The sequence below is a fragment of the Solea senegalensis genome, linkage group LG14, assembly GCF_019176455.1.
Source record: "Solea senegalensis isolate Sse05_10M linkage group LG14, IFAPA_SoseM_1, whole genome shotgun sequence".
In the NCBI taxonomy this organism is placed as follows: Eukaryota; Metazoa; Chordata; class Actinopteri; order Pleuronectiformes; family Soleidae; genus Solea; species Solea senegalensis.
The window spans coordinates 11981665-12093074 of NC_058034.1; the positions used below are offsets into that span (position 1 = coordinate 11981665).

At 41.0% G+C, this 111410-nt stretch overlaps 1 protein-coding gene across 3 annotated transcripts; it reads right to left on the reverse strand.

Moving 5' to 3' along the window:
* Positions 1–1999: 1999 nt before the first annotated feature.
* Positions 2000–62594, reverse strand: nr5a2 (nuclear receptor subfamily 5, group A, member 2). 3 transcript variants are annotated; one of them, XM_044044863.1, is made up of 8 exons: positions 62563–62594; positions 60169–61013; positions 56816–56934; positions 53309–53450; positions 46392–47107; positions 25961–26080; positions 22280–22427; positions 2000–3204 (listed from the first exon to the last, which is right to left on the reverse strand). In XM_044044863.1, the coding sequence occupies exons 2-8, from the start codon at positions 60248–60250 to the stop codon at positions 2957–2959; spliced, it is 1575 nt and encodes a 524-aa protein (XP_043900798.1). In that variant the 5' UTR covers positions 60251–61013; positions 62563–62594; the 3' UTR covers positions 2000–2956. The 3 variants fall into 3 exon arrangements, with proteins under 3 accessions (XP_043900798.1, XP_043900799.1, XP_043900800.1); XM_044044864.1 differs by lacking the exon at positions 62563–62594 and adding an exon at positions 58696–58745 and having other exon boundaries at positions 60169–60213; XM_044044865.1 differs by lacking the exons at positions 60169–61013; positions 62563–62594 and adding an exon at positions 58811–58880.
* Positions 62595–111410: the final 48816 nt, after the last annotated feature.

Below are 111410 nucleotides of genomic sequence, written 5' to 3' on the forward strand. Positions count from 1 at the left end.
AGTGACAAGCGAGAAGGGAAATACAGATGCGTCGTGTGTCCGTGTGCTGGCATGAGCATCACATGAGTCTGTCTTGACAATTACTCTTTTAAACTGTTGATGGACTGTGTTGTCGAGCAAACGTACAACTGCAGGCTCTTTCTGCGAGCTTTACTCAACTTTACCTCCGAACAAACTCGTCTTTGTGGTGGAGCAGGCCTAAGAGAGATTTGTTGTAACAAACATGCCATAAAAATAAGGACTTTTCCCAATGACCACAGTCGTCATTTTCTGCCTGCAATGATGCAAAGCTTTAAAGGTCCAGTGTGTAACATTTAGGTGAAATTGTTTTCAGTTTGGCAGAAATTGAAGATGAAATAATCGTGCTTATTTTTTTTTGATTCGTTGTTTTTCATTATCAGGGAGTCGGGTCAGATCTGTGGAGGCCACCGTGTTTTTTTTTTTAACATTAGTCCACAATGGATTGACGTTGCAAAGTTTACACACTGGACCTTCGACAAATTAGAGGATTTTTAGAGAGAGGCAGATGACAGATTGTCTGATGTTCATGACGGCTTCAGATAGTGCAGGATCAGAATTAGTTGACATGTGTGGGATTAAGATGAGTCTTCTGTACAAAAAACAAAGGTAAACAATAAACACCACAGGTTGTTGTGGGAGGCAAGTGTTGGGGGCATTTTGAAAAAAACTAAACAAAAAAACAGTAACAACTATTATACATGTGGAAAAACTCCATTTGAGGATTCTTTAGGCTGCCTTGTTTTTCTTAAAAAAATTTAAATGAAACAAAAGAACAAACAAAAAAATCCAGTTTTGTTCACTTTGGGCACAATATTAGAGGTCACAGCTCACAAGGGAAAGATGCAGTCTTTGGTATAAGAGCAAATCAGATAGGACACTGATGCAGTTCAAAGCTCTAAGTAAAAACTGATGTGGCACAAACACCTTTCACACCTACTTGCTTAAATACAATACTCTGTTCAATGTACAGACTTGCTTCAACAGTTAAAAGACAAATAAAATGTGGTGATTATTATTTTTTCCTTTTCCTTTTTTTTTTTTGAAAGCCCATTATTTTTGCTCCCGACCTGCATCTCAGAACTACTTGTGGAAACAAAACAAGAACATGCTACAGTAAACAAATTTATTCTGGCGCAGACAGCTCACGTTATGTAACACGAAGATGGGAACCCAGAGGCGCAATAAATTATCTTTCATTTATAAGCATTACCAGTGACATACAGTACAGCAAAATAAAAGCACTGCTTAAAAAAAGAAGGCTACGAAACGCTGAATGTGAAATGAAAACCCTTACACAGCAACGTTTAAGAAACAGATGTTTTGGATGCCTACAGACACAGATAGAAATTGAGATTAAGTGATTCCTTTTTGATTTTAGTGTCTCACGACATAATTTAAGTACTGCTCAAAACAAATAATAATAATAATAACAATAATAATAATAATAAAAGTAAAACACTGTACACACATCAAAAAAGCAAACCAGAGGGATTTTTTTTTTCATTTAGTTGATTTCATTTTTTTTAGGAAATCATTGCTTTGCAATTTATGCTTCATCACAGTTCTCTCCCATATTACCACATGAATGTAAACACCAGTTCAATTATTCTTTTTTAAATTTTTTACAACATTATTACTTTATATATATATATATATTTGTACATATTTTTCATTCACATCTGCACAGTTAGCTAGCATGGTAATGAAATAAGGCAAGACTCACATAACTGTGACATCACAAATCTTTTTTTTTTTTTTTCTTTTATAATACTGATTATTAAGGTAATTGTAAATTTCCTTCTACTGTTCTGCAGCAGGCTTTGGTCTTTCCGGACGAAGGCTGGGTCGATCCTTGTCCGTCTCCAGAATCACACTTTGTTTTGCTCCAGTTTTAATGAAATGCTGAAAAGTTTTTTGCGTGTGTGTGTGGGTGGGTGGGTGTGGGAAAATGGTTTATAAATACAATTGTTACAGCTGACATTATTAACTGAATTTATTTAACACTGGTCTTTCTGAGGTACATAGTTTAAGATGACTTGGAAGGTGAATAAGAAAGGGGAACCACAAAGTGACCATGACTAGCAAATGAATTCCATTACAAGAGGGGAAAAAAAACATTGTATTTTTTTCATTTATCATTTTGTTCATTAATAGAATGTTCAGTTTTCAGACCTTTATTTTTATTTTTGTATTTTTTTTTTTTCTTAAACCATCAGTTCTCCCTTTTCAGTCAGGTCAAGCTGCCGTGGCAAAACAACAACAAAAAAAAAACAACAACAACCATGGTAGTAGGTAAGAGTCTCAGTTTGTTTCCCCAGTTTGTCTTTACAGTACCAACCACAGCTAAAAGCTGGTTGAGGTGAGTGGGCACCCTGGAGGGTTAGCGACCAGAATCAGCCTCTGCTCTGGTCACAGCTGTGTGTGTGACGGATGCATGACGTTAATCATCCTCCTTTCTCAGCGCAAGAAGCCTCTCACTGTGTCACCAGTGCTAAAACACTCACGGGTTGTTAATTCTTGCAGTTGCAGCCTGCCAGTTTTGGTAGTCCGTGCTTGTGCAGACGATGAGATGCCAGCTCGTGGTGTAAATGCAAATGCAGTGTTTGTTTCAAGTTTTTTTGTTGGTGCTTTTTTTTTTCTTTCCAACATTGTCTTCTTCTGTCGGTTTTGAGCAGCGGCTCTGCTTTCAGACAGTTTTTCTTTTTCTTTTTGAGAATAAAGGGATCCATATGTTGTTTTTCATGTGTGCTTGTCCAGATCTGTACTTTAAGTTGTAACTTTGACACCACCGCGAGCTCAGTATCGACAAAGAGTTTCTAACACACTCTGCTTTCCATCCTTCAGGTCATCGCCCGTTCAAGTCTGAGCTGTAGGTTCATTATTTAGAGTTTGTGGCGCTGCGACACAACTGCATTATGGGTAGCGCAGTCCTCTCCTAAGCTCTCTTGGCGTGGAGCATTTCAATGAGCAGGTTGTTGCAGGGCACGTCGCCATTCAGGTGTTTGTAGTAAAGGTATTCTTCAGCCTGCAGGCTGATGGCTCGGATCTCTGGTAGCCGGAGGAGCAGCTGACCAAACTTGTCTGTTTGCTGCGGGTAGTTGCACATGACGTAGTCCAGCAGCGCTGCGTTGACCTGCTCCTGGACACTTTCTACGAGGTGGAAGTTCTCCAAGTTCTTCACATCTACAAGAGGAAACAAGAAAAAAGGTCAGACAGGTTGAAATTTAACAAACCATGGGGAATACGGGGGGATATTGTGAAGGCAGGTCAGGGCAGTCTTAAAATTTGACCCATCTCCACAAAACAGTGACAAATGTGGTTTGATTTTTGCTTTGTTTTTAGTTGTTTATCTGTAGGATAGTTTTCCCTTTATGAGGCACAACTACTGCTCTGTTAGTTTCTGTCTGGTAAAATGAAGTTTGAATGGTTATTTCTCATTATCTGTTATTTTCTATGTCCAAGCTTCAAAGACAGACATTAACGTCACAGGATCTTAAAATATGGACAGAAATTATTCAGACATGGGAAGATTAGAGAACATAATATCCTCATTTATCCAGGGACAGTGTTACAAGTTGGATACTTGTTTTTTGTTTTACTTAAAAGAGGATTTTTAAATGCCACATGATGAAATATCCCCCCCTCTTTCTTCCTTCACTGACTCGTCTCTTGAGACTGTGATGTAGTGGGAATCAGGTAAAGGCAAAAAAAAAAGAAAAAAAAAAGGTTCTCCTCAAGAGACGCACATTCCCCAAGAGTCTATGAATAATGTAGGGCAGAGTTACAGTCATATTAGCGCCACAGCTGCTCCTTAACCTAACGCCTTCAAAGTCATTATCATTACAAAACAGACATATTACTGAAAAGGCTTTAGATATTTACTGTATTTTAAATGCACAAATCTCACGGAAAACAATCAAAAGTCAAATTTTGAATTCAGTTAGGTGGGAAATCATTTGCATGTTTCCAAAAAGACCCAACCTTTCTGTGCAGCCATAAGCACTTTTCCTTGGCAATAATAAGATCACTTGGGGTTTGAGCAGATTATTGCAAGACAAGACAAAAAATTTGCTAAATGGATAATGGTGGACCAGAGCTTGTCATGATTATGAAGCGTGTGTGTTTGTGTGTGTGCTTGCGCGTAACTGAGAAGTGAGTGTGATCTTTTATTAATTTTCTGACCCCAGGTCGAGTGTGCTCACAGTGGACTAATGTGGAACGAAGTCCCGGTGTCTTGTTCTGACACGCACACAGACACACACACAGACACTAATTCATGGTAATACACACAATATTCATTTCTTTTGCACATTTGTGTGTGCGCACACACAAACAGATAGACACCACATCCACTCACCCAGAGCACAAGGAGGTAGGAGAGGGAGATAAATCAGCAGCTAATGAGGTCTAGAGAATGAGAAGCAGGTCCTTCAAGGCACTTCCATCTATGATGCACTCTACCATGCTATTACAATCTGTTCACATGTGTGTGTGTGTGTGTGTGTGTGCAGATGCTTGTGTCGCCTGTGTATGTGTGAACTGGCTTGTGGCGTGTGCACGCTCACCCTGACCCCTGGGTGACATGGCGGGGGGCTAAATAAGGCCAAGAAGAGGGCAGGAAAAGGGTGACGGGGTGTGGCCTGGAACAAAAGAGCCCCCGAGCAAACATGACGCGCTTTTTCCTGCTGCCACTCATTTGTCTGACCCCCTATCAGACTCGTGAACCAGCTTTCACACCAGCAACCCCACAGAGAATCATTAAAACACCCTTACATAAGCTAATCCGGCAGAGTGTGGGCTGTAGGCTTAAGCACACCGACATCCCACGCAGGTCAGCAAGGGAAAAAAAAATTATTTTTCATCTGCACATGAAACAAATGTAACCACACAAAGACACGGAGAGAAAAGTTTTCGATTTGCACAGAAATGTGTTGAAAATTTGTTGGAGATTATTTTCCTAGTGCGTGTCCCTATCCCTCTATTGTACCTGTAATATTTCATATCTAAATATTATATATCTCTTATCTACTGAACACTGGATGTTTCATTGTGAGAGTAAATGTCCTTATTACCAAATTTGGTTGTATGGTAAAATGGTAAAAAGTTAATATTTCTTGCTCAGTCAGTTATTTTTAGATATTTCCTGAAAACCTCTCCAAATCTATATACAATATTTGATGTTTTTATTACATTACTACATAAGCAAGCGTCGAGGTTAAGTCAGGCTCTGATATTGATGAGTCATTGGGTCTAAATGAGGAGTAAAAGTCCTGGCTGTCACAGAATTCAATCAGGACAGTGAGTCATTGGGGTTCTGCAAATGTACTTAATTTATATATATTTTTTATTCCTCTGTAATATAACCATTTTCTACAGTGTTCATACTGTCTGTAGCAACCTTTAAATGCTGCTTAATTATCCGGTCAGTGATGTGAGAACGTCTCCCGAGTTTGATTTCTGTGAATTTGGAGAAACACGACAAGGTGAGCAGAGACCTCATTTAACTTGAGGTGTTGCCATGGTTTCTCAGGGATTTTTGTATGTGTGTATGGGAATTAGAATTAGCAACTATCAAAAGATATGTGTGTCTATAATGGGTGAACTACAGAGAATTACTACCCAATATCAAAGTGGGGGAATGTGAGGCAGAAAGACAGCATTTTAAATGCTAATCAATGAATCAGGTTTTCCATAAAAAGAAAGACAAAATATAAACAAAAATGACAATAGCTTAAAATCTGGGGGACATGAACCTGAAAAAATTATCTTCATTATTTGGCAAATAACATCAGACAAGAAGTCCAATTATAATTTGCAGAGGCTGGGACAGGTTGTGAGGGGGAGAAAAGAGTTAATGGAAGAAAAAAAAAATCCCCATAAAAATAAACAATTGATTAATGATTCATAGATAGTGTCAGGTCGGAGTATTAAGTGTGCTAAGAGCTCTCTCCTGTTCCTTCACTGGCTACACCCCACATCTCATCGTTCAGTCACTGTGGGACTAATTATCAACTTTTTTTCCACATAAAACAGCCATAGTTTGTTGCAGCGCCGAGTCCGACTACTCAAATGGAAACCCCGAGGTCCCACAGACTACATTGTTTCATTTGACGGGCGATCGTGCTGGAGCCCGCCATCTAATGCAGAAGTACACACACACACACACACACACACTCACAAATTCAGTTTCTCTTTCACAGAACCCCTGAAATCACCGCTGCGCCTTTTAATTAGACTAAATCTGCTCGGTGCTATGAGAGAAAGTGTGGTGTACCAGACGTATGAATTCTAAAGTCTAACATTCCAGTAGCAGCAAATTCTCACCAGGGCTTAAAGCCACATTAATATCTCCTTGTGTTCTTGAGCAGTGGATGTGCAGGTGTGGGTCTTTGCGTAACCTCTCTTCATAGCAACTGTCCATAGTTATCGTTTTCTCCGTTGTTGTCCACTTTGACAAAAAACACAGAATGCACTTTCAACACAGTGTTGTGTTACATGGAGCTGTCAGTGTTTGTACGGTACGTCCACACAGGGTCTGCGAACATTTACGTCATGTAGACCGTAATGGATTTCTACGGAAATCCACAACATGACTCCGGCCTGAGTGACTGCGTGTGTGGTTGCCTGCACATGTTTTTATACTCATTCTTTGACTGTCCCTCACGGTCCACCTGCTCCAGGGACATTACACAAACATTTTAGCCACTCACTCATACAGATACTCTCTCCATTATATCATAATATATACACAGTGAAGGCTTCATCTGAATGGCTGCTCCACATGTTCCCGAAATGACTAGACAATTAAATCAGGTTTATGCATTTGACCTCAAACAGCACACGATCCAAACGGAGAGATTTCACTTTCAATAAATGAGCTTAGTGTTATTGGTTTGGATTTTAGTCCTGTAGCAAGATATATAGATGTGTCTCCCAAATTCAATCCAAATAAAGTGTAAATGTATGTGTTAAGAAAAGTAACTCTAATTTGAAGTAAATGTATAAGATTTAAAATATGTCCTCATAGGACAAAACAAACTATTATTAGGTTTTAGGGTTTGGGGTTTTCTACTCTTTGTGCTTGTGTTTTCAAACGAAATGGAAAAGAAAGATCTTTGTAAGTAAGTAAGTAATTACTACCTACCTCGTGCCCTCTATGTGTCCCATACAGTCATGCTATTTCCACATAAAACTACCACCAGTTTCCAGTCATGTCTTCTTAATAAGACACAGGACTAAAACTAATAGACGTGGCAAAATAACAGTACGTTCTCCCCACCATTACAGTTTTTGTGCCACAATCAATAAACCCCCTCAGTCACATGCTGCCAGTTCACTCAGTCTTCTGAACTTCATGCCGTTTCCTGCTGGGTCCAAAAACAACACATAAAACTCCCGGGTCATAAACGGTTATTGAGTCAAGTGCTGTCAGTAAACTCGGCCAATTAAAGGTGAGTGAAAAACAAACTGGTCACTTCCTGTGTAGGCGGGAGTCACCGTTGTGCCTCTTCCAATAGGGACTTTCATGGGCGTTTATATGAGCCTATCAAAGCTGAAGCACCTTTTACTACAGCAGCGGCGCTTCAAAGTGCGAGCAGTCGAACCTGCATCCAAGCCGAGTCCTCTTTATTGCACCCTACTGGATTGTTATCAAGTCAACAACATCTACTGCTATTTTACTCATTAATAATCTGCCCTGCAGCTTGGCTTCAACCAGTGACCTGAGTGTTGAAAGGAGAGAACTCAATAACCTTTGATTCTGAGGACTGAGGACCTACTCTCTGCCAAAAACAAAACAAAACCAAAAAAACCCATAGAGCTACGTGTTCAATAGGATAACACACACGTGTGTGTGTGTGTGTGTGTGTGTGTGTGTGTGTAGTGTTAAAAAAAAAAACAGGATTGCAAAGGTAGTCAAAGCAAATAATGTTCATGGGGCAAGGGGCAATGGCCGGCTGGTTAATAGTATCATTTATGAAGACTGTTATCGGAGTTATCATGCACTTTCATAACATGTAAGCTGGACTGCTTCGTAATGGCGAAAAGCAACAACTTTTACACTCGCACCATAAATCCATGAAGCACACAAACACAGTCACCTCAGTTTCCATAAGAATGCTCCACTGACAGCATTTCACGTGGAAGTGTGTAATTCTTATTTATTTATTTATTTATTTCGCCCTCAACAGGAGGTTCTGCTTCCCCATTAGAGTAACAGTAACAGCCCCCTCCCCCCGCCCCCAACTCCCTGGAGCACTCGGCTTCCTGGTTTTACTCCCAAATCCCGTTTGGGGAATTCCCTCTTTCTTAAACGATGCCTCAGTGTTAAAGGCGAGTTACAATAACAGGGGTTGTATGCTTTTTAACATTTAATGGGGGCTCTTTGAGACTTGATACGCCAAAGGTTAACTGGATAAAAAGAAAAACATCATAATGATCCCGTCACAGAATAAAAGAAGAGCCAATCAGAAACATACTCAAACAAATGAGCCTCTGTGTTGTCTCGCCACTTTAAAAGGCACAAGTGTTCATTGAAAAGAGTGCTGGCAAGTCTTGGTTGCCATGTCAGAAAATGTTGTATGCCGTAACCTGACATGAGAAAATGTTTTGGGGGGTAGAAGTGTCAGATGTTGTTCAGACAGCTAACGAGAACTCGAGTTGGAGCTTCTTACTAATGTCCTAAGGCTATGGATAAGAGAGGTGAGGTTAGGGTTAAACAGCTCATCCAGAATCTGTCAGTCCTTCATGTTGTTGTTTTCACATAACAACAACTTATTCAATTGTATTATTAATTAGTCATTTAAGAGTCGGTCAGTCTTACAACTCCACCATACCTAATACAGCAGGACACAGTCAAAATGGTGAATCCGCCTGTATTTCTTTTTGTCGTTTTGGTTAATAACACAGCGCTCATTAGGACCCGAACCATGACCCTTAATCTTGCAATGTGACCCTTTATTTTACCAGCTGAGGGTAACATACTGTAGTTACATGCCCTCCAGCAAACATAGAGCCTAATGTCCAGAGGCCATATATCCTCAATGCTAACAATGTATCACAATAACTGTCTCACGTTTCCTGAAAACAGGCCACCAACGGGGATGAGTTATTGTCATAAAAGAAATGAACAAAGCATGAAGGCTCAATTTGTCTGCCGACTCATCAAACCCTCTCGTAGCCGCTCAGGAGGCCAAACATTGTGCAGCTATGAGAGTAAATTAAGCAGCCACGGTCCAGTTGGGGATATATTAAGTCAAATCCAAGCCTCGGCCGACAACATCGCTATTGTTGTTAAGCTAAACAGGTAGCGGCTGGTTCAGTTCTGTCGCCCAAGGACGGGTCAGTGGGGTCGGCGGGCTTGACGGTGCTTTAGAGAGAGGTAAAGAGATATTGAGAGGGAGGGAAAAGTGCCTTAGGTCTGATAAAATAAACAAGAGAAAATGTGCTCTGAGCGGGAGAAGACGAGCGCTTCTCATTGCCTATGCTGGCTGGAAGGGGCTGGGGGTTTGTCCTGAGGTGAAGTGGAAAGCAAATTTACATCGTGTATCACCTGATCCCAATTGTAGCTGTGTTATTTTGGACTTAGGACGTCAACAGATGGGCACAGTCGTATAGGATTATATCAATGCAGTGAGTGTTAAAGGGACAGTTTAGACTTTCTTAGAATGAGCTGAAGCATTTGTTTTGTTGCTGTTGTTGATGAAGATGTTTGAGTTACCTGCTCCCAGAGACCATCAGAAAAATAATCACAAAAAAACTGCAATAAAAGTCCTCTATATACTTTCAAACAACTGAATATCAGGTGTATTGGGGTTTTTTGACTGTTGGTTAGATAAAATAATAATTGTTATTCAGTAAATTGTTCAGTGTTTTTATTTTCACATCCTGTGGCTTCAAAATATTTTTGTCAGTTGGTGCCATTTTCTGCCTTTAGTTTCTGACGAGCTGCGGACTTGCTGGAATAAAAATCCTTTTGCAGGGGAGAAACGAAATCACATTGTCTCAGCGTTATGAAAATCATTTGCCAGAGGGATACTGAGAGACTTGAATCAACAATGAACCTAGTGCTTAGTCCTCTGTGGTCCCTCTGGTCCTCCCCCCTCCTCTTTGTAATGCTCCATACTTTAGCCCCCCCGGAGGTGGAACCAAATGCCTTTCAATGAGACGACCTCGGACCGCGCGGCACACCCGCAGGTCCCTGCTCTCTCACCCTCCTAATGCTGACCGGATTGTACGGACAGTTAACCCCTCACCAAAACAGCTCCGAGATATGTAGCCGTTTGCAGCTAATGATGCTAAAACATGACTGACTGACAGGTGCAAATATAATGGACCGACGAGCTGGACGAAAAGTCACTGTGTTTGGTGTTCTCTGTGGAAATGATCAATGGAGCACTGGAATTGGGGGGGTGGGGGGGAATTCAAATGAATTAGAAATCAATATACCTGGGAGGTGATTGTTCAGTTTCCTCTACACCTCACTTCTTTGGACCTGTCAGCAGCAGTGGAAGCAGGTGCAACACACAAAAGTGCGTGTGCGCCGTTGTTCATGTCCGCTTGTATCAATGAATGCATGTGAACCTCGTTTACATTCAGTGCACTTTTGAACCCCTTGGCTAATTACACACGGGGTTTGTGCGGTGGTGGAGGGAGGGCACGGGGAATGAAGGGGCATGTCAACCTTTCTTGTTTATGATAAAGTGACAGAAAATCATTGGGGGGTCAAGCACACCCCTCCAACCCTCCACTGGCCTGAAAACTCCTGCAGCAGTACAGAAGATGCCGGGTGTGGGAAGCCTCCCCTTTAATGAGACCATTAAAGGGCCCGTCTCCCCGTCAATAGATTTCTCTCATTCTTTCTCTGACAAATTTGAATTAATAATTCAGTGCCAAGAGCCTGGGGATGTATATTTTCAGCATGAAAGACAGTTAATCCATAGCGTCATTTCCCCCCCTCCACCCTCATAGTTCTTTCTCTCTCCTGCACTCTCTCTTCTCACATCTACCCGTCTCTTCCTTTGGCTCATTCTCATGTGATGATGGGAGCCAGCAGGTAGAGTGCTGACTAGTGCTGCTGCGTGTTTTCCACATGTTCTTTTAACTTTTGTGTCGTGTGACAAGTGGAGTGAAGTGTAAATTGGGGGTTTAATTTATTCCAAAGTATTGGGCAGCAGTGGCAGTTCTCTCCTCCCCCCCTCAGGGCTAATGAAAGATGACATGTTTGCACACAACTTCTCACAACCGGGCTTGATTTAGGGAACTGTGGGTTTTATTGGATACGTCTACTTACATCGAATAAAAGCAAACATTTTCAGGATAATAGACTCTTGTAGAATCCTCTAGAAAACTACTTTCACCTTGTTTGTGTGTGATAAATATACTTGAATGCATTATTTGAAGGCTGTTATGTTCAATAATTTACAGGCCTACTGTGTAATGTCAATAGTAGCTATGGATATCGAGGGTGCACATTTATGCGGTTCGTAGCACCGAGGAATAATCCTTACATTACATATACACATTCTGTTGATATGTGTATGTGTGTGTGTGTGAAGAGGAGACTGTTTGATTAATGCCCTCCTGTGTCTCAACATTTGTTGGCTCTCTCACCCTAACATGTGCCTCTAGCTCTAAAGGTTGATGATTTTGTTAAATGCAGCACATGGAATAGCTTTGCTGTGTGAACTTGTGTGTGTGTGTGTGTGTGTGTAAAAGACAGTGGACTCAAAGGGCATTGTGTCTTAAAATATCCTCTAGGACAAGAATGAAGAGACAAGAAAGGAGCTGTGCTGAATCAGGAGTGGGAGTGTGGGGTCACAGGGCAGGTGGGGGCTCAATGCACAGAGAGAGAGAGAGAGAGAGAGAGAGAGGGTGGAAGAACACGAGAGAGCGATCCAGAGCACCTGTTGGATCATCTGCGCTTTGAAACATTTAATCACTGTCTCTGGTTACACACACACACGCCACAGCACGCACACACGTCACCTTTAAGCTCCACTGTTCACTCGCCCTGCCAGAAGTATCTTGTAACCACATTGTCCAAAACACACACACACACACACACACACACAGAAACTCAAAGAGCAACAGGAAGAGGGTGTATATCTTATAGCAGCCACCTGACCACCATATACAGTAGCTTACCACCACCACCACAGTTAAAGCACATGCCTCTGCACTGTACACAGCAACACAATGGCTGGCAATCCACATGCCAGGCGGTGCAGCGATGCCACTGAGCTCCGTGTGTGATAGCAGGGCAAAAAAAAAAGATCCGTCAGGTTTTTTTAATGCGGGTAATCGTGCTTGCGAGGGTAAAAAGTCAGTCGGATAGCCGTGCGGTTATTCCACACCTACGTGTTTGACATCGTCGGACAATCATTGGACAATACAGCTAGTGTTGTTCAATGATTAACACTAATGACACATCATGAGCCATAGCCGTGACATAGATGTGTTGTCATAAAGTTTTGCCTCTGCTGTGCAAATCACGGGCCGGGCACTAATACTGTAGCTCCTACAGCAACGTAGATTAAAGGGATGAACTTTACAACTTAAGGAATAATTGACAGGGCTGGTTTGTAAAGCTGGGGGTCCATCTGATTGCACTTATATTTCTGAACATTTGACCTATGACACACTTAAAGACACTCCACCCCCATTTGGTCTAGATTCAAAGGTGCGTGTTTGCACGACTTCCCGTCTCTGTGTAAAAGTGGTGTTACACGGCATGTATAGTTAATTGATGTCACGTGGTATGTGTGCACACAGAAAATGTGCATGTGTGTTTTGTAGCGGCTGGGTACGAGATCTGTGGTGGAGGCAGATCCGCAGGCAGTGTTGTGTAACTCTTTGCTGCTGTTTGTACTCGATGTAATGCTTAAGCTGGAGGCAGGCGGCCTGATCAATATGCTGCATTACTATGGCAGTTCATCTCTTCCTACAGATATGCACCGCTGCAAGAAAAAAAACGCAAACTTTTTGGAAAACAACAAACGGCTCAGGTGTTTTCACAGTCTTAGTCTCAGTTTACGGTGCTTTGATGCGTTGCTTATTGACTCGAGGATCATTGTTATATTGCCTATGGCATCAGTTTAAAGTATAATCTACCATGTGTTTAACTGTAAACGTGTTGTTTTTAAAGTCAATGATGTACAATAAAAGTAAAGATGATTAGGATGCACACAATCACAGCGAGGGACTCCAGCCAACCAATTGTCCACATGAAGAGGGTGATTTTCCGCAGCGCTCAAATGTATGCACAATTTGTTCTCTGAACATTGACTAATGCGGGCTTGTTCTCTGTGGGGCCGCCAAGAGCCCAGGCATGTCCTCCCTCTCCCACACAGACTTCCCTCAGCCTTTAATTGGAGAGGAGTAGCTACCTAGCTGGTGTAGCACTGGGACCTGAGCTGTGGCCACTGAGAATGCATTAGTATTAGCATTGCAGCAGACTGACCTGTACATAATGATAACCTCGAGCTCTGGCCACTGGGAGCAACCCCTGCTCACACATACACACTCCACACACACACGCACCCTGGTACACACTCCGCTGCCCCTGTCTTCCCTGCACACACAGTCACGTAAACAAGCAAGTGTAATGCAGCCCCAGTGGTGAACTGTCGGGGGGGGTGGGGGGGTAGGCCAGCCGCGGCTGAAAAGTGTGTGTAATGAACTTGAGTTCCATTGATCGGGACTGAGAGTACAGAACCGGGGGCTGTTTGTCCCAGAAGGGCTGCCGTACTGCTGCTCGGTAGCCCCTCATAAATGTTTGAAAGGCCTCAGCCGCTCCAGATCCATGCTACCTGGGTTTAGACTCTCTATTACAACACACACACACACACACGTCCAGGTTGATGCTGATGATGGATGGACGGCTGGTTGGCGGTTGCAGGGATCGATCGTTATTTTAGCTTACTGTACCGTATATGTATGTTTTTGTGTAGTTCAAAAAAGACGCAGGAAAGGTGCTGATGTTTGGCACTTTATATTTGTGGGAAAATCTTTACAGCGTAGATAATTTCACATAAACCTCTGTGCTAGATTCTGAATCGGGCGTCACTGGCCAAGCATGGAAACTGACATTTGCAAGCACGTGTTCATTTATTTGGCAAACTATACCTTCCTACACTGTACCCTTAAGCCCCAAGGCCTTGAACTGGCCCCTGGAAGCCCCCCATATGCTCTATGTATGATGGATATTACTGCAGCTATCGCTTAGAAAACACCTGATGTGCCAGGCAGACCATCCGCGCCTCTTTTTGACTGCTAAGTATCAGATGCGGGAGGTCCTCTGTGTTATGCAGCCGGTAATAAAAGTTGAGCATTGATTTTCTGTAGCAGCTTGTAACTGTTAATGTTGAGACATCAATAGCCAAAGCAAAGCGCCGGTACCTTAATAGGAGACCGAGAACGTGGCGGGTGCAAGCAGAGACTGACTCTAAATCACAGAATCTATCTCTGCCGATCGATAGGACAGTAACTGCAAGTGTCCCTCTGCTTTCCTAATGTTTTATAATAAACTGACAGCATGTAATAAGGCCAAGGGAGAGGGAGAATGGGGGGCAACAGTTTCTTCATAGCTTGCCTGTCTTAAATCACCCCACATGAGAGCGGGAGAGGGAGCAGTGGGGAAGGTAGAGGAGAGGGTAAGGTTTTTCTTCCTCTTAAAAAAACTTTTACAAGAGCATTTGTCTGATTGTCCTCACTGCTCGGTAGTTAGTGAGTGTATTGATGGAGGGAAGCAGAAGTTTAGGGGATGTGTTCCTGTATTGCTCTGGTTGGTGGCAGTGAGTTAAAATGCATTAAATCCTCCTGCCGCCATAGAGCCGTCACCCTTCCAGGCAGGGGTGCAGGGCTGCACGTGTTATGACTCTTGCTGGGCGTGGATTGTGTTGAACTTCACATAATATAGATAACTGCTCTTGCGACACTAATAGTAGGCGGTGAGAAAATGTGCTAATGCTGCAGAAGTGCTCCGTTAAAGACGAAGTTGCATGCTTTGGATTTATTGTGGTTGTGCACTGATATTGCTCATGGTGCTTTTGGCATTTTTAAGATTACATTACCTTCAGTTATTTGATAATTATAGAGTTATTTTAATGATAAACACTTCACAACATCACAGATTTACCCCTGAATGGCCATGAACATTCTCTTTGACTCCATCTTTATACACTTGAGCCAGGTGGAAAAGTATAATAAAAACATTTAAATGGACATGCAGTTTTGTTTACTTACACGTACAGTATATGACATAAGATTTTTAATACTAAATATCTGTTTACTCTCTCGCTGCAGGGTCCCATGAAGAAAAACAATGTGCTCACTTATTTATTACTTACTGGGTCCTGTGCATTTACAATCACCCCCCCCCCACCCCCCAAACAACCCTCCTATTGTGTTGCTTTACTCTCTGATAACTGGCTTAGTTTGACACCAGATAAAGAACAGTATCAATACAATCACCACGGAAATCTCGTGATAAGACATTAAAAGAGAAGAAAATGTGACCTGTAATATATATACTGTGTATTCATCAAGACAAAAGATGGAGTCTAAAGGGAGACGTGGGGTCAGGGAGGCGAGTCGGTGATCCTCTTGCCGCCACTACAACGCCACGGCTGCTTAATGACAGTAGCATGCAGGTTCTACTGCCATGACAAAGACCTGGAGCTTTTATTGCTTGATAAAGTCTGAAAGCCTTTTAGGCATCCTCTTATTATTATTTGAAATTCACTACAAAGTGGCACCTGGCATCAGGAGACGACCACATGCCATGTCACATTTCTTAGGCTAAAATTGACAGAAAGTAGGTGGAAGTATTAGGTTCATTGCCTCAACACACTCTCCCACCTTCCCCTGATGAGATGAAATGGAATAAAAGAAAAGTCGGTACATTTAATCGGGAGGAGCTGGGCTTGGCTCCGACAAAGTTCTCAGCGACTTATTTTTTTGTTTGTTTCCCCGTGCCGAAATAATGGCCGAGGGAGGAGGGGAATAAAAAAAGGATTTCTTTGAAAAGTCGATGAAAGTCCATCAGTCACACGTTAGCGAAACCATTTAACCAAGCTTCACCACAGAGGGATGAGAAAGCACTAGACGCTTGGATTGCACTTGATGAACTTTATTTTCCATTACTGCTGCCATTGCACCAATGTAGAGTCTGAATTGTGTGGGACACGTAAACTCACATTGTACATTATTTGTTATTCTTGCATGGGGGTAAAATGGGAATCATCACTATGTGTTATCTTTACATGCCAGAATGTCTTTCTTAACTTGAGGGCTGGAGCACACCATATTTCTCAAAGGTAACGTTCACTACCTAACAGAGACTGTAGTAGACCTACTGTGAAGGCCTTAAGTCTGGAAAAGAAAATGCTTTAATAGCTGATCCTGTTTCTGCTCCCTCTTGAGGGACAGAATTCCTGTCGAGGTTTCCCGTAGGTCAGAGCATAACAACCCATACCCACAATGAACCATCCTTCATTCATGTAGGCTTATTGATCAGGTCAAAGGACACCACGATGACTTCATTCTGTTCACTTACAGCCCTGCAGATTGCCTGGATTCCCACTCAAAGCAAGCGGCAAAAGAACGCAGTTATATGCTTCATTATTTGGCCCTTGCATTGGTCTGAGTGCATGTAAATATTGAATAGTTGTCACCCTGCGATGCTAATCAATTCCCAGATGAAACCTAAATGATTTGGTTTGTTTCAGGAAATGAATATTTGCATTTTTTTTTGAGGGGTTTGCAGGGTACATGAATCAGCCAGCTTTCGTACACGCTGGCCTGGGATCAGGGCATTGATTCTGAGCAGCCTCGGCTGTTGCTTAATTAGGACGTACCTGTCTGGGAATTGTGCGTATGTGTGTGAATTCTTGTGTGTGTGTGTTCCTCTCTCTCATTGTGTGGAGACAAATGCTGTCTGACAGAGAAATAGAGAGGGTGATAATGCTTGTCTTTTTTTCTTTTTTTTTTTCATCAAGGTTGTTCACGTTTGCTGTGTTTCTGTTGTTGTCAGCAGATTGGCGTCTGACCTCGCTGAGCACAAAACAGAAAAGGGACTGCCTTCACTGTGTGCCACACTAAACATACTAATGAGCGACCCGGCCTGGCATAGGTGTATGAGAAGCTGCTGGACGTACAGAAATGTAGACAGCCGAGCTGTAGTGACGGGCTAAATGATATCCACTGTCTCTTTGTTTAATCTAGGATCCTCGTGTTGTTTGATTGTTTGTTTACTCTTGTTTTCCATTTCATTTCCATGTCAGTACCACTGTGCCAATATGCATTTGTGGTTTGTAGTACAGGGTGAAGATATTTGACATGTGTCAAAGAAGATAACACAATAGTTAGTAATGAACGCTTTAGAGGATCTAAAGTAGTTTTAGTAGTTAATCCATGACTATGGTAGGGCAGAAATTATATTTAAATGATGAAAACAAGAAATATATATACTATATATAGGGACATATATCAAAATATGATTTTAGAAGCTGTTATAAAACACTGATCTTAAATAAAAATCTGTTTTTATCTACGATAAAGCACAGTAGATTGGTGAAAGGTCCACCTCAACCATCATTACAGTCAAAGCTGAGCTCCACAGAAACACTATAGCATCTGTAGCAAGGAGAATGTACAGTAAAGGTGGAATAAAACTTTAATGCTGCAATTTTCAATAAGATATGGATTGTTATGTCTATAAGGCATGTGAGAACTTTATCAGAAATTACAGACCTGACACAAAATTAAATGACTGTGGTTAAGACATTGGGGCTGGCACTGGCTGAGGGAGGAAAGAGAGATGAATGGCATTTTAGATGTGGGTGAAGATAAATGAGCGTCGATAGAAATGGATGGGAGGATGGAGCTGTGATATATCGACACGAGTAAAAAGATGGATGTAAAAAAAGAGGAGAGGGAAGGTGCAGTGCAATGAGAGGAGAGACAAAGCAAAGCGCTGCATGGATGGTGAGGGATGGAGGGCAACAGCGATAAATGGGTCATTGCCACTAAACTCCAGCTTTAGACCAATCTGACTCGTCATGTGACAGACTAGTATTGTGGTGCTGAGGTAGCTCTAAAACAGTTGGCTGCCTTGTGTTTTTTTTCAATAGTACTGATTTTTGCTCACTAAATAATAATTTAAGTAGAAAAAAATATTAATAATAATATATAAAAAGATATTAAACTAAACTAAACCTTTCCCTTTATTTTCATCATTACCAGCATTACTTTATTTCTTTCTTTTTTTTAAATAATATGTATGTAAATAAATGAATCCTCTATCCTATGGGAACTGTCTTCTCTGCATTTAACCCATCCTCTACGACAAAGCTTCCTAGAATTAGGAGCAGCAGGCAGCCACTGAGCAGTGCAGGGGGAGCAATGAGGGTTGGGTGCTTTGCTCAGGGGTACAACAGCCATTTTGACCTGGTGGGGACTTAAACTGGCAACCCTCCAGTTACAAGCCAAGTTCCCTTTCCACTTGGTAATGGGCTGCCCCAATTATATATATAATATATATCTATTAATTACATATAATATGTAAATATGTATTGTAGGTGAATAACTAGCATGTGAAACTTAATGAAATGGCACAGCACCAAACTTTGTGGTTCCAAATAATTCATTTTTGTGAATTCAAAATGTGATTCCTTTAAATATAAATGTGTCTAAATGGGAGTTTGCCCAGTCATTTTGCCCCTCAAATCAAATTCAAGCCTAAATTCCCTTCTTTGTTTCTGCTGAAGGCAGTGTTATGGGTATTATTTAGGTCTGTGCTCTCTCTACTGGGAGCATTTACCACCCCACACTCGTCTGGCAGCTCCTCTGCTTCTCCTCTCAGCTGACAAGGACTGGCAGCATCTGTCTCACCCAATTACACCTGATGGGGTCTGACCCGGGTGGGCTGGGTTAACCGACTGCTAGCTGAACACTGTCTGACCTTTGTTACTCAGTCTGCCTCACCAGTATGGATGGAAACATATGGTGGCATTAAACATGTAGGATTGTTTAGTTAAAATCCATCATTAAATCTTGTTATTACCACTTGCAATAAATGTGGAGGGTTTCTAATTTTAGGAAGCATGCGTATCCCTTTTTTTTCTTTAATTAAAAATAAGTGTTCCTTTAAAACACCATCTCTGAAAACTGCCTAATCAAAATCAGAATACTTTATTAATCCCACATGGGTTGGTTGTGTTACATTTTCATAATATCAGCAAGGAGATACAATACAATTTCTGGTAATATCCATCATTGTAGGTGGGAGTCAATTCTAAAGTTTTTGAACAAGTCTTTTTTCTCCCCTTTTCTCAGCCCGAGTCGAACGAGACACCCATTTCTCACTTGAGCTGCTGCCTGCACTGTCACTTGGTCATATACAACAACCTGTCAGTCTTTCTATTAGACCTTTAAGCCTTTTAAAGAAAATCAAAGAGCCATTAACAGTGATCTGACACCAGCCAACTCGCAGTAATCCTTTCCTGAACTCTGACCCAAGACGTCCTCACTCTCTCTCTCTCTCTCTCTTACTATGCCACTTTATGTGTTTCTTGCTCAACACCCAACACACACAATCATTCCTCACAGTCTGAAAAACACTTAAGAGATCAATGCTCTGAGAGTGATAATCTCCTCCTTGATAGAGAGCGAAAGACTTCCTTTAAGTCGGGAATATAGTGGCAGGGGACAGACAGAGAGAGGGAGGGAGAGACAGAGAGAGTGCGATAGGGATGGATAGAAAAAAATTAAAATAAAGGTATAAAGACAAGTGTCTACCCTAAGCTGGGGTGACATCTATATCCCTGTGTTTATCGACAACTGACTTAACTAAGAGCTCTACTGGCAGAGTGGAGGTGACTGAACATTCATTCACTGAAGGAGAGGTGGACGGTTTAAAGGTAAAGGGAGAATTATTGAGAGAATAAATGACGGGTGAAAAACAAGAGGGATGAAAACAGACTTGTAGTAGGGGTGCGAGAAATAGGTTGAGTGAACCCAATTGTAAGCAGTACAACAATGTTTCCTGACTACCAAAACAAAATAAAATCAGTAAAAGTAGAGAGAGTATAAAAAACATAAACATTTAAGAAAGATACTGAGCATAGTAAAAACACATAAGAAGCCATGGAGTAATAGTAGCTGTTCTTAACTCTACAGCGACCTTGGGTTTCATCAAAGGCGCTTTATAAATCGAAGTTATTATTACTATTATTGTTATTATTATTATTATTAGGCTTTTGAAGACGATTTCAAATGCTCAACAATCTGGGAACATCTAATGTGCCAGGGCAGAGTATTCCAGAGTCGAGGAGCGCTCGGACTGGACTGTGTAGGCGCAGCAGTTCAACCAGATACTGAGGTGCCAGGTGATGATGACGGCTATATAATTACACAAAATAGAAGGGAGATGCATGTTTGCCACTAGATTTCACGTTTAAAGTGAGAGGATACTGTAGTTATGGTAAAAATGTAAGAGGCCATCGGCAAACCTGTTCTGTTCTGGCACTGTAATTATTAGTAATTAGCATCAGTGTAAAATGCATAATGAAGCTAATAATGAAGGGGAGTATTATTCATATATATATATATGTACATATGTTAAACATAAAATGTTATACATATATAACATTTTTCTTTTGCTCAGAAGTCAGTGTATCACTACGTTGATGTCTCATTTCACTACAATCCTTATTTGATTATGATTATAAGGCACAGGCAGCTGTTGAAACACACTCACAGATGCATGAGTACACACCTGCTTTCCCACTGCCAGGCCCATTATGCAGGTTCCCTCAGGTAAAAGTATCTATCTAAACCCTCTTGCAGCCAATTACACACACACACACACAAACACGTCTCCATTCGGCGGTGTATGATACTAATCAAATCACTTCTTAATCTCTTGGCTTTTCACCACTGCGTATCCCCTCAGCCTCTCCCCCCACCATCACCACCTCTACTTCCTCAAACACTGATCCCCGCTGCCTTCTCTACGGCGTCCGTGTCAGGCTTCTTTTTGCAAAAGACCGCCTGGCAATGCCAGAGAACAGGCAACGCCGGGGGCAATACATATCCCTCAGGTGAGCCTTTCATTATGGATGATGTTTCTGCCAAATTATTTAAACCCTGAGCCCCAACAACACCCTGCCCTGTAAAAAACAAAAAAAAACGACATACAGACACAAGCATGCACACAGACACACACACTCCAAAGCCCACAACCCTCTCAATTTCTGCACCGTTCCACCAAACAGAGCCAACACAAGCGTTAATCCTGCCTGATTGGCTCCGTGTGCGTCTGTGTGTGTGTGCACTTTGGTTCATTAGTCCTCCTGTTTTTATACTTTTTTTCATTGGTGCTAAAGAAAAAAAAAAAAATCACTTTTGTGGATTAAAGATTGATGGAGAGGGCTAAAGAATGTATGTATGCCAGTGTTGCTGTCGATACCGCAGGGGGTGTGGGGGTGACAAGTTGAGTGGAGCTTCCGCAACGCCATTGGCTTTAGTTATGTAGAATGTGTGTGTGTGTGTGTGTGTGTGTGTGTGTGTGTCCCTCAGAGGCCATTTGTTGCAGACTTGTTAGTAAAGAGACAGAGATGACAGTCTCCTGGCAATGTCTGACCTCGGCAAAGAGAGAGAGGAGATTTGGGAGTCGAGAGCACAGCCATGCACAAACACACGCACACACACACACACACACACACAAAGCACACACTCTTCTTCATCCCTTAACTCATTTGGCTACTTATCCCTCCACTTCCCTCCCTTCCCGAATCCCACACAGCCTCAGCTCGCTCTCACCTTTTCTGTCTCAAATGCTTTGTGATACCTGCCTCCCGTCAACACTTCTCTTTCCAACTTAGCATTCTCCAATCTCCTCCCTGTCACCCTTTCCTTCCTCTCTCAGTTGATTTCTAATATTATACCCCTTTGTTCTTTCTCCTCAATCTTTCCATCTCTTCCATCTCAGTTACTCAGTTCTTAGTCTGCAATTACACATCGTGTAAACATGAGTAGGAAATCTATTATTAGTGATACAGTGACTGTGGTTAGCTGCAGATGACTGGACTTGCTTGCTTGACTCTGACCTGTGACAGCAAAGTTGCGTGTGTTGCGTGAAAGCCTTCTCATTTTTTTCAGAAGAGAGTCGTACCTCGTCTGATCCCTCCTTACCAGATTGTCATTTCCTACAAAATGCATTTCCCTTCATGAAAATGAAAAAGAGAGGGAAACTCACCCAGGCTGAAGAGGACTAGGAACTTGAGGCAGACAAACTCCCGCTGGTCCAGCTGCAGTGAGCGCAATTTGGCCACCAGCTCCTGTGCGTGGCTCAACAGGTTGTTGAGGGTGGCTCCTGCCTGTGAAGCTATCACTGCATAGTCCACCTGGAATAAACAGGGAGGGTTTTTTAGCCCAAACAGCCTTGGATTAGAGATACCACGAGGGTGTTTGACCAACCTAGACAGAGAATACACGTGGAAGACTCTCCTCGATTCATGGAAGGTTCAGTGTTCAGTGTTAATATTTTCAGTGTTACATATTTTATTACACTCTCAGCCAGGAGCTTTGGTCTCAGAGGGCGAGACATCGGTTGACCGAATTTTGTGACAACGTGCTGAAGGCGAGTGGAAAGAGAAGATAGATAGATAGATAGATAGATAGATAGATAGATAGATTATTTTGTTTTGACCCGTCCATTAACACACACACACAGACTCATGCACTCTCCTTTTTTCCAGGTGCACTTAATTTCTGCAGCCGCAGCACATTTGTCTAGGAGGCAAGTCCTTAGCTGCCACTCAGAATAAGCAGGACCATATTAAATTTTTATATTTATTGACATTTCATTACCATAATTGACTGCGTTAGGGTTTCCAGGGGAAGGTAGATCTTGGTGTGCGCAGTTCCTAAAGCTCAGGGAGGAAGAGGGTCCCTGCGAGCTCCCATTTGCAATTATAAGCAGCCTGGATTTGGAATTTATTTATCGCGTAAATAGAATGACTGGAGCCTGTTTTTCGACGAGTCAAAGTAAGGTGTGAACAATGCACCACGTTTCTCGTTTCATCGCTCCTCTCCATCCTTTTTTTTTTCTTCGTTTGAATAAAACACTGCTCGACCTCTTTTACCTCAAATCCTTTGTCCCTCGCTCTGTTTTTCCGCCTTCAGGACATTTGGAGTTATGACTCAGTGAAAAGCAGACATTGCCCCCCCCCCTCCTTCTGAGGTGTCAATCAATTTACATAAAATCAACTGTGCATGAAATAACTTCGTTGAAGGATTGGACTGTTGATAGTGATGCCTTGGGTTATTGCCTTCCAGCCCTAAGTAAAAAGAGAGAAGAAATAAATGCTATAATGTGACTTAGCACATTATAGCAGATTTAGCACTAAACTTGGTGACCTATCAATCAATCAATCACCCAATCAATCAATCTGGTAAGACTTAGAGAGTAAATACATGAATAAACCCTCAAATATTTCAAATGCAGTATATTATCTTATATTATCTATATTAAATATCGCAAGTTTGATGTGTACAGGAATTTCATATTGCAAGTAAATATGCTTTGTTTGAACGTATACACAAAGCTGTCAGAGGAATGCCTCTTTTTGCATTTCGTTATCATTTGAATGTCATGTACACCAGGAGCTTATGAAAATATATGAATTTTCACTGTGGAAAAACCCTCAAAAAACCTGCGAGGCCTTGTTTAATCATTCAGCAGTTCAGTCGCTGTCATTTCATGTCTGCATGCATTTGTCAAGTTCCACTTTGGATTTGACAGGACAGAGAACAAAGCCCTTTTCTTCAGCCCAAAACTGAAAACAAAACATTCATGGTCATTTCTCTCGCTGATGAAATGCAGCAGTACAGAAAACAAAAGCCAGAACTTTTGAAAAAGGCAGAAATTTACAAGCAAGTAACATAAGGTCAAGACGGAGATCAAATGAGAGACTATAACAGTAAATCTGCTCGTACCATGTTTTTTTTTTCTTTTTTTTTTCTTCAAAAAGGTCAGTATGAGTGCAGCATGTGACTGACGATAGCAACGACGCAATATGGTACACAGCAGAAAGAAAGAAAGAAAGAAAGGAAAAGAAAGAGAAAAGTCTAAACTATCCATCTGGACAAATTTATGTCTTTATGTCATTTGTTGTTTTTACAGGAGAAGTTAAAATTCGCAATTTTATGAATTAAACCTTAAAAATGCATTGCCTAAAACTCAGATATAGGTGTTAATTTTATATGATTTACGGGCCTCAGTTTCCACTCAACCCTGACAAATTATATGTTGTTGAAAAAAAGCAAAAAACAATATAGAATAATATGATAAGAACACCATATATTATTCGTACAATGCAGTGAGTATCCGTGTGTGTGTGTGTGTGTGTGTGTGTGAGAGTGCATACAACATTTGCTTGCTTTGGGTGATGCTGCTACTGTGGTCTAAATATCCCTGGTGTTATCACTGTGCTGTCACCCCTGGCCAGGCAGAGAATAATAAGAGATAATGAACTGTTTCAAAGCTTCTCCCTCACACACACACACACACTCGCCCCCAACACCAGCTGTTCATTAACCAAAGTATGCAAACGAAACCACCGCCCTGTACCTCCCCTGACTATCAGCCCCTCCTCCTATTCACTGCTCTTATATCCTCATATCTCCATATCGCTGCATCTTCACCTCCACATTTCCACTCCTTCTTTCTCCCATCTCATACCTTCGCCTTCTTTCTCTTTCCTTCCTCCTTCCTCACTCCTGCCCTTCACCTTTTCCTTTTCTTCCTTCTCTTTTTCCATACAGGCCATTTCTTTCTGCCATGTTGTCCCTCTCTATCTTCTCACCCTCTCCATCATTGCCCCTTCTGTGTATCACCTGTTACCTTGCATCTCTCCTGTGGTCTTTCCTCCTTCCTTTCCTTCCCTTTTCCTCACCCCTCACTCATCCCTTTTCCTTTGATCCATATTAATATATATTGGCTCCAAAAACCCTGCCAGACCTAGAGAAGTTTTTGCTAAGTTCATATTGGTTTACCGCCACAATCCTACCTGTTTTACTCACCAAAAGTTGAACAACTTCTCACCTAGCCCAGAAATCTACCCCTGACCTTATCTTCAATCAAAGTAAAAGAAAAATAATTAAAGCAGTGCACATGCCTTGTGCAAATATTTAATCCAGTATCCACAGTTGTAATGCATTTTGTTGAAGTACAATGTTTTGGAGAGCCAGCCACTCAATAATTTATGGTTTTTCATCTCACTGACAGCTATGCCACAGGTCAGAGTCGTATTCATGATGTGCAGTTTATTCTCTCCTGTAAGTAGACATTACATCTCTCTTTATTTTTAGCTGAATTTTCTTGTCTGTGTGTGTGTGTGTGAAAGATTATGAGAATCACTGGCTGCTGAAGGAGTCTTTGTTGTCTGCTCTGGGTGTGTGTGTGTGTGTGTGTGTGATCCGTGAAAGTGTGTGAAGCAAAAACAGAAGACAGAATCACAGCTGATAGATTAAGAATTTGAGCCATTTGGGCCTCAGGCATCAGCTCCCACCAAACACCTTTTTTTTTCTTTATCTGCCCACCTACTCACAAAGCTGCAGCCTGCACTACTGAGTGCTGTGCCTCTTCACAGCTGGAGTCTTCCTGCTTAGAAAAAAAAATGCTAAATTGATTTTGCTGGTGACATTAGTTTATATCTATAACCATAATCTATTTTTAATGAAGCAGTGACTCCTGTGTGGCAGGGTGATCAATAATGCTTTAAGGGGAAATGTTGACACATTGCATTCGTTTTTCCCCTAAGGAGCGACTGATGCGCGGTTGGCGGGGTTTTGGAGGAAAATAAAAAAGAAGAAGAAAAACCAGAGAAGCTACAGTGTAGCTCCATGTTCCCAAGGTTTCATTTCAGCAACTCACCTGCTGGCCTGTGACCAATAGGATGGAGCCCTCCTTGGCGTGCACCACTTGCCGGAAAACGTGGTCGAGGATGAGGAGTTCACTCCAGCAGTTCTGCAGCAGCTTCATCTGGTCATCCACCTGGTCACAGATACACAAATATTAGATCTTCTTACATTTACATAGATTATACAGCCATAGTGACACTTAATCCTGTGACACTGAATCCGTGAACCATAGTCACATATGCTGCCATCACTTTGTGAGCAATTGTGATCAAGTATTCAGAGAAAGGACCGAGAACTAATGCGAAAATTGCTGTTTTTGTGTTGCAGTCTTTTTCAAGGGAAAACTCATGGTTGTTTAATGAAAACTGCATTAATTGACCTCATTAAACCATTGTGTTGTGTCTATGGGGACGAGTACTACATGCCAGTAATATATATACTGGATATAAATCCCCCACAGTGTCTCCTCCAAGCTCGGGTCCTCTACCAGAGCCTAGGTAACTTAAGGGTTCTGTGCTGTATCTTACATGTTACTAGGACTACACTCTTGGACAGAGATCTCAGATGTGTCTCCTGGAGTCTGTTGGAGCCACTGTCCCAGTTTGGGGGTTATAGCTCCTAGTGGTCCTATCACCAATGGGACCACAGTTGCTGTTACTCCGCACATCTTCTCTGGCTCCTCTTTTAGCCCTTGGTTTTTGATGTTGATCTATCATCACTGCTCTCTCCTGCTGTTGATTAGCCATCACCAGCTTGTCTGTCTGGATCTGATCTGAAGTCCCATAGGATCTTCGCTTTGTCATTCTCAACCACCTTTGGAGATGACTTCTCTCTTGACCCTGAGACCTTGTGTCCATACTTGGTGCAGATATTCCTGTACACTATTCCAGCCACTTGCTTGTGGCATTCTGTGTACGCCTGTCTGGTGTGATTGACCCCAGCCTCTACTGATCTAGTGCTTATAGGACCTGCTCCTGTGCAGCCATGATTAGAGCCTCTGTGCTGTCTTTCAGTCCAGTTTCAGTGCTATGTGTAGCTGTCTTGCACTTCTACTATGTTGCCTTCAGGTAGTTCCATCTGTTCTGTTCTTAACTGGCCTTGCACTGATTGTAAATGACAAACTAATCTATGGGTACTTAATGCAAACTGCTGATTGATATTGGCATTAGAATCTCAAGTCACTTTAAATTTACAGCAGTGGATGTTTAAATTGTTTTTGTTCAATGCTGCAAAGAAGAAATAAAAGCTTATTTTAGAGATAACAGATAAATCAAATGAATGATGATTCTATCTTGTTAATGTACAGTATAGACTGCAAGCATGTGAAGTCTTTACTCCAACAAAGGATAAAGTGTAGTGTGTATTCTTAAAACAAAAAGATGAGGAGTGTGTTGCAGGTCAGTCGCACATCATAAGGTCCCCTGAACACATCTTAAAGCTTTCTCATGTGAACCTTTCCACGCTTAGTGAGGCACTCTGCTACGCGCCTGATCTAACAATGTTGTCGGGTATTATTTGTTTGCCCATTGCCAGCCATTTCTGAGTGATTCCATAGATGATAATGATTAAGTAGCCACTTATTTCACCTCCTGAATACCAGGTGCTGGCTCCCAGGCATCTGCCAGGTGAGCTTGGGAAAGCTGTCACAGGTGAAACGTTGGGTCTGTGCAAAGAAGAAAACAACCCCCTCTATTGTAATTGCTACTTTCTTCCCATGCCTGTCTGTGTTAATCATTACACCACACAGCCAAATTCACAGACAAAAAAAGCCACATTGAGAAGGAAGGAATGAGGAAAATGTATGAGAGCTTCTTTCTCCTCCCTTTTTTTTTTTCTATCAACAAACATTGTGCTCTTTGTGGTATCTTTGGGAATAATGTGTCTTTCTACGCACACTGCGGTTTTGTGGCGATTGTGAGCTACTTTGTTGCTTTGAGTGTGAGAACGGACTGCCATGGTCATCGATAATGTAGGCTGAAGACTGTGGATCAGTGTTATAACTTTGTGACACACGGGCAGGTGCAGTGCGAGTGCTGAGAGGAATTTCTTTTTATGTTTTTATGTTGTCTGGAAACTGAGATCCATTTATTGAAATCTGCAGTGACCTTAGGTATTAATTTGATGTCAACAACTGTAGCTTTGCCTACAATTAGGCTATCAGACACCCGCGTCACATAAGTAATTGTTGCAGCCCAGTCTACTGCTTGTTGAGGATTATTTTGACTGGTGATGTTCCAAACAGTTTCTTGTTTACCTTTCACACAGTCATAACAGTAGCTATGGTATAACATTGACGTGACAAAAAGCTGAATCCAACACACACTGGTGGAGGACATAAACACTTGCTGTTCTGCCTCCAACTCAGCCCATTTTTCTTGAAGGTGGTTCTTCATATCTGTCATCATCCCTCTCCCAAAGTATACTAAAGAAAATGTATGCTGAATTGATTCAGCATCAAATCTAAGAGGCAACCTTTCATCTCTCATTTCTCTTTCATCGGTGAAAACAATGACAAAATACAACAAAGCTTTGCTATCTTTTTCCAAAAAATGGGACACTATCACAGCCTCTATTTGTCTCGCTCCTTGTCCTTCTGATAAATCTATCTTATTTTTGGTCTCAAACCAGAGGCGTTTCAAGCACAGGACAGAAGAAAAAATTCAAAGGCCTTCATTAAAACCTCCAAAGACCAAGGAACGTGGTGAACGGAGTGAGTGCAGTGCTCCGGTCCTCCTCGCTTCTCTGGATGCACATATAAGTGTGGGGTTGTGTGTGTCTTTAGGCGGATGGGTGCATGTGAGGCCCAAGCTCTTCAAAGGACCCCCCGCCCTGCGCATGTCAGTGGTGGTGGCAAGTGTCGGGGTCCTCATCAAAGGGATGTCCTCACTCTGCCTGCTTGGAAGCTCCTCTCTGACAAGAGAACCAGGTCATCAAAGTGGGGCGGTTCAGAGAACATGACGGAGAATAATAGCAGCCCAGATGAGGGCAGAGGACACCCGCCTGGAAGAGGGGGGGACCGGTGACAGACAGACAGGCATGAGGGAGGGCTTGGGGCTGGGGTTCAGTTCACTGACCTTTTAAGTGCCAGTGACATGAGCGGTTTCCCTGACAAGCTCTTCCTTTGCTCTGTCAAATGAGCAACGTTCACTTCGCCTGATCCTGCAAGATGTGCTGCCTGCTCACTCAGATAATCTGAACTTTCTGACGGGGAGCGGGTGATTGATCCATTTTTTCACAGTGCAGTCAGTGAAACACTGGCTAATACCAACTGGCTGATTTATCAGAATATGACACTACAAAGTTCAAATAAGCAGTGAGTTGAACTCCACACGAGCAATAAATGATCTATTTAGCCTTTTTTTAATTCTTATCTCACCAAAGAGTCATAAAAAATTAAGATAACACTGACAGACCAATGTTTACTGTTTCCAACGAAGCCCCACCACCAACTTGTGTTGCTGTGTTCACACTTCCTTCCAGTAGACATATGTAATTAAGACATAGGATCAGTATCAATTCAAATTGAAACATCAATAATTTACGTTAATAGAAATGTAGGCGTTTGCTTCTAATGTTCATATAGACAGAGACCAACCACCACCACCACCCTTGCTTCAAACTGGCCTCAAAATTCACATTTATGGCTTCTTTTATAGGTGTGATCTGTTTAATATTTTAATATCATTACCTGAGTTTGGCTAAAAAAGTGAGAGAAATACCATGCAGGAACTTCTACTGGCAGCAGCTCGGAATGAAAAATACATATCCTCCAAGAAACCAATTTAACACCTTTATGATCGCTCAGGCGAGTGGGATCAATGCCTGGATCAATCGCTTAGCCCATAGCTTTTGTTCAAAACCACTGGTTGAGATTAATAGGATTTTCCAGAGAGAGAGAGCGAGGGAGAGAGAGTTAGAAAAAGAAAGAGAGCACGGGCGAAAGTGGGGAAATGAAAGTGTCAGAGAGGGAATGAGAGAATGAGAAAAGACTTGAGGGAAATTGAGAAAAATAAAACATAGTGATTAAGAGCAGATATTCCAAATGTAAATTAATTGGAAATGGAGCATTCAGATGCTCCCTAACAAAAGTAATGTTTATTCATAGGCCCCTGCTAAGAGGAGAGCAATTATCATAGTGTGTTGAGTCAAAACAGGCCAATGTAGTACAATCTTTACCCCTTTCTTGTGGCCGGGTTTTGGTCTAGTGCCACAAGCATTGTTAGGCTTCGTACCGTACGGCGGGCTTTAACAAGAGTACACAGCTGGATCTGATTTTAATAAGTAGTTCCATTTTTGATGTGGCCTAATGAACAGATTAATGGAATCTCCTTCTGTGGAGACTTAATGAATGGAAAGAATCACGTTTTTGTTTTTTTTACATGGGGGAGAACAGACACTCGCGCAGACGATGAGTTTATCTGCCTCAAACGATTTGTACATAAACAATAGCTGTGCTTCTGTCTCTCCGTTTCTCTCTGCTGGACAAGAATCAATGCTGTCTGGGAGTACTACAGGTGAGGTTTGAAGCTGACATCAATGCTTGTGCGTCTCTAGCAGCCATCCTTTGGTGCAGTCCTGTCTTGGCATCTGTTCGCCTTGAGCCAAACAGGCCCTGTATTCACCTGGGAACAGGCATTAATTCACCTAGAACAGCTCCCGTTGTTCTCACAGTGTTGCAAACAATTAATTATGTTGTGCTTGTATGTACTGACGCTCATTTTCCAGTTCGGTTTGGCAATTTAATTAAAAAGAGTCTCACTGTGGGGTTCCATTTACCAAGAATAGGATTGAGTTCAACTAATCGGGCATCAGTGTTTCTCTAATCATGCAGTGCTTGAGAATTATTTTTGCTGTAAAAGCACACACAACCACGTCAACCAAAGATCAAATAATATTTTTTTTCTATTCATGTTTTTCTTTCTTGCTGTGGCGTGTGGCCCCATTGTCTTCATACCAAATTGAAAAGGATGTTAATGTCCTTTTGCTACTGAATATCATGAAGCCAGTGTCTAGTTTTAGGCCAGATAAAGTAGCAAATGCTTACTGTACACAGCCACAAATCATTTTTCGGCCGTCACGGCTTTCAAAAGCCTCAAATAGAGTTGCATCAATCAGGAAGAAATGACAGAGTGAGTGGCAAGATCCCCAGGATGTTCCAGTTATGTGACCTGGTGTGTGGGGAGGAGCGGTGAGCGTTGGGTGTCCATGTTGCTGTATTGCACACTACAGAGGTGGATAAGAATACCACCTTCCCAACTCAATCGTCTGCCAAACTGGCTCTTGTTTATCTTGGTATACAGTGTATTTGGGTCTCAATCCTAAGTTTGGCAGGGCGATAAGAATGCTGGGAAAATTAGCAGGTGCTGGTGCTGCTTGCTGAAGGGAGGAATGATAATATGCTGAACAACGAGCTTCAGTCAAACTACATTTGTCAGCCAGGAGACAAGGGAAGACAATACATGACACTGAACTGCTATCAGTGGTTAGGGCTGACAAACAAACAAATGACAGACGAGAAGACCTGTGTTGTTGATGATGCTTTTAGACACTGGTGAAAGTGCTGTACTATTCATCTAGTTCAATTAAAACACAGTAGCATTCAGTGTTAATCCCATTTACAGTAATTCAACTCTCACTTCAATGCAATGTCTGTAACACAGCATTCTCATAAGATTAAACTGACATTGGACAAGAAAGTCAACTATAAACTGGTCTGATTGATCTCTTAAATATTATAAGATGCAAACTGCAACTGGAAAACCACGAGGAACTTCAAATTGAACCAGTCATAACATACATTAAAGCAAACATCACTCATGAAGAAAGAAGATAAGGCCGACACCATGCACCGCCTCTCGTTCGTGCCACAAATGTGAGCTATGCGTCTACGTACTTATGTGATATGTATATCATGGCGTGCAAGTTCGTCAACATTTCATCCTGACACCTGTTTGTTGGTTGCATGTATCTCTAATCCAACATATCAGGTAGTGGAGAATGCCGGTGGAATTTCGCTCCAACTGAGCACACAGAAACCCTAGACTCTTATTATGTCCCAAAACAGCCATAGAAATGCCACAAGCCATCTGTGCACTCAGAAAATATCACCATTGTCACAGGAGAGTCTTGTGTCTGAAGAAAAGCACTGCACTGACTTCAAGAGGTTTTTTCCTTGACTGAATGAATTTAATTTATCAAAACTATTGAGCATAATAATTATAATAATAATACCAGCGTGTACAACAATTCCTATTCAATGTTTGGCCATTGTGGAGCAGGTTATATGAAAAAAACATGTGGTATTTCTTTGATGTTGAAGATTTAAAGAGAAATATAAGAGGGTGGAGATTGTACAATCCATCCACAGAAGGATTGTTATTTATTTTTGATACTTGTTATTAGGACACAAAGACACACTGCTGAGCTCAGGCAGGAAAACATGTGTCAGTGCAGGAGAAAGGCAGGATAATGAGTGCAACTTGAAACTAAAACCAGGACTAAAAATCAGAAATGTACAGCGGTGTGTGACCCCACTGGTTTTGTGTTTTAAGTTTGAAATATCTGGAACCATGGCAGTGAAAATAAAACGAACAACCGACCTTTGGTGTTTTTGCAGTGACAGAGACATTATAGCTCAACACAATCAGAGTTGAATTTAGGACAGGTTTTAGTTAAGGGTTAGGTCAAGGTGTGTGTGGGAAAACACTGAGAGTGAACGAATGCTTTATATTTGTCAGTGTCTAAGCGTGTGTGTGTGCCGCCGGTGCAGTGAGATTGATTGGTTTCCACAGTGACTGCATTGACAGACTCTGGAGGCTGAACATCGATCCTGAGAACACTCTGCATTTGATGGGGAACGTTCACTCCCTCTCCCCATCTCCCCGTGACATTCACGGTCTTGTCCCGGGTTTGTGGTGGAAAGGGAAAGAACAAGAACCTAGTAGAAAATGAGAATCTGTCTGTGACCTTCTGTCCTTTTTGTCCTGAGCCTTTCTAAGATGAGAGGAAAAGAAGTAGGGCCTAATAAGGTCCGCCTGCTTTGCCGTGCCTCAACCCACCAGTGACATAAAGCCACAGCATATACAGGAAGTGCAACTGCTGCCCATTCTAGCAAACCAATGTAATAGTTTTTGCCTTTAATAAATATGCATGTAAATAATAAATAAGTAACACAGAGCTGGGATCATCTGACTCTGGTAGAAATAATCACGGCATCTAAGGTTAATTTTTCAGCTCAAGCCGACATGAGTGCACTTCAACAAATGTGCACACACATTATTTGTGGCATGACATTCATGAGGCAGGAATAACAAAGTGTCTCTGTGAGTCTGTGTTTCAGCGGGAGAAATGTCTCTGTTTTCTCAAGGTCACTGATGATAGCAACAAGCCCTCTTTGTCTGATATCAGTGCAGGGATTTCAGGATGAAACCAAACTTTCCTATTCTGTGTTTATTTGATGCATAAGCATACGAATGACAACAAAATCAATAGAACCCACCAGTGAGAGGCAAGACATGAATTTAAATGGATGTCTTTTAATGCATGTGATGTTTGTTGTTGTTATCCGCTACGATGAGATGTGCACAAACTTTCTGGGTAACGTGTGCCAGATATTTGACATACAGCGGCAACTTCAGCCTGTGATTCTGCCATGTAAAGCACTGAATGAAAGGGAATGCCAGGAAAAAGACATAAGGCCATGAGAAAGAAACGTATGTGCAGTTGCCTCATGTGTGAAGAACCTTAATCCATTAGTGCATGGCTTAAATGATTTTTTTTTGTTTGGTAAACTATTGTTTTCAAGATACCGCTACTACTACCTACCCCCTGCCACATACACACACACTCGCTCTCACCGACATGAAATCTCAGGGCTTAGCGCTAAGAGGCTATCAACTAATTATCAAAAACACAGAGAAGTCCTAATCAATTATTCACATGAACATTAAACGGCTAATACACATGCAGCCCAGGGAAAAGCATCTCCCAAAAGTAACCCATCCTCATTCTTCACTCCAACACGTACACACACTTTGATGCAATCATGTCAAGACCTAGACACACATACATATACCTGCACACACACACACACACACACTTAAATACACACTTGTCAAGCCTCCTGCTTCCTTCCCGCCACTCCACTCTCTTCCCTACACTTCCTCTTACATGTCAAATGCAGGCAGAGAAAATTAATGTCGTCCAAATCCAAATGTATAAAGGGTTGCACTATAGCAGAGGTTTCTGGCCGTGAGGCAGTGATTATAGAAATCCTATTGATCTATTATCACACCCCCCCCCTCCATACTCCCAACACAAGCACTAATACACAACCAGAGCTTAATCTACCAGGCATTAGCTGGGCATTAAGCAGCAGCCATTGAATTTTCATGCAGTACAATCATTATTTCAGTATTTGAGTTAATGCTGCAATTTGTGACTAGATGTTTGTGTGATGGGTGTGAAAGCTCTATGCAGAGAGGGCACAGTGCATGTACAGGTGAGGAGGTCAGAGTGTGTGCATGCAGGTGTGGATATGACCGAAGGACTCCATGAAATGGTCGAGATGTGAATGGTGGACGAGGGAAAGGAGGACTTATGTGTATTGACATTTTTGTCCGGCTGGGTTTTGCATTCGGGTAAAACAAGACAAGACAACGAGGAGACAAAGACAACAACAGGCTGTACAGGCTCGCCACGTTTGTATTATTCAGGACAGTAGAGACGAGCCTCTCACATGCAGCACATATGCACAGACTCCACTATAGCACGTAATATACCTTAACGCAGCTAAGAAGAGTAAAGCTGCTTTAAAATTCAGAGACTGACGTGGTTATGCTTTCTGTCTGAGAGGGCGGGAGACATAGATTCCCATTAAAGATTGAAGCACTGGGATGGGTGGGTGTTTTTTTTTTTTGGACAGGGGGGGGGTGGGGGGGGGTGGGGTTAACAGGGTTTTAGAACAGACAGCTTTTGATATCACATCCAACCATGGCACAGCTCCAGAGAGTGCTGCCTGTGATGCCCAATTTAAATACCTGAATTAAGTAATTGAGCAATTCCAGAGCAGTAAACAGTCAAAGTACAAAGAAGACGATGCATCACAATTATACTGCTGCAGAGCAGATGGAGGGCTGCTTCTCCCTGAAGTAAATCTCCAGGTCTCGTCTGTCAAAAACTGCCACAAATACATGTGCATTAGGAGAAAGCCATCGTTCTGTAGCGCTGTCGCAGCCGAGCAGTAATGCTGCTGATGGGAAGTGCAGAGTAACATAAGGCTCATAAAGTATTGGCCAATGGGAAGGTGACGGCTTGCCACCTGAAAACTTTGTCTTTTTTGGTTTTCGTTCAACATCCCTGGTTCATTTCTAAAGGTTTAATGGTGTTGTCGACACCTTTTTCAGTCGGCCCCCTTTCAATATATTTTGGTTTATTGCACTTCATTGTTTCAGCTTGCTCGAAAAGCCTCTTTTTATCCCTTTTTAAGAGGGCGCAATCCTAAAAGAACGCAGTACTGTAATGGCTATTATTAGTGCCATGCCTTTATTGCATATGTATGGAATCATTTATCCGCGGCTCGTGCCAGGTTTGCAGTTATGGTGTTTGGAGAAGTGGAGAAAGAGATTGACAGATTGAGAGGTGAGGAAGAGGGAACGGTGTGAGTGTAATAAAAAGTCCTGGTGTAATGCAAAAGAAATACGGAGAGCAAGTGGAATTAAAACCAGCAAAGAAAGGAATGCTCAAAGTATATGGATAGAGAACAGGTGTCTTTGTCCTACTTTGGAAGTGGAGCTAAAGCCATTTTCTCGCCTGGGTCATGCTGTGGCGTGTGGCCGCATTGAAATATCTTACCCGTTGTCACAACACAACCGCAGGGTCTAGTGTTACTTCTGTGGACTACATGCACCCGTCATCTGTGCAAATTCAATTGGCCTGAACAGTTGAATATAAATATCCCCTCAGCTTCTGAGTTGTACCCGGAAAGCTGTCGACTCTTCTCCACCATCATCTTATCTATTGTCTCTTAGACCAACAACCCAGCCCCCATCATACTCCCCGCCCTCTGAGCTTCTCCACTCCATGTCCAGAATAGACAAGCCATAAATAAGAATCAAAAATAGACATTGGAGGACAACTGTTGACACCCAAGTGAAGAAAGCGGCAGACACAGGCACAACCGCGAGGCAGACTGGATTACACGCAGATAATTGAGAACACGCAGCATCAGAACACAAGGAGCTAGAGGCACTTGTGTGTGTGTGCTCTTACTTAAAAGCAAATTGAAGGGCTGTATTTCACAATACAATTCAGGGAACAAAATGTTTGTCTGAGAACATTTGCCATTCAGAATCCCGAAGGACAGATTTGGTTAAAAAGATACTATAATACCTTTTATTGTCATTTAAAACCAGTTATCAGTGTAATTGGTGTATATAATCATAAAGGTTTTGTGGAGTTATAAAATTGCTTGTAATAAAAAGTGGAATTGAACATTTTACTGGAAAGGATTCTCCAGTAAATTATGATAAACCTCCACCTGGCATGTTCAGGGGCGAGTCTTGCCAATTAGTCACTGTTCAAACTGGTTAAAGTGATATAGTGATATATTATTCCGTTTTTCAAACACCTTATTCAAGTTGACTTTATGTATCTACATATGTGAACTTTATCTATTATATTGAGCCTTGTTTGACGCTGGGTTTTCTTTTGACAAAGTCAAATCCTTCAGCTTCCTTTTCTCACCAAAGGACTTGCTTTGAAACAGTGTCCTCTATGGAGTCGTAATGTATAGGCAGGCTTTCAAACAAGAAAAAAAAAAAAAAAGGAAGATGAACTATCTGACATGTTTGCATACTTGTGTGTAGTGAGTTTAGAGGTTGAAGGATGGCGTAAGGCTGCAGCAGACACACCTCGGCCCCTCTGACCTCTCGGAAACCCAATAGCAGGGAGCTATTTAGAGGCAAAATGGTGGCACTTGTCTGTATGTTTATCCTTCAACTGACAATACATTTTCACCCTTAGCCACCCACTCCGCCTGCAGATACTAATACTTTGTTTTACGAGGATTTCTTTCTGATTTGTGTCTGCTGCTGCGCGCTATGAGCACCACTTTCTTGGCTTGCAGACTCTGATGGGGAGCACTTTGGGAAGGAACTGTGGATTTAACACGCCTCATAACTATAAGCACAGCAGAGAGAGGAAGAGGGGGAAGAGGGGGTTAGAGGGAAAGTTTCTTTGTACGTTGGCGGAGTGTCTTAAGTGTTTGCATGCTGTTGAGTTGATTTGTTAGCGGCCCAGCCAACTAAATCAAGTCCCCATATCCACTTTGTTTACCCATTTTATTTGTCTCTCATTCCCACTTCCTCTCTGCCTTTCAATCTCCCCCTCTCCCTGCTCTCTCTCCTTGCTGATTTGATTGACTGGTGCCAACTTGTAAAACAGCAACTGTGTCGCTTTGGGGCCACTGAGGCTAACAGCGCAGCCTAGTCACCTGCATCACTGTCTTAACAAGCAGCATGACCTGCCAATAAAAAAGGCTTTTACCCTGATCGTTCTCAAACAAGACTTAAACAGCTCTTTCCCCAACGAATGCCCAAAGTGCTCACAAATGTGAATCAGACTGTGTTAACTTGCTTGAAAATGAAAAACTATGGAAGAGGTGAAGGCAATCTTTTTGCTTTTCTTTGCTACCTCATCAGCAATACTTTGGAAGAGCAGGGTGAGATGGAGCAAGATAGATGGATCGAAGTTGAAAAAATATGTCTCTTTCAGAGGTTTGGTGAGGGACCGCAGGCAACAATGTCGCTTCGTCACCATTTGAATGTATTTGTTAATGCCGGGGAACAATTGTATTGCCATACTTGAAAAGTAAGAGGGCAAAGGAGAACAAGAAAAAGAAAATGTTGTTGAGGACAGGTGAGTCTATCATTGCTCTGTAAACTTGTACCTCATGACAGGCCTTTCATCCCTCATCAAAGCAACAAGTAGATGAGCAGACTTTGTGCATGCTAAAACCGTCCAACCCCCTTCATCTCCCGATCGCTGCCTCTCCTCTGGGAGGGACGACCTTAAATCTTCTCTTTTAACAAGTTTCCTGTTCTTCCTTCCGGGCTCTCGTAGTCCCCAGGGGTTGGACCTACGGGACCATTTCAGTATTTGGAAAGGCTGTTTCTTAAAGCTCTGTCTACAACTTTCAGGCCATGTGAGGCGGACAGGGGACATTTACATTTTTGTTAGATCAGTGGTCACCTGCAGCATGGCACCTACTATTGGAAAATGTATTCCAAAATGACTGTGGCTGTATGGCAGGTATTAAATTCTCATACAGAAAAATATTGCAATATAGGAGCTTCATGTTAAAGGCATTTGTGTAATAACTTGGCAGGTTTTTATTCTATATCAGCGTCCAACCTCTGGCCTTCCAGATACAGAACAATGTCTATTATGTCTGATATGCACTCTTTTTTTGACAGACAGCACTGCCTCTCTAAAAACTGATCTTTTTTTCAATTTCTATTGGTAGAATTGGAGGGGAAAAAAAATCAAAAGCTATTTTACACTATTTATGAAAAAGAGATAGAGTGATGTATTTCTCGATGATCCATAATTTATGAACGAAAAGAGGCCTTTGTGAACCGTTACCACTCTCTCCTTCCCCCGTTAACACTCCCCCCCAAACTCCTGCTCTGACCCAGAGCTACTGATCAAACAGATATTGTTACCACTAAAATAGCAACTTAAAAAACACACAGGCAGCCGTAAGACCTGCCTGCTGCCTGAGAGGAAGACTGACAGTGTGGGGGGAAAGAAAGAAAGAAAGAAGGAAGAAAGGACAGACAGACAGAAACCTCTATAACTGTACATGAACACGTGTGTGTGTTTGTGCATGTGTGTATTGTGGTGGGGGGGCATGTCATCTATCACTGGACAAATGCTGGGCTGTGGGTGGTGTTAGTGGAGGGTGGGTGGCTTGCGTGTGTGACTGTGTGTGTGTGTGTGTGTGTGTGTGGGGTTGTATGTCGTCCAGAATGGTGCTGCTCTACAAATGAAATAATATATCTTTGAAAGCCTACGCCCCGCGCTGGGCCTCGGGCCCATATATCAAGCCCGAGAGCGTCTGGTAGATCCGCTCCAGGACCATTAACCTTCCACCTGTTCTCCCCTAGCACCCCCACCCCACCCCACCAACCTACCGGTCCCCTTCTCACCCTCCCCTGTTGTCCTTCACCATGCGCCTCTACTCCTCCTCCTCCTCTTGCCCTTGGTCACTGCCTCTTGCAGCCCCTTGTTCATCTTCCCATTAACCCCCTCCTCACCTACTTCTCTACCTCATTTCCCTCTCTGTCCTTCTCAGTCTGTCCTTCATTATCTCCTCCTCATACTCTCTCTCTCTATCTGCCCTTTTTTACTTCTCTTTATCGCTCAGAGTAAACTGTTTTCTCTCTCTCCATGTTGTTGAAATATCGCTCCATTGCTCTTACTCTGTCCCTCTTTCTCTCATTGTCATCTCATGTTTGTCCTTGTGCCTTCTCTCTCTTTCTTCCTCGAGACTCTCCTTCCATCTCTTTTTGTATCTGCATCCTTTCTCTTCCCCCTTGTTGCTTCAAGCTCATGTAAAGCAAGCACTACAAACTCTATGTGTGTGTGTGTGAAATGAAAGGTGCACCCTAGCCGGCAGAATAATTCAAATGAAATGGACTGCAGGGACACAGTTACAAATCTTTGCCAACTGCATCCACCAACCCCATCACACTAGCAGTGCACTTTGTCAGGTTGGCAGAACTAAGAGGGGACATTGTTGTGGGACACACACACACACACACTGACCTCTGTGACAAGACAGACATTGCACCTTGAGGCCTGGGACGTGTGTGTGTGTGTGTGTGTGTGTGTGTGTGTGTAGGCTGGTATAGATATACCACTTCCCAGGGTTCACAGATCGCACCTAAAACGGCTTATTAATTTCCACTTAGTTATGGGGTGTGAGGAAAAAAAAGAAAAGGTGCAATCACCGGTCAACGCAGGGCAATGGTAATATACTACCACACACACACATGCACGCCTTTTTCTATGACCTGTACAGGAGCATTGATTTTCAAGGTGCAACCAAAAATGTGTGTGTATTTGTACCTTTTTAGGACCTTCTCTGGCATAAACACTGACCTCGGGGATCCTCATGGGGATCAAAGCCTGGTCCATAATGAGACAGAACGTAATTTCTGAGGAACTGGTTCTGTTTTTTTCCAGGGCTAAGATTTGAATAGTGTTTTGTTTAAGGTTAGGGATAGGCATTAACTGGTTGTGGATAACGCTTTGTTTAGGCTGTTCAAATGAATGGAAAGCAATACAGTGTCCTGGGAAGAATAACTGAACAAACGTGCGTGTGTGTGTGTGTAAAAGCAGGATAACTAAGACTGTAGAAAAAGACCCTGCAGTCTGAATTGGGTGGGTGGTGCAGGTATAATTTCACCAAAGAAAATTCATGTAATATTTATGGATGTAGATAGAAGGGAGGTAAGGAGGGGGGGTGAAATAGGGCAGAGTGAGGCGCTTCAGAGGACCTTACATTATTCACTCAGGTAAATCTATAAGTGGAGAATATTCAGGTGTGAGATGTGAACATCAGCCCCCTCCTTCTTCACCCCGGGGATCTGTCACAATGTGTGATTGACTGACTTGCAGCCGCTTGGAGGAGTCAAATAAACTGGCAACAAACAGTCAGTGGTGTAAATAATTCTACTGCTTCAAATAGTAATTTCTTTTTTATTTTAGGCTGTAGCAGATTTCTGTGAATTTGATGAGATTCAGAGTTCAGTTTAGAGTTGTTTTTTAAAAAAAAAAAAATACCCTCAGCTGAACAGGATGAAAGATGGAATAATTTCTGTGTATTTTTTATTTTAATGAGCAAACATGTGTGGAAAAAGTGTATTTAATAAGAAAACAGGTGTGCAATTTAATTTAATTTACATTAAATCTCTCTCTCTTTGTTATTCCTGCTCCTCCTCCTCTCCTCATTCTCTCTCTAATCTCCTCTCTTTGTTTCACCTCTGTTCTCCTCGCCTGTCCTTTCCTCTTCCCAGCCATCTGTTTATCCAATATGGCTGTCCCATCTCAGCTGGGAGCTTTCCCAGGGAACAAGACTTCTAATACAGTTCCTCCTCAACTTAATGGCCCTCGGTTCTGCTTTTGCCATTCCTGCTACATGCAGAGACAAAACTGAGGAAAAAAGAGAGACAGAGAAGCAGAGAAACCTGTTCTGATTCCCCCCAAACGCTCCCTCGATGACTAAAATAAACAGTGAAGCCACATTTTCCTCCCTGCTCCACTTTTATCAGGTGAATAGACTAAATATATGTATGAAGTTACACAGCATTTTGCTCAGGACAAACAAAAAATCATAGGTGTCATATACTGCTGAGGTTGAAATTAAAAAACGTAAGAATGCGTCAGTTTTATGGTAAAGAGTTGTAAATAAACAACAATAAAATACAGTCCTGTCAGAAGTCCAAAATCATATCTCCTTCCAGTATATTGCTGTAATGCATTGTAGTTAATGTAATGCACAACTATGGACAAACAGGCATAAAGCAACAACTAAAGCTGCGGGAGTGCACAAGAGAGCCATTACACAATTTCACCCAATGAAAGAAACAAAATATTTCCCTAATTTGATTTGAATGTACACTAAGATCCTCTCATCATCATCTGCTATGCAAGTCAAAGACAAATGATAGTGTCTGGAATGATGCAGGACACCAACATCCTTTTGTCATTATCTCATCCTGGTTGTTTCCTATTTAGTGAAGCTTCAAATAACGAAAAGCCAGTTAATTCAACTTTGAGCTGCGTCCTTCTTGCTTGGCTACATTTTTGAAATAATTATCTTGGGCTACTTAGGATGGTGTTACATTAACGGTCTCCTTACAACATAAGGAAAAGTCAGTCCGACGTCTTATCATGTGGTGAATTATTAATGACCATTTTCAAAACAAGCCACAACTTAAGCGTGCACATGCACCATAGGTGTGCTCCAGTAATGTCCTCTAATATCACTGAACTGTCCCAGAATGAATGGATTGGAATACTGAAGTCTTTCTGACGCGGTGTTTTGTGTTGCTCTTTACAGTCTGTTGTTGTATGCATGTTGTGTTTTGACAAGGCAAACAAAGTGCTCGCTGTCCAAACACCACATCCTTTTTATTGAAGGGTGTAGAGAGGAAGAGGGTGGTGGTGGTGGTGGCTTTGATTAAAAGAGAGTAGTGTTAGGAAGGTGAGACATAAACATGTGAATCATCAATAGTCCCGATCGCCCTGTTACATTCTCCGTCCCATTGTGTTTGTGGTGGGAGTCAAGCCAGCCATCCACTGGAACAATGGAGGAGAGGGTATCACTGGACCAGCCACAACATGAGTCACCACACGCACACACACACACATGCAGATAAGCGTTGCAGTAGACAACGTCCACACTTGTGCTCAGCAACACAAACAGGAACATTAGAAGAGGTGTTTTCAGGAGGCCAGTGTTTTCACAAAATATGAAATGAAATGTGTTTTCTAGTGGTTCCTTTAATTGTTTAAAGTAATTAAATTGTGCTAAAACATAACAACATAAGCTATTAAGCAAATGTATTTATTGCATTACATGTAAATATGAATTTAATCTCTATATCAGTCAGATATGAATGTCAAACAATAACTCTCCTTACAGTTTGTGAATCAAGAAAAGCCTGGAACCACTGTTTCATGGATTTATTCTTTCTAAGCCTATACTGTCAGCACAGAAGCTGTTATCTGAAATTTGAGTACTGTATCTCCTGTAAGGTTTTTGTGAATTTGCTCTTTAGCAGTCACTAAACTGGGTGGTTGGGGGTTGGCTCCAGGATGGTCAGATGGGTTCAAGGCAGGACAGGGTAGGACAAGGGAGGGGAGGGGTGGCTTTGCACCGGCCCTGTGCTCGGAAATTTCAGTGAGGGACAAACACATGTGTTTTCCCTCCCATGGCACAGCACAGCACAGCACAGCACAGCACAGCACAGCACAGCACAGTCACAAACAGACAAACACTAATGCAGTAATAGTCATACCTGGTATACAAATGCCTACTGCAGCATGAACACAATTCCTACTGGAAAATGTTCCAGATTAAAAACAGCTATTTGCAGAACATAGGATTTGATTTTTGATGCAGAAAGTAATTAAAGGTAAATGGCTCAATAAACAATTGTTCAATTTAAATAACATGAACATATATGTGCAGACCGGACTGAGCACCAATAGAAAAACACGGACCAAAAATACCTATGTGCAATGGTAACCATATGAACCAGACAAAAGCCTACACACACACATCCACACATGCACCTGTTTTCAACTCACTTGTCTCAACTCAATTTCAATACAACAACTGCCAGCGACCATGCCAACAACTCTGCCAAAATGTTCCCTCATTGCACACTTTTTCACTGATTTCAAAACCAGTGTACCAAAACTGCCCCTTTTTTTTAATTGTCTACGTGTTAAACCAATCAAAACTGAGGCAACTTGGCGGGAAGAGCCTGTCTCAACTTCTCGGATCCAAGGTGTTAGAAATAAATGTCCTGCACGTCATGGCCAATTCCCAAAAAAAGAGGGGGGAGAAAGAGCGAGGCAGCGCGTCGCACTGGAGTAGAACGGGGAGTGCTCTTTAGAAGGTCCTACTAATGGCTCAATATTTATGAGTCCTGTGACTGAAGCCAACTTATGGAAACTAAAACTTTAAACACTTTTTTTGGCAGACGGCTACACACAGACACACACATGCACACACACTCTCAGCTTGGCTCTGTTACCAGAGAAATTCTTTTGTTCTTACTGAACTAAAAATAGTGAGAGGGGCAGTGTGTTTGGTGTGAGCACTGTCTGTGTCTTAATGGGGGTATGTGTGTGTGTGTGTGTGTGTGCACACGCGTGAAATCAAAGTGTATTTATAGCTTCCTACAGTGTTGTACTAGTCTTGTGACAAACTTTTAATTCTACTCTGCTTCCCGTCGTTATAGTCCAGGCTTGATCTTGCACCTAACAGCCAGTTTTCTTTTTTTTTTTTTTTTTAAATTAACAGGACATGTCAAAGGTCCTATTGTTTTAAAAATGCAACGTTTTTAATTGAACTAAGAAATGGAGCTGATAAATTTTAGATTGCTTCATTGCCACATTTACAGTGCATGCCCCTCAGCTTTGCTCAGCAGTCCTTCTATTCATTGCTGATGAGAAACGCACCAGAAAGCGAAAATTGTGTTGTGTGGGAAAAACTGTCAAAGCCACAGCTAGCACATTATTTTCCAGTCCCACTTGTGTTTGCAGTGGTTTGGGGGTGGAGGCTGGGGTGGTGGAGTTTAATTATCTTCCGCACTTAAGTGAAATTTGCCCCAACTCACCAAAACCAGTGGGGCTGCGTGAGAGGTTTGTTTGTGTGTGTGGGGTGGAGGAGTGTGCGTGTGCACAAAGCGGGTTCTCCTGCACAGAGCCATGGTCATTTTCTATCTCTGTAACAGGCACCCAGTTCAGCTGCTATTAAGCTCCACTAATAAGAGGTAGTCATTAGGAAAACATAATGACGGTTCATTCAGCAGCGAATCAGGGAGTGACAAACATAAGTGGCTGAGATAATTGAATTAGGACGAGGGTGTGAGAAATAGAAAGGCTTCACAGAGCAGCGAAAATGATCATTCTAAGTTAATGGGCAAACCATATATAATTATTTGCTGTCGCCACACCCTACGATGAGCCTGTGTGTGTGTGTGTGTGTCTTATAAGTGTGCACTTCTTCCCCCGGTTGAATGCAAACACAGATCCATAAAATGTCAATAGCAGAGACACAGTGCTTGCTAAATGTCAACATGTGCTTTTCAAGGACTCTTATCCGTGTTGTAATTGGCACATATTTTAATATTGCATGTATTTCATTTGTTGTTTCACCTCCCCCTTTTGAAAGCATAATACCAAATATTTCGAGGGAATTTCGCGACGAGCTGTGAACCATGAATATGCAGCTGAGGCTTCAATCACACAGTGGGAAACTAACAGACAAAGGAGGGGAAGACAAACAGGTGAAGCACAGGCTAATCAAATGCCTTTCACGCTGCTCCAAATAATAACCTTTATTCAGAGTGTATCAAGCTGCAAGTGCACAAATGCACACCCAAAAACTGTCCCTTAGGCTCTGTGATGAATATCACATTTTTACAATGAGGCAGTGGTGGACGCTTGGTATGGGTTAGTCACAGCAGACACAGCAATAACCAGGATAAAATGTCATTTTAAGAGCTTTGACGGATTACCTATTATGCCTATGTCTAGTATAAATAACTAAAGTTTAGAAACAACCTCGCTCAAACTTGTGAAATTGTCACCTCTCCGTTAAGGAGATAAGCAGTATTCAGTTCACATAAAACCCTCATATAGAAACCTGTTAGTATCAAACGTGTCAGAATGTATCAAACACATAAATAAGACTGACTGCTGCATTTTGATCAGGCAGTGGACCAGACAGTGGTGGCAGCCACAGTCCTGTGCACTCTGCATTAATGTTCAGTCAGTGCATAAAGAAGGGAGATAAAAGCTCAGCTGAAGATGAAGGATTGAACAAGTGATGTTTCTGAACTCTGTTAAGTACTGTCAATGACAGTGAGATATTTAGCATTACAAAAAGTGTGTGGTGGGTGTGCAAAGATAAGGCATTTGCACATCAACTGCAACATGAATAAATGGCATGAACTTGTGAATAACTTGGAGGTAAATTGTCTTTCATTGGTTTGAATTCCAGCTCCAGCTCCACGTCAACAAGCTGACGTGTCCTTGAGCAAGACACTTAACCCAACAATACCCCAGAGTGCTGTGCCAGCACCGTGTTTCTGCATTAAAAGATGTGTGATGCACATAGATGCGTTGTGTGAATGTATGGGTGTAAAAAAGCTTTGGGTGGTCATCTTAACTAGAAAGTTGGACTAGGACTAGGAAGAAAATCTCATCACGGGAAGAAACAGGCAGAGTCAGCATCTAGAGATGAGCAGCTGCTCTGTCATTTTAATAGAGAGCTTGATTTTGACCTCAAATTTGACCTCTTAAACTCCTCACGGTGGATTTTATTAGCAGTTTGAAAATATGATGAAATTCTTTTTTGTTTTTAATCAGTCCGAGGCAGTGCCTTATTTGATATATTTAATGTCACACCATCAATGATTCATATTCCCATCGGAAGCAAAACTTGAACCTAACACCTAACAAATAAATCTCACAAAAAATGACTTGACCAAAAAAACAACAATATGCTTAAGGTTTCTCTCAATTGATAGAGATGGTGGACAAAGCAGGACAATATGATTGTAACAGAATGAAACAGATCTAAATTCACTTCAACTCACATTCAAACAGAGCTCACTCATACATGATCCATGATCACTTACCTTAAGTTCACGGAAGAAGATGCTGCTGCGTGCCCACTCCACGATGGAGAAAAGTGTCTGGTCGGCCATCTTGCACATAAGGCCGAAGGTGTTGAGCTTCTCATGTTTGCCACGACTGGCCTGCTCCTGCTGCAGGTATGCCAGGATCTTGGCCTGAACCTGCGGTTCATCTGGCTCACACTTTAACAGCTCTACGATCAGGTGGGGGAAGCTGGGCGGTGAGCCTGACTGGTAGGCATCGACATAGGCGTAGCCCATGATGGACTCTGGCGAGCTGGTGTACGGGTCTGGGTACTCTGATTTGATGGTGCGCGTGCCCTGGAAGTGTCCATAGGCTGCTTGGTAGCCTTGTAGGCTGCCGGCGTGCGGCGGCATTGCCATGCTGACAGGTGAAGTGACAAATGGGCTGCGGTCGTAGTCTGTGGGGGGCAGGGCAGTGGCATGATGGTGATGGTGGTGGTGATGGTGGTGGTGCCCAGTGTGGTGACCGGTGTGGTGGCTCAGTGGAAGGCCCTTGGAGGCGGCTGAGTGGATATTCTGGATGGCCGAGGAGATGGTGAGGTCGGTCGGCACGGCCTGCATCACCTGACTCATGGCCTCGATCTTTAGGCCATTTGCTCGGATCAGTGCTTTCTTTTGCTGCTTGAGAGCCCGGTCACGTTTGTACATTGGGCCAAACTTGTTTCGACCTCCGCGCATGCGGTCCGCCCGCACAGCTGAGAGGCAGGAGGAGGAGGAGGAGTGGAAAAGGGAGACAAGAAAGGACAGAATTAGTGCTCTCGTCTTTGTTTAGCATGTTACTTATTCTCAGGTCAAGCCATTATGTCGACTAGAAATATCTGACCCTTTTGACTGTGTTAAAATAAAACTCTGGAGTGTTTCAAACTCGTTAGAAATGCAGGTAACTGATTACTGGTAAAAGCAAGATGAAGGTTTTGACATGCACGTTTGCATGGCATTATGAGGTTAACTCGTCCAACTTGGATATAGGCCAAAGGTGTTCCTGTGGTGATTGCACTTGACATTTACATGTTGACTCTTAAACCCCACAGGTCTAATAGATAGTGCTGTAACTCATTGACCAGAGACACAAACTTCTATAAGCCACTCTGCTGAATGATCACTGTACAGCTGGCTGTCTCTGAACACCACTCAGGGAATACATACCTCAAAAGCTAGATGCTGATTTCCAAAATACCCATTGTATTATACTGTGTATCTGAAAGCTTCAAATATCACTGTCCACTAACAAATCATGTTTCTTTATTACACCGCACTGGCTGAAAAGTCTGACAATAAGCACACTGGGGTGAACCAAACACAACCACGATGCCCCCCGCCTCCACTTTCACCGTAGAATCCTGTGGTGAGGATCACAACTAGTCGGAGCTGTGGGTATTTCTAATGAACAAGCCAGGAAAACAGTGGACTGCTACAAGGGCCATGTGTGATCTGTCCGACTGCTGCCACGGGGAACCTGCTATGCCTTCTCCCAGTCGGGGAGCGCTGGTGTTAATTATTCATACTTAATTACCACTTACTCACCGAGCGCAGTGTGCCACAAGCTAATGGACGTCTGGGAGACTATACATCCCTCCCTCCCTCCCCATACCAATACCAATACAGCAGATTATAAACTTATTTTTTATTGTATTCATTATGCTCTTTACACCCTCTCCTAAAAGAAAGAAGTAAACCCACATGTTTAACGCTATATGCAAATACGTTCAAAGAGATTTGCCCCGTGAATATGCAGTGGATAGTCCACTCCAAATGAATGAAAGAACAGAGACAGAAAATTAAAAAGGGGGTGTGGACAGAGTGGCAGGGTGATGAGGGGCAGACACACACCCACACACACACTCTTACACATACTAAACTGCCTTGGGAGTGATTTTAATGACCTCCGTCACAAAAGTGTCTGTCACTGATCTGAGTGAGAGGAGCCAAGAGGGGAGGCACACACACACACATACAAACACATGCACATGCAAATCTCACACCCACATGCTGACACACACCAACATGAAAAGCATCATAAACTGCTGATCGCTCAGAAAGAAGACAGCAGACCAGACACTAGACTACATTGCACTACACACACACACACACACACACACACATACACGGACAATCTGCCATTTCCAAACATGCTTGAGGTCAACTCTGATGCCCGGTCATCTCGGGTTTATCGAAGCCAAGCACATATCAAAGAAAAATGGAGAGGAATCCTCGCCAAATGTATCCATTATACATCATTGTAGGGTAACTTTAACTATTAATGATTTCTCCACAACAGCGTAATTAATGAGCTGAGAAACTAATAGTTGGCCCTACTGGGAAAACGAAATTAAGCCCTGACTGCCTACTTGGCTGCCTCAGACCCAGGGACCCACATCACATCATGAATATCAAGACTTGGGGGGTGCAGGTCTCCCTCGCTTTCCCTCCCTCTTTGTGTGTATGGGTGTGTGTGTTATGAGAGAGAGGGGGGGGAACATGCACTGATTCTTTGTCTGTAATTAAACAAGGTGATTTGCATGCATGTAACACAGATTAATATGGAGGGGGGGAGGGGAAGAGGAGAGTGTAAGCATGTGAGTTGTGGGAGATGATGAGTGTGTGGGTTTGAGTGAGGTGTTCATGGACAAGGTTCTGCAGGGACTGAAGTTTATAGCAACAAGACAAATGTCTCATACAACTCTTTAAATATAAATTCCTAAATGTTGTTGAGCAGAAAATATTTAATATGCAACTCAAGTGATACAGTACGACAGGCTAAATCTCTGTGGTCCTTTTCTGATTTGTTTGGCATAAACAAGACAAGCTGTGTGGGAAGCATGAAGGTGACAGTCACCGCTAATGAAAAGACAAACATGCAACACACTCAACACACTTGCTTTTTCCTAAATAAATGAGTAGAAATGTTATTCTGTTCTTGTGTGGATGTCAGTGAGGACATATGAGGGGTTAACAGTGAGTCTTTGTGGCTAAAGCCAGGCTGAAAGACTCGAGGGCTGATGTTGTCGTCCTCTTTAGATTTCACCTGACTTCCTGTTACTGCTAAAACACACAATTTTCGACACGCACACACACTCACACACTTATCTAACACAACCTCAAGTGTGCCCCATGCACATCATCTCACACATACGCCAACACAGACATGCACAAACACACCATTTACACACTTTGTCTGTACACACACTGACACATAGGCCCAAAACACCCAAACACATCTCGAACACACACACACACACACATACACATACACACAGCCCTCAGCTCTTATAGCCTCTGATTTATGGTTGTTTAATATACAGGAATATTAAGCGTGCGTAGGTGAGTATCCCTGTCGGCCACCGGCATATTAATGGGTCTCGCAGAGCCTTGCTGACACCCTGTTTGTCATGTCGGTGCTCCAGCCCCTGCTCCGGATGCGCCCTATCCCATGCACACACATGAATACCTATGATACCTATGCATAAGTAATGGGACAGCTCCCTGGCTTCTATACCTCAGGTACTGGGAGGCTGATGGAAGACAAATCAGAGTGAAGGAGCTGGAGACAGGGAGGAAATAAAAAACAGAGAGAGGGGGAAACAGCGGCAGAGAGGGCGATAAAAACCCGAGAGTGGTGGCGCTAATTTCAGCTCAATGGTCCAGTAGTTCCTTTACATTTGTAGTAATTTATGAATTCAGATTTGGATTAACTGGATGTAAAAATGGTTAAATGTAAACTGGAAGCCTTGTGGGTAGATTAGTATTCCAACAAAGGCATCTTCAAATGTGTATATTATTGGATTATTAGTTTTGATTGACTGGCATAGTATCTTGAAGATCTTGATTATTTTTCAGATAGTGGCTGTCACCAACATCTTCTCTTACTTATACATGTATATATATATATATATATATATATCTTCTCTTACTTATACACACATATATATATATATATATATATATACACATATATATAATATTGAACAGCTCAATGAAGCACATATGATGCAAGGCAACTTCCAGTGAGCATATGAAGAAAATCATACCAGTGGGATGATGCAGTATGCTTCATCAGCTTTAAAGAATAACATGCTAATGGGTGGTACCATTACGGAAGTGTCCCCTCTTTTCTCAATGAGTCAACACTAGTTGACATGCTACAGTGCATATGCGGTGCCTGTGTGTTTAGATGATTGTGTGGTTGACATGCTCTGTCATCATTGTTTGTATATGTGTAAATGAACAGGAAAGGATAAAAAAAAAATAAAAAGCAAATTAAACCAAAAAGATAAATAAAATGAAAGACAGAACAAATGGCAACAAGATGACATATGGTTAAAAGATGCACTCATATCATCACCGTGTGAACAGTTGTTGATTAAATCTGAAGTGTTTCTCTTTAGTCCTCTTCAATTTGTGTTATTAGCTGTAGATTATACACTGAGTCTAGGATTCAGTGTTGGGCTAATGTCGCAACACTGATGCGTATCAGCCTCCTGTTTCACATTGTTTACACTCATACGCGCGATTAGCCTCCTTTACCGTGATCATATCAAACAACTGTGCAGCTCAGTCGTCGGCAAACTTATTAACTAACAGAAGAAAAATAGCAGAAAGGCTAAGCATGTGTCAGAAATGCAAGAAAGACATCATACTTTGAGTTCCCCTCACATTTTTTTATCCACATTTGGTTTCCACTTGATATCCTGAATTCCCATGTTGCAGCAAGCTGTTGTGTAATGGAATGAAAAGGCTGCAATAACACAGCACATGGCCCTAAACCTTTTCTCTTTCACAGCTATTTTACTCACTTTTTTGGATTAAATGGAATCTTCTCCTTCTTGCCTTTGGCCTTCTGAACACCTCTCTGGGCTTCTCATGAATATATGTATGTGTTTACCAAGGAGAACTGTATGTATAGTGAGTGTGTGTGTGTGTGTGAGGGGTGTCACACTTTCTGTCTGGGAGGTCTTTACTGGTTGTGGCAGGACTTGCCCACTAGAGCTTCTGGCTCTTGACAGAGTGCTGCAGGGCCCGTCTGGCCCCCGAGCCTAAAAGCTACCACCAGCAAAACAAATCAAACATTACCCCCACCCCACTGGTGTCAGCTGGAAATGACAGTCTGGGACATTCTGCCCAGCGGCCATTTACAATTTACAGAAATTAATTACACAGCTCATGGCAGGTAAAGGGAAATGCCTCCAGAAAGATTTCATTATAGGCTGCCTTTGCTTTAGTTTCATCCTCTTAGGGTTTCCTTTCTTCAACAAATGAAGTTTTTTCTATTGTATGTGAACATTTCAGGGACTTGGGAATTCTTTATTTAAAATACAAATGTGTGAAACCATATGAATAACTTAACGCCAGTATTATTGCAGAAATTAAACATATTTAGCTTTGAGATACTTGTTGACCTTCAGGTCTCTTTGCTCATATCAGAATTAGTGAGTTCACAGTCACACCTGTCAAATAATGTGTGAAAAAATAGTTGATCTTAAATATTATCTTTGACCATTGAAGAACATTTCTTGCCCTGCCACCCTGTCACTCCTGGATAAGCATGTTTGAACAAGCTTCTGAGCCACGTTCAAATTAAACAAAGAGACCTCGAAATGGCTGGCCAAAAGTATCATCATTACCATTCTCGCCCTGCTGCCAAGTTTAATATTTTATCTATTACTCTGTCTGGCAAGTTTAAGTGCACAGCAGCTACCAGATATCCCCCAACTCCCCCTGACCCCATCTCAAATACTAATAAGCAACGTAGGATTTCAACGTTTTGGTTGAAATGAAAGGTTTCTCTTCATAAGGCACACATTCTGGAGAACTGAAATTACTGAGATATTCATTGTTAAATGTTTGAATAAATATAATCTAATTTCATCCAGGCAATCATATTGTCAAAGCACATTTATTAAAAAAAGGGTGGATATATTCAATGTAGAGGGAAAGTGCTCACATGCAAGTTGATCATGGAATAATAATTTTCACTTTTTCCAAAAAAATAAAAATAATAGTCATGTGCTGAGATGAACTGCATTCAATTTTGAATTTGTGGAAAAAAGAATGTCATTTCACTCAGACTTTGGTAGAAGTTCTTGAAACACCTCTGTGGAAGTCCAGAAGCAGTTAGCTGTTGCCATGTGACAAATTTTTCCTCTCAGAAACAGTAATTGCAAACAGGCATTAGCCTTTGTCATAGAATATGATGTGATGATTACAGCCAGAATGCAGCAACAGTTTACTGTGAAGCTCAGCGCTATATATATATACATATATATATGTGTGTACATATGTACTCTGAAAAGATAAATATTCTCCAAGAGCAAAATATAGATATAACTTAAGAAAGCAAGCGTGGAAGATGTGTATTCATTCGCCTAGAGGTGCCTGTTTTTTATTTATGTCGGTGATTTGTATAAAGTACATATTTGAAGTAAATTACTTAGATTTTTTTTCCACGTCTTTTGCCCTTCTACTCAACAATTCATAGACAAAAGTACTGCATATCACTCACATGGGACACTTGATGTAATATTTGTACTTTAACTTGAGAAAAAAAAACAATGTAATTGAGTACTTTTACTCAAGCTATTCATCATAGTATTTAATCCAAAACTGATTCCTAGACAGTCACATACACCAGCCCTTTAATCTGGTTGAAAGCCCTTAAACAACATAGTGAAATCCCACTGGCTACTTTCTTTCAGCATAGAAACAATTTCTCTATTAAACAACAACTATATCATATTATATCTCATTTGTGACAGCTCCACATCTCTCACAAGATCACATCCCATATTCTGTTTAAGACGGTGCTTAAATGGAAAAACACAGCAAAACTTCTGCAAAAGTGAAATCATTTTTTTTGCCACAAGCCAAAACAATTCAAAAATGGAAACATGTTGTTTTACCTTCTAGCTTCATGCCCACAGTGAGGCACTTTTGGAAGCGGCAGTACGGGCAGCGCTTCCTCTGGGTCTTGTCAATCTGGCAGCTCTGGTTCTCTATACATGTGTAGCGCTTGTTGTTCTGGACAGTGCGTTTAAAGAAGCCCTGTGGAGAAAACCAATTAAGACGTCAACCTGCTTGACCCCTGCAATGCAATGGTAATTGGCCCATTCACACTCGCAGACAGATGAAGAGGGACACACACACACACGCACACACGCACACACACAGACAAACATTGTATTATTTGTAATTGCCGAGTTTTACCCCAGTCACATAAGGAAATTATTTCTAAATATGTGTATTACCCCTTAAATTTATCCAGCTTAAAAAAAACTTTAATTCTACACATACCTCTTTTATTCACTGTTTTATAAACTATTCATATGGAATCTGTCAAAATTGCGTTTCCATTCTTAATATTCTCTATTTATGTAAAGACTAAAATTTATGTCAAAAGCCTGTTTTCAGTTTTCCACTTAATTATTGAAAAATATGTGTGCACGGAGATCCCAAAAATCCAATAAATTATATCCATAATTCACAGTTCCGGGATTACAGATATTCATACCTGCAACATGGCATTAGATATTGGCAGCAGCACTGGAAATCAAACGAAGGGAGGAAGGTATTAACATATTCTAGATCCATAACCTAGAAGTAGAATCCTTAAACCATTGGTTGAAAGAAAAAAGGGAATGTGCAGCTGTCAATATCTCACCAAACACAAATTTGTGATTCGTTCCCCCCAAAAAAAAGAAAAAAAAAAATCCTACTTTTAGATTATTGACATCTCAGCACTAAAAAAAATCCATGCTTCGGAGAGGACTTTCTTTCCCATTTTTCACTTAACACAGAGCCTGCGCTATAAATATCTGAAAGAGGATTAAACCATGCTGTTAAAAAAACAACACACAAACTCACTTCTGAAAATTAAGAGGACAACGTCTCACTGAAAAGCTCTTGTCTGACCTGCAGTTCAACACAAGAAAAGGCCTCTCGTTTTCTGTGTAAAGGGATTCCTGCAAGTGTGCCTGCTGCTGTTGCCACTCCAAAATAACTTATCATTTTTGAAAAAGAGCTACTTGTTTGCACAAAACCTGAAATTACACTGCAAAGCACACTCTTGCTAGAGACACCCATTCAAATAATGTCCAAGTATTTCATAAATTTTTAAAAAAAGTAACTGGGTATTCCTGACCTTGGGATGCCTTCCTAAAAGACTGTACTGTAGAAGAGGAACCAGGAAACGGCTCTTACAACATGTCAGCACAGACCAGCATGAAGCAGGGAAAATATAATTCACATAGTAAACTTATCCCTTCTGATGCCAAGACTCATGCACATTCTTTATTTGTACAAATATGTGTGCTAAATTTAAATTAAATCCAAACGTGCTTTGGTCATTTTTATCTCCTTTAAGTTTCTGCAGATCATAAATATAGTTTTTTTTATATGTCCATGATACATCTTGACCCTAAAACTTTCTACAAGTTGCTTGTGAAGTCAATATTTTAGGACTTAATTTCCCCCCCACCCCCCCAAAAAAAGAGGCATGCAAGGTTCAGGCGAGAACACTGCAGCCCAGCTTTTTTTGTTCCTGTTACAAATAGATATGATGGGGTGCCATATTTACTCAATGTGGACCAATAAGTAAACACTGTCTGTGCGCGTATGTGTGTGTGTGCACGAATGTGAGGAGGTGGTGTATAATTACGAGAGTCTAAAGTAAAGAATCATCGCTTGTTTGTTTCTTTCTATTTCTCTTGCGTGCTTGTGAGTGTGTGTGTGTGTGTGTGTGTGTGTGCGCGCTTCTGCGTCCAAAACTGGCAACCGAACTGAACCTTACAAAAAGAAATCCCACCCGTATTACAATTTTATTTAATACGAGCTAATATTGCAATTAAAGGGGGTTTTCAGGGAGATAAAATCTTAATCCTAACACACTATGACCACTGACACACACACACAACCAACAGTTAATATTTTTCTCGTACAGATAATGACATTAAATGCCATATTCACACTGTTGTTATAAGACCAGGAAATAAACTACACTGCACTGCCAGCTGATAGTGATATTTAATGCCTAGCATGTCAGTGATATATCACTTGAGTGCTGATGATCATACTTTTACTGAATGGACTGTCTGTATTTTAGGGATAATCAATAACTAGCTCCAGGTATCCACATTATTAACGTTTCAACAGTGATATAGTCTACTCCACTATACAACAGACCTCTCCATCTACATCCCACACGCGCACAGCAGAATTTCTTTATTAACTTAACTGGGAAATGTGTTTGTGGATTGGTTCTGTGACACAGGCCCGTGCTGAGGCTGAAAATCATGCAATGTGCTGCCAACGTCTCCTTTCAAGCAAGTGCTTAGCATCTCAAGGTCATAATATAGGATAAAATCTATAGCATCTGCTTTGAATAATGATCACACAGGCAAGTAATGTGCGCCACTGCATCAATACTGCGGGCTGCGATTTTACACTGAATAGTGTTATCGCAAAGACATTTGTCCTGGCTTAATTTTGTGCTGACAGCTTTACTGTGCCGAAAAAAAAAGAAGTGTTGAGGTGGAAGATGGAAATAGAGAGAAAGAGACAAATACGTTGTTGATAGAGCTCGGATTAATAGAGGCAATTGTTTGCTTTACAGTAGCCTCATTATTAACGTGTGTGGAAATGCATTTCAACCCTGAGGGCTCTTAATGAGTGTGTGATGAGAGTTTTAGACAGCAGGACACAGGCTTATACAAACAGATTCATTAGGATTGTGTGCTTTGTTTGCTGGGTTAAACCTCCTCCTCCTGTCTAGTGGTTGTACAAATTGCAAAACATGTGTGAACTGCTGTTTCATTTCTCATCGGACACTTTCGTAAATCCTCTGACACTGGCAGGAAAAGTTTCGTTAGATCAACTGTCACAGCATCCCTAGGCCTCTGTGCCATTCCTTTTTCCTGTAATGTTAATGGGGAGGAACTGAAATGTACACTTGTTGCAAGTCGTCACTGCTGCTAAATGCCTTGCATGCAAAAGTGCCACTGCCAAAAATCCATCTCCACCGAAGAGCTAAGATGTTAAGAAGAGGCATAAAAATTATACGTAACTAACAATATCTAAATAAAATTTACATTTTCTTTGCCAGTGTTTTCTACTGAATACTGAAAACTGGAAAGTGTCAAACTACACAACATGACTTTGGGAAGCTTATACTATTCATTGGACAAAACAAAACAACAACAATTTTGACTTTGCAGTTATTTTCTCCATCAAAGCATAATACACAACAAAGTCATGTTCCAGTACATGATGTCAACAAACACACACACACACACACACACACACACACAGATGTTGTTTTTGTCGCTGGAATTAAATGTTTTTGTGATGGTGCAATTAAATAATGGATTTATTTATTCTATTCTATTTTCGTTTTGGTTGACTGGGACACTCACCTTGCAGCTCTCGCAGGTCAGAAGTCCATAGTGATAGCCAGAAACCTTGTCCCCGCACACGGGACACATCTCGTCCAAGTCTTCGTCATAAGAGTAGTCCATCATTTTTATCTGGGGCGCTACGGAGGAAGTCACACACACACGCACGCACGCACGCACGCACACACGCACACGCACAGAGAGAAAGAGAATAAGAAGTGAGCAATCTCTTTTCCAAAAGTCCATCTTCATCCATCAAGGTGCGTCACATTGCTCGTCATCTTTATGTCAGAGTAAGACTGTGATCACTTAGAAACCACAGTAAAAATATCTGTATACTAAAGACATGCACAGGAAACACACAAGTAACTAAGTTCTGTTGTTGGACTTTTGAATGTTTAAAACGAGGAGGGGGATATGAACAATGGTCAGTTGTTGTTGCTTTTTTTTGGATTGACTTGAAAGCATTTATTTCTCCTTGTTATCGCCTCCTATTCTATCTTTTCAGACATGGGCAAACAAAAAAAAATAGAAAAAATTAAAAGCTCATGAAAGCGAGCCTCATAAATATTTATGTATCTAAGTCGTGAAATCGCTGGGGGAAATGGAGAGATATTAGAGTTAAGGATTGGAGGAGAACATGTTACCGCCCACAGACAAATGAAGACACACAGAAAAGGCTCTTATCTCTGCAGGCGAGGAGAAAAAAAAAGAAGAAATATCCAAACCCAACTTGAACCAACATCGTTTTCGTTCACAGAGACTCACTCGCAATGCTGCGGGGCCAAAAACATTTAGTTTATGTTATGTTTTATAATGTTGTCAGACGTTTACCTTGACATTCAAGCGCTGGGGGAAAAATAATCAATTTGTAGCATGTTCATTTCTCTGATTTAAAATAAAATAAAATAAAATAAAAAGTCGACATATAACGCGGGAATAATATAGTTGAAATAATAATAATAATAATAATTACTTAAAACAAATCTCTCTCGTTGCGTATTTTTCAGCCTCATCGTGTTTATGGAGATTTAACACAGTAAATAAGTCCACTCGTTGCCTCGTGTATTAGAAATAGTTGCGTTGATAAGACTGCGCGTGACAGCGCAGAGCAAACACCCAGACTGACGTTTACAACAGTTACAAAAGTGTTTATGGTTCCAATCATAAAAAGACAGCCGGGATCAAACAGAAACGCTTCACTATGTGGTTGTAAAAGTGGAAATATTTTGTCAAAATACACACTTTTCCAAGGCCCTTACACACGCGCGCGCGCACGCACACACACACTTCAAAACCACTCCTGTGCTCATTGAGAACCTTTTTCATTAGACATGATGTCTGCTTTTGTAAACGCGTTGCCCTGCTGGGATCCGCGCGCGCTGCACATTTCCAGCTGAAGCAACAAGTTTGACCGAGCAGCCGAAGCTGCTGCTTTCCCACAAATCGACTTTCTCAACTTTCTCCAATGCGCAAACAAAGAAGGAAAAAAGAAAAAGAAAAAGGGGAAATGATTTGTCCGGGCCTGTTGTCATGACGCACGACAGCTGCAAATTCAGAACAGAATTTAATTAGGAAAATTTGTGTTATCGGGACTTTATTTGCAGCTGTGGAGAGGATGAGGCCGTGGCACATCGAAAATAAATGAATATATCCCTGTTGGAAAAATTCCTAACGCCCCAAATAAAGAACTAAAACGTGTATATTTTCCTCTTACAACTTGCCCAATCTGTACACTGCTACTGCACTGACATGTGTCATAAATTATAATAGCATTAGATGCTGAGTTATATACTCCTATGTTATTTTTTTTAACTCATCTATGAAGTGCTTCTCTCGGTGTGTGCATAGTTACTTTACAATGGATGCAGAAAGTCAGCGGTCAAACCTCCGTCTCTCACCTGCTCTCCTCTCAAGTTGACGCCACTTGCTCCGACAGTTTCCTAAACGGCTACAACATGTGTCCAAAAACAAGAGAGAAAGAAAGAAAAGAAACCGTCTTTCATTCCGAGCTACCTTTGTTTTCACCCGTGTGTACAAGCAGATAACGGGCTCTCCAACAGCCACTCCTCGTCTTGTGAGTGTGTGTTATCAGCGCCTCATAAAAGCCAAGACTGGGCTAATTAACAGTGCGTTTATACTGCAGTGGAATGACTTGAGAGCAATGAGGAGGGACATGAGTTTATCTTGACTGAAGATTGAGTCCCTCTTTAAATCATTGCACCTTTATTTGTAGTGAAAAATATAGATTTAAAAAAACCTGGGCCCAATAATAATCCTGATGTTTCAGTGTGTGCCACACAGGGAATTTAAATGAACTGGAATGAATAAGTCAATATTGTAAAAGTCCAATTGTCCCCAAAAACGTATTTTCTCAATTAAATTTGTACATTCGTGAGCAATTTTGTCTCCAATTTGACATTAATAATGACATAAAAACTACACAAATATCATAGATTAAAAAATCAAACACGCACGCACACACACACACACACACACACACCCACACACACACATACACATACACATACACACACACATATGTATGAGTTGATCAACAGCTTATTCGGTGCCCCTTTAAATTTAATTTAAGGATATTTAAATTCCATCACATAAATAGGCCATAATTCCACCAATTGCAGAACAGATAACAAATAAAACACAACACAATTTGGATTTATTCTTTAACACAATTATGATACTTTTACCATGTATTAATAAATTAGACCAGAATTTTTCGGCTTATCAGTGTAATATTTGCCCAATATTTTCAGGGAGCAAGATACCACTGAATCAAGCCTCGACAATGGTTCTCCGTGGCTCGTTTTTCTTTTGCTTATTTTTCCCTAAATTGAAAAAAAAAAAATCTTAACTGTTCTTAATGTAAATAAAAGTCACAAGTCAGTTCTGCTCAAGTGATTCATTATACATATAAACCACAGGAGTGACAAAAACTAAATGCACTTTTCTGCTCTGCCTCATAGTTTTATCACACAAATCCAGCATGAGTGGCACCTGGTAATAATCACTGTCTGATGATGGGCCAAAACATTTAAAGAGAAGATCCAAGTCGGATTTGCGCACATTGCTCGTCATCTTTATGTCAGAGTAAGACTGGGATCAATTAGAAACCACAGTAAAAATATCTGTATAATAAAGACATGCAGGCTTTGACTTAACGTGTTCGTCATATTGACAGAAACCAGTCTACAATAAAAAAAAGTACAAGCGTCAGCGTTTTCATAAGTTTTTGTTAAAGGTTTTACGCACTGAGGACATTTATTACACTGATAGCGCACCGTGAAGGCACCGTAGCAGAAGCGTGTGAGTGTTGTGAGTCTATAGAGATTCACATCAATGACAGGTCTTCTTACCTTGCATATTCCTTGGCATGTGCCCCTGTTCCCCATACGATCGAGAGAGTCCCAAGGATTCAGTATCGACTTTGGGCAGCATGTCAGCGCGGCCGGCCTAAGCTGGAGACTCCGCACCGCTCGGCGGGACACCTGAACGTGTGAGACACGCGTTCCACTAACACACCTCAAAGTGACCCAAGTGTCTGATTCTTACTTTCTGTGTCTGTCAGTCCTCCAGTTACCGGACGAGGACACCGAATTCAAACGGCGCAGACTGGCTCCAACCGACCGGGTTGCACAGCAGGAGTGCGCCTGTCTGCTCTGATTCGACTTCACGAATTAATTTTTTTCATAATTGCATTTAGACATAAAAAAAAAAAAATGCAACGACTACACGAGCGCTTCCTTCGCACCTACTTATGCAGGAGCAGCTTCGCAGAGTTAGGACCAACGAGAAGAATGGACAATGTCCGGAGTAAAAAAAGAACAACAAAAAACGACACAAACAAACGATGATAAGTTTCCCTTCAGCTTTTCCAAAAGTCTTTTAGCGCGTCACCCGTTAAATTGAGACTGTCAGTAACTTTCAGCGTTTAGCAGATGAGTACGCGCCGACGGGGCCGCCCTCTCCTGTGCGTAAAGTCGGATTCGGTGTGTCGGTCGGACTGTCTAGAGATGTGGAGACCTCTCCTCCTCCTCCTCGCGGCTTTGTTTACGCCGCTTGCTCCAATCCCGGGCGCATGCAGTCGTCTGACATCATCTTTCACTGATCCAATCAGGCGAGGAGACCGGGAAACATCGCCTCAAAGCCTCCTGTTCCGCGTCTCCAAAAATCTCAGCTGTTAAATCCCGTTAATGATGGACTTTAAAAGCAGAGAGAGAGAGAGGGGGGGTGGGAGAGGGAGAGAGAACAAGGAAATCAGGCGATGACACGCACTTACACGTGAAAGCAGACGCTCTCGCATGTACACACGAGCGCCGGTACACGCTATTTTTTTTTTTTATAACATTTTCTTAATAAATTATGTTTGGTTGTGAATACATAATTAATGCAGTAAATTCAAGTTGAAATGGCCACTGTCAACTACTGTGGCACAATACATGTTATAAAATGTAGTCTTTCTTTCTTTCTGTCTTTCTTTTTTCTTTCTTTCTTTCATTCTTTCTTTCTTTCTTTCTAATGTAGTGAAAGGGCATACTAAATTTTGCATGAGGCCATACGAGTACAATTATCCATATCCATCATTAGTAGATTATAGATGTGTTAGTTTCAGTTTCGGGGGGGAAAAGTGAGCAACGACGGCCTCCGGCTGCTCACATCATGTTGACCTCTATATTCTGATCAAATCACCATAAATTATATGTACATTTGCTTCTGAATTGTTGTCAGTAATGGGCTGAGCAGGGATCAATTAGTGATCTGACGTCAGGCTCGGGCCCATTGCAAATGTTTTGAACTCAGTCAGACATGTATGCGACTCAAGGCGCTCCTCATACATACACTGTATTAATGCACTGTATCCTGAAGCAGAGGATGAGCAGGGGAGACACGGTAACATACAGACGGACAGATCTCCAGACACACCTGAACACACACATTAGCTATTCTTCATAGGACACTGCATTGACTTCAATTCAAAGTCATTGTAGGACCAGGTTTTGGTCTCCAAAAGGACTTCTGATGTAACTAGGGCAGTGTTTATGCGAGAAAATGTCGATGTAACAAATACACACACACACACACACACACACACACACACACACACACACACACACACACACACAGAGCAATGCAAGGAAAAGCTAAACTATCAGATCCTAAAGTTAGCAATGCCTAATTGTTTTATTTTTTTTAATTTCCATGTGAAATACTCTTTTCTCTTTCTTTTCTATAAGAGACACACTATATATCCGAACCCAAACATCTAAAACTACTGGAAATCAAAGCAGAAACAACCCATATTTAATGTAAACTGTAAAGCTTAGTATCTTATAATCAATTCTGTTTGTTTTTTTAAGGAGTATTACAATGTGGAGCTATAAGCTGCTAGATAAAGTGTCAACCAAGTTTTTCTGTTTTCAAATATCACGCCTACCGTATACATCATACCTCATAAGATGCTGCTTTTTATTCCACTCATCTGCTAGTCATTTATAATCCCTGCTTGCATGCACTGTGATACAAACACAGCATCACCTGCACCTGGTTTACATTAATGAGTCCATACACTCACATTACAGGCTCACCTGCCAGTGGCACGAAATGAAATACACTTCACTTGCTGTGAACTTTTATTCTGAAAACAATTGTATTCTCCCACTGTTTACACATGTCATCAGCTCACTGTCTGCCTTTTGAGCATTGATGTTTTTTTTTTCTTTTTCCCATCATCTGCTCACCAGAAAACCAACCTCAATATGTGACAGTGTACAGGAGGCTCCACTATCCGGTACTCTTAAAGTCCAGCTGTGATTGGTTGCTGACCAGCAGTGGGGGTGGAGCCAAAGAATGTGCAAGAGGACAAGTGGGGGTGGGATCAGGTTATAAAATGACACAGACACTGATAAGAGCTTCTCTGGAGTTATAACACTGCTGGAATGATTAACCTATGGAAAGACAGACAGACAGACAGACAGAGAGCGAGCGAGAGAGAGAGAGAGAGAGAGAGAGACAGACAGACAGACATGGTGGCATGCTGTTGGAAAATGAGGGCCATAGAGCATAAAGAAGAGAATGAAATGCAGGTCAAGAAATTTAAACACAAAGACACCAATCACATAGTGTGTTGTTTAATCTCAACTATAATAAAATCTCAGAAAATGAAAACATGAAGTGAAACACAGAGACCATGAGACAGAAAGACGGGGAGTGAGAGCATCCAGTTATACGTGGTCTTTACAGTTTGTAGTTTTAGGTGGTCAGAGTCACTATGACTCAAACTTTGGACTAATCGTCAGCCATGTTTTCCTCCCAATTCTAAATTTATCTGATTGGCACACACACACACACACACACACACACACACGCACACACACACACAAACTTACCTGCTGTTTTCTGTACTGAAGATAATGTAAGCAGTCCAAATATAATGCAGGGTCCTGCATACAGAGCAATGACCCCTAACAATGCAAAACAAAGAAAGTGGCAGTGTGGTATGATCATATAGCACCACTTATATAAGCAAAGCACAGGGAAAAGAAGAAAACAACTGCACGCTATAGAATCACCCTTCTTTCTTGTAGTCAATATAGACAACCCATAGTGTACGATCAGACAAAATAACATGGAGAACAATTGACTTTTCCTTTTTGGCCAGTGTGCACTAACTGACACATTGTCATTGTGTTGAGGTTAATTTGGTTATGATGACAAAACCAGTGTGATATTAAAGTAGGTGTAATGTAAACACTGTGATCACAAATGACACAGTGAAACGCTTACTGATTTTAAGTTGTTCAGTTATTGAAGTCAGGCTCTGGATATTCTGGAATTGTATTCTATTCCTATTTTTTTATTATATTATACACACAGACAGAACTGGCTTTTCAGAACAACAGGTGGGATTATGTCTCGTAACCTGCAATAATAGAAAGTGTAATCTTACTGAAACTGACTTTGTGTGGATCGAATGGTGAAAGTGCAAAGAAAATATGCATGTTTACCTCATATCCAATAGATTTTCTGTGGTGCCCTGCAGGTCAACTGCTGTTAGCTGCTGGTCTCAGGTCTTTGGTCGTACACAGACACTGGGCCACTGGAGGAAACTGAGTCTGTCAACTTCAAGTGTTGACATTTGGGCTTAGGAGATAAACCTCACAGAGATCAAACAAAGACGGGCTCTTTTGACTGAAAAATCGCATGTGTGTGTGTGTGTGTGTGTGGTTGTGTGTGCGCGTGAATGTTCATGCACAGAGGTTTCAGTGCTGCAGGTTTGTTGCTGACGACTCAAAGTAAATGAACACTGATATTGTCAGAGGGGACTTGGTTATCTTTGTCTAACTGCTGAGAGGACGTAAAAGTGCGGTGACCTGCAACACATGCACATACCTTTTCATGATTTATACCCATACAAATGTTTAAATATGTAAAAACCTCAAGGATATTTCCAGATGGGACTGCCATTATGTTTGCCATAGTCTGATTATGACTGACATAATGTCTGCTCCGATTAAGATGTATATACTTATAAATGGAAGTTGTTTAAAATTCAACAATGCTTGCAATTCATACAGGATACCAAGTATTTTCATTGTTTATGTCAAAGGTAAAATTATTAATTTGACAATAATGTGAGCCCTCTGTAACGTGGTATGGGAGTGAAGTTGTGCAGACAGGCTATTAAGAGGTTAATAAAACTACTGTGGGCTGCTGTGACACCGCAGGTCAAGGCTTGGTACTTCCAAGTGTCTGATGAAATGCTAATCAAATCAGAGTGAGGGATGGTGAAAGAAAAAAAAATGGAAGGGGAAAGGAGAGCATCAGAGGGAGGGAGGGAACCGAGGGCTCGACGGGGAGCTACTCGGTTAATGTTTCTGACAGAAGGAGGGGAGAGGAGAGGAGAGGAGAGGATGAAAGAAGAAGATATACATAGAGTTAAATGTGCTGCTAACATGTCTGACAGAGAGGGGCAGTGGTGGAGGTGGTGGGGGGTGGGGGTTGGGTGAATTCAAGGTAAGAACAGAAGAAAGCGGAGGGAGGAATCTGCAAGAGGTTGAAAGACGAACAAATTGAGCGGAATAAACATCTGAATGGATGGGAAGAGGAGCCGATGCAGAGTGACTTTCAGGAAAAAAGAATGAGCATGGTTTAATTAGTGTGGGCATTTCTCGAGGCACACAATTATTTTGATGGGTCAAAGTAGGAAAACCAGGTGTAAAGTGATCAAATGAATGACGGCTGAGTTCCATTTCGCTGCCTCCGTTTCAGGGTGCATGTTGGCTCACTGTCACTTTGTCCCGACAGTGAAGAGTCATTGGTTATGTTATCAGTAATATTTGTTCTTTTTTTGTTTACTGGTAAAACAGCCTTTTGTATGTTTCATATTAAATACCCAAGCAGCTCTAATCTAAGTCATTTTTGGACTTTCTGACAAATTAAATGATCAAGTGGACCAGAATACTTAATTGGGAATGATCCCATTATTCTTGTGTTAGATCGTTTGTCTCACTGATATTGTTTACGTTATAATACATGTATTCTTTATTATTTTGTGGGTGCATTTCAAATACAACACGGGGCATTAGGCAAGCAGAGAGGCCAGGAAAACAATTAAGGTATAGGAGATGTCAAATATGGAATATGAGAACGATTTGTGGGGGAAGTGTGAGAAAGTATATACACACATAGAGTCCAGCACAGTGTAAACATTATGCCGGAGAATGTCCAGGAATATAAGCTGCGGTAACTGTGACTCACACAACCTAAACCACTTCTCCATCTACGCACACTCCAGCATGTCCAAGATGATAATTAATCTCTCGGCTTCTTGGTCCTTTTCCAAGCACTTCTTTGGTAACAGAGGTATAATTGTTATATCTACTGTCAGACTGCTGCGGCGCTGACCTTTGACTTCCTTTCGACTTGTTTCTCTTTCGTGGGACTTCAGAAGTAACTCCTGCTGGACAGACTTTAAATGAATTTGTAGAGAAGCATCAGCCCGACCTACAACGTAAACCTGGAAAATGGGGACATGAAAGTGTTTTCCCAGTCACCGTACAAATACCAGACACTATGGTCCATTTCAGGTTCTGGTCCTAAAATGAATGCACGCCACGACCCGAGAGCCGTCGTGTCACTGTGTTTGAACGCCATATGTTTTCCTTCATCTGCTCGATGGCACATGTACGTGTACCCTTTCTCTTACTCTCTAAACACACAAACACATGTGCACACACGCACACACACAAATTCATAAGCACAGAGCGACTGCTAGATCCATTAGCAGGTCATGTAACAGTCATTGTTCATTGCTTCCTATAAGCTTCTATTTTCAAGAGCCAGCAGGAGGAACAATGGTGCTCGCCAACACTGTCAGGTGTTCAGCTCGCAACAAAATCCAAACAAACTACAGGGCGAGGTCGCACTTTATGCTGGTGTGTACATGTATGTGTGTGAGAGAGAGAAAGAGAGAGAGATAATCAGTTTCTGTTTTCATGTGTCCATGCATAACTTCACACACCTTATCACACACCCCTTGCACCCTCTTTTGTTTGCAGCAGCTACTGTTAACATAGTCAGTTGAGATTCCGAGTGTACAGCGGCTCTCAGGTGGAGGTTCCCATCACTAAAACAGCTGCAGCAGACACGTCATCTTATGGCGTTGTTCTGGTCAGAGATGTGTACAGTAGTTCAAGTGTGGATGTGTGGGTATAACTGAAAATCACAGGACACCTGTTTGTGATTGGCTTCGTGTTTTATATAACTTGCTATGTTATATATGCTATGCTATTGTCCTCATCAATTCAAAGTCCAACATCGAACATTTCTTGAATTTACCCTGATTTGCCATCTGAGAAAACATTTTTTTGCATTATTGTTGCAGCAACTGCCCAGCTGCGCTCTGTATATAAAAAAACCCCAACAACAATAGAGATTTGATTGAATGTTCACATCCTGACCTAACTGCTCTTCACGAATAATATGGAGGAGAATCGAACAATCCGCTCTTTTATCTGCATCCATGGGTACGGCCAATTCTAAATATAAACTCACATGTGTTCAATACACACAGTTTATACTCCCATCTTGCTTTACGACTATTGCCTCCAGAAAAAGGGACACAGAACCTGGCCGTGCAAAATGGTCGAATAATAATGTTGTTATAAAGCTGTATAACAGGTCTCCTATGACTTCAGCTCTGGCATCAGAAATCCCAAATTCCTACTTAACACACACACACTGCATATACCACTGAAGGAAGGATTAAAATAACTGAGATTTGGCGGCATCATTTTTTGCTCACTGCTTTTGTTAATTTGAGTCAGCCATTAAATATAATCATGACTGTTTTTTGTGCCCCTTATTGGCTGTTGCTTGTGAATTTCAATTGTGGCTTTGTTAACACTGCTGAGTTGAAAAAGGGCTGTCTAATGTGAGATCAAAATAATAGATTCAAATGGGCGTGATTTTATTAGGTGAGCCTTTTTCTTATTTTCCATCTGCAACCATCTGCGTCTCAAGCTCCGTGCAGGTGTAGCAGTCAGCACTGACTGTGTGTTAGTACTTAATCCAACCACTGAACTATCGCTATTACTTAAAATAAACAAAGGATAGATAAATGAATGAAATTGTTAATTCAAACTAAAGCATGTCATATAAGTAAACTTATATCACCTATATATTTTTAAACTTTGTTCAGAGGAACACTTTTCAAGTGTAGACTTATATCAGAGCTTTGGGTTCATTTACAGCTAATATGTGAACATTACAACCTTTGCAATCTCTAAATAAATGTGACTATAATTTGAGCCTTTACTTTTTACTCCACCTTCCTACCCTCATATCAAGTAATGCTACTTAAACCTGCAGTGTGCCTTTACCAAGGGACCATAATGCAAAAACGCTGGGAATCACTGCTCCAGAAAAGAAAATGCGGGTGATTTTGAATCTACTTTTAGCTGCAGGGTGAGTGTGCTGTTGTCTGGGACAAAAGTGCACGTATTCACAAATAAAACAACAACACGTGTACACACGTGCACACACACCAGCACACCCGACTTACTACAATCTCTTCTTCATTCACACTACTGTTTATTTAGGTATTTAGGTGAGTCCTTGGTGGCAGTGTGGGTTCTATACTCTCTCTCTCTCTGACACACACACATGCAGAGTGACCCTAGGGTCAGTGTGCAGTTGTCTGTAACAAGTTTGGTTGGTAAAAAAAGTGTGTAGAGTGTAAAGAGGATGGACTGCTCTTACTTTCTTTGTTTGTAACACACACACACACACACACCCACGGACACTTACAAATAGTAGTGGCTGGTCGACTGGTTGTCTATGGTCAAAGAGCGGTCAGATGTGACAGACACATTGTATCCCCTCTGCCTGACCCTTTGACACTCACACACACACTGCCCAATGGACCATTCTGTCTCCCGTTATCCAGCCCCTGCGCTAATGACACAGAACAGCTAACAGGCCATTGAAGAAACACACACTTCCACCTCTGCCAAATGCATAACATTAAGATGTCCACTCCGATTCATCCACATTTATATTTTATGCATTAGGGCAGAAAGTCTTAAGGTCTGTCTGCAACCCTTCACTTCAAGTTTAGATTGGATGTAATGTTAATTGTCAAGAAAGCTTTACATTTTGTTTTTCAACTATCTCTGCTGATAATGCTGTTCAACTGAGATCTGATTTCCTCCTCCATCAACGGTTCAAACACTTCACTTTGCAAATAAAAGACTGCTACGAAATGCTTCACTGACAAAAGAAAAATCATTCTGCGTCGACGACCTTCTTCCTAAAAATCTACATTTTGTACATTTTGGTTTGCACAGGGAATTTACCATAAACTCTAGAGTCGCAGCACGGTGTAGATTTTTATCAGTGCTTTTTCATAAAATTACAGTGAAAGACATTTGTACACAGAAACGTTGTAGTAATGGAAAAACAAAAACTGAAATGAATATATAGGGTGTAATTTTCCTTCAATCTGATTTACTCTCACAGAGAATAACAATCTGAAAGCAATTAAATACTCGACTGATCCAAAAACAATGGCTATATTGTTATTTTTACCACGGAACCCCTGCACATGCAGTGTGTCATGAACATTTCCAACGTAAATCTGCCACTGCTGCCTGGTTTGAAAGGCCAATACAATGTTGTTTGGTTCAATTATGGCAGGCATTGTGCTGTGTCACTCAGAGAATGCCTAATAAAGCCTAATTGCAGCACAGAGATCTATAAAGTCACACAGGTGAAGAGGCCAAGAGAGGTGCTTTATGGGTTTGAAGAGGAGGTGGGGGGAGGACATTGTTCCCCCTTGATAAAGTTCTGCTCCATTCTCTGTGTGTGTGTATGTTTGCTCACCTCTCTGTGAAGGTATAATTTTTGGTGACGTGTGTGTTTACTTACCTCTAAGTGAGAGGCCTAAAGAAGAAGGTGATGTGCAGGTCACTTGGTCATTATGTTAGCGTGCGTATGTGTGTGTCTGTTACTGTGTGCTAAGACTTAATGGAGAGTAAATATTGAGATCCTAACCATTAACTGTGCCATAACGTTTAGTCATGGAGATACTAGGGAACAGTATCTACGGCCAGTTCCTCTGTTTGACTGGAGGAATTTGGTCCTGGATATTTATGTTCTTTTGTTCTTATAGTCTTCGACAACAGTGCCAAGAGGTCACATGGCGTTACATGAAGCTAGAGGGTGCACTTTAATTAAGCATACTTCATCACTGATGAGTTGAGTTGTGGGAATACACCCAACCTTGATTTCAAACATCATTATTGTCTTCATTCGTGACTTTTTTCAAAGCCACAGAAATCAGGATGACATTGTTTGTGCAAATGATGGATTTTAAGAACTGTAAGGATTTTAATCAAAACTGAATTTATTGTTTGGCCAAACAGTTTATAGTAAAACAGAAACAATTCACATCATCAGGTGAAATTCCAAAGGTACTGGCTGCTCTCAGGTGGAGTTTCCCATCGCTAAAAGCAGCTGTAGGGGGAACGTTAGCTCATGGCACTGTTGTGATCAGACAGTCGGACAGTTGCCATTTACTCCAGAGTGAATGTTTGGCCTGGGTACAAGTGGAAATCAAAAAACAGCTGTTTGTGATAGAATAAATTGTTACACGTAGTGTTTTATGTAACTTGTTGGGTCACATGGAAGTTTTGTCTTTGTCAATTCAATGTCCAACATCTTTTCTTAATCAAACCTTTCTAAGATTAGCCTGATTTGCCAGCTGAGAAAATACGTCTAGAATATTGCTGCAGCAAATGGTCGGCTGTGCTTGTGCATTAAAATCCCAACGATTTAGTGGTTCTACAATTGTTATCGTATTAAATCTTCACATTTATGTGTTGACTCTTTAACTGCCCTTCATGAATAATATCAAGAATCTAAAAGTTTCTGTTTTACCTGCAACGTCCCTCGGCCTGTCCAGTTCTTAATAGAAACTTGCATATGTTCAACATACACAATTTATAATCCCATCTTGCTTTATGACTTTTGCGTCAACATCTGGCTGAGTCTTTCAAAAAAAAGGGGGACACAGAACCTGGCTGTGCAATGTGGTCGAGCAATAATGTTGTTATAAAGCTCTATTACAGTTTTCCTATGAATTCAGCTCTGGCATCAGAAATCCCAAACTCCTGCTAAACACACACCGTGTTCCACTGGAGGAAGAATTAAAAGAGCGAACATGTTCTCAAGTTAAATAATTATCCATTTGACAGAAGTGACAATTATGCATTATCCAAATAAATAGAGGTGTAACAATAAAACTAGTTGCCAGTCTTTCCAAAGAACAGTATTCAATAATCAACTGACACTGTGATGATACTTCTTTGGATGGATCTCAAGATGATTTTGTGATGTTATGTGATACTTTTCCCAACATGCATAATTATATAGCTCTCCTTTTTGGTCTGGCAGCAGATGATTGCAGCATTAGAGGAATTCCTCAAAGGCTAAACATCACCAGTTTAATCCCTGTATTGCAACTGTACACCAGCCACTCTGTGTGACTTCACCTTGTGACAGTCCAGTAATGTCTCCGTGAATCCTCACCTGCTCTGTCTGGAAGAGCTAAATGTGATGAGTTGAAAAGAACATAAACACACACAAAAAAAGTTAAGTTCATAACTGAAACCAATGCAATCATTTTGAAGTCTTGGCTGACTTGAAAAACAGAGAAAGGAGGTTTGCCAGCAAGTTTTGTGACAGAAGTTTGGATGGAGGCAGAATTGAGATGTGATTCCATTTTATCTGGATGGAGTTCCTTCTTCATTCAATCATACAGTTAGCCAGAAAGTCAGTTGCGAGTTCAGTCGATTTGCCAGTCAAGCCATCAAAACTCAGTCATAAAGCCAAGCAGTCACACAGTCAGGTGGGGAGATGGCACAAAGACAGCAGGTAAATCCATCCAATGATTTCTCAGCTATTCAGTTGGTTAGAGAGTGAATCCCCCGAAGCTGATTGTCGGTTAAAATAAAAGAGCTATTATTCAGTATCTTGATGAGCCAGACACTCAAAGACAGTAAGTCTGGTACTTAGTAAGCCGATAATTTTAACAGTTGGCCAGCTGGCTAGTCAGCAAATCAGACAAATCAAATGGTTAGTTGACATGCTGTCGATAAATATAATCTGAAATGCAGCCAGTCAGCAAGTCAGCATGCATTCAGATGTAATTAGCCAGTTTAGAGTTTGGCTATTTCACCAGTCAGTCATTCAAATGTCAGCCAATCAGGGAGCCTCCTCTCCAGTTAAATCGAGTTCACCCGATGACTGTCAAAGTCATGTTTGAAGTTTTCCATTCTCCTTTTCTGTGGTGGACTGGTGTCATAGTCACAGATCCACAGACCTAAAACGTGAATGTGGCCTTCTGGTTTTCCCCAAAAGTATCCATCTGCAGACTGCAAGAAATATGATTCGAATTACAAGTGAGTGGAACCTCAAGTTTCCAAATCACTTGTAGTTCAGCATACTTAAGGTTAGGCCCCTGTCTTCCACTCTGGAAACAAACCTTTCTGGCTGTAGCCAACAAGGACATCAGAATATACTGAATAGCCACCAGGGGCGAATCTACTTGTTGCAAAGATAACTCAATTTGAATGGAGGAGAAAATGAACTTTCTCCTCCATTCATTTAAAGGGTCAGTAAACATTTCCCTGAGGAGTCAATGGTCTCAGTCGCTAGTTACTGTCAATTGAAGAAATAAGATTCCGATTTTTTTTATTTTTGCTATTTGCCAGATCTCTCTCTAAACCATGTTTGAAAGGGGTTGCCTGCTACTTGCATAATTTGTTGGCAATTGGAAAGTCAGCTTTAAAATCCTGTTGTCTGTCCTGCAGGTTCCCAACCAGCCAAGTAAGCACATCGTCCATATGATGTATTTACTGCACACTATGCACAGTCTTGTATACGTGTGTGTGCATCTGTGTGTACTTTGGACCACCCATAGGCCTTAAGCGTCCCTGGGTGAGGCCTGGACCTGGATTAATTATGGCCCCCGTCTGAGGTGGTTTTGTGGCAGGTTGGGGGTGTGGGGTGTGGTTGTTGCACCTGTGAACTCCGTCACTGTAATCCTCGAGCCAGCTCCCTGACATGGCCTGTCTGCCTGGGTGAAAATGACTCCCAGCTTTCTCCTGTCCGGGCCCAAGGGAAACATCTCACACATATGGTTCATATACTCATTTGTCTACAAGTGAGGAAACATCATGAAAGAAATCCAGATATATTTTAAGGAATGAGAAAATAGCTTTCCAGCTGGACAGGGAGGTGAGAGCAATTTTCTGAGAAATGCAGACAAAGTCTCTTGTTGCAGAGATATATAGGAGCTGCCCTTTAGCGGGACCCCAGCTGATATAAACGGTGCTTCACTCCCCACACACACACGGCAGTGAGTGTCTGGGCGTTACAGTGGGTTTGAGGTGTTTTACCTCGTGCCGACACCGATAAATCTGTCACCTGATGGAATCAGTCTTCAGGCCCCAAGTCAGAGGGAACAAATTGTAGCTTCGGGTAGGAGGGTGTATGGAGATGGAGGAGCAAAGGAATGGATGGAGGGAAGGAGAAAAAGAGACTGGGAGACAGAGAGAGAGACAGAGGGGAGAGAGAAAGGAAGAGAAGTGACCTGTCAGCCCAACTCATTTATCATCTGGACAAAATGGTCGCCTTTGTCCTTTTCTGCTGACCAGCTAAAACGTCCTGTGGTAAGCAAGTGTTAACGTGACATTTAGGCATATGTCATATGGGTTTCTTTTTTTTTGTTTGTTGCTTGCTACTTTTGTCATCAGTTCAGCACTATTACTATCATTTCCTTATTTTCTCCCTTGTTGAGTAAAGAAAAATAACTCACTGCATTGTGTCTTATGGCATCAGTATTTAAGAACACACCGCTGGTCGTATAGAAGATGAAGTCAGTGAAGGCTGCCACTCACACAGACTTTGAAAAGTCCTGTGTGATATTCATAGAATGCGGGAAGACAGCGTTTTTGGTCATTCTTAATTATTATTTTTCATATAGGGCAGTGGATCCCATGATCTGATTCTGTGCAGTTTTGTGTAGCTATTAAAAGTTGGCATGCTGTAGACCACATTAATGAGGACCTCCAGTTGGAGTGGTCAGGTAGAGTTGGGCCTGTGGTGGCCAGAAAGCTGACAGCTTCATCCTCTGGAGAAAATGGTGAGCCAGTCTGGGTTTGGCAAAACGTGTGTGTGTGTGTGTGTGAGAGAGAGAGAGAGCCTATGTTCATATGCTCTTAAATAAAGAGACAGGAAAGAAACAATAAACAGTCACAATAAATAACTGCTTTTAATGTTTAATACAAATGCAGGCATACAGTAAAATCAACAAAATCTTCAATGCACATTTGTTTAGATAAGGTTTCACTAATCACTAAAACTACAGACAACAAAACACATACTGTCACATGCAGGTGCAACACAGATTCATTCTTTATCCTCCACATGAGGGTCGTGGGGCTGCTGGTGCCAATCCTAGCTGACATAGGGCAAAAGGTTGGGGTTCACCCTGGACGGGTCACCAGTCCATCACAGGGCCACAAACAACCTTTCACTCTCACAGTCAATCTAGAGTGTCCAATTGACCTCTGCATGTTTTTATACTGTGGGAAGAGGCCGACAACAACAAACCCCATGTAGTGCAGAAAGGCCCTTATTCCGATCGGCTCGCAAACTCGGGTCGCTTTGCTGCAAAATCACTAACCACTACACCAAGTGTGTGGCGCACAACACAGATTAAGCGCGTCAAGTACAAGAAGAAAGCAAAAACACAGCTTTGCAATGCAATGCAAGCCATGTAAGGTATTACGATCTGTCAGGCTTTTCCTTATTATTATTTCCTCCCTGTAAATTGGCCCCCACAGCTTTGACAAAACCCAGACAAATTGTACAACAAAACAAACAGTAACCATGGCAATGAAAATCACAAAAAGCTGGGAAAATGTATCATCGGAATGGAAGGAAATTTCTCTTGAAGAATGATGTAACCGTTTCCTCTTCAGAGTTACTCACACAACACAGAGACATGATAGAAATGAGTCACAAACTTTTTTGGGGGGTTAATTCAAAAATGAATTTTGATTGTCATAGAAGGCTTTGTTGCAGGACAAACAGATTTAAGGATAATTTTCGTCACTTCTGCAATTACTGTTTTAAATAGTTTTAAAAGTAGACAATGTGATTTTCTCTGTATGTCATATTTTGTTCATCGTTATGACCTTGACCTTGACTGTGAAGTTCCCATAAAAAAAGAAATATGAAAATGTAGGGAAAGGTTTCTCCTCCCTCCAAGTGTCATTCTCGATGTCACTGAGCCACAGTCAGAATCATATTCTATCACTCATCTTTGCACCTGAAAACATGTCATTGTATGTACAAAAAGAAACAGCCATGCAAACTGAACACAGGTAGAATCTCCAGTTGTTCTACAGTGACAGATCCCATGACGTAAAGCAGATAGGAATTGCACTTTTTCAGCGATAACAGCTTCATCAATGGCCAACTTTTGGCTGTTTGTCTATTTGCTTCTAGTCTGTGGCCCTGGTTGGCATAGCAATAAATAACTAAGCACTGACTGCATCATTTTTTTTTATGCAGTTATACCAAAGTGTGTTCACACTGAAAACCAATAGTTTGGCCTCAGATTTTCTGTTTTGTTAAATTGGTCAGACTGATTGGCAGTAGGCACATTTTAAAGGTTCTGAAATATCCTGAAATATTCTAGTCTCGTTCATGTAGGCACATGTTTTGCTTCAAGGCTAATATGATTTGCTTATTTTATTTTTGCAGCTTTCAAGAAAAGAAAAAAAGCATGACAACAACAGTGATCAGGCTCAGACATGTAAAAAAAAACAAACAAACATAAGACATGTAAAAATGAGTTGAAGCATATCGATACAGGGTGAGAGAGAATAATATATACATATAAAACATACTGAAAACAAGCAAATGAAAAGTAATAATAATGGTAATAATAGAAATATGTGGTATATGTCTGTCTTTGATCTGTTGCAGAAAGTTTTACAAATGTCCGCATAACTCTCAGGCAAACCAGCTAAATTGAGTCCCAAACAATATACCATACATCTCCACATTCGTGTACAGTGAGTGATGAATGATGGGCTTTAGTGATGGCCTGTCAATAAGCAGCATGGGCAGGAAATAAAGACACCCCCCTTTCCACAATAGGCAGCAACATAAAGAGAGGTGGGGTGGTGGTGATGGTGGGCTGAGTAGATAGATCATAGTAACAGCCAATAATAAATGGATCATAGTTCTATGTTTTTAAAGCCAGTGGCAGCTGTATTGAATGGGAAACCTTGTGTGGGGGAGAAAATAGAGGTTTATTGATCAGATACCACATGTCGGGTGGAGTGGTTGGGGTGGTGGTGGTGGTGGGTGCTTGAGGCCCGTCGACCTCCAGGAAAATGATGTTCTCACTGAGTTTTCTATTTCATAGACCTAAAACCAACCCCTCCACACACGCGCACACACAGACTTGTCACTTATCCCACTGTCCCACTGGCTCCAAACACACACACGCACGCACACCCATATAGATTTTGAATAAATGGGTGGATAAAGTGGAGGCTGCGGCCACGCAGAGAGGGTCAGCGCTCCTTTTACATGTTTGTTTGCGTTAAAGGTGAGGTCAGATGGGGATATTTTTGCACCCATCGCTGTTATTTTTCTTGCGGTTGTTCGGAGTGCTGCAGAGAATGGCAGTGCATATATAAACGTGGAGTGTGAGAGAATCGTTACTGGGCTACAGAGAGGGGAACCACTCTCTCATACTCACTTAGAAAAAGACTTTTGTGTCAGATTTTGGTCAACTTTTTAGGAAGTAAATGGATGGATGGGTGGAATACTGTGATATAGAACAAACAGCATGATTCATAAAATAACTGTTTCTGAGAATTTCCAATCGTTTGTGCCCATGATTGTGGTATCACGGGTACATACCGCTTTCATTCCACACATTTCTAAATAGCATGACAAATTCATAATGGGGATCCATTAACTCGCTAATTTCCCTCACTGTTAACAAATTCCCTTTTCATACAATGCATGCACTTCATGGACAACACTTTCCCTTCTTGGTGATTTGATTAAAAAGTTAGGCACCATTCTCCCTCTGCAAAACATTTGACACACTGATGGTGTGGTGGTGATTTGATTTGCAGAAATGTTCGTATTTATTTTCTCAGTTGACCCTGCCAAGCTCAGATTCCGAAAAGGATTTACTCTCATTTGTTTCTCCCTTTCTTTTCCTGGTATTATTTTTCACTCCCTTTCCCCTTCTCTTTCACTTTCTCTATCTCTCTCGTTCACTCCAAAACCCCAGTTGCATGCAGACTGGGTCGCGGACCAATTTAAACAGCGAGGTTTTCGGCTACTAAATGCCGGCTAGCACTGCTGTGGTCTCAGCAGTACTTTGTCTGTGGCCACACAATTAAGGATTTAGGTGTGGCGATAGGAAGAATGTGGAAATCGGATCCTGGCAGCATACACCCTAAATCTGTTTCTGTTACTTTTTTCTTTCATTCCACTTCTTTTTGTCTTAAATTATTTTGTCTCCATCACTTTATCTGTACTCCCTCCCTCCATCCTCTTCTCACCCTCCCATCTCTCTTTCCTCTTCCTATGTTCTCTTTTTTTTCTTTCTTTCTCTTCACCATCACACTCCCCCCAACCTCACTCGTTCATCCTCTTCCTGTCTCAGCTGCACACTGAACCCACAGCTCCACTCATCTGTCTGGAATAAGCCATTAGGTTTTCCTCTTGTCTTCCGCTTCCTCTCCCAATAGACACCGAACTATGAGAGAGAAATGGACGTAACAGGAGAGAAAAGAAAGACAGGGAAGTGAAGGGCTCACCAAACTTCATTTGAGTATAGTTGTAGATGAATCATCTCCCTGAACAGTGTTTTAAAACAGGCTTCTCCTTTCACATTTTAGTGTCTTATATCCTGAGGTCACACAATTGAGTTGTGCTGCAACATCAAATTTTATGCCAAACTTGTCTTTTATACAGTGTGAAAGGAAGAGTGCACATTTGATACACTGCATAATATGTTATGGTATCTTTCTGTCTGTGTGAATCCTATCTGACCTAATGCATGCACACGGAGACACACATTAACATGCCATATGTAACCTGCAGTGCAACAGCAATGGGAAGCTATCCATCAAATAAGACTTCATATAGGCCCTTCCTGCAGCAGCTTTTTTTCTTCTTTACGTTGTGCTCACAACATGTAACCCCACATTTAAAAAGGTGCAGACTGAGTGTATAAAAGGGAAACATTTGATGCTGAAATACCCAATGTACTGATTTAAAACACACTACATTACAATAATAAGCATGGTGGTATATTAAAGCTCCAGTGTGCAATATTTAGGGAGGGTTTATTGGCAGATATTACATTTATCCTCCACTATTATGTTTGTATAAGTGCATAATTCCTATAAAATGAAAAAAAAAAACAACATTTGGTTTTCATAGCCTTGGAATAAGGGCCTTGCCTTACAGAGGCTACCATATTGCACTAACATATTTCTACAGCAGCTCGAATGGACAATACAGCCAGAGTCCCCTATTACACAAATATAAAAGAACAGCTAGACCCAAATAAAATGGATGCATACACTATTGAAGAAGAAGGAGACTATGACAGAGAGAGTAGAGAGATCCAAAAGAGTCTTTACATTTTTTCTGCAAAGGGAACCCTACTTCCCTGACACACTTTAGAAAGGAAGGCATGAGCAGAAGAGTACTCAGGTTTATTGCAATATACGGTTTCACATCCTTATGTAAAGATGTCAATTTCTGTCCAAACCGATGAAACCTCCCTGCTGTGAGGCAATGCTAGCATCGCACCTCCGTGTGTGCCCTGACACATACAGTCAGTGTGTTTACATGCATGTTAAAAGTCCAATTTTAGTTGGACTAAGACAATAATTTGGTTATCTTAATGACATGTAAAATCAAACTAGTTGGACTAATATACCTGGATAATGCGATTCATAGTCTGATTACTCCTGTATGTACAGGCTTAGTCAGACTGGAGTCACACTTGACCTGGAAGTAGAAGTACACATTGTATAAACTGCAGTGCTGTTGCAGTACAAACAATGCAGTGAGAGCGAAGCAGGTATGAAATATACAGAGCCACAGCACGATCCATCTCACTGTGCATGTCGCCATTTGTTGCTTGTGATTATGAATAAATACAGCGCGAGTCACACGTACACAGCCAATAAATCAATTTTCTCCTCCACATGTATACTCGGACTCGACAAGTTGTCCGGTTGCCTGTCTTAGTCGGACTATGGCCTTAGCTCAATTAAACTGTGCATGTAAATGTATGGAGAGACCCCTGTGCCCTAACATCTGCATCCATCCTATTTCCCCACTGATTCATTTGCACAATTGTAACAGACAAATATCTTTCTTTTTGAAACAGTCTCCGTAACCTGATTTGCTAAATCAACACGGGCGCACAACATTGTAAATTGAAGGCCCTACAGGACTTGAACAGCACCTCTCCTACTCATCACCTGCTGACAAAATGCTGCCTCGAAGAAGCATTTCCAGAGAAAAATCCTGCAAATAAACGGCTTCAGAGACGACTTATCAAACCCACACCAAGACCATTCTGCCTTTTGACCCATAAACTTTCTCCATCATCCCCTGAGATTGTCTCCAACTTATGATCCATGTTCCATTAAATCCCCCCATTCATCGCCTCCAATTAAATCAATTATTATTCCTAAGCCCATGTCCCGACAAATCACAGCAGTCGATGGGCAGGTATGTCCAGGCCAGTTGGGGCATTTGGACAGACAAATTGAGACAGCGGACAGATAGAGTCATCCTTCATGCGAAGTGGGATTGTCCTGACGCAGGCTGAGATAGACCTCGAGGTGTAATAGACCTCTTTGCCTTGACTTCCTCAGGTCTCAGTGACTGTTTAGGTTGGAAAGCACATGTGGGTCAAATAGCGGCTGAATAGCTTGTGTCAAAAGTGAAATGGCTGCCATTACAAAAGAAATGATAACTGACGGCAAATGACTGATGGCAAAGACTTTCAAACATATCAATTATTTTTAAAGCTGCATCGTTAACTTTTTATAATGGGTATTATATTTTGGTATCATCACGTGTGTGTCATTTCACCGTCCTCCTCACAATTACAGTCTCATGATGTCAGCGAAGCATTCAGGTTTTCATATTTTGGCAGTAAGTGCAGAATATGTTATTGTGGTTAAAGGTACTTAATGGTGCTTTTCTGCTAAATACTGTTGTGTCACAACAGATGGGATGAAAATCCTGGACCACGTCCATCTGTGAACTGCATCCTGCTAAACCTCCTCATTTTTTGTTTAGCATCTAAATCTGATGCTTGTACATGATATTTGTATAAGTTAGTTTCAGAATTGTTGAAATCAGCTCACGTGTTTTTGCTTAAATATGAATAGCAATATTCATGAGACAGAATTGGCACAATATAAAATGCAAAAAAATCTCTTCAAGTAAAAAATTAAATTAGCCAAAAGTTCAGTCGTTTTTTATTTCATGGTGTACTGTATGTGTGCTGCCCTTAGAATTAATTAAAGGGCATCTTTTTTAATGCTGACACAGAATTTACTTGATATCATTAACCTTCTTTTATTATATACATGTATTACCTACAGTATTTACTTTCTTTTAAAACTATGCCAAATAAATTGGCTTGATTTAAATGATTGCTTTGAGGACATGATGCATGAGTTTTAATATTCTTAATAGTTTAATGAGGATGAAATGCCTTTCATTTTTTGCACAAGAAAAAGCTCCATTAAAACACTAAGATGTGCGCAATCTAAATATTGGCAAATTTCCATTTGCCTTTAGATTTTATCAAACAATCATTTTGCAACGTATGAGACATTTCAACTTTCTTGTAGTTTTCAGCTTGCTCCAGAAATATCCACAGGGGAATGGTGGGAAGACCTCTTAAATGCTTTTATGGGAAGGAGAACAAGACAGACAGAGAAGAGACGGAGAGAGAGGGGAGAACATATGGGGTTAACAGGGATTTCCTGAGGCGATGGTATCAATACATTTAACATGTCCTCTCTGTTTTACTATCACACCACTGGGTTCCCACCCTCCTTCCCCACATAAAACACATCATCGGGCTCTTCTTTTCCGCTGCAGCTTGCAAAGATGTTGACCGATGCTAGTGTGGACTCAAGGATGGGAGCAGTTGCCAGATGCAACTGTCTTATCTTCTCACCAAGTTATATGGTCTCCTTAACCTGTGTCACATTTGAGAAAGTAGAGTGAGAGGAAAAACAAAACAAAAAAAATTACTACAGTGACACAGAGGCTACAGCATGGTAACATTTTATGACATTTTATCCAGAGTCGCTTGGTTCCGCACATTGCCTTAACAAGACAGAAGAGTATGACAACTGTTGTCAGTTTTGATTTTCAGTACGATTTATGTTTGGCAATTTCTGAGACACAGATACCTGCAGAGTGCTCGGCCGTCTCTTCTTCGCCTCCTACTTTTAAAGATATCACTGGACTGGAGATGCTATCTAAAATGGGACCTCTTACTTAATAGATGTTAGAAATATGTCTTTAATAAAAAAAAAAGAAGTCCTCTTTTTCATTATGTTTTCTAATTAGACTTTTGATGAAAATAAAATGTAGAATGCACATCAATCTTGTTTTTCGGCATTTTACGAGCCTTTTAAGACATGATTGCAGAAAATGTATCCATTTCAAAAGAATCTGATTAAAAAGATGATTAATATACAATTTTAGCAAAGTGTACATGAATCAACATTCAAGTACCACAAGGAATTGCCTTTCTCCACCACATTCACCTGTTTCAAGACCAAGCAATGGCTATTATGAATATTGCTGTACAGTATGCCCTCTCTTAGACGTGTTAATGACCAGGAGATGAGTTGGGTTTGCCTTCTTTAGTGAAAATATTTCCATTTTGTAAAAAATGATGAGCCACATTGATTTATTACTATTTTCTACCGATGGGGAGAAATGGGTTTGCTCTCAGGTGGTGAAAGAAAGAAGGAAAATTAGGGAGGGAATGAAGCAAGACCTGCCCGATACAAGGAGAGCGTGTAACATACAGAGTAATAGAGAAAAAAGGGAAAAGAGCAAAGTAAAAAGAAACGAGAGGGAGTGTGAGGTTGAGACCTGTGGTAGATTGTGGGCTGGGGCTGCTGCTGCTGCTGCCTCAGCATAGTCAGACGACTGGTCTAGCCTGAGGTGATATGTTTTCCTCAGGAAATATCTGTGGAGGCTAGTGGGTCTAGTACTGGGAGCCCTGCCGGCTGTAGACAGCCAGACATGGTGGTGGGGAGGGGAGGGGAGAGCATGACTGAGAGCTTTTAGAGGGGGGAGATGGAAGTGAGGTGGGCTGAAACTTCAGTCCACCATGACAGGAATTTGACAAGGGTCTCATGCAAGGTGTGTGCTGTCGATGCGGAGTGGTATAAGGGCTACGCACTAAATAATGAGCAGAAGGGTATTGTCTGTATCCTTTTTATAACATCAAATGACAATTGCCGACATGACGATTTAGCCTTTTTCGTAGATTAAACACACATATCTGCAATATAGGTGTTTTTTTCACAATGAACTAAAAAAATGTGCACAAAAGAACTTAAAATTCTCTCAACACATGAGTAGTTATGTTCATGTAAACTTTCATCAAAAAAAGATTTTCTCACAAAGTGCAAGTTATTTACATATTTCTGAGCTTCCTGTCCTATATCATGTTTTATATTCAGGTGTGGATTGATCCTGAACATAGCAGAACCTTTTCAACGTGGAAAGGAATAGTGCTTGCTATATGCTTGCTTTGCCAATTCCCAGTTCAGTGAAATAAACTTTAAGCACTTTAAATGGGGAACTGTATCGTACATTACAAATTCAATGGCACGTTCATGAGTTTTATTCTTTGAAATGAGACATGGTTTTACCACTGGAAAATGTGTCTCCTCTTACAAAAATAAACACAGACATAAAATTAAAAGGATAGTAATTGAAACTCCTGGTTGCTAAAATGAGAATCCCATTACAGAGTAGATTTTCATTTAATGAGTGTCTCGACTCCTCAGCATTATCTGGTTCACTATATGAAAATACAGACCAAATATCGACCCAGAGTGATACGGAGGCTCCAGACTTGGAGAGAAAACTCATGTTGAGCTCTGTGGATTCTTCTAAGTTCACCTGTCAACTTGTGTTTGCATATTAGTGTGCAATCACCAGTGTGTATATCTGAAAATGGTGTGCATTTGTTTGCGTTGGTATGCACATATAAACTTTTTTTGTTTTTTGTTTTTTACTGGGAGTGCCATGAGAACATCTGGGGGGCTTATGTCAGTTTAAAATCTGTGCGAATATGTAAAATGAGCATGTGTGTGTATGTGTGTTGTCAGCGCGAGTGTGTCTCGAGTGCAATTGGTAGCGACAGAGCTCCGGCTTTCCCGTTTGTTGATCACAGATGGAATCGGACAGGAGATTATGTGTGGATTTCCATGTTTCAAACTTCATCAAACAGCCAGTGCAGAGGAGCCAATCAGGAAGCATATGGACACAGCACACATATAGAAACATGGATACCTCCACTGCCACACATGAGCATACAGTATGTATAAATAAACACATTGTTAAAGAAGTGTTTGCATTTGGAAATGCTGAGACATAATCCCCAGGATCACATTTTGCCCTACATTTCTGCAAATCACAGGTGTTAGCTCACATTTCCAAAACAAAATGTAATTACTTATATACTCTACAAACGCACACATCAATGCGATAGTGCTTTACTGCTTGTGCTGCTTTTGGTTCAGAGGAATTGAGAGTGATCCTAACTATTTCCTGGTTATGAATGTGGTTAAGTTTAGGCACAGTGAGTAACCTTTGCTCGGGATCTTAGACTAATTTGGGCTTACATCATCCTTGCTTGCTTGCTGTCACGCATTTCCAGGTATTTTGTTTTTCTAAACACACAAAGTTTCCCTTGCTGGTGAGTGGTTGTTACCTGTGAGACACAATCCAAAGCAGGAGCATGACTCAGATGGTCTTCGTTTGCTGCTCAAACAATGCAACCACTCAGTAAATAGGAAATCACTGTGAGCATGCTAATGGAAAAAGGTGCTGGAAAGTTGGTGCTGCCATGCATGAAAATGAAGGAGGATGTATGCCAGTTCATCTTTGTTTGTGTAATAATATAAAATTGTTAATTGTAAATTTGCTCATGCTTTGCTTATGCTTTGTGTGTGTAACCGTTAGTAATCACCCATTAAAATACACTGCAAATTGGCTTCTGTGCATTTAAAAATGTTTACCATAACATTAACTTGAACTTGATGTTGGGGTGTTCACTGAGCCCTTGGTCATACTCCCTGCTTTTCGTAACCTTACGCATTTTGCAGGTGCATGGCTCCATTCATCTTATGCATGAATACACAATCTCTCAACCCATTTAAGCAGTGGTGCTCTCTCCTCGGGAGTTTGACCCATTTGTATGTCATGTTTTTGTGTTTTTTATTGTGTAATTTTTAACCAAATCAAGTGGGCAGCACCAAGTAAACTGGCAAGTTTTGTGCTTCATGTGTCGTCAGTGTGTCACAAAATGTGGACATGCTTGCGTAGTGTCCACACACTGCCACGGACATGGGCAGATGACAACATATATATCATGTCATGGACCATAGCGGGCCCTTGCAGACACACAGGCGCAGAAAGGTCTAGCAAGTACGAGACAGAGTTTCATTTTTTTGTTGTGGTACAGTTCCTTCTGGCTATCTCAGGAAGAGATAGAAAGTCCAGGTCCAGACTTGATCGATGTGCTCTTGTGTTTAAAGGAAGCAACAAGTGTGAGTGTGTGTGTGTGTGTGTGTGTGTGTGCGCCTGAGTGTGCACACGAGTGTTTATGTGTGAATGTGCAAGGTTTGTGAAGGGGGCAGTTATTTTGGAACTGTCCAGACGGAAATGGGATCGAACCCAAGGAGGATGCAGATAGTGTTGTCAACACACACACACACACACATCTACCAGCGCTTCCACATGTGTGAACCTACTTTGTGGTCGGGTCATGTTGACATTTCACCCCTTACCGTGCAAACAATAATCACATAAATGTGAAATTTGTTACAAGGTATCAGCTCATTTCAAATATTTCCCTGCGCACACATGACTGCGTCTTGTACATATTTCACGTGTGAGTCGGTCAACCTGTTCCTTTGTCGTTGTACCTTGCTTTCACGTCTTGCCATCACTACTCTTATTTCAAATTACTGCAAACCATTATACCAGACGAGTAATCCAAAGTTGATGCAACTTTATTTTGCATCATGTATCTCAGAAGTTGTCGGTGAACATGAATCTGAGAGATATTAGTGAACGACTTCACAGCACAGCCACAAGAGCAGTGTCTGACTTGCATGAATCCCAGGTCAAGGAGCACAAAACACAATTTTTGTTTAATTCAGAGTGATGACAAAATGTGTCCTTTGTCACTGTCAGCCTGAAAGATTTAACCAACACACACTAGCGCAGACAGACAGACACACACACACACAGGATCTGCCTTGTCTCCCTCCCTCTGTTTCCTCTCTGCCCAAATGGTCATGAATGAATATCTGAAAGTGTCCAACTGACGCCTATACATGTGAATAAAAAGTAAAAATCTTATTCTTTCATTAGAGATAAGAAATGTACAAAAAGAGAAAACACCCTGGCGTTGTGTTTGACACTTCATTAAAAAGGAAAGACACAAATATCTTCCAGTTCCATTTTCTATGTAGGTGGCTGATATTCTTAGTTTGTGTGTTGTCTTAACAGAGGGGATCATAAATCTCTTCAAGAAAAGTCAAACTGGATGAGTTTTACCTCTAAAAATACTCATGGTTTCCCTTGTCAGGGGTGAGAGGGCTTCACGTGTGGTCTCATCTTCAAGTAAGAGCCTAATATCACAGCTGGAAAGTGGTGAACTTTATGGTTAGTACCCAAAATCTTGCCTCACCCCAATAAAGTTGAAGAACTCCTGTCTTTCACTTTCTTGGGCGGCAAAGAGAGTAACAGCTATGGATGTTGTATTTTTATTAAATAAGCCATTGAAGAGTGTTTGCTCACAGGCTAATGTCCCCTGTCTTTGTCTTTTCTAAAGCTCTCTCCTAACCCACCCACCCATCACCAGCTCTACTTATATCCAGTCCAACATCATAAGTGGTGGTCAAGCCACAATGTTTTTTCAGGGTGATTGGTTACTCCGTTCTCCTCCCTTTGCAAGACCACGGCAGGGGAAGAAGCTTGTTCGACGTGTTCCCCGTTAAAAAAAGAAGAAATTAAATTTTAAGAAGTCTGCTCCCTTCCTCTCTCTCTCCAAATACCACCCAAGTGTCGGGGGCCTCCTACGCCAAGTGGGGTTAGGCAAAGTACATGTAAAATGAATCGTGTGACATCACTTGATTTAGACTGTTTCAAATACAGACTGCTGATGTACAGTGGGTGCCCCGAACAGTAATTCACCTCAAACAGTGGTGGTCCATAATCTGGGATACATTAGAAATATCCAACCACAGAAGCAGAACTTTGCTCCACATGACTTTCAAGACACACAACCATTGAAATGCACAGAGAAGAGTGAGTTCTTCACAGAATAGCTCATTGCTGTTGTATGTGGGTTGTTTTCTGCATAAGACATCCATCCATCCATTATCTACCGCTTTTATCCTCCACCAGTGCTGTGCCAATCTCAGCTGACATAGGGCGATAGGTGGGGTACACCCTGAACAGTTCGCCAGTCCAACAACCATTCACTCTCACATTCACACCTATGGTCAATTTAGAGATAGAGGCCAATTTACCTAAGCCCCATAATGCATGTTTTTGGACTGTGGGAGGAAGCCAGAGAACCTGGAGGAAACCTGCATAAGACATGATTTTTTTCTTAAAAAATGTATAATTTATAATCAGTGTTTAATATTGACGTATTTGAAGTACATTATCAGTGGTCTTGGTGTCTTTGTTATCCATCCAATCTTTTTTTTTATCTTGCACAGGCTTTACAGACTCCAAAAAGTTGACCGCTAACCCATGGAAGCACATTGATATTTGATAAATCAGAGAAGCAAAGGTCATTGATTGAGAACATTTTCACTTTGCTAAATCATATGTGTAAAAAAATCTAATTTAATGCAAAGTATTTGGCTTTGCCGCTCCTGTGCAATGCAAAAAACCTTTCCGCTCTGCCTATATTGCCAAGCATACAGCAATGATGTTTGCATTTCACTCATCTACCAATTTAGCCACTTAGTTGTTCAGCATGTCCATTCACTCCAAGTGTTGCTTTGGGACCAACAAATATCATATTTGCCAAGGAAACTCAAAGGTAGAGTTACTTTTGCAGTTTATAGGTGGCTTAAGGTCAATAGATGTTTTTGTCCCTTGCAGTGAATGGTGAAAAGATTCAGCTGAAAGTGAACCACAACCTTGAAGCCAGTAGGCATATTCCATTTTCTATGAGCACAGATGGAACCCTTTATTGTTGGCCCCTTTGCAGATCCTGAGATTGACAATCCTTGATGATTAGTTAAGGATCGATTTTTCAAGGTATGGGTGATGAATCCGTCCTAATTGTCTAAAAGAGTATAAGCAGCTGTGGAGCCCAAATAGAATGCACCTCTCTTTCTCCTACATCTTTACTGTAACAATGTGAAACTGTCATACACATTAAGGAGTGATGCAGACATTGAGGGTACACCCCTCCTCTCCCGTTCAATCTATCATGGCAGTTATTATACTCTTGGCCACAATGGGAGTGACCTTCACCAAAATTCAATGTATCTGTGTGACACACAAACTAATCCATCAACAACATCATCAGGCTTTAACAAACAAGGGGTTCTACATATATTCATATGGCCACATACTGAAATAAACACAGGAATATAATTTGGGGCCATCCAATAAACATAGATGTCATTACGCATCGGTATAGTTTTAAAATCTGAAAATTGGAACAGCCATATATTTGGGATAATGTTTTGAAGTAATTATAAAAATACAAAATGCTAATACCACCCAAGTCTTTCGCTTATCTTTAACTAATTGTTACCAACGTTAACACTGCCCAATCCATGGTAATCAGCAGTTTGTCATTTCATCAACATTTAATCTGCGGTAACCAGACTGCCATTAAAAAACCCCAGCCCCTTTCTATTTATTAGCAAGCGTGTCTGTGACCTCCACACCACAGCTTGAGAGATGTTTGTTGGTTTCTCTTATTCAGATGGAGGATGTCAATTAATTCATAAATACTTTAGCACATTTACAGTAAGGCCAGGGAAGATGGCTATTGATTGATCCCACTAACATAGCAGCCCTCCCCCCTCGCTGCAAGTAGAGTACCTTAATGATGCAGGGGCTTTTCTTAACCAAGAATAATGCAATCAGAAAACAGAGGAAAACATAACGATTTTTATCCTCCGTTAAGTGGAGAAGGGCTTGGAACATGAATTGGATTGCTGTAAGGAGGATGTTAGGCACTGATAATTGGAATCTGATGAACATGAAGACAAATTGCACAAACCAAGACTTGAATTTTACATTTCCTTTTGAAAACATGTGCATTCTGAAGCATTCTGTACGTTCAAGCGTGTAACTGTAATGAAAACAAGATGGAAGGGTGTTTCATGGAAAGGAAATAGTAAAACTGGATGACTCCAGATCCTCCTGTCCTGACCTCTGTGGAAATTTGGTGAAACAGCAGAAAAAGGTGACCTCATTTTTATAGCACTAAGATGGTCACACCTATGGCGACCCTAACAGACCTGAGCATCACACACCTCAGCACTTCACAGAAGTAATTTTCACTCCCTGGTCACAAACAAGGAGTGATAATGCAGAATCTGTGAAAAAATGTCTTCAAACACTTTTCATCATCTTTCTACTGTCTGTAGGAAAACAACCACCATATTTCATAGCTGGCTGACAGGGAAACTAATAAGTGAATGGATTAGTCTTTAAGCTCAGCAACGGAAGAGAAATCCCTGCCATTGGTAACAGCTTTCCTATCAGGAAAGTCCATGTTCATTGAGCTATTACGCCTGCTTAGGGTTATGAATTACTGGCAGCCCATCAGCCGAGCAATATCTCAATAGAATAAAATATGAATGCACTTTGAAGCTGATGTTATGCTGTTTAAAAACCCGTGCAGATAAATGGGTGTGTGCGAAACACTTCTAAGGCCGACTAATGTGGGAAATATCGAGCTAAGTAATTGCAGCACTTTCATCAATAAGCTCGAGAAAGTAGATCATTACAGTTAAATCTGATTAACACAGAAATTTTAGAGTAGTGTGGAGAGACATAGGGAAACAGGTGTACATAATAAAGCGGAGCTAGTAGTATAATAATTATACTAATTACAAGAAGATTATATTATGTAATTGAATATAATGAAGTGACCTGATGAACAAATTAGCAAGTCATTCTTTTGCACATTGTTTACACATATGTGTGTCTCTCTGCAGCAAGTTAAACACACTCCCAATACAGAATAAGGATCAAGTTTACCATAAGTAACTGAAAAATAAAAGATGTTATTAATCAGAAAAAAATACTCTGTCTCTATATAGTGCGCCATAATTACCCTGATTGTAGTTGTGTGTGCCAAGATGAAACTAACCAACACAAAGATAAACAAGTCAGTTATTCACAGATTATTATTTGACTATCGGCTGTGCAGTAAATGTTTAATAATGTAAGATATTTTGTAGTATTTATTTTTTTTAGCTGTTATTCTACAGCTGATTAATTGAACTGAGTGGTGTTCAGAAAATTGAGGACACAGTCTCAAAACATACACAAAACAGTATAACATTCTTTATACCCACACTATATTAAATCCATATTATTGCAAAAAATACCAAAGAAACTTGTAATTGCAAAATGTTTGTTACACTTCTTTTTAACAAACAAAGCTGGATGACATGTGAATGGCCAACAGTGTTTCTGTTTGTGAAGGTACATGAGTGTAAGCATTATTTTATATGCATATATTGTTCTCTTTGCAAAATTTACACAGGTGAAAAACTGTAAAAATGAGGGAGGGAGAAAATGTGGAATGATAAGTGTCTATGTGTGCGCAGACAGGCGGGGGCCATTTGTCCTCCTCAGGGCCCGGAGCAATCAGTCCGTCAACAGAGGAGGAGCCCAGCTAATTTCCCACTCCTCCTCCCTCCCCTCACTCATTCCCAAGATGGATGCTCTGGGTAATAAGGCTAATCAATAGACTACCTAACAGTCAGTCCTCCCCTCCTGCCCCCGTCCCAAGACATTCTCAGCTGTTTGTCACCAGGAACGTCCCTTGTTCTTATGAGGAATCACCATCTTGTTTACATACATACACATCAACAAAAGCATAGGGATGCCTAGAGTGTATTAGTGTTAATATATACAACAGAGAAACATACTGCACACACACACACACTTGCACACAAAGCATATTAATGCATCTAACTGCTCACACAAACATTCACACACAGACAATGATCACCTGCTACCTACTTGCTCACACACAAATAGACACACTGTGACACACTGTGACACACGCCCCCCTCAGACACACACACACACCTCCCAGGCAGTGATGAATAGACACATGGGTGCTCGGTGACAGGTTACACATGCACGATGGTGTCACGATCTATACGGAGAGATTAATCAACAATGACAACAGTGTTGGTGGCTTCCCACTCCAAGCCAACAGCTGAACATGCTGTAATTTGTCCTGTATGATTACCCCGGGGCCCCAGGAGCAAGTGGCACCCCCTTCTTAATTAATTAAGCATTGTGCTGGCAGGGAGGCATCTCAGGAGTGCTATGCCGAGGCACATTATGCACTGTCTTTACCTGAAGTCACCATTTCAGAAAAAAAGACCTCCCTGCAAAGTTCTAAAGTGACCTTAACAAGATTAGTAGGTAATTAGAATCATGGCATTATCCAACAACAAACTACATTTGTTGTTGAAATACATGGTTTTTAGTGTTTTTCTCTTTGTTATTGAACTGCTTCATAGAAGAAATACATGAGTCTTGGACGTTTTTTATATTCCCCTGAGGGATGGATGTTGATTGGCCATGGGGCTGATTCATTCCCACGAGGAGACAGACATGGGAGAAGGTGGGAGGTTGGACAGGGAACCATGTGACACTACTGTTTGCCTCCAATAATGATCGGGAGACTGGAGTTGATATGGGAGTCTTTGATGGATGACTAATTTATCAGAAGCTGTCTTGGCCTAAGGATGGTTAATGATGCCACTGGTGGCTTTGTTGGGGTTACCTGTCAAAGGGTCAGTAAGTTTACTATAGTAAGTTTGCCATATACTTGGTTCTTTTGACCCCTGGTTCAAAAGTTACTCTGCAATGCATTGAAACTTTTGTATATCCATATTTACAGAATTAAGTGAAATAATGCTTGTTTTACTAAAGCACTGTTTTTGTCCAATGACCAATTTTGAGCACTGACTTAAAACTAAGCTAAGGTTTCCTGTTATGAAACCTGAATTTATACAGTTGACACTTTAGTCATATTCCAAAACAATACAACAATACAGCCCAAACTATCTTTCTCTGTGAGTAATTTTTGAGTGAGGGATCACACACACACACACACAGTTTTAACAAGAAAAAAAGAAAAACTACTTTCAACAAAAGGACTTGATGTCTCTGGTGCATGGAGACCATACCTTTCATCATACAGTCTTTCAAGGACTCCGCACCATTGTTCTTTCAATTATCCCTCTTTGGTCGTGGACCCCACAGGAAAACAGGTGAGGCAAAACAATCATGCAACCTCCCGTCACTCTCTCCACATTCAACAATAACACAGTGACTATCTTTCAGTAGTAAACACGGTCCTAACAGGGAGGCCCGAGGTGAACGTTGCTCCGGAAACAAATACATTGTTGGAGACAGAGTAAGGAAATAAAAGACAGAGGGCAAAGCATATTGGAAATCGGAAAACAACCCACTTCTCCCTTTGAAAGAGTCCTGGCGTTGAAAATATGTAATATAAATAAAGCTGTGGACGCTTTGAAAGCCAAAGCCTTCCTTCCTGGCCCAGTCCTCTGTGGAGGGAAACACCCACTTTTGAGCCCTTGCTCTTAAATTCCCAAAGACCACTCTGTCATCAGGGTCCCAACTGCTGCTTTCAAACACGCGATGGTCAGACTCACTTCCCCCTCTTGCTTTCCCTATCTGTCGGGCTCTTAGTCACTTTTGCCCCCTTTGCTCTTTTATGTGTGACCCCCTCCTTGTACAGAACTTTTTCCCCCTAGTTATGACTGCTTAAATACCCCCAGAACAAGCTCCAATTATTGCAGAGAGACGGGTTCTTGGCGTGTGAATGTCATGATGTCCGATCTTTCCGTTTCTGCTTTAAAGTGCTTCTGATATTGGAAACGGAGTGGCGGATGCAAGGAGAGACATAGTGACAGATGACTGGCTGATTGGCCACAACTATAAAACAGCTCATTAAAACAAAAACCACACTGTAGATTTGTTTTGAAACGGACTCCAGCTTCTTTCTAGTCTAGGTCACTGTTGTATCAATTAGTGATGTGTAGACGGTAACATTAGTATAGTAAGTAATTGCACTATTGCACTAAATGTGACATTAATATTGTTGTGGATTTAGTTTTTTATTGATTTCATGTTTTTCTGCAGATATGCACCAGTCAGCATGTATGTTGCTTTGACAGTAAGGAAATTGTTTGCATGTCACATAAGTATTTTTGTCAATTCAATTTTGGTTAGTCACTTTTAATCTGAAACTTCAACAGGTCACCTACATGCAGCATCATGGAGGGTGTGTGTGTGTGTGTGTGTGTGTGTGTAGGTGTAGGTGGTGTTTATGAAGAGAACAGTAGGACCAATTCCCACTCTCTCTCTCTCCTTCTCTCTCTCTATCTCTTTCTCACAGACACACACACACACACACTGGAAAGTGCAGGGTTTGTGTGATTCTATGTGCAACATCACCAAAAAACTCCAGGATCATATATCAAATTCAGCCTGGGACAAATTCAGCCTGTGGTGACCCTCAGTGGCAGGGTCCCTAATGACATCCACCATTTTGGATCAAACAGCGCAGTGGTTTCCACTGAGGACATGCCTTTTTGATCTATCTGCTGAGCTGGTGAAGCACACGGGTCAGGGTGAGAGACCTGCTGGTCAGTCCACCAGTCAGAGCTGCGATGACCTCTGGTTAATTGTAACTGACTGCACGCTCTATCATCTGTTCATTTTTTGGTTTCTTTTTGGTCATTTCATCAAACAGTTTTTTTCCTCTTCCTTTTTACCCCCCTTTATATTTTGCTGTGTCTAGCTCAAAGGTGGTCTGGAAGCAGAGGTTTTAACTTCAGACCACAGACTTGGACCATGGAGATTGAAGTAATCATTTTTTTGTCCTCGTAATATTTTATACATGTAGTTAAGTTAGGAAAACATTCTGTAAGTTGTATGAATTTGTCGGAAAATGTCACTGTTGGGGAAAATATAAGAACAGGCCTGCAAGAACAGAAATTGCTTTTCAGTGGTAATCTTATACATGTTTGAAATGCTGAGCATACCGGCTACAGCTGTCAATCTCTTAATAAATGACAGGATGTGTCTTAAACCACAGCTTTAAGTGCATGTAAAGCAAATACTTCTCTACACATTATGTAAGAAAATGTTGGCTGAGAACATCCATGCATTGTCTACCACTTTATCCTCCACATGAGTGTTGTGGGGCTGCTGGTGCCAATCCCGGCTGACATGGGGTTAAAAGCAGGGTACAACCTAAAAAAGTCACTAGTCTATCACAGGGCCAACACATATAGAGACTTGCAACCATTCATTCACACCCACGGTCAGTTTAGAGTATCAAATTAACCTCGGCATGTTTTTGGACACGTGGGAGGAAACCGGAGGAAACCCACAAACACACAGGGAGAACATGCAAATGGATGTTTGTTACCAAAGTGTTTAGGTTTATTTTCTGTACAAACACAGATTGTTTGCCTGCTTTGGTCCCCGCTTTGTGTATGTGAGTGTAAGTGTGTGTGTTTGGCTCCTCTGCTGAAGAAGCAGTTTCAGAGCAGAGAATTTTGCTGAAATTCACATGAATTAAATTTTTAAACTGACTTTTTTTTAATCATTTAAATTTGGCAAGGTGGTTAGTGGTCACAATTTTCCTGTGGAGTCTTTACACAGATGTTGAAAGAATTCGTCAATCCAACCTGAGTTTCTGAAAGAGTGCTATCATTCCTAGGTCATTCCTATTGATATTCCTATTCATTGTATATTATCCTATTTTACATGATATTTATGGTTAGTATTTTTCTATATAGAAAAAGTTATTATTTTTCCTGGTGTTGCATGTTTACTATTACATACTTATCTTATCTTATCTTATCTTATCCTATCTTATCTGAACAGTAGTAGAATAATATGTGATGGTTCAGCTTTTGTATTCTCATACTATTGTGGCTGGTGTGTCAGAGCAACCTGCAAAAAGACGACAATAATTCGAAAGTCCTTTATAGCTTCCTGCAAACAGAAACCATTAAAGTGCAACACATTGTCTTGGGGTCAGGTTGAAAATGTGTGAGGAAGCGCATAGTAATCAAGTGAAAGAGACAGAAAAAAAAAAAAGCTTCGTGAGAAACAGACGTAAATAGTGGACCAGGAAATGGTAGATCAAAGCTTCTGAGTCAGACCCCTGTTTGTTTTCATATTCGCCCGGGCCTCGCAATAAAACACGCAAGAGTCACACTTCAGAGCGGGGGGGTTGGGCGACGCAAGGAAGTGCTGAAAGCGGTTACGTCCCATCCTGTGGATCCCGTGCCACTATCCCCATGTTAGGGAAAGGCGTCAGATAGAGCACTGTTTACCAGGAAGAGGGACAAGCCACGCAATAACTTCCACATTAGAGGGAACTCAGTGGGCAGGAGCCATCTTGCTCAACACAGACAATGTATTATTTTTTTTTAATAAAGGAACTTCATACCCTCTCTTTTTGTGCTTTATGCAGCAACGTGTTCTTTAAATGGTCCGAAAACGAAACTCAAACCTGGGGACTCTTGGGTGCCTTGCATTTGCATTTGCGTGCCTTCAAATAGTGAGGTGGCGTCATTCGGTTTCTAAGAATTGGCACAGGATGAGTTTACAGGCAAGGCAACACAACACAATACATACCACACAATTGTAAGACACCAACACACACAACCCCCTTTGTTTGTCTCAGTCACTGTGAAACATACATTCACATGCATGCAGCTGGAAGGAAAATAACTTTCTGAAATCTTAAATTGACTTAAATTGATCAAAAAAACAAAACAAAACAAAAAAGCCCTCAGAAACTTTTAAATACACCAATCCAAACATGAAGTAGTTTCAATAGATTTATTATTTATCATTATTTTTTTGGGTGTGGTCATGGTTCAGAAAAAGCCTCCACTTCCCTTGTTACAGCTTTCCCACTCATTAAAATGGAATGTAGCCTTCAGTAAAGCGAGTGGGCAGCTATGTATTAATGTCACAGCACCATGTGAGTGTTTAACATGTTTTTTCTTTTTCCTATAAAGCACTTAAAGACATTTGGTCATCTTTTTAATTTGTCTTTTTCAAGGTTAAATGATAAATATGGTTGTCCAAAGTAAGTGTCCTTCCTCCATATTATTCAGTTTTCTTCCGATGTTCTTATGTAATTAATTATGCAATATAAGCAGTGACAAGTTATTCTTTATGTGAAATGATCCTCATTTGTGGTAAAATGGTGGCACATACTCTGGGTAAGAAAGAGTGACACATACCTGTGGTCAACAGCTGAGATCAAACTCTCTGCAGCACATGCAAGATATTTACAATCAGTCAGTCAGTCGCTCAATCTGGCAGCACTTTTATGGCAAGGGCTCAACACTATGGCAGTGAACATTATTACATTTTCAATGAGATTATTAACTTACAACAAAAAGGTTAGACTTTTTTGTCTAACCACAAAGCAAAAAAAAACTTGGGCTTATAATGCAACATAATGAAACTGTTGAGTTGAAGACAACAATAATAATAATAATAAAAAGGGGTAAAGAGTCCAGTTAAAACCTGTATGATTTCTCTGTTTAAAGCTGTATCTGTGAATGTTTACACCAGTGTCACTGAAGGTGACCCTGTGGCTGTTGTCACTGACATCATTTTCCAAAATACCCATCTCCAACCAAATGGTCCGACCTTATACAGAAGTAATTTAGAAATGTCCCCGTGAACATCTTTCTCCAACCAACAGAATCAATAGCGTTTTGGCCCCTACTTGACTCTGACCTCACTCTTTTAATAGTGTTTTTTGATATGCAGGCAAATTAATTCTCTTTAATGGAGAACAGGGGGTCAATGGACTTTGATCCCATTTGGACTAAGGAAGGCTGGGACAGTTCCATTTAGCTTTCAGGAATCTGGGATGGTTTTATGTGTGTGTGCAAGTGTCAAATTGTGCCAAGCAGCCTCACTTCTCTTATCAACACCCCCTGAATGATCCCCCTGGGTTCAATCCAAAGGAAACGAATAGCTATACGCACAATTTCAAGATAGGACCAGTAACATAGATAAATTATTTTGTCATTACAATGACATCCAGTTATACAAATGTGTAAATATCCATCTTAAGCAGCTGAATTTGTCCACTCCAAGTACTTCTGTCACTCCCTGGAAATAAGCAATAGAGACCAGGCAAGCAAGTTAGACTGATTTAATTGAGAGCCCATTGACATCCAAATAAATTCAAGTTTGGAGAAGCTTTTCCCACTGTGCAGTGAATCTAGCTCACTGCGTCGCTCGCCTCCAGTCCATTCGTATTGATTCCAATCTCTCAGCCTTCTCCAATAAAGCCGGGTCCATGAGTTCATTATTACAAGAATGGAGGTGTAATTGGTTTTCAGGCATATAAGAGGCTATTTGCACTAATCTATCTGGTGTGGAGATGTTAACGGTCACTTTGAATGGCACGGTGTGAATCAGCTTTGCTCCGTGTTCCTGTGGCTTTGGTGCATTCAAGTCAGTCAATAAGCACATAAAATAGATATACTGTAAACCAATGGTTTACTGATATGTTAGGGAAGCGGAGTGTTTATCACACAAAAAAGGAGGCATTACAAAATAATATTAGTATTGTTGTAGAATATAGTCGGTGTACAGATTAATGGCAATACAAAAAAAAGGTTAGAAGAATAAAGCAATACTGATGTGCGGTCTGTCGGGTGTGGGGTGTTTGTTTATTTACAATTTCTCTGATTAACCATGGTTTTAGAGTTTGAACTCTATGCACTTTACCTGCATTTCTTCACACCTCTGTTAGAGTCTCACAAGTTTGTAAAAGTCCATGCATGGATCAATGAAATAACTCACTATATACAACTTTTTAATGTAGTTCTTCTTTTAACCTTTATTTCATCAGGAAGTCAAAATGAGAATACACTCCCTTAGAGTGTGTAGTGTCAAAGAGTCCTCCCCTTCTTTCAAGTTAAGTTTTTTTTCCCTTCTTATTTTGTGGTTGTAGGAGAGCAGGTGGGCTGAGTGTTTGAGGCAGAGGGGGGTGAGAGCGATGGATGGATGGATGGATGAGAGCTGGCGGAGGGAGGCCCAGGCAGTTGTGGAGACTTCCTATGATGAAAAGGTCAGTGGCACCTGTAAATCTGAGCAGCTGGAAGAAGTACAGGAGCGGGTGTGGGGGGAGGAAGAGGAAGGAGTTTAGCTGCCACCGACCCTGCTGATTAGCACACACACACACGTTTGTACAGCTATTCTTCTCAGGACTCTTATTCCCATTCATTTAGACTTTAAAAACAAGATATTATCCCTAACCTTAATCATAACCAGTAAATGTCCAACCCTAAACTTTAACCAAGACTGGTGTTATTTACTGATACAGAAGGCATCGCTATACTTTTTTAAATCCTTTGATAAAACTGTGAAAAAAAACGAGTCTTACCGTACAAATATTTCACCATTTCATCCGAGAAGCCCCGATCCATGATTTATGTCCAGCGCCAACACCGCCACTGCAGAAGGTACAGAATGATGTACATCGACAACAAAAAGGCAGCATATGGAGGCAGAATGCAAAACCTCAATGTATGCTATTAGTAAGATCCTATCTTATCATGTTGCTGCTGTCAGGAAACAGAGAGTATGAAACATGCTGTTTAAGTAGTAACTCCACCATTGTGATAAAAGTGTTGATATATTTCAATCAGCACCTTATGCGTACACACGGAGTGCACATCGTGTGAGTTCAGGTGCAGATACATTTGTCTGTGATCCAGCCATATGAGTGTGCGTGTGTGTTGTTGTGAATGTGGATTTACTGCTCACCCCTCCAGGGCAGCTGGGTGGTGGTGGTGCAGGGCAAAAAAAAGGGCTTGGTCAAGGCCGCTTCCTCCTCCTGTAACCCAAAAGGATACAGCCTGCTGACAGATACCTGTTCTCAGCTGACAGAACACTTCCTACTCCGAAATATGGACACGTTACATTTAGCTGCACTGTATCCACACATGCTTTGCGAGCGCAGTTTGTTTTGTAGCTGTTTTGTACTTGTAATGTTTCTTTTAGACAGATTTTTTTTTGCATTAATTTAAATGGTGGGAACAACCCAATGGGGCAGTTCAGTTAATTCTACCGGGTCATTCTTGTCATTGCTGATGAACATCATGGTGACTCTCTTGGTCCTCTCTGAGAGAAAATGGCGTGTGCTTAATTTGCGGTTGCATTTTCACACTCCATACCAATCCAACTTTAATTTGTAAAGCCTTTGTGGAACCAAAGTGCTGTACAGAAAGAACACATAAGACACAATAAATAAAAGGCACAGAAGCTCACATGAGGTAGTGAGATACATCTGAAACTTCTGAAATAAATTAAAACGTGGACAAAAATGTGGATTGCATTGATACATCTTGAGCATAAATACTGTGGCACATGTTTAGAGACAGAAGTTTGTGTTTTTCAGAGAAATCTACAAAGGCACCATCATCATGAGGTCATGGATGATTATAATGCACTTTACTTTTCACATTTTCATTTCTATTAACCCACTTTTATATGCCATTTAAGGTCAACCTGAGTCATTCAAAGTAAAACTCTCAAATCACTGCTCGAATCGAGTTGAATTGACACTTGAGTTGCAGAAATAATTGCAACTTATTTGTTCAAAATAAGTATTAGAGAAAATGTTTCAGTAAGATTAAGACAGATAATAGTTAAACCTGAAAATGGATAAGTATTAACCCCACAGCTGGCAGCTAGTTGTATCAGCTGCTATATCTAATCCGTGGTGGCCTGGAGTTAAACCACATTCTGAAGATGCACACGGGAACAATAGGCCCTCTACATTTCCAGGTGTCATTTACAAGGAAACAATCTGTCCCGGCCTTTTATTTGATTTATGACATGGATCCCACTAAGTTCCGTGAACTTGTCACTTATGATTATCTTTCTGGTTTGTTCCCCCACTCTTGCTCCTCGTGTGTTTTACATTTTGGTAGTGCAGATTACTTTTGGTAATGCAATCCCTCCTCTGCACACTTCAATGTCAGCATGCCTTATGTCTGTCCAGAGAACTCTGGTCACTGTCACAGGAGCCCATTGTTATTTTGGAAGTAGCATGTGTTTGTCTAACCAAAGGCTCGGGTTTCCTGGTCCTCCAACGGGACTCCACTTGCTTTGGTCTGCAAAGGAGCCATGACGGATGGTGACCCCAGCAGCCACTGTGTGAACCCCTCCACTCATGGCCCATGCAGCGCAGTGCCATTTTTATTTATGGGAACCAAGATGAATGAGAGTGGTGTGCAGCACCAGTAGCTGCGGTTGTGGTCAAATTTAATTTAGTTGGATTGAGCTAATTTAGGAGCCGCTTTTCTGATTTAAGAGAAGATTCACAAATAATACACTGATGCGGACCATTTTAACTTACTGTACCACAAGTGGCAGGTCATACTTTGTGCCCACATCCACCAGACTCATTGGAGGTGACAAATGTGAAACTGACTGTCAGACCAAAACAAGCACAATTTTAAATGTGCACACGTGCTTCTTGGCCATCTAAAGACAATACAACATGGAAACAGACATGTACCATCAAGGATGCATCAAGAAAACTGGAACTTCGGCTTCAGTTTGATGCTTTGAATTACATTCTTCTACTACCAAGCGGCTTTGTTGCGTCTATTGCTGTGTTGAAGCAGAACTTATAATTACAACATGGTAATTCATGTACAGAACATTTTGAACTTGGATCTTTCAGAAAGCCTTGAGTTAGCAGGTTGTGAATAAGAATGCAGGGCAGTGCGTCAATGGTCTTGTCTTGTGAACACGTTGAGCAACCCCATTTGAACAGAGAATATTTATATGCAGCATCTGGTGGCTCTAACTCCATAGGATACTTATATGCTAAAACGGAGGCCGGAAAACATCACATCGGGATATCGCTCTTTGCTCAAGACTAAAGTAGCTGACTATGCCTTCACAAAGGCAATATTTGTTTGATTACTCACATCCCGTAAGACACCTCGGCAGCTCCTGGATTAGCCCCAGTATAGCCCCAGTAACTCAAGGGGACAGAGCCGTTTCTGTAGCAGGCCTGAAACTGTGGAACAGTCTGCCTGACTATATTTGGGCTGCCAGACCTTTAGAAGGTTTAAGTCTTTGCTAAAAAACCTATTTATTTGATTTGGACTTTGGTGGGCTTGTCTTTTTTATATATATAGATATACTGTATATAGATATATTTATTATTTCTTACTTTAATGGGTGCAATTCTTATTGTCCCACCTCTATTTTATGTGTTGTTTCCATTAATGTGTTTTGTCTTTCTTCTCCTCATTTTATTTGTTGACTTTCCTTATTGTATTTTTATTGCTTCCTTTTAAGCATAGAAAGCACTTTGGGCCAACAGGGGTTGTTTTAAATGTGCTATATAAATGAATTTGACCTTGACCTTGCTGTTGCTTTACATGCACAATACACACTGATGTTTTACACCAATTAAGCTAAAGTAAATTGAATTGAAATTAATTGCCTACATTTCCTAGATAATTTTAAACATCCATGGAGAGAAACATCCTTAGGTCTCTAAAGTGTAGGCTGCAATCACAGCTGACGATCTAGTTTTTATTTTGCATTTTTTTTATATAGTGTAATTTGGCTCTGGAATAATAAAATTGACTTTGATTGGTCAGGATGGACTCTTTACTTCAGTAACTACTGTAAGTGAATGAGAATCAGCCATGTTATGCTTCATTTGATAATTGATAGAGTGGGTTAATTGCCTTGATCAAAGGTCAGGTGATTTAGTATTCTGAGGTTAGGCTGTAGGATTTGAATTGGACACGTCGAATGTTTATAAGATGAAAACCTAATGCAGTCATGGGACTCTGGCCAATTAAGAGCATTAGGAATGTTTTATTCTAATCGACAGTGATATCGGATGCAGACATCCACATTAAGCCTGATGAATATTCATGCAACCACTTCTCTGAGCCTATCAAGTGCATATTAATTCTAAAAACCTGTGTCTGGAGTCCAGAGATGTGATCACATTTCCCTCTAGCATCAATCCTAATATGCAGATGAACGTTCTTTTAAGCATAGCACGAGCCACTGAGGAACATTTGATATTTCATTCATGTGAGTGACTGTAAAAAAAAACGAAAGAAAGGAAAAGGAAACGGCTAAAACAAACAAAAATACCCACAATGCCCCAGTGTGAAATCTCTGGAGGTTGTGCATAATTACCCTGTGGAGCACCTTACCTGCACACTTCTCCTGCCTGTCAGCGCTCCATACACACACGCAGGTCCACAGGCACACACTCTCTTTCCCTTTTTTCTTTCAAATACAGTCACAAAACCCTCCCTTCTCTTATTCGCCCTCATACACGTACACTACTAACACACGAACACATAGAGCAGTGCATCAGCAAAGAGTATTGCGGCTCTGCGGCCAACCACGCCGTCCACGGGGAGAAATCTTCAGCTCATTTTTGACCTGGGCTGCCGAGGTGTTAATTACCCTCCTGAGTTGGCAGAATTTTCAGGGTAAAAGGTGCTATCCTTGATGGATCAGCACTGTTGCCACTGGTGACTGATTCCTTTAACTTGGACTTGCACCGTGAATATCCTATATCTCATTAAATCCCATCCTGCAGGATGGAGAGAGAGGGTGCTTTTTGGGGGCACATCAGTGTAGTTGGGAGGATTTTGCACACATAAACCAATAACGAATAATAACTTTCAAATGGGATTTTTTTTTAAAATGTAATGTTTTAAATAAATAATGACTCAACTCACAAACTCAAAAAATGGACACAATCAAAATCATCCACTTTTGTGTCTCAAGCCCCAAGTGCAGTATTCTATATTATTATACATACTATGTATAAACTAATCCAAAAGACAACTTTATTTCAAATTAGCTTTATTTCAGCAGTAAGACATAATATACATAGACTGTATGTTTAGTGTTAATGCGCCCATTGAGCGTGACATTAGGTGAAATCTTAAACTCAGATACTGTAATCCCTCCACTCTTTTGCAAGGTATATTCTGAAATGTGTGTGCGAGATTTTAATATTCAGTAATGTTTGTACAGAAGAAGCAAACACTTATGTTCACAATCAAGATGCCTTGAAAACAATAACACTTTCAGCAGGTTTCATTTTAAATCAGGTCCGTCAATCCAAAATGCAAATGAGACCATTTGCTCACATAATGACAACAGGCTTCATTCCCTGGTTTCTGATTTTGTCAATTTCTTTTCTAAGATTTACAGTTTTGTCACAAACCTTAACTTGTCATAATGAATGTAACAATGCTCATTTTTTTACACCATAGCTTGACGGTGTGAACAGATTTAGGTCCTCACAGCATTTAGGATTTTAACCCTTAATAAAACCCGCTCCTCTGAAATGAGGTTCTGCCTCATTAGGATTAGGTGTTGGTCTCCATGAAGACTACTGGTCCTAAAAAGTTGGGAGTTTTTCCTACCCCTAACCCTAACCCTTTACCTCTGTTTCTTCTTTTTTTATTACACAAACATTGTTTCATCATTTATTAACAATAACTTTAAAACTGATAAGAAAGGCAGGCGTCAGGCCAGTCAATTATTTTTGATGACTAAAATTCCCACCCTGTACTGTTTAATACTGAGTCTTAGAAGACAATGCATTATGAAATGTGGTGAGAGATGAGACATGAACCTGTTAAAATCAAACGTTGTTTCTTTACCACTGCCTACCTTGGCACCTAGTGTTTGTATTTATGTATTCCTTTATTTGCTTTTTGAAAAAATAAAGAAAAAGATAAATGCTCTTTTCTTCCGAGAACTAAAAATGTGTTGTAGTATTTCTGTAGTCTCTACAGACAGGGTCCAGTGGACCTGGAGCTTTGAAAGTGGTAGAAGTAAAATGTTTCTGGTGTAGAAATTATAGGAATATGAAGTGATTTGGCCTTTGGGTCTGTCCAAACCATGCTTACACAACAGTAACGCCAAATTTACAGTTTAAGGAAATGTCTAACGCTTACATACAAACAGAAGTTGACATGCATGAGCGGTGTGTATATACACAGAGCCCGTAGGCCCCCGTATCGTTAGTCAGGAGACACAGATGCACAGATTCTCACGCACAGGTGCACGTATGCACAGTTCATTTGTGCCCTATTCCAAAGGTCATGTAACAGTTCCTATATGTGGCCAGTAGCCATTCATTAGTCAATTATAAGTGACCACACACATGATTTGTTTTTAAATAGCGTCATTAGGCTGTAAATGTTCAAATGCAGTCAGACAAAAAATAGAAGTAGCATTAGACAATAGCATAAATGTGCTGGGTTGTAATTAGTGTGGCATTGAGCAACGTAGCTGAATGAACACAAGGCGTCCGAGTGAATTAATTTACTTGTGCCAAGCAAACTACGCCGCAGCTGCAATATTCACTTGTTAAGAGAAGCTACAACGCAGGCAGAGGTCACGCTTATCCAATGAGGCAATGGAAATGTTAGCGAAGAAAACTTTTCTTTATTTACAGCAAGATGCAGTGAAAGCTGTCCCGAGTTTAATTGGTTGGCTCTTCAATGTTTCCTCGCTAATGGAAATAAAGACAAATAAAGGCGCTATCAGAAGAGTGAATCATGAAAGAGCGTATATTGTGCTGCCTTTCTATCCATGCTAAGTTACACTAAAACTATTTTAATGTGGCATTTCACTTGAAGGCTGTGGGCGACACTTGTGACAAACAAAACTCAATTTGGGAAGATGCAGATGACGAAAGGAAGACATTTATTTGCTTATATTCGCTCAAATTACGTCCAACCAATAGGCCCTCTTTCATGATTAACACTTACACTACATGGTTATATAAAGAAGTGGCATAGGGAGAGAAAGTGAGAGAGATTTCACACATTTCACAAGGCTTTGCATTGGCTGGGTCCCTCTGTAATCTTAAAATAACTTTGTCTTTCTTTTATCAAATTAAGTGAACTAATGTATTTTAACTTTAAAATGTATTTATATTGTTGTGTATATGAGCCGCATACATTAACACAGTAGCTGTGAATTATTTCACTGACATTATTGTTTGACACGGTCTTGCTGTTATACATTTATACATTTAGAATCACTGATAGACTCACTAAACACGGACACATATTCATACAACATTCATTTTGGCCTTGAGGAGAGTTTTTGTCTCACGCGATCGATTTAACCGAGAAATGTATCTATTGGTGCACCCAACCATAGCCAAACATGAACAGCTGACATAAAAAAAATGTAGCCTGACAGGAACATTAAGACTTAATTAGGTTTAATTGTCCAAACAGAATCATTTAATCCACCGATTGGAGTTCAGTTGTCATGAATAATGCTCTGCTCTGCAGTCTATTTATTTTTTTCTTTATATGTGTCATATATCATCATCTTGTCTTAGTCATCTTTATATTACTCCTTATACATGGACTATTCATTATTAAATGTGACATATCATTCATATTAATTGTATTTTGAATAAGCAAGTAACTAAATGTTAAATATTCATAATTTACGATGCTTCACAACATGAATGGAAAGACTTTTCAACTTGTTACAGATGGATTACAACCTCCACGCATAGGAAACAAACACACACATTCCACACTCACATTATAGCGTAAGAAGACTACGATGGAAAATGTGAACGGCGGTAGACGACAGCCATACGTGTACGCACACACAAATGCACGGTGCAGCAGGGGGTCTGTGTGAACCAGGGCAGATATATTGCTGCAGGTCCATTCCCAGGCTCTGTGGGCTTTGGGGGACTTCACTTACTGGTTTCCAAGTCGTCTGTCTCTCCTGTCACCAGTTACAAAAAAAAAGAGAACAATCCAGTAAAACACCTGTGCTACACATCACACATCCAGAGAGCAGCAGCTCTGCACAAGTCAGTTATTACAGCATGTTCAGAGAGAGGTTTTCCAGGGTCTGTACTGTGAAGACCTGTGTCACAGTGGTTGCCTTTTCATTCTCTTTTCCTTTTTGGGTATTTTTTTTTTTTTTTTTAAAGAAATCCAACTTAAATCACAGCGTCGTATTCATTATTTTTATTTAATTTAGTTTTTCCATCTCAAAACTTTTTGTAGACAGGAGGTTTCAGTCTGATTATTCACCAGACATTTTAAAGCCTCCCGACGTGAATTTGTGATATTGAACTATATAAATTGGCTTCACTTGACGTGCGTGTGATTCCGCTAACCATGAATGTTGAATTTACTGCTTTAATGTAAACACCAGGTGATTCTCCTGTTAAATTTTTTTGGGGGGATGGATTGAAAGAGAGGAACATTAAGTGCATTGGCACTGGGATAAACGGCACATGAACAGAGCAGTTAAATGTGATAGCCGCCATAGATGCCAACAGAAACAAAGGGAAACAGAAACAGAAAAAGGGAAAATATGCCGTGCACCAGCGATAGGTTAGGTTGCACAGAGACATTAATGTAAAATGTGAAATTTTTCAATTAAAAATATAAAAGAAAGAGAAAAAAGTAACAAGGGGAAACAGCTTTAAAAATGAAAGCTTTAAAATTATAATGTACCATTTAATAGACGTATAATGACTCGTAAAATTGTGTGCTTATGAACTTTTTATAATAAAAAAAAAAGCCTGCCATAAACACGTAACCTGACAAATACACATGTGTGTTACAGATGCCTTTGTAAGTCCTTCCTATGTAATAGACATCTCAGCAGTGTACGCGCTAACAGAGTCATTATGGTTTAAACGGACCTATGTATAGAGGCAGTGGCACTCCTGCAATTTACACTGCTTTAAATACACACAAGCACTGCATGTGATTTGTGATGTGACTTAAAGATGACCCTATTCATTTCATCAGAGCCACTCTTCATATTAAACGTAGACAGTGTATGTGTTCAAATCATGTGAGCCACATGTGTTTGTTAAATGTTTATGTAATATATTTTCTTAAGCCCTCGTTCACAGTCACCTTGCAGTGGAACATTTTCCTTCCTTAAAACACTAGAGTGTGCGCTGCCATTTTACCACCGAGACACTTGTAAAGCAAATTTTCTCTGTATTCATTTAGTTTTTTTTGAAATTGTTAAATGGAGTGAAAATGTGATGACAGATTCACATAACATTCTTAAGGAAGCCGTGCTGTTGAGATGGGTTGGTTGCCTGTCCTTTATTGACACAAGACTGCCATCTAATGACAGACAGACGGATTACATACGTTTCTGCATGGCACTTCTGATGTAAAATCAGAAACAGTCCTCACCTCACCTTCTTCAAAATGTTATTTTGTATGGGAAATACATATTTTAACAAATAAAATAAAGCAAATGATCATAAGAGTATTTGAAGAACGTTTGGTTCATTTTAATGTACGAATTGGGGAACATTAATATTTATGTGCACATGCTCTGTGTGCACTCACAGGATTTAGTGTCATAGACGTTTTACATTTCTGTGGCTTGCTGTCTACTCTTGACTCATTATTCTCCAAGTTGAATTGCTGTAAGATTGTGATTAAAGCATTATAATGGCAAAGCAGTGGCACATATGACAGTTAGACAGAGAGACAAACACTTAACAGATTTTCACAGACATTTTAACAGATCACACAAACAGACAATTAAGCCAAGGACACTGTGGTAGACCACATTTGCCTTTGATATAATTAACCCGAGAAGGTCTCTAATTGATATTATGGTAAGATCGGGTGTTTGTTCCTGCCATCAAGAAAATGTTAACTGACTTTCACAATAAGAATGTACTACTGAGGACATAAAGACTGGCGGGGTTTTCAGACATTTATTGTTAAACTTGTAATAAAAAACACACAAAAAAAATTGGAAAAGACTGGTTTGCCAATTTACTTCCAGACAGCAGGGCAGGCAGGCATTAAAGAGAAATCTGACTTCTGTTCAGGATCCAAACCGCAGATGGCTGGAAGAGCCTTTTTATGTGTTGAACGATGAACTGCCAAAGAGGGCAGAAGTCAAAGAGAATGAAGGCAGACGGAATATGTCAGGATACAAAAGGAACAGAGCTGCAGTAACACTGGTGATCACTGGGTGATAAGATTATCTGCTTAGGGTTCATCGGGATGAATTAGTGTTCATGTACTGTGTGGTGATGAGTTGGTCAGAGAGGTGATTTGGCAGGAATCAGGTGTCGGAAAGCTCTATATTTCCAGCAGTAAAGTTCTTACAGGTTAATTCAAGTATATAACCACATTTACATTGGCTAAAATGACCAAAATAGCTAACATTACAAATTATATATTGAAGTTTTCACTTTTGTATTTCATGTAAATGAAAGGCAGACACACTGGTTTAAAGTTATTCCTGAGTTTATTTGACAGCGTCTAAAATATATCATTTCAGAATAGGCACATGCAGTCAAGTTTAGACAGAAACAAGCAAACACACGCAGCACCAAATATAACACGCTAATATAGGGTTACAGCACACACACACACAGACACACACATTTCAGGACACTGCATTGACGTCCAGTAATTTAGACAGCCTAAACAAAGTGTTATCCCTAACCAGTTTACGTCTAACCATAACATTAACTTAACCACAATTCACATTTTTGCACGAGATTTAACCAGTTGAACTCTTTATTATGACCAGATCTTTGCTCTCCATGGGGATAACATGGTCCTGACAAGGTCAGTGTTTACAGCAGAAACTGTTCTCAAGAGGTAACAAATACAAGTACACACACACACACACACTCACAGATGACAACGAATGAGAAAAGTGACACAGCTGACCTCAAGCTACAGTTCACTGGCAGGTCAGCCACTCTTCTCGCCACACTCATCCCATCAACCCTTTCATCAAACTCCGCCTTTTTTTATTTGCTATGTGATTAAATGTAGATTTCCCGTGATCAACAGACGGGTCACAAGGTGACTGAAAACATGAATGAAGGTGCGATTTGAAAAATATCATTTTCAGCAGCTGCTGCTCCTCCTCCGTCTCCATGAATCATAACCAAATCTTTACACTTCCTACACTTACTTTACAATAATGTAGAGGATGAACCACTTCCACATCGAGTTGACTGTTTTCAAGAAATAAGTAGTTTTACCTTTCTTTGCATATTGTACATCGTATAATTACTGAAGTGAAGACACTTTACTCGCAGAATGAAATCCCTCGTCTGCATGTTTGGCTCTGCACCGTGCTTGATATTTGTATGCTCTGCTGCGTTCCACTCCAGCAACTCATTCCCTGTTATGGGCTTCCTTCTCATTTCTCTAACCTCCATCCCTCTCTGCGAGCCAGGTCCCAGGGGACCCAGGCCACCCATTGGGGAACCATTGGGAGGGAATGGGGGCAAAGAGAGAGAGATGGCAGCAGGTCAAATCACTTTGTGTCCGAAGAGGGCTATCATTTACTGTAATTCAGGTCCTGTCAGGCTGAAGGAGAGGGAAGGTGAAGTGGTTTGGCGTCATCTATCTCTCCCCCTTCCCCACCTATTATAGTTGGTTGGCTGGCTAGTGGGAGGATGGGTACTAGAGGAAATATTATCGCTACAGTGCAGTGTATTATATTTTAGCAGCTGAGTATTTTCATATTTTGATTTTACACTGACTGCCCTCTTGCTTGCAATTGTTGAGCAGGTATCGGTGTTAAATGTCTTTCTCAAGGAAACTCTAAAATGGCACGCGACAGATTTAAATCGCAAAGAGATTTTGTTATTATATCATTCTCTTATGATTAACAACAGCAAAACCAAGTCTTAACGATTTATCATGATGATCAATCGTGGGACATTTTATGGGGGCAGTGTAGTGTCTACCAGTGATAAAAAACGAACTTTTCCTGTGTCTCACTGTCCTTGTTATGATTTCGTCTCCGCATGTCTAGTAAAAACTCTGTTTAACTTTGAAATAAAGTAAAAACACAAAAAACTTATTTGCTTATATAATAACTTATTCACTTATGACTATCGCTTCATAGTTTGGCTTACTTGAAGCTCTTACTTACTTCTATCTCTTATTTGTAGCCAAATGTTTAAATGCACTTATTGTAAGTCGCTTTGGATAAAAGCGTCTGCTAAATGACATGTAATGTAGTGTAATGTAATATAAAAATAAAACACAACACAGGGTGGAATAAAAAGGAGTTGGTTGAAGGCTAGAGTCAAACAATAAGTTTTAAACATTCCTTGATATCTAAGGGTATAGTGTGTTCCAAAGTTTAGGGGGCGTAGGGAACCTCCAACAAACCAGCAGCGAACGGTTACAAGTTGTTTGCGGTACATAACTAAGAACATAGCTTTAGAAATCTTTTTTTTCTCAATGGTTGTTAGCAACATAAATACACATAATAATAATATTGCAAACTGCAAAGAAAAGATTAGTCAGTGTAAAGGATAGGCTTCGTTTACCACAAACAAATTACTGTAAGCTTAAAATAACAAGCAGTGCAAACAAAGTTCAAATACAAATGCATCAATTTTCAGAGTGAAAAGAAAAAAATGTAAATTCCCATAATATTGCAGATATCTCATTCCATAATAATTAACAATTTGCTTCTTCTCTAAGCCTTATAATTATGTAACTCACTTCCTCGGCTGCTCATATTTCCCACAGTGATCATCAAAAGACATTTTTTTGTCTTTGGTCTTTAAATTTGAAAGCTATCATGGGCTTTTTCTACTATCACAGAGAAAGTTGATGAGAGGGGTTGGGTTTATTTCTTTTCTCTTTTTCTTTCTTTCTTTATTATCGGGCAATAAAGTCCAATTAAAACAAAAATGATGACTCGTCTCATATCTGGCCTCCGAAAAAACACCCATCATAACTTACGGTTAAATTTATGAGTCATCTGAAGATGTTTGCTTGCAAATCAGTCTGTGGCTAATTCATGTCAGACTGCAATATTATTCAAAATTGGATTTGGTCCCCTTGGTCTAAGACAATGGACTCTGAGAGACAAGCTGCCATGATGCGACTTGTCACTAGAGGACAGCATCTTCCTTTTTAATAACATTCACCAGGCCAAAGAAAACGCCCTTACACCACAGATAATACATCCATGCCTTACACTCACTGCTCAGCTTTCATCTTTTACTCATCTGTTCATGGTGGTAAAATTAGAAGATAAACGAGCCTAGTCCATTTATCCGACACTGGCTTTCATTCAAATGGTGCTATATTCTCATCACAGGTTAAACATTGTGACAGAGGAGGGTTTATTTGAAAGACTTGTGACACTGTGCTTATATAGACACATACATAAGCACTGTAGCTGGACACTGCAGCTGTAAACGAATCAGGTAAAAATTACAGTCCCTTATGAAGGGGAACTCTGGGCAGTTTGCTTTACTGCTGATGTGCAGCTCATTGAGATGAAAGTGTTGGCTGGGCAGACTGGCTGCTAATTCTCTCCTACTAAACTGGGATTAGCAGCAACAGTAAAAACTGGCTTTGATGTCAGGAGAAACAAAGAACGGTTTAAAATGGTGATCGTGCTGTCGATAGCCTACGTTGGCTATTAAATGGTAAACTACTGTGTGTACATTCACACGCATAAAGTCCAAATTTATGTAAACAAATCACATACACTGAACGTGACAATGTGAATGCCGCATCAAATGACTGTTTCAGTTGACCTGATTTTGAAACAAGCCTAATCCCTGTATGTATGATGGCATTAATGAGCTGTCGGTGTAATTCACTTCCACAAGGGGGTGATGTTGAGCTCAGTTTGGTCATTTGTGATATTTTTCTTTCTCCCTAAATCATCACTTCATTAAATAAAGCCTCGCACCACTCTGTCACATGAAATCAGTTTCTCTCGGTCTCTAAAGAGTCCTACGCTGACAGACGAGACCATGGCCTTTGTCTGGATGCCATCAGTTAACAACACAAATCACTGCTGCCGCTGCTGCATCCTCGTTGACCTGTTTAGTCAGTCGTCAGGCGATGCAAGGTTTGCGGATAAACCAACGTGTTGCCGGCCCAAAAATAAGCCCTCTGTGTCTCCGGCTTTGAAATGGGATCTTAAAAACAAGAGCTTGGCCCAGCCGCACTCTCTAATTAGAGAGGCCCACAGATGCCTGCGTGCTCCCACTCGCACACTCACACAAGCGTACACACACATAGAAACCACACATGTACACATGCACACATGCGCAAATTACAGAAAGACAGGAAAGATCAAAGAAAAGCACAGGAGTTTGTGTATTTACACCACCCCTTCTAAAAAGACAAGTGGTGAGTGTTTTTTTTTTTCTGATGCTACTTGTGCACTGAATTCAGTGAATGCGGCCTCACCCAGATAGTATTGGCACACCCATTGGTCTGTATCCGTGTGAATGAGCTGGCTGTCATTTTCTATCTATGCTCTTTTTCAGCAACGTGTCACATGATCAGCAAGGCAGCGCTAGCCAGCCTTTATCATG

Coding starts and splice junctions, on each gene's coding strand:
- nr5a2 (XM_044044863.1), bottom strand. CDS start 60,250: ATGCTGCCCAAAGTCGATACTGAATCCTTGGGACTCTCTCGATCGTAT. Junction 56,935..60,168: donor CATGCCAAGGAATATGCAAG/GTAAGAAGACCT, acceptor CTTCCTCCGTAG/CGCCCCAGATAAAAATGATG. Junction 53,451..56,815: donor TGACCTGCGAGAGCTGCAAG/GTGAGTGTCCCA, acceptor TTTTCTCCACAG/GGCTTCTTTAAACGCACTGT.